This window comes from Chanos chanos, chromosome 4 (genome assembly GCF_902362185.1).
Source record: "Chanos chanos chromosome 4, fChaCha1.1, whole genome shotgun sequence".
Taxonomy (NCBI): domain Eukaryota; kingdom Metazoa; phylum Chordata; class Actinopteri; order Gonorynchiformes; family Chanidae; genus Chanos; species Chanos chanos.
In genome coordinates this window covers 12,626,134-12,765,987 of record NC_044498.1, presented here as the reverse complement: position 1 = coordinate 12,765,987, position 139,854 = coordinate 12,626,134, and the positions used below count along the sequence as shown (strand labels likewise).

The 139,854-nt window shown below is 40.2% G+C and overlaps 15 protein-coding genes across 18 annotated transcripts in view; 6 read left to right on the top strand and 9 right to left on the bottom strand.

Annotated features, from left to right (window-relative positions):
• The window catches only part of thsd7bb (thrombospondin, type I, domain containing 7Bb), a 32,960-nt gene extending 17,015 nt beyond the window's left edge, over positions 1-15,945 (top strand). The window contains exons 7-28 of the mRNA XM_030771756.1: positions 2,020-2,211; positions 2,536-2,770; positions 2,969-3,084; positions 3,191-3,323; positions 3,856-3,959; positions 5,006-5,197; positions 5,382-5,690; positions 6,366-6,544; positions 8,669-8,674; positions 8,763-8,914; positions 9,464-9,617; positions 9,854-9,995; positions 10,157-10,272; positions 10,532-10,646; positions 11,120-11,265; positions 11,664-11,835; positions 12,978-13,151; positions 13,570-13,665; positions 13,936-14,018; positions 14,474-14,666; positions 15,435-15,522; positions 15,864-15,945. Coding sequence (XP_030627616.1) covers positions 2,020-2,211; positions 2,536-2,770; positions 2,969-3,084; positions 3,191-3,323; positions 3,856-3,959; positions 5,006-5,197; positions 5,382-5,690; positions 6,366-6,544; positions 8,669-8,674; positions 8,763-8,914; positions 9,464-9,617; positions 9,854-9,995; positions 10,157-10,272; positions 10,532-10,646; positions 11,120-11,265; positions 11,664-11,835; positions 12,978-13,151; positions 13,570-13,665; positions 13,936-14,018; positions 14,474-14,666; positions 15,435-15,522; positions 15,864-15,945 — 3,179 coding nt within the window. The remainder of the gene's footprint in view (positions 1-2,019; positions 2,212-2,535; positions 2,771-2,968; positions 3,085-3,190; positions 3,324-3,855; positions 3,960-5,005; positions 5,198-5,381; positions 5,691-6,365; positions 6,545-8,668; positions 8,675-8,762; positions 8,915-9,463; positions 9,618-9,853; positions 9,996-10,156; positions 10,273-10,531; positions 10,647-11,119; positions 11,266-11,663; positions 11,836-12,977; positions 13,152-13,569; positions 13,666-13,935; positions 14,019-14,473; positions 14,667-15,434; positions 15,523-15,863) is intronic.
• Positions 15,946-32,740: 16,795 nt separating this feature from the next.
• spoplb (speckle type BTB/POZ protein like b) lies at positions 32,741-40,546 on the top strand. Of its 2 annotated transcripts, XM_030771110.1 has the most exons (13): positions 35,466-35,475; positions 35,611-35,739; positions 35,932-36,067; positions 36,750-36,878; positions 37,043-37,164; positions 37,427-37,578; positions 37,671-37,798; positions 37,898-38,075; positions 38,178-38,233; positions 38,365-38,487; positions 38,714-38,856; positions 39,056-39,109; positions 39,495-40,546. In XM_030771110.1, exons 4-13 carry the CDS (start codon positions 36,801-36,803, stop codon positions 39,637-39,639), a joined length of 1,179 nt encoding a protein of 392 aa, XP_030626970.1. In that variant the 5' UTR covers positions 35,466-35,475; positions 35,611-35,739; positions 35,932-36,067; positions 36,750-36,800; the 3' UTR covers positions 39,640-40,546. The 2 variants fall into 2 exon arrangements, with proteins under 2 accessions (XP_030626969.1, XP_030626970.1); XM_030771109.1 differs by lacking the exons at positions 35,466-35,475; positions 35,611-35,739 and adding an exon at positions 32,741-32,905.
• A 1,466-nt stretch (positions 40,547-42,012) lies between these two features.
• nxph2b (neurexophilin 2b) lies at positions 42,013-42,949 on the bottom strand. Its single transcript, XM_030772083.1, has 2 exons — positions 42,938-42,949; positions 42,013-42,756 (listed from the first exon to the last, which is right to left on the bottom strand). The coding sequence occupies exons 1-2, from the start codon at positions 42,947-42,949 to the stop codon at positions 42,013-42,015; spliced, it is 756 nt and encodes a 251-aa protein (XP_030627943.1).
• A 10,102-nt stretch (positions 42,950-53,051) lies between these two features.
• LOC115809977 (UDP-glucuronosyltransferase 1-6-like) lies at positions 53,052-54,937 on the top strand. The gene has a single exon (XM_030771869.1). The coding sequence runs from the start codon at positions 53,243-53,245 to the stop codon at positions 54,239-54,241; it is 999 nt and encodes a 332-aa protein (XP_030627729.1). The 5' UTR covers positions 53,052-53,242; the 3' UTR covers positions 54,242-54,937.
• An 8-nt stretch (positions 54,938-54,945) lies between these two features.
• On the bottom strand, positions 54,946-56,932 carry LOC115810156 (serine/threonine-protein kinase pim-2-like). Its single transcript, XM_030772082.1, has 6 exons — positions 56,863-56,932; positions 56,505-56,599; positions 56,229-56,279; positions 55,712-56,090; positions 55,186-55,362; positions 54,946-55,071 (listed from the first exon to the last, which is right to left on the bottom strand). The coding sequence occupies exons 1-6, from the start codon at positions 56,930-56,932 to the stop codon at positions 54,959-54,961; spliced, it is 885 nt and encodes a 294-aa protein (XP_030627942.1). The 3' UTR covers positions 54,946-54,958.
• Positions 56,933-63,403: 6,471 nt separating this feature from the next.
• On the top strand, positions 63,404-68,678 carry ugt1b1 (UDP glucuronosyltransferase 1 family, polypeptide B1). The gene is made up of 5 exons (XM_030771868.1): positions 63,404-64,383; positions 65,619-65,750; positions 67,266-67,353; positions 68,041-68,260; positions 68,399-68,678. The coding sequence occupies exons 1-5, from the start codon at positions 63,526-63,528 to the stop codon at positions 68,676-68,678; spliced, it is 1,578 nt and encodes a 525-aa protein (XP_030627728.1). The 5' UTR covers positions 63,404-63,525.
• A 2,279-nt stretch (positions 68,679-70,957) lies between these two features.
• On the top strand, positions 70,958-87,596 carry LOC115810155 (sacsin-like). Its single transcript, XM_030772081.1, has 9 exons — positions 70,958-71,002; positions 71,664-71,809; positions 72,919-73,006; positions 73,343-73,454; positions 73,830-73,976; positions 74,393-75,824; positions 76,595-83,312; positions 84,381-86,922; positions 87,013-87,596. Exons 1-9 carry the CDS (start codon positions 70,958-70,960, stop codon positions 87,594-87,596), a joined length of 11,814 nt encoding a protein of 3,937 aa, XP_030627941.1.
• Positions 87,597-90,008: 2,412 nt separating this feature from the next.
• cflara (CASP8 and FADD-like apoptosis regulator a) lies at positions 90,009-94,126 on the bottom strand. The gene is made up of 9 exons (XM_030772080.1): positions 93,819-94,126; positions 93,359-93,464; positions 92,901-93,048; positions 92,232-92,275; positions 91,943-91,967; positions 91,773-91,819; positions 91,493-91,571; positions 90,689-91,226; positions 90,009-90,135 (listed from the first exon to the last, which is right to left on the bottom strand). The coding sequence occupies exons 1-9, from the start codon at positions 94,124-94,126 to the stop codon at positions 90,009-90,011; spliced, it is 1,422 nt and encodes a 473-aa protein (XP_030627940.1).
• A 2,936-nt stretch (positions 94,127-97,062) lies between these two features.
• On the bottom strand, positions 97,063-99,117 carry tmem169a (transmembrane protein 169a). Its single transcript, XM_030772890.1, has 2 exons — positions 98,861-99,117; positions 97,063-97,694 (listed from the first exon to the last, which is right to left on the bottom strand). Exons 1-2 carry the CDS (start codon positions 99,108-99,110, stop codon positions 97,063-97,065), a joined length of 882 nt encoding a protein of 293 aa, XP_030628750.1. The 5' UTR covers positions 99,111-99,117.
• A 678-nt stretch (positions 99,118-99,795) lies between these two features.
• On the bottom strand, positions 99,796-103,452 carry pecr (peroxisomal trans-2-enoyl-CoA reductase). The gene is made up of 8 exons (XM_030771460.1): positions 103,341-103,452; positions 102,723-102,856; positions 102,024-102,189; positions 101,562-101,643; positions 101,375-101,471; positions 101,106-101,216; positions 100,645-100,756; positions 99,796-100,368 (listed from the first exon to the last, which is right to left on the bottom strand). Exons 1-8 carry the CDS (start codon positions 103,450-103,452, stop codon positions 100,292-100,294), a joined length of 891 nt encoding a protein of 296 aa, XP_030627320.1. The 3' UTR covers positions 99,796-100,291.
• A 1,045-nt stretch (positions 103,453-104,497) lies between these two features.
• Positions 104,498-107,677, bottom strand: rpl37a (ribosomal protein L37a). The gene is made up of 5 exons (XM_030772078.1): positions 107,672-107,677; positions 106,695-106,766; positions 105,816-105,944; positions 105,456-105,538; positions 104,498-104,665 (listed from the first exon to the last, which is right to left on the bottom strand). Exons 1-5 carry the CDS (start codon positions 107,675-107,677, stop codon positions 104,602-104,604), a joined length of 354 nt encoding a protein of 117 aa, XP_030627938.1. The 3' UTR covers positions 104,498-104,601.
• On the bottom strand, positions 107,141-117,945 carry pfklb (phosphofructokinase, liver b). 3 transcript variants are annotated; one of them, XM_030770490.1, is made up of 22 exons: positions 117,751-117,945; positions 116,878-116,951; positions 116,685-116,762; positions 115,758-115,947; positions 114,566-114,731; positions 114,169-114,213; positions 113,919-114,027; positions 112,344-112,439; positions 112,016-112,108; positions 111,636-111,761; positions 111,181-111,245; positions 111,010-111,073; positions 110,742-110,888; positions 110,446-110,516; positions 110,250-110,337; positions 109,974-110,126; positions 109,635-109,799; positions 109,381-109,442; positions 109,069-109,180; positions 108,874-108,973; positions 108,569-108,674; positions 107,141-108,332 (listed from the first exon to the last, which is right to left on the bottom strand). In XM_030770490.1, exons 1-22 carry the CDS (start codon positions 117,830-117,832, stop codon positions 108,185-108,187), a joined length of 2,340 nt encoding a protein of 779 aa, XP_030626350.1. In that variant the 5' UTR covers positions 117,833-117,945; the 3' UTR covers positions 107,141-108,184. The 3 variants fall into 3 exon arrangements, with proteins under 3 accessions (XP_030626350.1, XP_030626352.1, XP_030626351.1); XM_030770492.1 differs by lacking the exon at positions 111,636-111,761; XM_030770491.1 differs by lacking the exon at positions 112,016-112,108.
• Positions 117,946-121,803: 3,858 nt separating this feature from the next.
• cfap410 (cilia and flagella associated protein 410) lies at positions 121,804-124,116 on the top strand. The gene is made up of 7 exons (XM_030772077.1): positions 121,804-121,885; positions 122,172-122,190; positions 122,276-122,322; positions 122,675-122,904; positions 123,139-123,286; positions 123,504-123,600; positions 123,979-124,116. The coding sequence occupies exons 1-7, from the start codon at positions 121,809-121,811 to the stop codon at positions 124,114-124,116; spliced, it is 756 nt and encodes a 251-aa protein (XP_030627937.1). The 5' UTR covers positions 121,804-121,808.
• A 940-nt stretch (positions 124,117-125,056) lies between these two features.
• orc2 (origin recognition complex, subunit 2) lies at positions 125,057-131,525 on the bottom strand. Its single transcript, XM_030772891.1, has 17 exons — positions 131,434-131,525; positions 131,113-131,217; positions 130,700-130,846; positions 130,392-130,478; positions 129,988-130,084; positions 129,531-129,558; positions 129,375-129,432; positions 129,087-129,274; positions 128,845-128,943; positions 128,548-128,657; positions 128,221-128,353; positions 127,898-127,994; positions 127,588-127,734; positions 126,077-126,248; positions 125,645-125,706; positions 125,332-125,450; positions 125,057-125,140 (listed from the first exon to the last, which is right to left on the bottom strand). The coding sequence occupies exons 2-17, from the start codon at positions 131,204-131,206 to the stop codon at positions 125,057-125,059; spliced, it is 1,722 nt and encodes a 573-aa protein (XP_030628751.1). The 5' UTR covers positions 131,207-131,217; positions 131,434-131,525.
• A 1,464-nt stretch (positions 131,526-132,989) lies between these two features.
• LOC115810587 (protein FAM126B) lies at positions 132,990-138,461 on the bottom strand. Its single transcript, XM_030772546.1, has 12 exons — positions 138,416-138,461; positions 138,173-138,232; positions 137,823-137,927; positions 137,329-137,508; positions 137,114-137,194; positions 136,541-136,656; positions 135,734-135,829; positions 135,490-135,606; positions 135,003-135,090; positions 134,547-134,697; positions 134,067-134,201; positions 132,990-133,564 (listed from the first exon to the last, which is right to left on the bottom strand). Exons 2-12 carry the CDS (start codon positions 138,221-138,223, stop codon positions 132,990-132,992), a joined length of 1,695 nt encoding a protein of 564 aa, XP_030628406.1. The 5' UTR covers positions 138,224-138,232; positions 138,416-138,461.
• Positions 138,462-139,854: the final 1,393 nt, after the last annotated feature.

Below are 139,854 nucleotides of genomic sequence, written 5' to 3'. Positions count from 1 at the left end.
ATACATTTTGGAGTGTAGCGTTAGATCTTATAAAAGCAGTGAAAAAGATTTTGAATGTGGAGCTGTCATGTTGCCAGTTCCAGTGCTCTGGAGAGCACAGAATTTGAGGAAATGTGGAAATGTTTCATCCAATCTCCCCTCTTTAATTTTGTCTCTGTGAGTGGCAGTGCGGAAACTTAATTGAGTTATTTTAGTCTTTGAGAACTTTACTGTGGAGCAAAGTCCAGTCCAGTATGTTACACTTCAATTTCAAATAGATTTGTAGCTTGTCCCCAAAAACCGAAAACACTTATCATGTGACTTCACACCAGTGGGTTAGTATCGCTCTGTCGTAAGGCGCTTGGATGCATGAGCCAAAGAGCACACAATGTAATTGCCGATTTCTGAATCTTAATCAGACAGACAAATGGGTCCAGATGGAAAAATAATTTATTCTATTTCACATCACTGAAGGCTGAATTGAATTGGCACAGTTGGAACAAGCAGCTGGGTCTTTTCATTTGCTCATTGTGCTAAGAACAGCTGATCTATTGGTGCTTCTCTCTGCGACATGAGGACATTAGCTCATCAACTCTCCTTCTTTTAAATATTGAATTGAGTATTTATCTGGGCATGCTACAATCACAGAATATTATTTTTCATGAAGGCGTTACAGATATGTCTATTGGAATGATTAATTCCTTATGCGGATAACTGACTGCCAATCAACGAAAAAAGGCAGATGTGTGTGTGTTGTTGTTCTTCTTCATCTTCACCTTCCTCTTTTTTTCTCCTATCGCTTCATGTGGCTCGGCCAATTTGCAAATGATGTTAGGCAGGCAGATGGTCTTGTTTATTAAGAGTACGTTTTACTGCATACCTGAACACATATTTTCATCAAAGGGGGGGGGGGGGGCATTTACATTTAAATTTCACACATTTTGATTTTGCTGGTTGTCTTACGTTATGCCGTTGTGGCCAAAACCATGACATAATCATTGCTGGCGCAGCAAAAAAAAAGAAAAAAAAGAAAAAAAAATCAAAATGGAAATAAATGAAATGAAATAAGGCTGAGTATTCTGAAATAATAATCGTAAGCCTATTGCTTTCCACACACACATTACCACACCTTTATTTTTGCCACATACCAGTGGCACACATAATCTCATCAGGCCAGCTGTCGATATTACACAAAAGTCAGCAGGCAAAAAAAACACCTTTCAAGGTAGCTTGCTTGATAAATTTAGTCCGCGATGACATCATTATGAAAGTGTAACCCCAATATTCTGTTTCTGCACGTTGTCATAAATATTTATTTGGATTTTGCCACAAAAATAAATTAGGATGCCATCTGCAAACAAGACAAATGTGAAATAATTCAATAGAATAATTTTGCCTAACAAGTAATCTATTAGCTGCTTTTAATACGACAGCTGTCAAGTAGACCAGGTCAAAGTAATAATCTTAGTCAAAATTTCCAGATGAATGTGCTGAAATAGTTGCAAAAGAAGAGGAAAAGAGATGAAAGATAAAGATGAAATTAGCATCAATATTATGTCTCCCAGATATTAATATTTATATTGTGTCATACCATTCCTACTAGCTTTTGTTAGATAAATTAAAACTTGGTTATATCTGGCTAAGTTAAATTGCAGAAGCTGCTATATGAAATAATTGCTATTTTACCCCTGACTGATTTACCACATGAGGTTGTCTGCATAAGGCAGAGTAAACTACTGAAAATTCTGTGAACACTCTTAATAAACACTAATGCAACTTTTGTATTAAAGGGAAGTCTGTTTTTCCAGTTAAAAAACATTCCTACTCGTCATCCTACCCCTCTCTCCGTGCCATATCAGAGTGCCCCCACTGCACTGACATTATTCCACAGTGTTTGTCATCAGTCAAAAATGACAATACAAATGATGTTGCAGACCGTCCTATTCAGCCTAGCATTCCAATCGTGAAAGTTGACTTCGTGACTGAACGTTGGGATTGGATTGTGGGTTTAGACAAACTGACCCTTCTGATGTGATGCAGGGGAGGCAGTGCCTGCCAAACAGTGCCCTGAGGACCCCCCTCCAGTCAAACAGCCCTGCGTGGTGCCATGCCCAGGTGACTGTGTGCTGGAAGACTGGGGACCCTGGTCACCCTGCTCACATTCCTGCTCCAACAAACACTCAAAGGGCAGACAAGGTCGCACGCGTTCTGTTTTGGCCCTGCCCACACAAGGTAAGAAAACTTGGGTTTTTTTCCCCCTTCATGCTTGTCAGTCTTTTCACAGAGGTTCAGAGAGCTGACTTTCCCATACGGAGAATAGCTCATCTTTGCCCAATTTCACATCAAGTGGCCGTCTGTTTTCTTGTCAACCACTGACATCTACTATCTTTTACAAATCATTTGGGCTTTGGAAGTAACACAGCACTAATTATCCAGAGACATGTAGTACACCTTTTATCGAAACACTTATCAAAACACAAATAGGATTGCAACATGCTTCTGTTTAAAAAAGAAAATTAGCCTTGGTCTTTCCTTTTGTGTAATCATGTCTGACAGGGAGGAAAACTTGCCCATCTGCGTCTGCTTTGGAGCAGTGGAGACCGTGTGCCACTCACCCATGTGTGGTGTTTTACTGGGACGCTTCTCCGTGGGGTCCCTGTACTCCAAATCCCTTATCTGATAGTGACAACACCACAAACCAATGGGACACAGAGACCATCTGTGGAAACGGAACACAGACTCGCCAAGTGACCTGCAGGAGAGTCGACAATGGACAGGTGGCCCCTAAAAGGTATGCAAATAATAGAATGAAAGGAAATGGATAGATAGATAGATAGATAGATAGATAGATAGATAGATAGATAGATAGATAGATAGATAGATAGATAGATAGATAGATAGATAGATAGATAGATAGATAGATAGATAGATAGATAGAGGCAGTTGTTGAGAAGAGTGTTGAGGTAACTTGAGCTCCTCTGTTGCCCAGGTGTCCTGAGTCCACTCGGCCAGTCTTCACTCGATCCTGTCCAGTCCCTTGCAAGACAGACTGCATAGTCACCCCATTCAGTGAATGGAGTCCCTGTCCTTCCAAATGTTCACCTGGTACACACTCGCGCACATGCACATACACACACACACACACACACACACACACACAAATTATACCTAATTTTCTTTTATGGTGTTTGATATTTATCTCCATTTCCAGGAAATACTACTTTAGCCACTCAGTCACGCTACAGGATCATTGTTCAGAGGTCAGCCAATGGGGGGCAGGAATGCCCAGACACACTCTATGAGGAGAGAGAGTGTGAGCCGCCCCTTCCCTGCCCCACGTATAGGTAAACAGATGTGGTTATAATTCACACATATTGAAAGAATAACAGACACATCAGCAAATGTGATAAATCATCATATCCCAAAGTAACTTCACCATGTCATGTTGGAGTCTAAGAACTGGATCCTCATTCTGATCCAATGGCATTCTTTCAAAGGATCACTCTTGAGGCAACTGTCTCAAGTTTTCTGGACATCCACTCATATCTGATGTTATGTTATTGATATAACAGTGAAAAGCACCGTGGTGTTTCAGCGTCTATGGCTTAAAATGTATTTGCAAAAGAAATCCTCCAGTTTAATTACACTTTCATATTCTAGATGTACAATATCTAAAAGTAATTAATTGTAATGTAAATGTAGTTTGAAATTGCCTGGACTTACCCAAGGATGAAAGTTTCTCAGTAAACGGTAAACTGATATTTCACTTGAAATTAATCCTGAGCACAGATACCCGCTGATAATATTTTGTGGCTAGACTCTGAAACATATTGTTTTTACATCTAATGTTTTGCTCTTTGCCCTGACCGCTGGCAGGTGGCAGGCCCACAGCTGGAGATCGTGCATTCTGGTTCCTGATTCCGTCAGACAGGCTGTGGGAGGACCAGCTGAGGCATGTGGACTGGGACTGGAAATTAGAGGTGCTCTCTTTCAACTCATTCATATCTATAGTCATTTCATTAGGGTGATGCATCTCTGCAGTATGAATCTGTAGAACTGTGTCGGCTCAACGTAAAATGATCAGCTCATGAATAACTTGTGGTAAGGATTTTTATGCTGTAAATGCTGGTACTCAAATCTGAAATAGATTTGAAGCCTTCTTTGTCTGGTTCTATTATAATTAAGTTACACCGCTATACATCTGAGTTAATGTCAATAAAGGACTAAATTTAACAAATGCTTAGCTTGAAATGAGATCCAGTGAAACCTGCTAAGGTCTGTTTTATAGATAATCTTTATTGCAGTTAGTGTTGCAGACATAATCACACAAAACTCTTTCCACTTACCATTAAAGAAAGCTATGAAAGTGTACTAAGTTCTTCCTTTTCAAGTCTCATTCAAGTAGCACAAACAGCTGTACAGTATCTGGGTCCTATAACTGGGTTTCTGGGACTCAGAAATATTAAAGCGTAATTTGGCAAGATAGGGAATCCACCAAAGAACCTGAATCATGCGGGCAACTGTGTAACCCTGACAACAGAAGTAATATGAAGCCATTCTGTTTACTTTAAGAATGCTAAAGAATGATGGCAAAGATTCAACCGTATGCTCAGAAAAAGGGTTACATGCTGTTATCCATTTAGTTTATTAGTCTGGTCTCCTATAGTGAGAGAGTTATATAATTAGGCTTCTGTACTTTTAGGGGCGGAGCAGGTTGCACAGCGGTTGCATGGACTGCTGTGAAGGTGTCTAAGTATTTATTTCTCGGTGGAAAGAACTTTCTTCTTTCTCTTTACTTTTTGATGTATTCTCAGCTGTGCAGAAATGCAATTTCCAATTCTCTGATTACTGGATGAGAATATTGGCCATTTTGTGTCTAATACACTGGTCTTATTCTCCAACCTTTCACCAAATTTTAAAATGTTTTCCTTAATTTGACAACAAGTTTCCTGTTTGTATGTATTTATTTTAATATCTCCTCTCTCCCCCCTTTACCCTCATCTTCTTATCCGTTTCTCTCTTGCAGATGTAGCATGCGTTGGAGTCGACGACGTCCATGTAGAAATAACAGAGTGTCTGCAGTGGGCAGGTGTGATGCCTGCTCAGGTGCGGTCATGTCAGGTGATGTGCAGAGATGACTGTACCCTCAGCCCCTGGAGCCGATTCTCTCAGTGCCAGGGCTGTGGAAGCTGGCGTACCCGCACACGTACTCTCATAGGTAACACATACACCTGAAAACACACGGAACAAAGCAGTATGGAAAATCTGACAGACACATAGAAATGTATCAAATAAATGAAAACAAGACACACGATGATGTCTCTCTCTGTCTCTGTCTCTGTCTCTGTCTCTCTCTCTCTCTCGCTCTCTCTCTCTCTCTCTCTCTCTCTCTCCCTTCCCAGGCCACAGTAAGAGAAGATCACACTGCCATCAGGAATCTCTGTTTCCCCTGGTGGAGAAAGAGATCTGTCCCTGCTCTGAATACAAGGTTCAGCCATATGGTGACTGGTCGCCCTGCCTGCTCCCTGAGGCCCATGACTGGAACAGCTTTTCTCTTGGCCAAGGAGGCCTCCAGTGGGACCAGAGGGCAGCCCATCTCTGGAGAGTCCAGTGGAGTCGCAGGGAGTGTGGCCAAGGCCTGCGTTATAGAGCTATTGCCTGTCTGGACCACCAGGGACTCTTGGTTGATCCAGCTCACTGCAGCACCACAGGTAGAACTGCCAAGAGAGCACTATTTGCTTTAACATTATTGTGATATTGTGACATGTCAGTGAGTAGGCCTGTGTGATATTTGTTGTTATAGGATAAGATGAACATCAGCTGGAACACACACACACACACACACACACACATATACATACACACACACACACACACACACACGCACACAGAGACGTTTGTATTCATATCCTAGTGGGGATCTCCCATATCCCTAACCCTAACCATAACCAAAGAAATGTTTTGACACTTTTTGTTTTATCAATAACAACAATATAGTTTAGAAAAGCATCGTTCTCCTAGTAGGGATGAGCATTCTGGTCCCTAACAGGCACTTTTGTCAGATTATGCTACTTACTGGGGACACACACACACACACACTAACACGCACTCATTCACTCACACACACCTCGTGTGTTAGATTCTCCAGACCAGCCCTTTATCATACCAAAAGTAAAGAATAACATCCTAAAAATAATTGATTTTGTCAACCCCAGCTGTATTGTCTTCTCAGTCAGATGTTTTCCTAGGTTTGCAAAAAAAGTACACTTACACACACACGTACGCACACACGCATTCACACACGCACATGCACGCACACACACAGACACACACACACATACACACACACACTGATATCTGTCTACAATTGCTCACTCTGATTGCAGGCTATGAGGAAGAAGTCTGTCATGTGCCCTGCCCTCTGGACTGTAGGCTAAGTGAGTGGTCAGTTTGGTCTCCCTGCAGTGCCCCCTGTGGTGGGGGAGTGAAGGTGCGCTCCCAGTGGCTCAGGGAAAAACCATTTAACGGAGGATCTCCCTGCCCAAAATTAAACTTCAAAAATCAGGTGAGATCAGTAGTCTAATGGGACATGACCAAAGTAGCTTTATGGAATGAGCACTGCTAATGGTAGTACAAAAATAATGAGTATAACTCAGAGGACGATTAGTGCATTTTGTCATATGAAAGATGTTTTTCAATGTCCCATCTTTACACTCTTATTTCCTCGACACATTCTACTGCAACTCTGAACCATGAAACAAATGTGCTATTTTCATCATTAATATATACTATTTTTCAAGTTCAAGTTCAAGTTCAATTTTATCTAGAGCACAGTCTCAAAGGGCTTTACAGGCCACAACAGTCAAATCAAAACAGGACAGCACCCCCTGACTTAATCTTCATGGCGGGCAAGAAAAAAAACTCCCCAAAAACCCAAAAGGGAAATGGGAAAATGGGAGAAATCTTGAGAAGGACCACAGAGAGAGGAGACCCCTCCTTGGCCAGACAGGTGTGCAATAGGTGCCGACCACGTGGGCAGTTACAATTGAAAGTAAATTGGAGCATGAAGGGGGATGACGATGGGATGGCGATGCAGACAGGAGGCTGACAGGGGGATGAAAGATGATAACACCAGGATGGATCGGTCCACAGGGCGGGAGGAGTCAGGATCACTGGTATCTCAGGAGTAGTATGTGTGGCTCGACAGAGAGAGAGAGAGAGAAAGAAAGAGAGAGAGAGAGAGAGACACATTGTTAGATGTTCATTTCCACATAATGGTTAAGGGAAAATATACATCGTGTGCCGAGTGCAGGCAGAGACTCCAGCAAGACTAGCTAGTACAGCATAGTTAAAAGGGAGAGCTAGATGGTAATACGGACATGATGGCACTCTGGGACACAAGGCGGCCACCCACTCCACCGTCAACAAACCTGAGTGAACATGTCAGAGTGGGGGGGGGCGACAGCATCCAAACATCCCAGTTCACCAAACATTCTATGCCCAAGAACCCTCCAGATCTGCTCCTTTGCCTAGTAAAGAGCTGTTAGCAAAAGGCTTGGCTAAACAGATAAGTTTTCAGCCTTGACTTAAACATAGAGACTGTGTCTGAGTCTCGAACATTAATTGGGAGGCAGCTCCATAACTGTGGGGCTCTGTAAGAGAAGGCTCTGCCCCCTGCTGTAGCCATCACAACTCGAGGTACCAACAAATGTTTTTCAAATGTTTTCATTTTTAGTTTTAAAATTTTATTTAATTTCCATTGATCTTCTCTCCACTAAAATGTTTATCTTTTAATTGCCCTGAGATTAATCAGTTGGGTTTGAAGTCCTGATACTTGTCTATATTTTTGTGATGCCACATAGAAAAAGTTCAACGTTTTGAGAAAAGGTTAATCAGTTAATCAAAGGCAAAGCCATTTCTTAAATGAGAACCTTGTTTTGAATGGACTGTTTTGTGAGATTGCTTTATTAATCACTCACAAGGCGACTCTATTAGTAGGTGTAGACTTTGGTAATGTTCTCGGTGAGGGCAGTGTTTGGGTGAAACTCATAGCCTGTCATTTCCCTTGGATACCCAACACATTTGTGTCTGTGTGTGTGTGTGTGTGTGTGTGTGTGTGTGTGTGTGTGTGTGTGTGTGTGTGTGTGCGTGTGTGCGTGCAGCGTTCTTGCGTGCGTGTGTATGTGTGAGTGTGTCTGTTTATAAAAACGGTGTGAATAAACAGACACACTGATGAGGGGTGAGAGGTGAAAAAAAAATCCCATGCAGGATTTAATGGCTGTGACTTTGCCCTTGTTTCTCACATCTCTTTTCTGGCTTCAAAGATTTTCTCCATCATTGTGTTCAAAGAAGTTCAGAGGTGGCACACAGTCCTCTAGAGGATCAGATACCCTTTCCTCCCTCTCTTTTTCCCCTTATTTTTATGCTTCTCTATGATATTTTTTTCATTAAAGTCTGGAGTCTGGAGGCTGATCACTCAGCTCAACTTAGTTTTATGCTCACACTAACAATAGTGACTCTGTCAGCTACACAGTTTGCAACCATTCTCTCTCTCTCTCTCTCTCTCTCTCTTTCTTTCTCTGTCTCTCCCTCACTCCCCTATCTCACACTCTCTCTCTCTCTTTCTCTCTCCACCCCCTCCCTCTCTCTTGCTGCTGATCACGTACTGCTAATATGGGCGTCTACAAAGGCTCAGGTTAGTGAGCACTTTAAAAACAAATGAATGTGTATGAGTACTTGTCCGCTAATCCGTAACATCACAGAGTGTCTCCCTGGATGTGCAGGTGTCTGAGGTGTTGCCTTGTCACACTGAGTGCAGTCAGCATGTTTGGGAGACAGAGCCCTGGTCCACATGCACTATTCACTCATCTAACATGCCCGGTGCAGACGAGAAACAGCCAGCCTGTGGAGATGGCGTCCAAACGCGCAAAGTACGGTGAGGTCACCAAGATAGATCAAGACAGCCACAAATAAAGCTGAAAATTACTCTGAGCTCCAAAGATAGGAGTGATGTGAACTCTGCCACGGAGCTAGGAGTGCTCGTAACTCTGTGTTAAAAAACAGAGGACAGGTCATAAGAATGCCAGGGAGACTGATGAGGTCATAACTTTTCTCCATAAGTTAGGTCATAACTCTTTGTTGCAAAGTGAAGTGAGGTCACATAACGCCAGCAGAAAACAGAAAGGTTGTACCTTCTTTTTAATTTACAAAAAGAATATTATCAGTGAGGTTGTGTCCGTATTCCTTTAAGTATAATTTTTATACGTTATCCTACAATATCCCCTTATGCTAATATTTACTAGTAATATTTATGTGTTGTTGATCATTTTTTTCTAGAAATTTCTGGCTGAAGACTCTTGTATAGGGAACAAATGAGCTTTTTATGATTGAGCTCCTTTCATCTTGTCAGAGATTAGTCACCTTTACTGGCCCAATGTATGTCGCCTTTATTCGCCCTTGACAATTTTCAATTCTTTTATTGCAGATGTATAAAGAGAACTGGAGAGAATCAGGGTGAAAATGTCGCTGAGTCCTTGTGTCGTCAGGAGGAACCACCCATCACTACCCAGTCTTGTCTAATTCCCTGTCCTGCGCACTGTGTTACAACCCACTGGAGTCAGTGGAGTTTGTGCCCTGTGGTTAGTATGAAGGGTGCCTGGTGAAACTGACTGAACTATTTTCTACAGAGGACATTGTGGAGTCTTGAAAAAGCTCTTTTCACAACCTGTTTTGAGCCGTTTTAAACACATGCTAAAACCTGAAAGTCTTAAATGTTATGGCAACAAAGGTTATCTGATGCTTGAAGTATATTGATGATCCTATGTATGTTCAGGTCGGTTTTATATAATGAGTGAAACTGTGAGTTTTTCCTCAGTCTTGTGATCAGAGTATGCTGAGATGGAGGACAAGAAGTGTATTGAGACTGCCTGAGAATGGACACACATGCCCTGAACTGAACCAGACCCAGCCCTGCACTCTCAATTCAACATGTCTCACCTACACCTATACGTACTCAGGTATACTGCCCTACCCCCCCCCCCCCCCCCCTCTCTCACACACACACACACACACACACACACACTCTCTTATTCAGTATTTGCCGATTGTTCTTTATCCCTGTGTGCATGTGTGTCTGTGTGTGTGTGTGCGTGTGTGCGTGTGTGTGTGTGTGTTGTAGACTGGAGCACATGCCAGATCAGTGAAAATGCAGTATGTGGGCCGGGCATTAAAACACGCCTGTTAAACTGTGTGCGTAGCGATGGGAGACTAGTAGAACTGAGCATGTGCAAAGAGGTGAGTGCCTCCCACACCACACTGACTGACATGAAAATCAAAATACAAAAACAACATATTTATTTATTTTTAGAGAACAGTAAGCTTTTAAGCCCTTGTTTCACATCAAGGAAAATCTTTATGGTTACTAATTAAAAGCTTTTGGTGGTCACTAAGCTCCTCAGATTGAAATTAGCTGAAACAAAACAGACAGATGCAGCGTGTAGGGCACTGATGAGCTGGTATAACGGAGTCTCTCTCCCTCTCGCCGTTTCTGTAGTGGGGTCCTTCTCGAGGAAAGCTGCAGGTGCCATGTGAGGTGATCTGTTCAGTTAACTGCCTCCTCTCAGCCTGGTCGCCATGGTCACCATGCTCACACACCTGTGGAAGCCAAAGTATGACATCTCAGTCATAAGAATAAAGTGATTTAAGAATACCACATCATCATTTTTACACACACACACACACGCAACACAACACATGCATATATATATTCTAGGCACCTATAATATGCAATTTCATGTCCCATGGAGCCATTCCCCTTGGAGAAATTGGCTCGTTAGTGGCTTAATTACAAAAAATTAATCTCATTCATCTTCATTCAATGCTTCGTCTATCCCACTGAGAATATTCAGCTATAGGCACCAATTAAATCTAACAGTGTAAACAGTGTATTTGTTTGTAATGAGTCTGGAGACATTCAATAACACTTCTCTGAGCGGTTGTGTTCTTTGTTTGTATGTTTAATTGCTATGTGTGTGTCTTTGTAAGTTATATGATTATATGTGTGCATTTGCATGTGTGTGTGCACCTGTGCATGTGTTTGTGAATGTGTTCACCTCTTTGTGTATGTTTTGTGTTTCTCCAGGCCAGATGATACGTTCAAGAGTGGTGCTACAAGAAGCAGGAGAGGGAGGTCGACCATGTCCCTCACAGCTCTCCCAAACCAAGCCCTGCCCCATCACGCCCTGCTACAGCTGGCTTCTGGGAAACTGGTCTCCCTGTCGAGTTGAGGTAGTAGTTATGCATTGTTGAACAATATACCTTAAAATTTAGCTGACATTTTCAAACACAGATGTATTGACTTTATCTGAGCTTGGTCTGAGGTTGCAAACCTACTGCTGCTCTCTGTGCCTCACTCCTACACATGTTCTTTTTTTGTTGTTGTTGTTTTTTGTGTGTGTGTGTGTGTGTGTGTGTGTCTTAAGTGAGTTACTTGGACATATTCAGAATGTCAATATCTTTTTTTATCTCTGCGCATCTGTAGATGAAAAAGAGAAAAAGCAGACTTCCATGTATCTCTCACGGGATTAGTCTCTCTCCCTCTCTCACTCTCTCTCTCTCTCTCTTTTTCTCTCTCTCCCTCTCTCACTCTCTCTCTCTCTCTCTCTCTCTCTCTTGTTCTTCTTCAGGGAGCGGAGTGTGGTGAGGGTATGAGGGAGAGGAATGTGACATGTGTGGTGCACTGGGGATCTCTGTCAGACGAGAGGTCACCCAAAGCAGTGGAGGAAGAGAGGTGTGGCAGTAAGTCAGGGATAGCCAATGAGAGTGAGCTACGCCTGCCCTGCTCACTTCCCTGCCCAGGTGAGGACTGAAAGGAGAACAAAAATGAAAAAGAGGAAAATAGTATTAACAAGAAAGCAACCGAATGTTGCACTGTTAAAAAAAAATGTCTAAAAACCTAACCTCAGAACAGCGACCCACTTAGGTACCAAAACAGCTATTTTTAAGTCATTTTTTGGGGAAAAGTGGTACGAAGTAGAGTAATATGCCCTAATTGAGAAGGTAACTTTCATTCCATACACTAGTATGCCTGTGTAGCGCTTTTCAATTGATTCCCCCCAATCGTTCTTTTTCCTGTAATTTCTCCCTCATTTCCCCAATTTGGAATGCCCAATTACCTGCGATCTCCCAAGTCTTCCACTCACACAGCAGTGGTTTCAGTCATGGTTACTGTAAAGTGCAAGTTTAACTTCCATCACATGAAGCCAATCTCCTTTTCCAGATCTGAGAGTTGTTTGAAACTGGTGAGCAAGATAATATGCTAGAAGCAGAGCCCTTATTCACCTGCCTCTACCTATAGCTATACATACAACTGGTTGTTAGTGACTACGCTAATATACATGAATTACAATGACCCTGAACAGCTCACCCTCCCCAGGGAACTTGTCATGTTTCTCTGGATTTGACAAGTATGACGCACCTGGGATTGATAATTCTATAACAGTGTGTAGGTTAGGCTTTTTTGTGAAGCTTTTGAGTGCTCCCCAGTGCAATAGTTCCCCTCCCCTCCCTCCATTATGGTAATGAACCTGTTCATTCAGCTATAATAAGCTCTCTCTCTCAATATGTCATTTCTCATCATGAGACAGCTCTGATCTGTACACATCTCTGAATAACCTTTGAAGATATTAAATGAGTATTAAATGAGGGAGTCACCATTGTGCTGGTTGTAAAAAAAGAAATATTATACACTGTACGGTCTCATACAGTTTTACAACGGCTTTCTGTGTCATCTGTCCTTCCATTCTGCAAGTGTCCTACCAGTTTGAATGTAGTTTAAGCACAAAATAACCAGTGAATTAGTTCTTGGGAACATGTAACACTGACGTAGCTATAGACAATGTATAACAATTTTTGCATTTGTTTTTGGTTGGAAAAAATGTAACTGTAACAAGACATAAATATTTTTTTCTCTTTCTCTCTTTTTCTCTGTCTTACGAAAGGGGACTGTCACCTGACCGAGTGGTCAACCTGGAGTTCATGTCAACTGATGTGTTTGGAGGGGCGAAGTTTTGAGACATTGGGGCGACAGGCCCGTTCTAGAGCAGTAGTGATACAAGTCCCCGAAAACCAGAACTCCTGCCCCAGCCAGGTCTACGAGACTAAAGTCTGCAAAGGTGTGTAGGTGGAATAGAATATACCATCTTCCGGAAAATTCATACTGACCTAAAAACAATATGAAGGCAGTGAAAAAGATATCCTAGACTTTTAATGTCCACAGATTAAATGAAAAATATGTGTAGCTATAAACCACTGGATGATAACACATCGATTGAAGCACATATACCAAGACCATTAATAAAGCCTGTGCTTGTTTAGTTCTGCAATGAAATGTACATGAAATAATTGGAAGGGCTAGGACTTCTAAAATCAGCTGAATATGAAGATAAGTCATTAGACATCATTTCACAAATGTATTAAATATATAATTTCACAGATTTTAAATAAGTGAAAAGCATTATAATATAAACATTGAAATTTCAGGCCCTGCTAGACAAGAGAAACTTTCATACAATTCCCTCTCTGGTTATTCAGGGGGATCTTGTCTCAGCTATGAGTGGAAAACCGGTGGCTGGAGTGACAACAAACGCACCGTCTGGTGTCAACGCTCAGATGGAGTTAATGTCACCGGTGTGTACATCAACTGTTCAGTCAAAACCTCATAGAAACATGCTATAAATGAGCATGGTACATAATGTACACTCATATGATACAGATGGTATACTGCAAAAAGTATAGTTCTCAGTGATTATTGATTGCCATTGTATTGTGGTATGTACAGTGAAAGATGAACAATCCTCATGTCATTAAGCATGCTATAGCTTGTATTTTGTCAGATTTTCTTAGCATGAGTTTGCATATTGTTATAAGTAACTGAAAATCCTTGTCTTACTGAGATAGGAGGTTGCAGCTCACGTAGCAGACCGTCGACTGTTCAGCACTGCCAGCCGCCTTGCTCTAAACCTTTTTCATTCTGCACTCAGGTAACACCTCATGACCCTGAAGACAAAGCATAGTTCACGCCAAAAACTAAGAGCAGCACTATTAATGTGTGTGAGATCTGTATCAGTGAGTTACTAAAGCTAAAGCTACACAACTTTAGCAAACTTCACCTCGACGCTTGATGATAATATTTATTACAAAACTGTGCGTCAAAAGCGTCAGACACGATCAATGTATTCATCGTGTTGGCTGATGTAAGGTCCCACCAGGATCATGCTGACCTGCACATTCATTGGTACCTTCCACACACCTACCTGTTCTCATCTTTCTTCTCATCTCCTCAGCTTTAATTAGAACCAGGTTATAGAGGAGATGTCATTTTTGCAAAACATAACCATATCCACCAACTCACCTGTACTTTACAGAACTCAACCTGAAGCATTGGCGTGTTGCCATAGTGTGGTGGGAAAAAAATCTCTCTGTCTCTCTAACACAGAACGGTGTGTGTGGTTGTGAGAGGGGATTCACAGAGGTCATGACGTCTCACGGATTCTTGGATTACTGCACGAGAACACCAGGTTCAGATTCTAAGAAGGCAGATGTAAAGAAAAGCACAGGGCACCTGAGACCAAGGAAAGTTTGGCACAGCAACAGAGTTCGAAACTGGCCACTGCAACCCCTCGGACCAGGTATAACCATCAGCTCCACAGACTCACTCTTTAGTTGCCACAACTGTAAAACCTTGTAGCGCATTGTTATCGTTGGTGGTCATTAAAGACGTTGTTTGAAGCCTGACACCTGGCAACCATAGACAGTTTGATTGTGGGTTTTAAACTGAATATTGTGAAGTACTCAAGGTATTTTGTGTGTGTAACTGAAGAGTGAGGATACTACCCATGAACATTTAATAAGTCATAAAATGTAAAAAAAAAAAAAAAGAAAAAAAGAAAAAGAAAAGGACTGATTTAGTGCTTGTAATCACCACTCTGACAAATATTGAAGGGCAGATTTGCTGTTTCCATTTATTTATTTGGTTTTAGTTATTTATTTATTTTTTTCATGTTTTTGACCGTTGTGTTCTTACTGTAAAATCATTCTGTGGCTACAGATCTGATAGATTATGCAGTTCTGCAGGCTGTGATGGCTGAGCTTTAAGCATTGGTACAGCATAGGTCATTTTAATTGCGGAACTGTCCTTCAATACCTGTGATCATTTGGCTGAATCGGACTACTTTAAGAATGATGTGCACATTTTACAGAACATGTAGGGAGTCCATATCTCAAACGGGCTGGATTCACAGCTCTTCTAACACATTCTTGATCACTGGGATAGGCTCTGGTTGCTTTTTATAGAACCCTTAAACTGACAGAGCAGCTATCGTCCAATCCACTAAAATGTTCTGTATGGGCAGTATAAGCTGGCGAATCACATGACACCTGTACTGTGTGTATGACAGATGGGAGAGTGAGACTGTGGGTGTATGGGCTGATGGCAGCAGGATTCATCCTGATTCTCCTTATCATCGCTATGTCTTTCCTGCTGTGGTAGGTAGACATCTGTCTCCACAAAAAACGTCATATAAAATGATATGCATTATAAACATTATATAAAAATCATCCAGAATATACACAATAAAGTCCGCCCATAACAGTTGCAGTAATCTGTGACTGTATTACATGTTGAGCATAATCTACATTAAATAGTTCTCTATCGCCCCCCAGTGACAGAAACTGAGTATCAGTAGGAGACTTCTGTAGCTCAAAACAAGGGGCATTTTGTTAAATGCTGCAAACCACAACCCATAAAAAAATGTGTTTTTGTGTTTTTGTGTTTGTGTGTGTGTGTGTGTATCTGTGTCCACATGTTGTTATGTCTCTTCTCCCAGCAAAAACACTGAAGATAATCCAAGCAAGAGTGGACCCCTCAAGGCTCTGGCCCTGGCGTATGATGGAGACGTGGACATGTGATCACGTCAGCCGGCAACTTCACTTGAATATGCAACGCAACATAATGTCTCTGTCAGACCGGCCTCAAACTTCACCTGGTTGAACTGGAAGGCTACTGAAAGAAATGGAGACGCAAGTCAACCAGTGGTTAATCTCGATCGTAAAACAGCGTTTTGCATCAAATGAACTTGAGTTACCTTAGTACATAACAGCACTCTGGCTGGTCTCCCTGTATAGGCTGAGCTACATTACAGTTTTTACAGTGGTAAAAAGACAGGAATTTAGTGTTATTACACTAAACAGAGGAACTAATGATAGTACAGGATCCATAGACCAACAGGGACAGAACCATGGATGTAATGTTATGTGTTTACATTTTTGGCCATGGTATGCACATGCATATTTTTCAGCACCCAGTATGTGGTATGTGCTTCGAGACCTCTCAAAGCCATTTATGCACTATATTAGTGCAGGATTTTTCAAATCCATTTATCAGAGTACTCAAATTGTGACTGTGTATCTGGCTGTGGATTTTTGTGTGAAACGATACTGATATTGTTGAAGCTGCTGGAGTTTCCGGTAGACTTTAGGCCCATGTGGAATTTATGCAAATGTTGGATATCATTCCGTTATCTCGTAGATTTGATTTGGTTTAGCTCATTTTTAAAGTTATCTCCGAAGGATTTAACACAGAGCAGAGGAGACTGTGATCAAAGTCATTAACTTATGTCCTCTTTTATTGCTAAAAGTTCTTTTTTAAGATTCAAAACCATACTTCATTTGTTCAGATGATCTTACTGTATTGCAAAGGGTTGTACAATTTTTATGATTAGATTTTTTTTGTTCTTTACACCTCTGTTTTGATATTTCACGAAGAGCATCATAAACAGGGGGGATGGCCCAATGGCCAACAGGGGGGATGGCCCAGTGGTCACTGACACTACTCTGCAGAGTACATAGAGGGATAGCAGGCTAACAAGGGGGATGCATTTTGGTCATTTTGCTAACAAGGGGGATGGCATCCCTCTTCATCCCCTTACAAATTGCCCACTGATCATAAATAGCACATTTTTAATTCTCACGAATATAGTCATTTAACAAAATTTGTTGCAATTTTATGTCAGATTTAATTTTATTTATTTTACGTTCATTCTTTGGTTTGAAAATTCTTTCCATAGAGAAAACTGTATAAGAGAAAATGGTTTGTTTATCACTGTATAATATGCCTGTAAGTACAAGAAATGGGTCCTAATGCAGACAGCGTGTCTTCCCTTCTGGCCACCTTTGAATTGTCAATAATTGTTAATAATTGTTTTATACTCATCAAGTGATTTGTAAATAAATTTGAAATCTGATCCTTAGAGAGGAGTTTGAAGTTCTCTTCTTGGAATCTAAGCAACACTGTCTAATACATTTGAATGTTGTAATATGTTCAACGCATTGTGCATCCTAAGATCCTTCAAATATGTTTTTTTTTTTTTTTTTTTGCTTTTTCCAGGGCCATGGGATGTTCATTAGATTGCATCAGTCAGTCTGTCAACTGCACTTCAGTGTGATGTGAAATGAGATGAAACTGGCGTGGACAACTGTGCTAGTCATCCAGATATAATGCTGCTCTGTCACTTATGATCCATCTCATGCCCTGTCATTTCTTTTCCAGTTCATTCTGCCCTTCAACACACTGAAACTGTTTACAGTCGATTAAGAGCAGTCTCCTGACTCATAATCATCCAAATCTGCTTAAACTGTGAGGAAAGTTACTTCATGTGTACACAGACAGGCACTTGTATATGGACAGTAATCACTTGCAGAATATAGAATGAATAAGAATATCCACATTAAGGGGAGTATACATAGAATGCACACAGAACAGTTTCAAACTCTTCAGTCAATTCCAGTGTACATTAACAATCACAACTGCACCAAGAGAAGTATTCAACATATCCCTAAGGAGTTGTCATATGCCTGTAGTCGGAACCATTCTATGCTGCTACTCTTATTTCAAATAATGGAAACAACATGTATATGATAAGAAGAGTAAGAAATGTGAGTTTTCTATCAGTTCAGCCTCAACAACAGTGTTAAAAACAACAATCACCCGGACCTCTATTACGCAGTGAAAAGAAGCGGTGAACCCGTAATATTAGTGAAAATTGAGTCATTATTCAAATTTCATCTTATTCGGGTATGTCAGACAGTGTTCCCACAGTGTAAGAAAGCAAATAATGATTCTGAAGAAACAGAGGAGAGAGAGAGAGAGAGAGAGACAGAGAGAGAGAGAGAGAGAGAGAGAGAGCGAGAGAGAGAGAGAGAGAGAGAGAGAGAGGAAACTGGGAAACTAAACTCAGTGTAGATCACCATCAACAATAATACTTGTGTCCAGCAGGTGGCAGCATGGATTCAATAAACTGAGCCTGGGTTCTGGTTTCATCTGCCAGGAGAAGGTGAGTTTGGATGTACTTGAATGATCACATGGTGAAATTATAAGGAGGGGGGGAAAAAAACATGCTCTTTATCTATTTATTGGATTTTTACTTTGTCGGAATGCTGCATTAACTGAGTGATTTGCTGTGCTAAAGAGCAGTCACCTGAAGAGAATTATCGACTGCAAGCTTGGACTGACTATGGTGTTGAGTCAATTGTTGAGTCAATTCTGTCCAGCTTGCCCGGGGTGAATTGAATCATATGTGTATGAAATGTACTGATGCAGGCGATGATAAGAGTCACCAGTCTTGCCTCAGCATAGATATGAAATTGGGGGGGGTTATGAAGGACTTCAAAAGATGAAAATCATGGGCTTTCAGTTAAATCTAATCATTGTTCTTTATATGTCTTTTTGTTTGACAGCATTCATAAAAAACGTGTTAAGGCACTCTTATTGTAATGACAAATAAAGCCAAGATGAGCTTCATAACACAGTGAATGACATTCTATTTATATGGGCCGCTCTGCACTTCATCTACTCTCTATCTTTCTTTCTCTCTCTCTCTCTCTCTCTCTCATTTCTCCCTCTCTCACAGTCTCTGTCTCTCTCTCTCTTTTTCTCCCTCTCTCTCTCTCTCTCTTTCTCTCGCTCCCTTTCTCTGCAGGGACATTAGTTACACTGATATTGATTTTAAAACCATAATTTATCGATTGAGACTATAAGGAAAATATGATGATATCTGCTAGCTCACCGACTCCTTCATGCTATTCATTTCATTAAACAATAAACACGCAAAGAAAAAAAACCCATAAATATTCAAATATAAATATTGGTGTTTCTAAGGTCTTTTGAAGCTTCATTTCACTCAAAAGACAAGATTAGAATATATCAATCTTGAATGATTCCCAGGTCTTTCTCACAGATTTTTGGTATTACTATGTTTGCAAGCTGAATTTTCATGAATTTGTATATATATATATATATATATATATATATATATATAGGTGAAAGCTCAGCCTGAGGGCCTTGTCAGTGACTTTAAATTACCCCTCCTGAGGAAGGGAGCACACCCCTATCTTAGAATGCACCCCACTCCCTCCCTCTCCACTATCTCAAACTGTTCTCCTCTCCCTCTTCTCCTCTATCTATAGAGAACCGCATTAGAGAGAGAGGGAGTGCTCTCTCGCTCAGTGTCTCTATGTGCTTTATCAGATGAGATAAGGCAGAAAGTCTCAGTCATAATGGAGTTTGGGCTCGACTGGATTCTCCTCACGTGCACTGGGGACAAACAAACACATCGTCTGCCTGCTGGCCCATACATCACCATACACAGGGCTGGACACACGCCGCAGGACACCACAGCACCTGTCTACTGCCCGCTTTAGTACAACAGGGTCCGCAGTACTGGCGGAAACTCTGGCAAAGTTTCAGCTGTGAATTACAGAGAGGTTCCATCATAATGTTTTGTAGCACTCACAGAGACGGCGAATATCTGTTAAAGATGTTATTTAAAAGTATTTATTAAAAGTGTAACATATGAATTGAAACAAGGAGAGGAGAACTGAGAGAAAGAGAGAGAGAGAGAGAGAGAGAGAGAGAGAGAGAGAGAGGACAACCTTTGGACAACCCTGAAAGATTTCTCTTGGATCCAGGCGGCTTCTGAAAGAAGATGTAAGCGCGCGTGAGAAATGAAATCTCAAACTCGCCAAACTATTTAAAGTACTAAGACCCACAGGGAAGGAGAGGCTTCCTCTTACTAACATCTAATCACATTCACAAACCCACACACATGCACGTCTTTTCACCACTCCGCCACCAGTGTTTGGCTCACTCCCTGTGGCATTCCAAGTGAAAGGACTCTCCTCTTTAATTGTGGAGATTGTGGAGATCCATTTGTTCAGCTTTCAGAGTCAGTCTGAATACACCCCCACCCCCCCTCCGTTGAGTCCACAGAGCTTTAGGAAGGTTACACCACATAAAATTGTATTACACCACCCCATACATTCAGTTTTAGACAGTTCTCTCTGGAGGGCTAAAAAAAACTCCATAAGATGGCATGGCTTTTTATGTCTGTGACAATGTAACGCAATTAATCCAACAATAGTCAAGTTATAGAATATGGAAGGATGATAGATATGCATATTCAGATAAACAACAATTATTGCTTTATTTGCATTTTAATTTTTTTTTTCCGAATTTCCCTAGGCCTCATAAAGGAAATTAAATTACACAGCTACTCAAAAAATGATGGCACAGTACACAGGCCTATTAATGGATCCATTCATATCAAGTACCAGTTAGCTGACCTTTATCCAGATGGATCTCATTTACTCGGTATCTCAAACTGAGGTTTTTGATCCGGTTCAGATTGTCTGTGTCTCTTAAGACCTATTGAGTTAATAGTAACTCCTGTGTATAAAATGGGCCAGTTTTGGTGATATGTGACTCCATTTCAAGAATAAACAACCTCAGAGCTCTCCCTTTAAGGGAGGTGTATTACTGTAACAATCCTGATACAAAATGGTGAGATATTTGGGAAAGATTCCTGAAATTTATTTTATACTATCATCAGTATATTTTGGGACAAGTCTGTAAGTTCTATTTAGCTTTGAATCAATGTTTTGAGTCCCTTGAAATGTTACGGCAGAGTGAGGACCTCCTCAAGCAACATCTCAAGCAGACAAAGTGGCTACATCATGGAAAAATCTTCTTTGAGAAATCTCCTTCATAAGACATGAATAAGTGAGCTCTAATCTTGATGACAGGTTACTTTCTGCAGCCCTAAAAGCTCAGCTTTTTCTCTCTCATCACACCTCCCATTTGTTTCTCTGGCGGTTTAATCAGTTTGGCTGGCGAGCACTCGGGTCCAAGTTCCTCCGGATCAATAGCTGTATTGATGAGAGTCCAATAGAGCCTGTTAGAGTGACCTGTCTGTGCAATGGAATTGATTTCATTTTCTCCAGTCCAACTGGATCAGCATCAGCCAACGCCATTGTGTTTCACCTCGTATGACAGGAATTATCAATCAAACCTACAGAACAGCAGATCCTTAGTTCCCAGTAGCAGGCAGAGTTATGGCCATTCTCAGGGTCGCTGTCCACCGTAACCAGACATCTGGAGGGATGACACACTCCACAGTATGTTTTACACACCGGCCGACAGATTGTGATGAGACTGTGCCGGTTATCTTCAGAAGAAGGCTTTTAGTCACTGCTGGGAGACGGTGCTGTTGGTGACAGCCTACTTTATCGTGGTTACCTCATGGCAAGTGACTGATCCGGGGAGTGTTTTGTTATTCTGGCAAGGCTGTAGTAAAGCGAAGTCGTCCTATATTATGTCAAGAGCAGAAAATAATAAGAGCTATGATTGCACCATAACCAGAATGTTATTAGAGCACAAAAACAGCCATTTTAAGTGAGGTTACACTTTATTGATCTGCCTAAGGAAATCGTTCTGTATTTCACCCATTCTAACTACTTAAAAGCAGAGGGCAGTTGCCGCACAGTGCCCAGGGACTGACTCCAGACCTGGGCCAGTGCTCTGGTCAGGGGCAGTGGTAGGAGCATCAGATGTCTAGGGTGCATATCTTTTTAGGCTGTGGGAGGGCACTGAAGTACTCACCCAAGTAAAAGGACAACATGCAAACTGGAGACCCGCAGGGGAATGAGGACACCAGTAATTATGAGGACAAAATAAAAGGTAAAGATAAAGTGTACGCTGATGTAATGAAAGGATTCCTCATATTACACATCACAGCAGCCTACAGTGTGACGGTCAAGAGTGGTCACTCTCTTCAAACGGTCATGGAGACGCTTACACTGAAGGCGGGCATTCAGTCACTGATTCGTCAGAAAAGTGATCCCCTGGAGTTTGGAGTAACACTGTTCAACATGTACAGGGAAGCTGAGTAAAGCCTCCAGCACAGTTTGTTACAAAACTTATTATTTGTTTATTGCTTTGTTTTGTTTTAACAGCGAGCCATGTACAGTACGTTTATGTAAGTTTATACGTGTCATTTTGAGCTCAACCATACCACGTAGGAAACGAAGCAGTATCACTTTTTTAAATGCACTTCAGGTATATGCTGTAGAATGACTGACATTTTCTAACCTCAAGGGAACTCTTTGCTTCAAGTATGTCTTTGCTTCAAGTGTTCAAAGCTACGAGTTAATAAAGGGGGGAACTGTCATTCAACAACTATGATTTTTTTTTTTTAATGAAATATTCTAAATGTGATAGACCACATTTATTATGCATCTTGGCTACTGAGTTCATCACACACAAAAAAAAACTACGTTAACAATGAGATTAATTTTATAGTAGCTTATTTTTTTACATTAAGCCATTATGATTGTAAGGCCATGGTTAACTGGTTAACCACCCCAGCATTTTAAGTGTATAGGTGTATTAAAATTGGCCCAGATGTCCCGAGTTTGAGTTGAACAGTGCCGGAGCCGGTGCTTGGAAAGAGTCTGCTTTGATCAAAGATGATGGACATACTGTCCCACGTGTAAAATGCATGAATGGATTATTAAGCTATTAAATGTATGGGTGCAAATACTTACGTTTCGTGCAGTTCTGTGAAATACATTAGAAGGCTATACACAGCGGGTGATTTGTTATTTTTCAACAGGGGGGATGGCCCAGTGGTCACTGACAGTACTCTACAGAGTATATAGAGGGATGGCAGGTGAACAAGGGGGATGCATTTTGGTCATTTTGCTAACAAGGGGGACGGCACACCATGTTATTCCTCCTTTAAAGAAGAGCTAATAAATAGGCGACTCAAACGAATGGAGAGACACTAAATCACTCAGCAGCAACACGTGAACACATAACTTTTTTTCCAAAGTTGCCATTGTCACCCATTGTTTGACAGCAATGCAAAGTTCATTCATTCATTCTTTTTCAGTGCCGCTTATCCAAAATTAGGGTCGCAGAGTGCTGGAGCCTATCCCAGCACTCATTGGGCAATAGGCACGGAAACACCCTGGACAGGTTGCTAGTCAATCACAGGGCAGACACACAGACAAACACACTCACACCTATGGGCAATTTAGTGTCTCCAACTCACCTGACCTTCATGTCTTTGGACTGTGGGAGGAAACCCACACAGACATGGGGAGAACATGCAAACTCCACACAGAAAGGACCCTGGCCATCCGGCCAGGGATCGAACCCAGGACCTTCTTGCTCTGAGGTAACAGTGCTACCCACTGCACTGCCGTGCACACTACAATGTGAAGTCTGAAAAACAAAAATGATTAAGGTGTCTACAAACAGCAGAAGATACAGATGTTCAGTCTGTTCACGTCTACAATCCTGATGTGCACAACAGGGAGGTGTTCCAGAAAACAGGTTTAGTGAAAACTCTGAGTTAGTTAACGGAGCAAGTAGTAAATCTCCTAATAGAAGAGCCCTATGGCTTTGTTTTGCTAGCAGAACAAAGCCATAGGGGTATTCTAATAGGAGGTTTACTACCTGCTCTGGATTAACTAACTCTGAGTTTTCAGTAAACCTGCTTTCTGGAATACCCCCCAGGTGTATTAACTGTGATGTGTTTAAAGGGCTTTAAGTACAATATTGGCAACTTTCTTGTCCCCAAAACTGAAAACTGTGATCATCAATAGTAACATGACACAAGGGATTTTATAACGGTACACTCTGAAATTCATATCGATTAACATGTGTCTATACATTGCTTAGAGGTACATCGTTTCAACTGCAAGAATATTTATAATGAATCTTTTCTTCAAAAATTATAAACCAAAAATTCTGTTTGGAAGACCTGTCAGTCTGCAGGGAAATGAATGCTTTGCATTGAGAGAGGAGGCGTTTTAAATTATCCTTGTAAAAGTCTAAAATTATTTCTTACATTCAAAATCCACTGATTTGCCTCTCATTGCCTCAGTTGTTTTGATAAGAGAACCATAATCTTAATTGCAGGGTTTGGGGGGAGGGAATGGCAAAACAGCTTCGCAGACAAGGAGAGAGTGACACAATGGAATCCCAAATCCCGTGCTGGATTTGACGTGCTTGCTCATGGCTCTGGGACTGTAGTAATTACTGCAGAGAATGGTACTCTGAAAGTCCTTGACCCACTTCTGATGTCTTATCGTGCCTACCAAGACTGCTCTCTGCCTCTCCAAACTTCTGAAGCAGGGGTTATGGGTAAAATTGTGTGTGAGCGCTGTTTTGTCAGACATGCAGTGGCTGGGCTTGGCGCCCGGGGTGTGTTCAGGTAGCAATTGCCTACTCCAGCGGGGAGAATTGCTCTGGCAAACCGAATGCCCTGCTTGGCACTGAAGGCCTACCCCGGCAAGTCATCTCATCATGTCTCTAACCTGGAGATGATTCCACCTCGGAGGAAAGCACTCTGAAATGCAGTGCATGGACCGCTAGTGGCTTGAGGGAAGCAGCCACCATATTATTTTTCAGTTGATCCATTTATTATCTGAGAGGATAGTTGATAGTCTTGCTCAGGGCTATGCTTTGTGCTTGAGATGTTTTCTTAATGCCACACAGTAAATGCACTGAGACCAGAGACATATTTGACACATCTTCACTTGATCTACTCTTTCTTTAGCTCAACAGATATGAGAGCCGCCTTTGGCTGTTGATTTTATTTTGTTCCCAGCCATTCCCTCTGTCTTACTCAAAGAATTTTATGATAATGGTAAGTTTATGACTCAACACCAAGTGAAATGATCTTTCCATAAAAAGAAAGACATGGGGAATAAAATGAAGACCCTCTTCTCAGTCCACGAGTGGGTATAAAGCGATATGCACTTGGTTGGCTTAATAAACATACTTATCGACGAAAGTGAAGATTAATGGATTTAACTGTGTTTTTCTACATTGTTCAAAAATGTATTTTCAAAATCCAAAATTGCCATGATGAAACCATTTCAGAATTTAAATTGCACAGTGAATTCATTCGTTTGTTGATATTTTGCATGTTTCGTTCAGACGTTTCATTTCATTTTCTTGAATTTCGTTTGGACGAAGGATGTTCGTAGAACCCTGGTGCAGTTGAACTGATCATTTTCATTTGATATCCTGAGACGTGGAAAGCACCTGAGAAAATAAGGGAAACTACCCACCAGGGTCCCTTCGCCTAGAGAGGGGAAGATCAGATGGTGCTCCTAAGGTTAATTAAAAAAATTATCTATGAAACTGAGACCAGATTCAGAGCTAGAGACACCACTCAAGCAGACATGGTAATCAACAAGCAGAGCTAGTCTGAAACTCCTGCGATTCATCTCTGTCACCACGGTGAACGTCTCTAAGGCTTGTGTCGTCAGGACGCTGTGACTAGGATACTAATCACAGGCTTGTCTTTACTCCTCAGGTGGTGACAAGAAGTCATTGATACCACTCCCAGGAAGTAACAGGAGTTACTGAAAAGATTCAGAGATGAACCTCGAAATTGGGGGTACAGAGGAGATAACAAATGGTCAACAAGTAAGCTCTTGCGTTTTTTTGTGCTAAAAACTCAGTTCAAACATTCAAAAGCTTTGTCTGCTCATATGTGTTCATAAGACCGGCATAAAAATAGCAGTATGCATTTAACATTAGGATCTAATACTATCACTCATGTCCAAACTTTTAAACATAACTGCTATCAGAAAGGAAACTTATGTTCAGTGAGGTCTTAGCAAACATTCGATAGCTTCTCTGCATCACAACATAAACCCGAGCCTCAATTATTGTTACGCTTTGGTTTTAATTGTGTGCTTGAGAGGAAAGGGTTACTAAGCGCTGGCTTGGTTTTCATGCTGTGTAAAACTACTCGCGTTTCTCTCTGGCTGCAGTTTGACAACACCATCTATTCTCTCCTGATTACACAGATAAGGAGAGCCTCCTATTATTCCCTCTTGTCAGACATTATGCTAAACTGCAGCTGAAAGGCTCCCAAAGTACAACTGCAGACTCCCTTAAAACAGAATAAAGCATATGCTCATTGTGCAAGAGCAGATGAAAGGGGTACCCAATCTTTCCTCCTAAAGTGTAATGTAATGTCCTGAACTGTAGACTAGAACTTGTTGATAAATATTTATAAGATACATATGAGGATTATGGCTGATGCAGTGTCATGGATATGATAATGAAATGTGACTTATTTGCAGCTTTTTGATGGATCTATCTGACAATAATTTGACCAATTTGTCCAATTCAGGACAACTTCAGTAATAGCTACATGCAATGTACTGTTCGATGTACCATGAATTATGTGTAGATCTTGGTTTTAATATCATCAGAGGAAGTAAATAAAGGAATATTTCTGAAGTGAGTGTAAACAGTTACTGAGGACTCTGAGTGCACATAATGTCAACACAAAGTAGATGAGAAATTATGAATCACCCTTTATTGAGATTCTAAATCAATCCTATATCAACACACAAATGTCAGTTAATTAATCTCTTTCCAGTTCATTTCATTTTTAGATTGTAATTAAACAATTGTCAGGTATGAACTTTACGTTCCAGCTTTCCATCCATGCGTTTCGTTCTACTGAATAGGAAATGAATTTTGGTCCCACGTGACTAAGGAGATTGACTGGAGTTTAACTCGAGTGCTGTGAGGTGAAGAGTGTCACATAAATGAACTTTGTGTGTTTGACTCCGGCTCTTGGACAGCGTTAATGTGCTTCAAATGTGTTTTGTTTGTTAGTCTGGGCATTGTTTCACTCAGGGTAGGGATACATAATTATTGATGTAGACTTTATCAATACTTCAATGGTGTTCTGAGATTCATTCGATTCTCACAAATATGAAACTGAAGAAACCACCTAAAAAATGTCCGCCTTTTCCTAAATTATCTCCAATATAAGTGCATGCCCAGAGAGTTTACATTGTCCCTGGTAAAATATTCAGTTTTATAATAGTATAAAATAATATATGATAATATTTTATTCTTATGGTATTTTATATAATATTCTACATTTAACCAAATTGTAGGTTTGCTGGCTTGAACCCCAAGCAGGCCACCAAGGGATGTTGACTTAATACCAGAGACCTGTTGTATCTAAATTCTCTTCCCTTCCTCTCGCTGCCGTTGTACCCTTGAGCAAACCACTTAACGCTTCAGCTGCAGCTTGGTACCCATCTACCTCCAAACCCCTTCTCTCCCCACCTCAGCACAGTAACTTTGAAAAGAACAAGGGTATTCAATGGCCCTACTGTAGTTAAATAAATGTTTTTTGTTTTTTGTTTTCAGAATCAGGAAACCATTTGTATGCCGCTTATTAATTTACTACTTTGAGGCTCTTTTGGCTTTTCAGGGAAATGTGAGCACTTTCATGAGGTGCCACACATGTAACGTACATGCACACACACACACACACACACACACACAAAACAGTGCCCCACAGACACCGCATCAAAATGTCAGGGGGGGAATTAAAAAACCTATGCCATCGCCAAAGGGGCTGAATCTTAATTCAAACCCCCACTAACTCAACAAAGCTGGAGATTACGTTTGGATAACAAGGTCAGTGAGTGCAGATTAAATATGTGCAGAGAGGGATGGTATTTGGGACAGAAGAAAAAGAGCACCAATTGACTTTCTATTGCATGCCATCATATTTCCTCAAAAGCTCAAGGGAACACTTCCAGAAAAAGTGACGTACCGTTGAGGTCATAGTTTTATCCTTGTTTATCCCATGGATGTACTGGTTTTGGTGAAAAGTGATTTAAAGGTTAAATACTAACTGTATGAACTGTTTTTAATGTGGACTCTTCCAAGATAGAAGTTATCAAACCCCACACTGGGATTAATAACCTCTGTGCTTAAACCAGCCACTGCCAAGCACGTCCTGATTTTGTTACATTTGGACACCAGAGGTGTAAATAAAAGAAAATTACATGGTACCAGTAAGTGTAATTTTATGTTATTGCTTTGAAAAATTCAACGTCATTGTCATTACAAGTTTCATTATTTATTTTTAGCGAAAGCTAGAACCAGTTAAAGAATGATTAAATCTCTGTTGTACATTATAGTGTTATCTTTATACTAGTAGAAACATCTGCCTGAGGAAAAACACTGTAAAATGCGCGCGCGCGCGCACACACACACACACAGACGCACGCGTGCATTTGTACTCTTTCCTGGTTTATGTGTAGCGTTTTCACTGAGCGTGAAAATGTGAGCTACTCGGCGGCTTCCCTGACTGTCTCCCTCTGAGCAAAAACACAAATTTAGACATAAATAAAACATAGTCTTTAAAGCTCGCTGTCAGCTTGTGAGATGAAAGGGGGAACCAACAGAGGGGCTGTCAAACCGCCGCTTCCCAGCACTGCGTGCCTGTGTTATCTGTGCCGCTGTGTTCAAGACACGGGAATCGCATGCGTCTCATCACTGAATCGCCGTCTTGCATTTCTCTTTTTTGCCCAAATCACACTGTCCTTTCTTCTGACAAGCAGCAGGAGGGGTACTAGGAGTGCTGGAAATTTGCGGAGCTGATTGTAGGTGGTGAAATCCAGATGCAGAGTATTTGGGAATAAATATTCTTTCCTCATTCTGTGGCCAACATACATATTTTCCTTTCGCGCTTTATCACTGGTGGTTCAATGCTAATTGACTTCAAAAGATTTTTTTTCCTTTTGAAAAGCAGTCAACTGTTGTTGTTGTTTTTTTTTTTCTCCGAATTAACTCTTTTCATTTTTCACACCAACAGTGCTAATGCTTTTATGCATTTGTTGATAATTGCTTGTTTTGAAATGTCCAGTATATCAAACTTCTCCTAAAGCAGGCTTCAAAGCGGTGACGTTTGGAGAGGCTTCTGCTTCAGCAGCAGAACAGTGCAAAAAAAAAAAAAAGAAGAAGAAGAAGAACCGTGTCTGGGCTAGAACAACAATCATTCGTATAAAAAGCAAAGTGTTACGTTGGTAGAGTAAGTAAAAAACAACATAACATGCACATAGCAGAGACCATCATTTTGCACAGACCCACTAGAGCAGTGTATTAGCTACCGTACTTCTGTCAGTACCACTTCCATCACAATTGCTATTCACGGACTTTCATTAGAACTTCTGAACTTGCAGCTGATGCAAAGAAAGGAAGTGAAGAAAAATAGAATTAAATAAAAAGTAAAATGCTTTTTTTCAGTCAATGTATTCCCTCCAGGAACATATGAAACCAACAAAATGAAAACAAGAAGCTATAAAAATGTCAGTGTGTGCATTTAAATGGCATGATGTTTAAAACACAATGTAGTCGTGCTACCCAAGATGCTGATAGTTGCCACATAATATGAATGCATTATTTGGCTGATTGTTCTTAATGACAGTCATTAACATGATAGGACATTTGTCATAAAATATGATAATCTTATTTTTATTGTCATGAAAAGGAGTTCAGCATCCTCTGCTATTAAGAATTTATAATGGTTTCATAAACAGTCATGTCCACAACAATGACTTTTAGGGGGTAGATTGCGAGGAAATGTAGTTTTTGCATGCTGAAATAAACTCTAAGTGAAGCAAATTTAATTTATTTAATGTCATTTTGACAAGTATTTTTAACCTACATTTCCCTTTCATGACACCACAAATGCAGTGTGAACAATTCCTCTTATGACTGAAATATAACAACTTTCAAAACTCCCAGGCCCAGCTTTCTGAGTCTGACATTACAGCACGTAACCAGCATCACGCTTAAAGAGATTATAGGCACTGTGTTCATAGGGCAGAATATGATAGGCCAGGGATTAGGCCATGATCACACTCATTACTCATGCAGTATATAGCACCAGAATACAGCTCCCTGTAACCCCTGTGTGATCAGCATTGCCTAGTTGACCCTTTTTAAGGTTGAGAGGATTGTAATCCTATTCTAGCCCTTTATTTAAAGCTGGCACTGAGAGAAAGAGAGAGAGAGAGAGAGAGAGAGAGAGAGAGAGAATGTGAGAGAGAGAATGCAAGAGAGAGGGAGACAGACAAACAGACAGGCAGGCAGAGAGAACATATGGCTAACAAAAATGGATGTTTGTTAAATTTATAGGTGAACCACATACTGAGGTAATCACCATAAACACTCTATTATAGAAAGAAAGACTTACACTATGTCAAGAAGAAACCATATTTTTAACATGTTTTGTTAGCTAAGAGCATGAAGTGAGTAGCTAAGTCTCAAATGCATGCTGTGGAATGTCTCATTTGTCCAAGATTCAAATCCAGACTGCAGCGGTGTACATTCCATAAGATAAATGAATCTGTGAAGATTCCCTCTCCTTCATGTAGCCTGTGCCGTCTGACTTTGTGGAATCCCATTTTTAAATGACTGTGAAAATTAATCACTCTCTCTCTCTCTCTCTCTCTCTCCCTCTCTCTCTCTCTCTTGCCGAAGGTTTTAAAACTCATTACCATTCCCAGGATTAGAATCCAGAACTCAAACAATGAAGTTAATTAAGACTGATAATTATTACTGTTAGAGAACTCTGCCATGCTTAAGAGGCAAGACACAAAGGAGGCTGATTGATGCTCACTCAGTAAAGCAGGCTGAGGACAAACTGCTATGAACCATGTTGTTTCTACCACAGTAGAACACACTAGAAAAATAAATGTTCTCCATCTTTCACAAGCACTTAACATATTCTCTCTCTCTCTCTCTCTCTCTCTCTCTCTCTCTCTCTCTCTTTCTCTCTCTCTCTCTCTCTCTCTCTGTTCTAGTTGCAATCGACCCCTCAGCACCAAACCTTTTCATCACAGACCTACTAAAAGACACCATGACAGTTTATCTGTTATACTCAACCACACTCTTCTCAATACCAACATCAAACTCCTCATTTCATTGCTGAAGCAAACAGTATTCATCATTTAATGCCAGAATATTATTAATGTGTTTACATCATATCTTTTTTTTCCCTCATGAAAATCAGTTCACGCTTGCTGCTGTCACTTTGTAAGAATTTCAGGGCATATCCATCGCTGTCTGACAGAATACTCCTGTCTTCTAATTGGGTTACTCAAGCCTAGAGGGGTAAACTGAGAGAGGAAACTTCAGAGCACCTCATGTTTTCTTCTTCTTCTTCTTCTTCTCTCCCTTCTTTCCTCTGTCCTCCAGTGAAAATTTCATTAATGTGCTGCAGAAACCCTAATCCTATACTGCTTATCCCCTACCAAACAGGTCAGAGAGAACATCATTGTAGCTAGAGAGGAGATCTTCCCAATGAAAATCATGCAAGGATAACCAAATATACATGCACAGAATCTAATTACATTCCCACTAACAGAAACTGTTGAGCGTTTGTACTGTGGATCTACTGATAGGTTAATAAATACAGAGCTATTTTAGTCTTGTTCATTTGAAGTTTTATTTTAAGAGACCCTACGCACTTCTTTTATCAAATTTTATTCAAAAAACATATTCCTTTTATGTTATTCTTAATTAGAGGTTAGTAAAATATGAAGGGTTACTTGGCTCTGAGTTTCTCTGGGGTTTTTTTCCAACAGAAAAAAGAGCCCTTATTTCAAGGGGTGAACAGGTCATCTAAGTTTGCCATTTTCTTCTACTAAAATGATTGAGAACCATTCAAATTCATAAAAATAATCCCTCTTCTATCTGCATTGTCCCCCATATAGTTTGTCTGCCTTGAGAGAGACATTCATTGTGTTTCAGTAATGGATATCAGGATTGGTTGAAGATCATTACCATGACAATAGATGTAACATTAATAATACAGTGTTCTCTCTTAAGATCACTTTAAGAAAGATTTTTTGAATGGGTGTTCACATTCATTTGTCTCTTAAGCATAATGCAGTTTTATCTTAATCCCTACAGAAATTTAGATGATGAGATTTGGGGGTTTTGAAGGGGGTGTGCTGACCACCAGGGGCCTGTCAATCATATATGTGCTACAAAAACTTTAAAAATAATAACAATAAAACTGTGCACTTCATGACACAGTTTTAAAAGAAAGTATCACGCACCAACAAGTGAGGGTCAGCTGTATCAAGTTCACCTTTTAATTTCTATTAATGTTTGAGAATTTCCCGACAGAAAAGTAGCACATATTGTGTCACGAACTGAGAAGACTGTGTGTTAAATTTAATCATCCAATAAACACTAATTTAGCAAGCCAGACTGGCCAGGTGGAAAGCAAACCGTCCAGAGTTTGCAAATAATATGAATTAACTAAGGTTTAGGGTCAACTGTGAGGTAACCAAAGCGTAATATTGGTACGTAGGCTTAAGAGGTCACATAACCTCTCCCTTTCAAAGATTTAATCACTCGTCAGTTCTACCCACTTCCACAGACCACATTCGCATGCTGCTGAAAAGGAGATATTTGTAAAGGGGATAAAACGAACTGTGAAGGAAGTTATAAGTACCGTTGCACCACATTGCGCGTGCGCTGTAGGCTGGTGGAGAACTGAATAGAACTGCAGACACCGCTATGTGCTTTAGCTAAGCTGTTTTGAGAGAGAAAGAGAAAACGCCTCACAGTCATTCACTGCGAGGACAAAAAGTTAACTTTTTGCGCACAAATAGTTTCTAGGGTTAAGAGTGGCCATATTAGAGTTTGGCTTTGTCCGTATTGAGGAGTGATTGAGAGGTTTGTAATTTATTTTTTATATTAATTTCAGCAGCGCACTATGCATTGCACAAAGAAGTAGCATTATCTTTTTTTTAATGTAAAGTTTAATAATGTTTTCTTTTGCTTTGAAAATCCAGTGTATTTATTCTACTTAGTGCCAATTTCTTTGTATCAACTGAAACGGAAATTTTCCTCTTGCCTTTGTTTTCGTTATGGCACTTGTTTGGGCCGTGCATGAAATGTAGGCCAAGCTAGCTTGGGTAGCTAAGTGGTTTTCTACTTCAAACTCTTTAGTTTTCTCCGCCAGATATCCTCACAGATAATCAGCTGACCGCACATTTGACTAAAATCATACTTTTATGTATACGATTTTTCCCAGTTTCCAGTGGGAATGTATTTATTATAACTTGAAGCCAATCGGATAGTGCTAACTAGTTTTAGCATGTTAGCCTGTAAAATCTTTCGTTTGCCATTTTCCAGTGCAAGTTGGATAACTTGTTGTCAACTAGTAGCTCGGTTATTTATCCGTTAGTAATGAATGGGGAAGGGATTTTGTTTTGGCTGACCACAAACGACATAAAATTGGACAGTGTGACTGTCACATATTAGCCCCAGCTACAATGTTTTAGCACATACTGAGAGCTCGCTGAAGCCGCAATCGACCGCATTTGTGATGTTTTTTCTTTTTCTCCTTGGCTGAAAGGTGAACGGAAAGTTTGCTTAAGTAAAAGTATCCCATGCATGGTTTACTCAACGTAAACTTTTAATTGAATGCCCTGATAGGATTTTTCCTTCGCAGCCTCTGAACTTTTATGAGTACGAGTAAACTAACAAGATAATCAGCAACATGTTTGGTGTAATAGATAAAAATTGGAAACGATACAAATTCAAGGGAACGATCTCTTGAACATAATGGTCAGTTCAAACTTCATTATAAACTGTTTTTGCAGCCAGTTCGCATTCATATGCTTGGGAGATGCTGATACTAGTTTTACCGTTGACTAACAGTCTCTGATGGTGATTTGGTCTGGAGTTTTAAACAGGAAAAACAAGACGCGTCAGACGAAGTCTGTAACGACAGATTTCGCACGTCTGGTTACTTGAGTCATGGACGTTTGGGAAATTATACAGTTAACTATTTCTCTGAAATACAGTAGCCATGTAGGTAATGTGATGGACGGTCATTTGTATTATACATGGTGTGATGCAACGTGCAGTTTTTTTTATAAGAAGTCTATTCAGTTGTGCAAGTCTGTCAGTTCCCACTCCATGTTTCTAGTCAGATTCGCTAATCTGTCTGCCGTTACCCTGTTTGTGTGTATTTAGTCTCCAACATGTGGGAGTCAGATTTCAGTCTACGTCAGGTTTCCTGTCAATTTTATCGGAGCAAGTTAGTGACCATGCCTCCAATGCTAGCCTAAACCTCTCAAAAAATATGGTGGGAGGTGTGTGTGTGTGTGTGTGTGTATATGTAACAAATTTGAACATTTTTATACACAATGTGCATGCCAGTGTAGGTGATGGCCTTGCGTTGCTTTTGATTTGTATGAAATCAGTTGTTCTTTGTAGAAATTAGTCCAATATTGATCAGATGCCTTACCTATGTTAAATTGATGCCAGTGACTAAACTTTAGTGGTTAAGAGGTAGACTGGCAGACACTGTTGTGCTCTCTAGGAGATGACCAGATAAAGAATAGTCAATGGACTGTTACAGTGTGGAGAGTAGTTACTGAGTTACTGCAGGTCAGGTGCACATACACAGAAACACAGCTTGTCCTCATCATGGCCGAGATGACAGGGATGCCCTTTAATGGAATTCGACATAGGATTGGAAAACTGTGGCAGTGTTTTTAAAAGAGCGCAATACTTGTATGCTTTCATACCCGCTGACGGAATTTAACATCTATCTTGCTTCTATTGGAATATAGACAGGTTTGTTAAAAATGCAGTTTTTTAAGATTTCCTCTCTTTGTTGTTTAAACAATGCTGTTACGATACATCAGTCTTGTCCAAACTGCTTTAAGCTACCACTGGTTCATTAGACTCTCCAAGCCTCCCACAAGGAGTGACAGAACCAAAGACAAAACAGTTTAAGTTCATTTTGTTTTCTGACTAGAAGACTTCATATTGAAGGGTTACGTGGTCTTACCACGGTCAGCATTAGGTTAAATTGTGTTCTTACCACGGTCAGCATTAGGTTAAATTGTTTCACCCATGGTGTAGCCTGACCTTCCAGGAAAGAAAATTCCCCATGTGTTGTTGCATGACACAACCTATCCTGTTCGAAGCAAAGGAATAATTTTGTTAAGTTTTATACTCTTGGTTTGTCATGTCCTGCATATTTCTGGTCTCACTCCTTCTCAGTCCTTTCACTTGCCTGGATGGAGATTTAGATTCTTTTTGTGTTACTCGAAGAAAGATAGGTTCAGGCAGTAGATTTAGTTTACGTTCAGGCAGTATTACTCTTCCCACTGTTTTTGGAGTTTCCTCTGTCTGTCCACAGCATTTGGCAGTCCAAGGTCTACAAGTATTTGAGCAAGTAGCACTGCAAATGGCTCATCCCTACGTGGTGGAGTTTGAAGGCTTGTGTGAGTTTGTAATGTGTCCTTTTGTGAAATTGCCCCTCTTGAGTATGCAAGTGTTCGTCAAGTGGCGCATTTAAAAAAAAAAAAAAAAAAAGGACCTTTATATCTGGATACAGCAAGTCGCTGTTTGTTTCTTAGGATGTCTGTTGAGTAAGTAAGCAGTCAGTAACCAGTGTTGCACCCTAGAAGGGAAAGAATGGAAGTACTGGAAGCTTTTGCAGATCAGCCTGTGTACACTGTTTGGCGGTTTGCTCTGTTCCAACTCAGGTGATAACATGGGCTTATATTTCACTCTAAAATCAGAATAACATTAGTAGGTAATTGAAAAGTTGATTCATTAAATGACCCAACTAGCCAGAATTTTGAAAGCCAGACTTAATGGACACAGTCAGTGGTTTTGGCCAAAGCTGGTAAGGCTGTTGGAGTCGGTAATGTGTGTGTGTGTGTGTGTGTGTTTAGGATGGGCTGTGGAGAGACTGAGAACAGTATGCAGTGAATAGGCCTGGCTCCAGTCATCTCACCGCTGGCACAGTGCCCAATTCCTCGAGATGATGTCAGTAATGGCATGAGAGGCCCGGCGTGCGCCCAACACAGCGTAAGTCAGAACTAGTTGTTTTTGATAAGCATCAATAATCTATATTTTTTCTGAACAATGTTGTTTTTACTGCAGAAAACTTTCCCAGCATAAATCACTCATGCTATGTGAAAATTTGCCATTAAGATATGTCCCATGCCCTTTTCAAATGTCAGTTATTTATTTATAGTAGTCACTCGTATTTTGTTGATTTAAGCTGACAAAGTTGTTCATATGGGGTACCAAGTGCTCGTTAGCAGTCCCCTGAGGCCACTTCAGTCCATTAAAAAGTCTTGGTCATGGACTGTTTTTCACTGGAAGACTCTTACTCTTATCAGATCAAGAATGCTTCATGTTATGACAACTTTTTTCCTGGTTTAAATCTTACAAGGGATCATTAATTACGTGTTTGGGCATTGTATAAGCCTAATAAATGATCCCTGGATAACATCTAGCTGTTTGATATCTGTTGTACATTTGGGTATTTTCAGATTCTGTGAACTGTGAGCCCACATTTGTGTTTAAACTTATAAATTTCAAGTTTCTGAGTTGTTGAAAAATGGAAGCCAGGTCTTTGTTAAACATTTCCGTGAGTTGCTTTGTCACTGAAATCAGTGCTGAATTCAGGTGAGAATATTGATTTGTCCTATTGACTGACGTTGTATGTTTCATGATTGATTTTTTTTTTTTGCCTGTGTTGAAGGTCAAATTGTGAACTTCATAAGAGGGACTTGAGAAGGGGGGGAAGCTGGCCATGTCCCGGGTCCCCACACCCCCTCCCCCGGGGGAAATGACATCAGGACCTGTGGCAGAGAGCTGGTGTTACACACAGGTGTGTGCTTCTTTAAATAGTATTATACATGACATCTCAAGTGCATTTCTGTGTTTTATATGTTTTCAGACGGCCAGTTAAAAGTACTCAGCCCTCCCTCTTTTTTTCAGTCCCATTGAGAAAATCTTGTGTATTGTTTATCCTTTTAACTGTCTCTCTACCAGGTTAAAGTAGTGAAGTTCTCCTATATGTGGACAATAAACAACTTCAGTTTCTGTCGTGAGGAGATGGGTGAGGTACTGAAGAGCTCAACATTTTCCTCTGGTCCCAACGATAAGATGAAATGGTGAGATTTTGCAAAGCATTGTTCACTAACTCAGTTAGTGTAGCAGGTTATTGTATCTCTGCTCGTCCAGACTGCAGCGGCAGTTCCCTGCCTAACTCATTTAGTGATCCTGGCATTGATTAAGGTTATCTGTTAGCTGGACCTGCGAGGTCTCATTTCTAACCATCACTCTCTCTCTCTCTCTCTCTCTCTCTTTTCTCTGCATATTTTTCCTTTTCTCCATCTCTATCTCTACCACCCCTCAAACGTTGTCTCTCTCCAGGTGTTTGAGGGTGAATCCAAAGGGGTTGGATGATGAAAGTAAAGATTACCTTTCTCTGTACTTGCTGCTCGTCAGCTGTCCAAAAAGTGAGGTCCGAGCAAAGTTCAAATTTTCCTTACTCAACGCCAAAAGAGAAGAAACTAAAGCCATGGGTAAGTGTTTCCAGAATGTTCCAGACATGTCTGTGGTGTCTGAATCTCAATGATGTGCAACTGCCAAAACCATGTTTTTTATGCCCCCACAGAAAGCCAAAGAGCCTACCGATTTGTCCAAGGAAAGGACTGGGGCTTCAAAAAATTTATTAGGCGAGACTTTTTGCTCGATGAAGCAAATGGACTTCTTCCAGATGACAAACTTACCCTTTTCTGTGAGGTACTGACTGCGCACATTTTTGAAGTATTGCAAATCATATACGTGGGGGTTTTTTTTGTTTGAAACATCACATTGTCTAAGTTCATGTGATCGCTGCAGGTAAGCGTGGTGCAGGACTCTGTGAACATCTCTGGCCAGTCCAACATGAACATGCTGAAGGTTCCGGAATGCCAGCTGTCAGATGACCTGGGCAATCTGTGGGAAGGCTCGAGGTTTACAGACTGCAGCCTGTTTGTGGGTGGGCAGGAATTCAAAGCACACAAATCCATATTGGCTGGTGGGTTCAGGTCACCTTGCGTAAAGAGTTAGCACAATCAAATAATATCTAGACGTTAGTGTAGTTTTCCTATTGTAACATCTCCTCTTCTTCCGCTGACAGCACGGTCACCAGTTTTCAATGCCATGTTTGAACACAAAATGGAGGAAAGTAAGAAGGTAGGCAGTGATGTGATTCATAGTTTATAGTTTTTGCAACTTTTTTTTTTTTTTTTTTTTTTTTTGCTGCCCATCAGAATTTTTTATGTGACACTGCTGTGTTGTCGTCCTTGGTGGCGTTTGCCCTGCAGAACCGAGTGGACATCAGTGATGTGGAGCCAGACGTTTTTAGGGAGATGATGGTTTTCATTTACACAGGGAAAGCTCCCAACCTTGAAAAAATGGCCGATAACCTGCTGGCTGCAGCAGACAAGGTAAGACTGAGCTGTAGACAGTTCGAGAACCATGGCCAATACGCAATCACTTCTCCTCAGATTACGCTTTTACCTAGTATGTATCTTTACACAAATAAATAAATAAAATGATCTATTTTTGTCCCACCCTCTCCTATTTAATCTTACCCTACTTAATTTTCTTTCTCTCCACCTATCTTTTGCGTCTTGTGTACAAATCTCTCTCTGTCTCTCTCTCTCTCTCCAGTATGCTCTGGAGAGGCTGAAGGTGATGTGTGAGGAAGCTCTGTGTAACAGTCTGTCTGTAGAGAATGTGGCAGATATCCTGATACTGGCTGACCTGCATAGTGCAGAGCAGCTCAAAGCGCAAGCCATAGACTTCATCAACAGGCAAGCGTGTATACACACACACACACACACAACATTGCGTCACTCATTCCTGTTAGTCATACACACAGGGCGTCATCTCTAGTTGAAATGACTCCCTTTTTTTGTTTTTTTTTACTGGTTTAAATTGTTTCATTCATTGTTAGTCAGTGGCAGCTCTGACTTGATTGTTGCTTGAATATCTGCTTTCTCATCTTTTTAGGTGCAGTGTTCTCCGACAGCTCGGTTGTAAAGATGGAAAGAACTGGAATAGCAAGTATGTTTAAAAATATAAATAATTCTAATGCTTCCAACAAAAGATTAATAACATGTCTGTAGCTGGAACAAAATATTTACCACATTTTGACATCGGGTTGGACACTCTGAAGATGGGTATGTGGAACATTTAAGAGTGGAACTGTGACCAGAATGCCTAAGCGATTACAGTGTTTATTGCTAAACTATTCACACTAACTCTTCTCCTAAGAGCTGTGGAAAGTCAGTTCTAATATCAGAGATAAGCCCAGGCAGTACACATGTCTGTGCATATCCACACGTACAGCAGTATGTGTGTATATCTAGTTATTTCATCATGATATTAGCGATTGTGTTGTTTAGGCTGACCTTTGATCGTTGTTGTATTGTTTGTGTGCGGTTTGCAGTCACGCAGCGGATATAATGGAGACCGCGGGCTGGAAAGCCATGATTCAGTCTCATCCTCACTTAGTGGCCGAGGCCTTTCGCGCACTCGCCTCCGCCCAGTGCCCTCCGTTCGGCCTGCCCAGGAAACGACTAAAACAGTCCTGACCTCTGCTTTTAAAGACTGCATAAAGACACGACACGGGACGGAACCACCCCAACCCCTCCTCCCAGCCTCACTCCACTTGCCTGAGCCAAGTTGGGAGGAGTTCTGTTGTTCCACAATGCTCTCTGCTCGCCAGAGACCAGAAGGACTTGAACATGGCTGCCTCCCCGTCAGCTCCCCCAGTTTGTAGGAGGAGTCCTAGGAGCTTCACTTTGCGATTACGTCATTTTAAAAGGGCCTTAAACAATCTTGCCACCCTTTCTCTCTCTCTCTCTCTCTCTCTCTCGCTCTCTCTCTCTCTCTGTTGTCTCTGTGTGAAACCTGTGCCTGCTGTGGCTAGCACAAGGCCTACCCAAATTGCACTAGATACCCATAATGCAGTAGATTTAAATATGGTGATGTTTAGGACTCTGTCCATTAGTGTTGTCTTTGGGCCGAGTCTCTTACACCCAGATGTTGAGCCCCATTCGAGATCAGGCCTTTCAAAAAATGGTGGGAACACATGTCAAGCGCAAGATCATTTTCACAGACATTTTTTTAAAGGGGTGTTATTGCCCATATTGATGGCAAAATCTTTTGTATTATGTTAAACATCTCTAAAAAAAAAAAAATGGGCATAGGTATTACCTGAAGTTCAGGCTTCAAAATACTTGGTAAAATGTGATGCATCGTGAGTATGTGATTATAAGTATTACACACAACTGAAGATTTCTGTATTTTGCACCTCCTTAATTATTGGGTAAATATGAAGACTTGTTTACCATTTTTTGTTTACAAAACATTTTTCCTTTTCACACACAGACTTATTTTTGACCTTAATTGTATGGATTTTATTTTCCGTTAAATACTGCTTTGCATACTCTATCAAATGCCAGAGTTCTTTGTGTTTGGGAAAAAAAAGTATTGTGGTTATTGCTTTGGAATTAAAAAGGCAAAAGCATAAGAGGTTTTTGAATCTTTTTTTTTTATCATCGGGGGGGAAAAAAAGTTTGAGTCTTGTTAAAGAACTGGACACACTACAGTTTCAACTGCAAGTAAAAAATGAAAAATATGGACGTAAAAATGACCATATGGAAATAAGTTTGTATTTACAAGGTCCATCTTTGTCGTCCAGTGAAGCGTCAAAATAATTAAAACACCTTTATCATAGACTGATGCTTATAATATTCCTGAAGTCTCTTTTCCAACAACACTTCTTCAAATAATATCTTTAGTGTCATTCACTCTTCTGTAAATGGCTCTCCTGACTTGACTTTAGGTGAAGTAAATGAACATTTTAAATCTGGGGGAAAAAAGAGCAGCTTTTCATAGCAAACCATCAGAGATCACTTAAGCTGTGATCAAAGAGGTTACACCACAAATCCTCAAAGGCCATGTTCAATCCCCGCATAAAATTAAATGCCCATGCAATAATTTAGAGCTCAGACTGCAAAGACTGGGTGTTTGATGTGACCTTTGTGCTTGAACTGATCTGCTGGTCTGTCCAATGCGGGTTCTCCTGTTTCTTGTATTATGTTATAACCATTCAGTTATACTTTCGATTAAATCAGTTAATGTTCAACATTTAAAATGTTTATATCTCAAAGAGTTTTTAGTTCAGAATTGTTGACTAGCGACCTTATACTTAATAGTTACAATGACAGCAACCATTTCTGGATGGGGCTGAAAAATTGGGTTGAAAAACGCCCTTCCCCCACCGGTACCGTTTCCCATGGAGGAATCCTTTGTCCCTACTGTCATCCTGAGTCATCCTTAATGGAGCAATCAAGACATGCTATTTGAATTCAACATTTTTTTGAGACAAGGCAGAGACGAAATCAAAGCCAACGCTGTGCTTCTGAGGTTCTGGAAACTCAGATTTGTGTTTTTCTTTAATAATGAATCTTAGAGAATAAAAGAAGATGTAGGAATGCAACATCATTTGAAAACTCATATCACACTCACTGAATCATAGCTTTCTTTGTTTAGACATAAACATAAATTAATTATACTTGGGCATTAAAATTACATAACAAAGAGGGGCGAGAAGCACAAATGTTTCAGTTTTTTTTTTCTTTCTGCCTGTTAAGAATTTGTAGTATTATTCATGTGAGATGAGAGTGCTGTGTACACTAATACAGTTTAATGGTTAATCATGAAGTGTGCTACACAGCCCTAGTTCTACACTCTAAACTGACTCATTTTCTGGGCTTAATCCCCATCACATTCACTTACACACTAGAGAGGAAGACTGGAAAGGAATTAACCAATGCACTTTGAGGAAAAAAGTTCACACGGAAATATTCTCATAAGGGGTGGAGAACAGTCTTAGAGAGCTGTTAGACAGTATGAGGTGTGGCCCAAAACACGGAGAACACATGCAATTTAAAGGGAGGCTATCCCATAGAGGTGTATGGAGTGTCACTATGGTAGTTGTAGTCCGGACAGACTTTCTGCACCAGTTTGTAGTCCGCACTGTAGAAGGCAATGTAGATGCAGATGACCTTAAAGGGTTTGGAGCATAACCAGGACACGTGACTCTGCGTCTGCTCCTGGAAGCACACCCTGTTTTGTTCGTGGCTGCACACCGACGTTCGCTTGCTACGATCCGTCTTCTCGTACTCAACGCGGCAGTTGAAGGACTTGGAGTCAGTGGTCTCCTGTGTCGTCTGCTGGACTATCTCAAAATCCACTGCCTTAGAGGGCGGGACCAGACTGACGGACACGTTGCCAGGGCCGGTGGAGTTGTGCCGGAAGTACACGCTGAAGGTTCCGTTGCCATGGTCAACAATCTTTCCCGTGATCATCAGGTTCAGCCTAACCGTTTTGATGTTGGAGTGGAAGTCACCCCAGCCAAACATCTTCTTGAACTTGCCCGTCTTGACGATGGGTCTGCGTTTAGCCCTGCTGAACGTTTCTTCAGTGTCAGTGTGGTTTGCTAACCAGGCCCATAAGTCCTGCCCATCAAGGTGTGGCAGGGCTTCACGACTGTGACCGACAGATGAAGAGGGACGGGCAAAGAGCCGCAGAGGCTTGAAGAGGCTTGGGCGTGGACCGTAAGGGGAGACACTGTCTTCTTTATCACCTTCCTTCCATCCCATCAGCCCAGGAGCGGGTCTTTTCTCAGCTGGACAAGTCACCTTTGTAAAAAAAAACAAAAAACCGAAAAAAAACAAACAGAGCAGAGTAAAATACAAAGTTAATATTTAAATATGTGCACATCTCCTTGCACATACTCTTTTTAAACCAAAGACCGGAAAGTTGGGGAATTCCATCTCTTTACTTTATGATCAGCAACTACTGAGCTAAAATAAGACTCACATGAGTGCACATGTTTAAAGTTTAAGAGGGAAAAACACATTATTTTCACAGTTAGACACAAATCTTATGATGTGCAATCTGATGTAAGGAGACCTTTGTAGCACATAGACTTGTATTAATGATGCAAACTGTATGCAACATCTCAGGACTGAAGCTCCTCGCTTCAATGTAAGATCAATGAGTTTCCTAAAGGAAGCAAGCTAAAATCATCATCTTTAAAAAGAATTCAGTGTCATTCATCCAATTTAGTCATGATGGATCCTAAATCAAAACAAGATACTGTACCATTTCAGTGGAGTAGAGTAGTCTCTCAGATCTGAAAATAAATCTGAACCAATCTAAAGACAGAAAGCCTTATAAACCAACCTACGAACTTGAGACAACATTAACGTGGCACAGGTTCCAGTACAGAGCAAACTGTACTTCAACAAAATTAAATGCGCATTAACATTTAAGTCTGACAAAACACATTAACCTGGACAACAGACAAAGAGAAAACTTCATTCATTCCCCTTGCCCATCTCAATTCTCTTCCTGCATTCTGCCGTTCACACCTCTTCAGTACAACAAGAAGACTTCAACAGCATCTCAAATTTATGGCGACATCTCCTGACAGGAGGGCCAGTATTTGTCTGTCACCCATGGCTCATTTATCCATATTTGATGCATTACATTATGTTACTAAGCAAAAAAAACATGAAATCTATGATCAGATAAAATAAAATAACACAGACAGCAATTGAAGAGATGTGCGGTCTAGGTCTCTCGTGTCTGAGGTAATTCTTCTGACTGACAGCATCTCTGTCTGTCTATAGCGTTTCTGATGACATGAAACGCATAAATAACCCGAACATTAAGGAAGAATTCAAATGAATTCACACAAAGCTGACATCAGTCATTTGACATCTTTTTCTGCTATATGTTATTCTGACTGCTGTAGGACAATTTCTCAATTTTTTTCCTAACTATGGAAGGAAAAAGGAGCGGCATCTGGAAAGCACAACTATGCACAATCAGACACGGACGTGCAAATGATGGGCATTCCATGGTGTATATGTACATGAGATACAGACGGATCATGCTATGCTAATGCAAGAACACTGGTCTTAAAGTCTGACCAGTGCGCCCATATAAAGGACCCCTAAGCCAAACACTCATCTCCTTTGGAAAAAAAAAAAAGAAAATCATTCCCATGATCTGTACAAGCTCTTCCATCTCCACAAAAAATTCCCCGAATGTACATTTAAGCAGGGCCAAAGGGTTCTGGTCATGGGGGATACACTTTTAAGCTTAACTCTCTCCTATGAAAAGAGGATGGTCAGACCGGTGCCAAGAAAAAATTATCCCCATTATTATATACTGTTACTTCATAGTAATGAAAAAAGTGCACCTTCTTTGATGAAAATTTGCATTCAATACTTTTCCTCATTTTTAGTACACAATGGAGTACACAACTACAAACTATTTCTAATTTATTTTGGTCTATACTGACTGTCTACATAATACAGTTTCTAACGACATGTAAATTTTTTTTCATTAAAGTATTAAATAGCTTGTCCACAAACATGGAAGTTTGATTTTAGTTTTGGCACAGATAGGAGAGAACACGAGCCATAGAGAGTTAGGGAACAAATGGAGCTTAATACTCCATGAGTAGTGCAGTCCTCAGCATGGTCAAATAGACCAGTCATATGACAGAGCTGAGAAAGCACAACAGAGTCAACACAAGTAAAATACCAATAACGTAACCCGCATGCAAAAATAAGCAACAAACAGATGAATAAATGACCTAAAACCAATCAATGAAGCCTTTCATCAGTAGTCCTAAGATTAGGGACTTGTTCCTAATCCTACCTAAACACATTTTATTACTGTTTAATGTGAATGCACTATAGAAAAAAGGACAGTCCCTTGAGGGGTACTTACGCTCTTCCCGTCACAGGGATTGTCATTTGGATTTAAGCTGGTTTCTGAGTTAAAGCCTCTAGTCTTCTATACACAGTCCCTCCAAAGTCAATTTCTACATTTTAAATTAATCTTTGAAAATAAATGCATGCCATTTTATTTTTATTTTATTTATTTATTTTATTGCGTTTAAGGACTTGGCAGATGAAAATTGCTGGATGGATTAAGAATTCTGAGGAAGTTGGATTATTCTGGTCATTTAAGAAGAGAGGCAAAATGTAACATCGTGGTAAACCTGTGTAGCCACGGCTCTTACGACATTTCAACAAACTTAGATTACCTCTCCCATTCCGCCTCCAACCGCGTTTTAAGAAATTATTATTTATGGTGATTGCAAAGTAGTCAATCAATAATACTCCAGATCTGACATAATTTATTCATTTAAAACATTTAAACAAATTTACTCGAAAAAAACGTTCATGCAAGTAGTAATAAATTATGGAAACTGATATCTATATACTATATACTGATATATTTAAAAATCAATGATAATCTTTCCGACAAACAAATCTGATGATTTTAATTCTTTACTAAGATGGGCGACTAAATCGCTTATTTTTATGAATGGAACACTTGTGACGGTAGTTTACAGGTCAGGCTAGACAACCAACTGATATACTTAAGGCAACAATGCATCAACTAAATTCACCCTGTAAACAAAACGTGAACTGCCACATTAACTACAAATGCTAAACAGTCAGGCAACTGCTTAAAGACTTACTAGGCGTTTACTGAGTTAAAAATCAATGTCCAGTATATCGAGAAGCCTGACTAACAATTTCCAAAAAAGATTAGACAGTACTTCTCATTGCACGCGTGTAATACATTATCAGTCCTTCGACTTCTAAGCTCTACGACATCTTCTCTTGTGCGTTTAAAATGTAAAGATACTGTTCCCTTGTGTTACAACTGCGAAGTTACGAGGCGTTTATTCATAGGAATTTTATTATGAATTAGCCACAGTATTGCTTTGTCGTAGAAACAAAATAACTTTTCAAAACCTACCACATGTAGACACAGCAAAAGCAGGGCAGGGTGATACTTGGACATCTTTTCGGGTCTTTTTTTCCGGAACGACCTCAAGAACAATGTGCCGCACTCTTGCAGTGTAATTTCATTGCTGTAACCAGCTGTGAAAAAAGTAGGATCATGTATAGCACACAACAAGACTTTAAAATGTTCGTCTTAACAGCAGCACACTAACGTCATAAAAGATCATAAGGTTGATTTCGCGGTGTAGTCCTGATTGCATGACAATTGCAGTATCGCAGCTTGGGAACAAACCGCAAAACCAACTACACAGGACTCCAACTAAATTTTGACTCACCCTCTTACTGAAAGGTCTACTTCGTGCATCGCAGTGTAGCGTGTAAGGTGTGCAGAGTGCACGATGGATATGACGCAGGGGACATCCAGTGAGGGGTGTATGAGAAGACCAAACCGGAGAGCTAACAAAAGTGATTAAGATTTAGCATTTCTTCACTGTCTTGATTAGGACAATATAATCGCCTTCTAGGGCACTCCAGCTCGAGTCCGACACTAAATCCGCTTAGAGCCCTTCATCCGTTTGCGCGCGTTTCCTCTTGAATTTTCTAATATCGTAAAGCGATTAAACCATGTAATTGTCAAAACAAAAAAAAAGTTATTTGAGAGGTCCTAAGGGTAGAATTTATGATTTTCTGCGCCTTTGTTGGTTCCCATTCTTACAACAGATGTTATCCCGAAACTAGATGCACACTTTACTTAGGCTAGTCCCATCTGTGGGTCAACCTCCCACGCGCCTTGGACTTTTAGGAGTGATGGAAGCGCGCCTTCCCGTAAAATGTTTTAACCAATCCCTGGTAAGAAGATAAGAACTTGCCCATTTTGTGTGAACGGCTCAGAGACTTCAACATATTAACCCTTTAGGGTAAACTGTTCTTTATTTTTCACGATCTGTCAAACCTTGAATTTACTGTCAAGCAAGATAAAAAAAAAATCGTTGAGACGTGCTCCCAAATAACCGTTAAATGTTAAATATTAAATAAAATAAACTGTAAAGTAGCAACGATCATTTTAAATGTCATGTTCCGCTTAACTGTCTGTATACATTAAGTTCAATGATAAGGTACTGACAAAGAATGCAACCATCATTTTTTGTTATTGGAGAGACAGCTCTGTGAGCCATTAGCACCACTACGTGGGCGACGTCGACATTACAAGGACACAGAATCAAAACCGCAGACCAACCGAAGTGGAGCCAGCACTCTGACTTTATGTAGTGCAAATGCTGTTTTAGAACTAACACAAACACTCAACAGAACTTTTTTGCTCGTAACATGAAACATTATCATTAACTGAAGAATTAGAAACATTACAACACAGGAACTGTAACAAAGTGTCTTATATCCATTTATATCCACTGCTCAGTTTTAACATTAAATCTGTGAACCACTACGGCAGCAAGTCCTTCCAGGTACAGTGCTGGATCATAAGCCCAGGATCAAGGGCTTCCAATCAAAGGATCAAATTCTCGAATAACTCTGCTCTGGTTCATCTCCAGGGCTGCTAACATGGACCTGAAGCCACCCTTCTGCATTTCACACCGGGCCTCTTTGGAGGACTGAACAGGCTCACGGACTTCCATGACCCGCTCTGACTTGGAAGAGGAAAGATCTACAGGAGTTCTGAATTCATCCAAATCTTCAACAAGCAAATCCAATGTCTTTTTATTCCTTGAAGGAGCAGGCGTTATGCTTTTAGGTATGCCTTTTGCTACATTTGAGGTTTGAAGGGCCTTATTGCACTCAGTAGTTTCTGGGGTGGCCATTTCTGGTAAGTCATCAAACTGAAGAACCCTGCAAGTTCTCTTCATCTTATGACAGGCAGGTAAGTCGTGTTTGTTGTAAACACCATCCTTCCTCTTTGGGTCATTAAAAACATTGTCGTGTTGATGTAAACTCTCATACTGACAAATGTTCCTTGTGAAAAACTCTGTGTCATCCACTTTGTTGTTTGTGCCAAGTTTCTCTTTCTCTTTGAACTGTCTTTCCCTTCTCTGGTTCCTCTTCACTCTTGCATTGACAGGAGGCCAAACATTAGCAGCCTGTTGTGTGCGAGAGGTGCCTGCTTTCACACCCGTTGCTTTGTCCCAGACTAGAACATTGAGTTTCAGAGCCATCTGTTTGCAGTACACCAAGTTCCTATAAGCGTAAACATCAAAAGACAGAAAAACAGACACATGTGTTTGATAAGCGTACACACGCACGCACACACTGGTAAACTTGCACTAAAAAATTTAGGTCAAATTTTGCTGTGTTCCAATGAGGTAAAAGGTGAAAAAAGTTACTTTGACTTTTAACGTAGATCTTAACTTACAATTTTACATATTCATCATGTAATCACATTCAAACTGCATAATCAAATCGGGTATTCAACTCCTGTTTCCTGGACTTATTTATACCACTCAGAAGTACTTCAGAAATGTCAGGGAGTCTGAAGTCTAAATCAGAGTTGCCCTGAGCGTTCAGACAGTACTCACCTGAGGGCAGGACTTCTACTGTTTTTTTAATTAAACCTCCATGTCTAACTGAGAAACAGGGCTATGCACTATAGAGCCAATCCACAGCACAGCAAGGACTAGCAAAAACGAAAATCGGAATGACTCCACAGTTTTACATTCCCAATTATGAGTCCAATTTCTTTGGAAAGAACATAACTTGCCTCTGAAGAAAGACATGAGGCCTTGAACAAAATGTCCATCTTGAGTTGGTCACACCCATTTTTGACAATTTCACTGCTTCCTTTCTGATCCGTCTCAGGTGTATCCATAGCCTCCTGAAAATATATCCCCAAAGTAACCATGAAGATAGATTCCTGCTTCATCTCAGCCCTAATATAAGTGTTTTTGAGGATTCAGAATGAAATTATCTCAGGAGACATAAGAATTCATGGGGTGTCAAAAAAGAACAGAATGTTAGGTTAGCCAGAACAGCATATAAGAGTGAAACAATTCAAAATCAGCTACGAACTCAGATTAGTAACTGGATAGTAAAAGCTTGCCATGTTAACTAAGCATCCTGGATCACACTTCTACATTTTTTAAATACACAACCGAAACTCTTATGTAGTCTGCAGCTCAGGTTTGAATTACCCTTTCGCATTTTTAAGTCTTCTTGGTCGCCATGGTTTTGTTAGCATCCACTGATCACATGACAGCGATGCTGGATCTGAATGACAAATCAAAGACAATTGTTACCACAAAAAAAATCTCAGGGGAACATTGTACCGGGCAAACTACTGGTAGTAATATGATTGACCACTGATAATATTTGGCTCTGCAAAACTAATCTGCTTTGCCTGGATGTATATACATAGTTTTGTAATTTTGGTTTCTTTCCTTAATATTCAATCTCGTTCCAGTGTGTAACAGCCAGAAAGCTCACTGTGGAAATTTGAGATCAAACATTATGACATGTTTGCTATGCACTTTTGAGATGCATGGCAAAGGGTTACAGGAACACTGATCACAATAACCAAAGACAAAGTATTTTGTTCCACCAGTGTCTAAAAAACAACAAAAAAAAAAAAAAAACACCAACAACAAAACTCAAGTCAAATCTGGAATGCCAACCATCATCTCTTGCTTTCCGCTTCCGATGTGCTTGACGTCTCATCCGGGTGAAGAGCCTCTTGCACTCTCGACACACCACTGAGGACCAGCCAGAAGGTGTACTGGGGCCCGACGCGGCCGATCCACAAGAGGAACAGGAGTCGTTTGGATTATCCAACTCAAAGTCCATGAGATTACTGCTGCCTACAGGAGAATCCAAGTGAGCTCCAGCAGGGGGCTTTGGCTCACAATTTGCACCCAATGTCAGGTGATCCTGAGGGTCTTTGACAGCAGTGGAGTACCTGTGCAGGGACTGAAGCCTCATAGAGTGCTCACCAACAGAAGGAGACAGCTCTACATTATGATGCTCAGCATACAGTGGTGAGATGACATCCTTTCTCCGTGAGGATGCAGTTAGATCCCTAAAATTACCAACAGCATCATCATTTTCAAGAACACCCTCCCCGTTGCTAGTCAGATCAACAACATCATCTCCCTCATAGTCAAGCCCAGTGTCGCTTATCACAAAGCAGTCACTGTTTAAATCCTGGAGGTCCACGTCCCAGGGACGAGTCACTTGTCTCCTGTCTCTGTGTTGGATCTGTGAGTATCTCTTGGTGGACACTTTAAAGTCCTTCAGAGCCCTCCGCTGTTTCCTTTGGGTACCACTTCGACATGGAACTGAATCCTTCTGTCTCTTCATAGTGACAGAACTGGTGGAGCATTCACTTTCACATAGAATTTCAGCCTGGGGAAAAGTTTCAATAGCATATAGGTGCCCTCAAGGTACTGAACATGCTTATGACAACATAATTAACTTATGTAGGCCTATTTGATGAAAATGTGTAGGTTCCTCTGTTTCAAATAAGGAACCTCTAACATTATCATCGTCGAAGGAACTTGCTAAAGAAAAAACACATCTATTTATCAGTTGGAAAATAAAAGACTATGGTTTCAGTTATACTACTGTTACTTCAGGTATCAAATCGATTAATGCTATCAAATTACTGAGGCCAGATTCAGTGCGTGGTCAACCATGATCAGTACGCTAAGCTACAACAGTGCTTCTCAATCTGTTCCTCAGGGGCCCACAGCCCTGCGCCAGCACACCTAATCCAACTGATCAGATGGTCATCATACCACTGATTAGCTCAATTTGTGATTATGCGCTAAAAGAAAGATACCAAGGGCAGGAGGACTTGAGGTACGCACTGAAAACCAATGATACACAGAGGCTGTTGACAAATTTGCCTGTGCTGTCCGTGCTCACTCAAAGACTTATTCCAAACTGATTCATCCAGCTATTCTACGTAATCTTATATTTCGCAGATTTCTACACAACTAACTAAAGCTTGTAGTAAGTGGTTCACAGACATTACGCCTTAGCAACTTAACTTCAGCCATAACCACCTTTCTAAATTTGTTCAGTAAATTAACCGTCACATTTGCTTGACAAAGGCAGCTACGTCTTATCAGAGATACAACACTCACACTAAACGTTTGCCAAAACGATTTATCTAACTCAGTGATGGAAATCGAGGCAGAAGGTAATGAAGCTAGAAGCTAATGAGGTGCTCGCCACATCGTTCAAAAAATTTCGATTTAGCTATCGTTAGCGTACGTGGATATCTTACTCACCAAACACTAAAAAAAAGCAGTTAAGTTAACGTTCTCTCGCACAACCGACAAAGCGACGCAAACCTGCACTGATAACAGCAACTGCTTTACTACGTTTCCAAATGCTTTTAGCCCCTTTGTCTCAAACAGCCATTAACTTGTTATTTCAAAAAACACTTCTGACAGTTCAAAGCACTACCCCCTTTCGTTTCCCCCGCCGCGGAAAATGACGTCACTCACTTCCCAGTGTTCTCTCACCTAACTGGGCAACTTTGTGTTGACCGTGTCTGACGGAATCACTACAAATGTGGCGTAAAGAATTTCACAGTGGACGAAATACAAATCCTAGTGTAAAGTCGTGTTCATGCCTCCAAATGTTAGCGGTGGATCAGGTTTTTTTTTTACTCCGGTCGACACATCTTTAAACAACACTGTACCTTAAGTGAGATCTTGTGCAAAACGTGTCACATGATAAAGTAAAGCAACATACTGTTGTTCACACGTTTACAATGCATCCCTTTGTTTCACTTTCTTGTTATCCTGTGGGTTCTGTGCAGTATTCTGAGACACTGTGTAACGATAAAACTATAAATGACTTTGCTCGTAAAGTTTTCACTGGATTAAATACGACCTAGCACCAAGATCTTTCATTCCAGACCAGTTATAATAGAGGAAGTCTTTAATAGAAGAATATTCTTGAATTCCAAGTGCATTATATTCATTGAAATTTTACCTGCATTAAAGGTTTGTTGTTGTTGTTGCTGCTGTTTGTTTGTTTGTTTTATTTGTTTGGGTTTTTTGTATTTGTTTTTATTACTGTTGTCCACAATGGGGCAACTTTTAACTGATATTTATCCACTATTTTCAGTGGATATTTATCTTATATCTACAAACTTCAGAGGAACATGTAGAAAACAGTGTAGGTAAGTTGTGAAGAGCATTTTCTAATTAATTCTACCACTATTCATTTGTTCACATGCCATTTGTTTTTCATCATGGCTAGTGTGCAGATTTAAGTGTTTGTATCCCTAGCCACTGGTCTAAATGGGTGAAATTTAACAAAAATTATTCAATTCTAGATCAAGTATTTGTACTTTGGCTCAGTGCTATGACATTGTCAAATGTATTTAATACCTGAGAGAGACACAAGTAAAAAGTAAGCTATGGTCCTTTTAGATTTTGTACTTTTGTAAGCCAGTTTAAGATCAACTACTCTTAGAGCTAAATAATATCAGAGTTTCACTGTGAGGATACTCTGTCTACCAAGGACACTGGCTGATGCAAAAAGCATTGTTCACACATTTGTCACGTCACGCCTCTACTACTGCAATGTTCTGTTCTCTGGTCTGCCTGCCTCTAGTACCAAAAGTCTTCAGTTGGTCCAGAAAGCTGTTGTCAGAATCCTGACTAGAACAAGGAAGTTTGGCCACATTATACCTGCTCCACGTCCGGTTGGCTACAACACGAGGGGCACTCCCTCCCTGGTTGGTCGAACGGGAGAGAGAGGGGCAGGGCACAACATCAGGCCAGATGGTATTGCCAGCCCGCCACCACTGGGTACCTGTGGAGAGAGAGAGAGAGAGAGAGAGAGAGAGACGCAAACGAAACAAGACGCACACAAACAAAACACACAGTGCGCCACACGTAACAGCCTTGTACACAGTAAATTTGCCAGAGTAAAATTTACTCAAAGAAAACTTTTCAGAGAGGGACCAAATCTTTTCTGGCATACAGTAAGATTTCTTCAATTTGAGTAAATTTTACTCAGGCAGATTTACTGTGTATGAGTGTGGCTGTCTTCCCCCCAGGTGTGCCCTGACCCCCCCGCCCCCCAACCCCACCGCTCCAGCCTTGCGTCACCAGCCTTGAAACTGGGGCGGATCAAAGGTTGGGAAAACATGCACTCTCATTCCATATCTCCCTTTGCACATACTCAAAGGTATTTTTGCTAGAGTCTAGTCATGTGGCAAAACTGAGTTAATCCTGCAAGGAATTTGCCCTGTGAATGATAGAGGGATGTAGACACAGTGAGACATAGACTCAGATTCTCACTGAACGGAGCAGTAAAGCAGACTGAGAGATACAGCCAAACCAACACTACAGGGACTTGAAGACAACCAGCTGAGAAGAGAATGGGACTGATACAGATTTTTTGTCTAGAGTTAAGTCTGATCCTCACCGGAGCAGTGTTACATGCTACTGAAATCAGACAAACTGGTTGGACTGGTAAGCTGTTAGTGATACCCATGGATGGTAGTCACTGGACTGGTCTGAAGGCTGTCTCAGAGGACCTGGGTCGTAGAGGTCATGAAGTAATGGTGGTGATGCCAGAAGTCAGCATGCGCTTAGGCCCTGGAAAACACTACACCACCAAAACGTTTGCAGTACCATACAGCCAAGACCTACTGGACAACATGACACGTAGGCACGGTGAAATACTGAAGATGTCAAAAGTGTCCTTCATCAAACGTATCAACATGTTTCTGGAAAATATGAAGGATATTCTTTACATTTTCACGTCAACATCTGAGAGCCTCTTGTTCGACCCAGAGCTTCTGGCCTTTCTGCGCGAGCAGAATTTTGATGCTTTGCTTACAGACCCTGCATTTCCATTGGGTGCTATCCTAGCACATAATCTCTCTCTGCCAGCGGTCTATATGCTACGTGGTATGCCTTGTGGGCTGGACACAAAAGCCACAGGCTGCCCTGATCCTGTCTCCTACATTCCTCGCTTTTTCACGAGATATACAGACCGCATGTCCTTTGGTCAACGTGTTGTGAACTTGCTTGTGAGCATGCTGGAGCCGTTAATGTGTAAGTTATTATATGGGTCACTCGATGACATAGCATCGCGTTTAATGCACAGAGACACAACCGTGTTGGACATTCTGAAAGGTGGGGCTTTGTGGTTGATGAGGTATGATTTTATGTTAGAGTTTCCCAAACCTCTGATGCCCAACATGGTGCTGATCGGTGGAATTAACTGTGCTGTGAAGAATCCTCTTCCAAAGGTAAGTCTCAGTGCAGCTGTGGGCAGTGGCAAATTTACCAAATACAGGGCTTTGGCCATGAAACCTATGATGGACCACTTTAAAATAAATTATTTACATTTACATGTACTACCAATATGACTGTAATAGCTTAATTGACTGATTGGCCAACAACAGAGACACAAAATACGAGCATGCTCAAATAGCTGTAATAGAAGAGAGCTTTTAATGAAGGGAGAAGAGTCTTGGTTGGCTACAAAACATTATTTGTTTATCTTTTATCACAGCCAGGCAACATTAGGCAACAATAAAGTGTGGCTGCTGTTTGTCACACACAAACCATACAATGCCATTGCATTGCCGACAAAAACAGAGGCAAATATTTTATATTGTTTTGAAAATTTGCATTAGCTCCATTGTTTCTGATAAGCAAGTTCAGGAAAAGTTTTAAAAATAGGAAGGGGGAACACACTGGAAAGAAAAACGGAAGCTTGAACATTTCATTTTATTATTTGTTTGTTCCTTCCTGAAGACTTTGTGCTAAGATAATTTGTCAGTGAATATGTGATTCCAGTCTTTTGGATTTTTGGTTAAATATTTACAAAGATTAGTTGCAAACAAGTGCAAAATTTCAGGGCAGTTAAATGTATGAATTTAGGTGTTGAAATATTCCATATTTAACTGAAGCATAAAATTAAACATGAATTTACTATGTGAATATGAATTTTAATAGCCGAACATGAAGCATGATTCCTTTACACTTATTAAAAGCCATATAACAGCTATATGACTTTATAAGACAATATGTAATGACAATATATAATAATAACTTATTTTGCTCATAAAGTTTTATTTGATTTAAATACAGACGTTTTGGTTCTTTGTTATCCATGGATGCTGAAGTATCTGTTCAAGGGTGGGACGGTCATTTGGACTGGCAGCTAAGCATCTTCGGATAAGATGGCGGCAATCTGCAAAATGCCATACAAATGATAGAAAATTCATTTATTCCAGCTCATCCCATCCCCAAATCAAAGCCCGCCCCATATCCAAACAAAGTCACAAAACTGTACTTCCGTCCATACCTCTTGCTATGCCCCTCGGAAAATGTAGAATTCCTTTGATGATATCATCATCACTGTGGAAAGGCACATCACCCCATACCATCTGGAACAACAGGACACCCACAGACCACACTGTTGCAGGAATGGCAAAGTACTCTCCTCTGAGAATGGTCTCCGGAGGAAAGTACTCAGGTGTACCTGCAGGAATGAGTGAATACTGAAAAGATTAAAGTCAAGCAGAGACAGTAAAGATCTGCTGAAACACGAAAAATACACCCCATTTTGTTATGTAGTTGTTGTGATAATTCAGAAGTCTTCCGTGAGTTATATAGCTTATATGTAATAAGTTATGTTTAGTCTTAAACAGCTCCACATCCACACCCTATATTTTGTATCCGACCAGCTTCAGTGGGCAAATGTAAATCTGTCATAGTCTTATGTATTCATGTTAAAATTGTACTCGAAATTGGATCAATTCCTTGTTCCTATATTTTCCTCTCCCCTTTTATAATCCCACATATTCCTCCATCCTCCTTTCCCAACTCACCAACTACTTCTGTGTAGGACCCCTCTATGAGCAGAGCTGCTGAACCAAAGTCAAGCAGCTTGACACACTGGGTTGCTATCTCTACCAGAATGTTCTCTGGCTTGAGGTCTCGGTGGACAATCCCACGGCTGTGGCAGTGCATCAGTGCACTGACCACCTGGCTCAGAAAATGGCATGCCAAACTCTCACCCAGGTAGCCATGCTGTCTCTGCATATAGTTGAAGAGGTCAAGGCAAGGCTCTGGGCGTTCCAGGACCATGAGGTAGAAGTCAGGCAGCTCAAAGTAGTCAAGAAGCTGAGCCACACCCTCACATGTGGGTTTGTTACAGACCTGACGCAAGAGTACAATCTCCAAGGGCAGAACCTCTCCTTTCTCAGACTAAAAATATGAGAAGATAAATACAGAGCACATGCAAAGCATTACACATAGAGGAATACATCAGAATTACACCAGGAGTGGACGTGCATGATTTTCATTTTTGTGTTATTACCTGTTCATAGAAAATTGCTTACTTACCGTTTTTGCCCACATCTTTATTTTCTTCATATCTACAAATTTCAGAGCAACCTGTAGAAAACAGTGTGGGCTAATGGTTGAGCATATTCAAGATATATCCATCTCTCTGTTTATGTACCGGTACAGATCGTATAACATAACGGAATATCGAGGATATATTCATGCAGCTATTAATGTCAAAGAATTATCACATACATCAAATTATCTGATCTACACGCAAGCAGATATAAAATGAGTTCAATAATATTCTCAGAGATCCTGAAGATGCATATTTACTGGCAAATTATCAGTCTTCCTGTATCCTGCATAGACAATTCCGTAACCTCCTTGTCCTATCAGCTCTCGTGACCCGTAAAGTTCCTCAAATTTCTCTGAAATATACAGCATGTTAACAGACTGTGAGTGGCGAGCTCAGTCGGTACGCTAGTGATTTCTTGTTGGGTCATACGTTACCACTTTACCTCTTAAAAATGAATGAAAAGTAAAATGAATGAGTTTTGTGAGGGAACCCATCTCAGATAGCCACTGGTCTCAGAGGACGACAGTCAACAACCATATCTTCAATTCTACACTATTACAGTTCTGTCATATCCATGTTCAGCTTTGTTTTTATGAATCTCTATGTACATTTTACCTGCTGAGGATGGCGTAGGAGAATCTGCAGATACTGCGGGATCAGGTTTCACAGATGGTGTGTGCTCCATTTCTTCAACACAAGATTTTTGGGGGGTCTCTGGAGTGATCGATGTCTCAGATTGAGTTTTCATGGATGTTTCATGACAGATCTGTTGAATTTGAGACTGGGACACAATCCCTGAGGCTTTCCTCCATCGAGTCATACTACGAGTACCAAGTGCTGGCCCGCACACTAACCTACAATATCGGTCCAGCTCAAAGCAATAAGTCACGGCCATTCCATGTGTTCCCTTCTTCCTTAGATTCTGTACTTCCTGCTTTCCGCAGACCTTCTGATCGCTGTGTATTTTCATCAGGGGGTTTTTACACCTTCTCAGCGCCAAGTGTTTCTGCCTTGTGACTTTTTGCTTTTTCTCCACATGTCGTCTCTTCCTAGTATCTCTCTTTTTGGGCTGATGCCTCCAATCTCCCTCCACAGCATCTTGCAACTCTCTCTTTTGCCTCAGTAAAGGATCTTTGCTCTTCTCTAGTTCAGAATTGCCTTTATGGCCTGAAGCCTTATCCCAATCTGCAGTGGGACAGGTGGATGGAGTAACTGCAAATATATAAAATTTGTTTAAGGGTTCTTGTTTGTTTGTTTGTTTGTTTGTTTGTTTGTTTTAGCAACTTTACATTTCCAGGTGCTTCAAAAATGTATTCATTTTACACATTGTAAGTCCCTCTGATACACAGGACACTTACAGGAAATGTCAGCAATCAGTTTGACCCACAAGAACCATACAGGATATAACACCAATATATATCGACTATTTGAGCATTGTTGTGCTGCAGCAGTAATTGAATATTGGTACTGCAGTTTAGCTTAGATACCTTTTCTGTACAGCAGCGCTTTTCAGCATAAAGTGCCTCAGTGCAGTATAGTACAACTTTTGAGGGAATACTCATATGCAGCTCAAATACTAAGTGCTATGGTCTATGATGGGAGTTCTAGGGGATTCCTGTCTACAATGAGATAAACTGACAATGGACCTGATTTCTATTCTCTGTCAAGCATCACATTTACTGGGAAAGCATACACACACATACACAAAGACGCAAAAGAAATAAAGTACACAATAACTTGTTCCTAACATATGCTTGCCATCATTTTGAAAATAAAACGGAACAAAATTTGAGAGCAAAATCTAAGCCAGTAAAATTTCAGTGAACCACTCTAAAGATGTAGCCAACAAAATGACTGGTCTCTTTCTGTATGAATCAGTTAAGTACTGCCTACATGTGGTAGAAGTTTAAAGGTTTCATACCTTTGGAGGGCCTGGGTGTCATTTCACTCCTTTTGTAGTCCATTTTCTGATTAATTTACCACCTAATATGACAAACCCTGCTGCCCAAAATCATAGTCAGAGAGGCTATTGAATCATGCACTATAATGCCTATGTTACAGTCATCTATGTCACAGTAAAGGGATCCATGTGGTCATAATTTCAAGATTCTGAGGAAGATGTTTGTCCTACACATTGTCTTCTGCATAAAAATCCTACTGAGGGTTGTGTGTGAAATCAAATGATTATAATACTTTGAGAAAAGTACACAATTTTATCCAATTAGAGAAAAATGTAATATTTTGTAATTTTAAGAGGATGGAATTTTGAAGATATTTAATAAAAAAAAAAAACTCTTGTCCACAGTTCTAGAATGTCGAATCATCAGCATAGAACCTCAAGCCTTGACAGAACATTCCCAGTGGTGAACACAAAAGAGGTGTAAGATTAGATTAGTAACATTTGCATAAGTCATTAATAATATTTGCATAAATGAGCTTTTCAGCCTTTAGGAATCTGTATAAAGTAATTGCCAGAATTTAATAGTTGTTTACTTTGATTTGGCAACACCATATGAAAATAACTATGCAGGTATTGTAAACAACCCAGTTTTGTGGAACTGTATTGTTGCCTTGCAGAACAACACGGTTGACAATGTTTGTTCTAACAGATCAGATCAGAGTTCAAGGTGTATCAGTAAAATGTTAACAATTTATGCTGCGCTTTGTATGTAATCTACAATTATCCTAGACAATCAGTAGCTTTTGGCACCTTCAACTTTTTGACAGCTTCAACTTTTTAACTTATGCTTCACTCCCTTACAAAGTTGTTTTCCAACTTGGTTTGAACAGCAGGAGTTTCACTCAAACTAATTTTTTGCTTAAAGCTTTGATATTATTTAACAATTGTTGATATTGTTAAACATTTTATGATATTGCTGAACATTGTTAAAATCTGGGAGAAAGACCAATGAAAAGTAAGACATGAGTCTTTTAGTCTTTGATCTTATGTTAACCAGTTCAAGATCAGCTACTGTGAGAGACAACCAAATAATGTCAGAGTTTAATTGTGTGGATGTTTTGTCTATCACAGGCACCATAATTAATTTGCAACAACATCTACTACCAATATAACAGTAATGGCGTAAATGACTGTATGGGCAACAACAGAGACAAGAAAAAAATCCCAAATATACTCAAATAACTGTAACAGAAGAGAGCTTTAAATAAGGAGAGAAAAATCTTTGTTGGCTACAAAACACATTATTTATCTGTCTTCTATCAAAACCAGGCAACATTAGCACAACAAAGAGCAGCCACAAAACCAGATGTTTCGTTGCCAACAAAAACAGAGGAAATATTCTAGGTCGTTTTGAAAATTTGCATTAGCTCCATAGCTGCTCATCAGCAAGTTCAGGAAAAGTTTTAAAAACAGGAGACAGGGACACATCAGGAATGAAATGGAAGCTTGATCATTTTAGCGTTTGTTTCTTGCTTGGTGCAGAATTTGTGCAAAGATAGGTTGTCTGTGAATATGTCATTCCGGTCCTTTGGACTTTGTTAAACATTTACAAAGGTTAGTCGCGAACAGATGCCAACATGTTTTTTACAAACTGTTTCTCTACCAGATTTTGACATGGTCTTTTATTACTCATCGGTGGAATTGCTGTTTATAGGCGTCGTTTTTTTTTTTTTTTTTTGATAGCCTGATTATTTATTATTAGGTGTTGTTACATGTTCTTGGAAGTTTTGTGTTTTGTGTTGTGTTTGTGGGTTTTTGTTTTGTTTTGTTTCGTTTGCTTCTGTTTGGTGTGTGTCTGCAGGACTCCTACAGGTAGTGTCCCTGGAGGTTTTCCTGTTTGCACCGTTTTGCTGTTGTCAATTTGACTTACAATTATTGTATTTATTTGTTTTCCCTGAGTAATTTTGTGTTGTCCAAGGGCGGGTAGCGTTTTTGTTTTCTTTACGTGCACTTTTTAAGTTAGGCTTAGATCAGTTTAGGTCAGCAGTTGCCCGGAAGTCTCATCTTATCTTTTGTTGTCGGAAGAGAGGTAAGATCTGTTCTCCCAGATAAGGTGTAGGCAAGGGACCTGCTGACCCACTCTAGTCAGCTGCTACCTGTTCCTCTCGTCACGTTTGTTCTTTCGCATTTCCATTGGTAATACTGCTCAGGGATACTTTTGTGTTTTGTTAACTAAATGGCATTTGACGCCTGTTTGAGCTCTGGTAGTACTTTTGTGTTTGAACTCTGGTAGTATTTTTGTGTTGGCCCATAGTTTAGACCCATGGTTACAATAAATCAAGTTGTCTTTGTGGCCATAATAGTGTTGGATTTTCTTGTAATTTTACAAGTAAACGAACCGGAATAAAAACGCGCTTGGAGAAAACCTTTATTTGGTGGTGGTGGAAACCGGCAGCGTGTTAGCCTGCAAAGCTTAACTCAGAGAACAGTTACCGCGATCGACCTTTTATACCATGAAGCAAAGAGACGATAGGCGAACAACGTTGCTTGATGCAAATCAGAATCTAGGTGTTAATGCTAAAGTCCCCTTTTGTCTGTGATGGTTGCCATTTGCACATTACCGGTTGTATTTTGCCTTAATCAATTGCTCTTGGCTCCAACAGTAACGTGGCGCTAAAGGTGTGAAGCTTTCTTTGTAGCTATGGTAATAAGACCATCAGGTTAAACAGTTCTCTTATCCTGAACCATGTCTGTTCAGATGTCACTATAATCTAAAAATATGTATGGTCATTTGCAATTAGAGCTGTGATCATTTGTTGTCAAAGTAAGGGTTTTTTTACATGCTTGAAATTCCATTCATTCATTCATCCATCCATTCATTCATTCATTCATTCATTCATTCATTCATTCATTTATTCAGTTTCTAAGTCGCTTATCCTAATTAGGGTCTCGGGGGATGCTGGAGCCTATCCCAGTGTTCATTGGGTGAAAGGTGGGGAAACACCATGGAGAGGTCGCCAGTCCATGGCAGCGTTTGAAACCCCAGAGCAGTTTAATATGACACCATAATATACCTTAATTTCATGTGTTGAAATATTCCATATTTAACTGCAGCATAAAATTGAACCTTAATTTATTATATTAATATGAATTTCAATAGCTTAACATGAGGCATGATTTCTTTACACTTATTTAAAGCCATACAAAAGCTATATCACTTTAAAGGAATATTATGTAATAATGCCTTATTTTGCTCATAAAGTTTTATTTAACTGAAATACAGATGTTTTGGTTCTTTGTTATCCATGAATGCTGAGCTTTCTGTTCAATGGTGGGATAATCATTTGGACTGGCAGCTAAACATCTTTAGATAAGATGGCGGCAATCTGCAAAATGCGAAACAAACAATAGAAACTTGAATTTTGTCCAGCCCATCCCACCTCCAAACATACCGAAACAGACTGAAGGTCTTTTATCATTCAGTGGTGGAGTTGCCCTTTTTTAGGGGTCATTTTTTGACATGTTCATTTCTTTTATCTGATAGTATGATTATTTATTAGTAGGTGTGGTCATTTGCTACTGATGCCTGGTGTCACAAAACAGTGTAGGTCCTGCTTGTCACACACAAACCATACAACGGCATTGCATTACCAACAAAACAGAGGAAATCCTAGTATGTTTCAAAATTCTTTAAAATTCCAGTTAACATTTATTCTGTGAGAACATCCTCAAAGTCAAGACCTCTCACTGATTATTTCTGATTCAATTGCCATTATGGACAGACAACTGAGTCCATGTCAATGCATTGTAGATTCTTGGTCATTTTGAAAAATTACATCAGCTTCCAACTGGCAAGGTCGGGAAAAGCCAAATAATTGTTTATTCTCAGTGACTAGAATGATAACTATGTGCAATGATGACAGCTCTTTAATCTGAAGTTAATTTACAATCTATACTATACTGTTTTATACATTTCAGTTTCACAACCTCTCTGTGGTTTAGGTTGTTATTCCTTAAAACATATGTGTGTTGCCTGTTAAGACGTGATATTAATCATGCTGTTATATTTACAGTTTAAACTGTCTAACTGAACTTGCCACTCCTTTATTACCGCAGTGCTATCTCTAATTTTATGACTTCCTTTGTTTTTGAAAATTCAAACATTTTTCAAACAACCATTAGTCATATGCAGGGGTGTTTTATTCAAGGGTACAATAAAACCACTAAAATAATATTTAAAAAGAAGAATTATTCATCATACATTAGGTTATAAAATCCCAATGTCAAACTGATTTTGCTTAATATTTCCAGCATGCATTAAAACATTGCTACTCATATGAATGAGAAAAAACAGCTGCTAAAATTATTTAATTGATTTATTATTATTATTATTATTATTATTATTATTATTATTATTATGTTCAAAGCTTAAAAATACTATCAGCTGACATTTGACACACTTATTCTGTAAATTCACCGCAATATTCCCTCTGGGTAATTGGGTTCAAATGCTAATACTGTGGCCAATAAAGGACACCCTTTAACTGACAGTGTCTCTGGTTCTGTCGCTGTATGTGGCAAGGTCACCGTTTTCTATAACAGGGAAACTCCAGTGACTTTGTTTAGACAACACCACAGCATGTCATAACACACAGATCAAATGTCCTGCTTTCTGTTCAAAACTTCACCCTCAGAGAGGAACAAACACCATACTGAACTGTATTACTGAAGGTATGCATGGATCTTTTGAAGTAATGCTATCTGTGCAGCTTGTGGATGTTTTAGGTGGTGGTGGAAGGAGCTTTTGCATGCTAACTCTGTTTTGGGGGAGTGCTTGTAGTTAGGGCTTCTCTGGTTACCATGACAAATTTATAACAGTGCCTTGCTTCACACAGACAGTGAAGTGGTCAGTTTGTTCATCTGGTCACTTCAACCTTTTTACTCCACCCTGTAAAAAAAGTTCTTAAGTATGTCCGCAACTAAATGAGTTCACTAATTTAATGTCAGAGTTATGCAACTCTACAACTTATTGAGCCCAGAGACAGGAATCTTATTCAGGAGGTTTGGTTGTGAAAAATGTTGGGAAGCGTCTCTGGAACTTGCAAGATCATCTACATAAAAATACAGACATTTAAACAACCCCCTCCACACACACACACACACCACCACCACCATTTCTCACTCTCTCTCTCCCTCTCTCTCTCCCCCTCTCTCTCTCTCTCTCTCTCTCTCTCTCTCTGTCTTTCTCTCACTCTCTCATCCTCCCTCTTGCTGGCTCACTCAAAAAAGTGTAAACAGTTAGCCCCCTCCCCAAGGGGAGGGGTTTCCCTTTTCCTTCCCTCTTTTATTTCTCTGCTCTGAGCTTTTGGCACGCAGTTATGCTACAGGAGGCTTGGTTGAGGAGACTGGGGCTGCTGCTCTGGCTGTGTTCCTGGCTGGGGCCAGTGCAGGGGGGTCGTGTGTTGGTCATGCCCGTAGATGGCAGCCACTGGCTCAGCATGAAATTGCTTGTGGACGAGTTGGCGCAGCGTGGCCATGAAATCTTGCTCTTGGTACCAGAGACCAGCATCTTAATCAAGGGATCCGAACTGTACCACACAGAGACCTTCAGCGTTCCCTACTCGCGCTCTGACTTGTCAGCCAGTGTGGAGTGGATGAGGGAAGGTGTGTTCCGGCGTAACCCCCCACTGACAGATATAATGATCAATGTGGAGCGTCTGATGAACTTCACAAGCATGCAGGTGATAGGCTGTGAGGCGCTGCTTTACAACAATACTCTGATGGAGAAACTAAAGAAAGCGGAGTTTGAGCTTTTGTTGACTGACCCTTTCCTGCCCTGTGGTACCATCATTGCCACTGCTCTTTCACTACCCACCATCTACTTTCTACGTGGGATGCCCTGCGGCCTGGATTTGCTTGCGGCCCAATGCCCATCACCACCATCCTATGTTCCCCGGTTTGCATCTGGCAACACTGACCAAATGGACTTCATGCAACGTGTGAAGAACTTCATAATGACTGGCGTGGAGCTACAGCTCTGTCGGACAATGTACAGCCGTTTCGATGAACTCGCCTCACGTTATCTGGAGAGGGACGTGACATACCGTGAACTGATTGGCTATGGTGCTATCTGGTTGCTCAGATATGATTTTACTTTTGAGTTCCCTCGGCCTGTCATGCCAAACATGGCTTTCATTGGGGGCATCAACTGTGGGAAAAGTTCTGCCCTTACTAGGGTAAGTCAGCAGAGAATGTTTATCCATGAGTGAAAACCACTATATCCAATTTACACCACAATAGAAAGATCAACAATTTCTTTAAATGTTGAATATTGGTTTATTTCTTTGTGTTATGTTGGTAGTACAATTTGCTGTTGAGCTCCTGAGGAAACACTAGGGACCATGGCTGTTTGTCGCTGCATGTGGCAAAAGGAAAGAAAAAGAATTTTATCTCTCTACTTGTTTTGGCTGCGCTCCCTACCCCCACCCCCCTTTTCCTCTTTTTTGAAGATGAAAAAGAAAGAAGAGGATTTCTTTTTCTGCTTTGAGTTCATCTGATTTGTGACCGTGGTTGGAGTGTTTTGATTGTTATATGGCAACGTTACGCTGTAATTATGGCTAGCTGAGGACAGTTTGAATACTGTGTTTGAGGCTCAGTGTTGCTGTTGGGCGTTTTGCCCTGACAAGTATGTTATTTACCTTCAACTTACATGAACCTTAGTAATATGACTCCCTTTTTCCTGTTACAACGGTTGCCAGGGTAACGATGTATACTCTGATTATTTCCTAACCAGCTACACTTCCCCCCTTGGGTGAGGGTGTCAGAAAGCCTGTTTCTCTAAGCTGATATTCAATTTCAGGCTTTGTTATTTGTCACCGCAAAGAACTGTGTGTTCTGCATGTGAAATTCATTATACAGACACCACCAAGTGATAGTCTTCTTAGAAATAAGCAATACAATGCTTCAGGTTTCATGACATGAATTTGTAGTGCTGTCTGTGTAGACTTAAAATACATCACGGAGCTTCCCATCTCCCTGTTTACTCCACTGGCACAAACTTGAGTAGTTTTAATGTGTCAAAGGACAGAAGCTACAGTGTTAAAAAGAAAATATCTGGAAACTGCAAAACTGATGTCAGATGAGATGCAGAGATCTGCTGCTTAGTGCAAGAATGCAGGAAAGACATATTCTCAGAATGTTTTTCTATGTGTACTAATGTTAATATTAATATGCAGATACACTTAGAACAAAATGTGAAATATCCCGACTCGTACTGAATATCCATGTGTTATGAAAATATGATAGAACATGTTTTACATCTCGTGTAACCATTTTGCAATCAAAAAGCCATTTTAACAGTGTTCTTGATCAGTAGTAACTTCTAGGAAACGCGGATTTTATAGTACTACATAACCAAATGAAAGAGTGTCTCCTGTTCACAAACGTTTGATATCTCTCCCTCTGTTTTCAGGATGTGGAGGAGTTTGTGGAGGGATCAGGAGAGCATGGCATTGTGGTATTCACGCTGGGTTCGCTGGTGGCGTCCATGCCTCCAGAGGATGCCGCCGTCTTCTTTGAGGCTTTCGGCAAGATACCTCAAAGGGTAAGGAAGAATAAAGAAAAAAAGGTTAATCTTGTTAAACAACAGAAGCATCTTTGAAAAGGTCTTGTTCTTGATCTAAATGAGGATATTCAAATAAAACTTTACTTGAATTTTTATGTGGAAAAAAAATTACATATGCATTGTTTAAGTATTGCATTCAACAATCCTGGTTGCTACTCTATGTAGTATAATGTTATATTCTCCTAATTTGAATCCTTTATGTTCCACTCCTAATTTAGCATGAAGTATGTGCCAAAAAGACCAAATCCTTACTAAACAAGTTTCTATATCTGACACTTTATGACAAAGATTTGACAATGGCCCTCTGGCTCTGAAACAAGGTTTGCGTGATCTATGCTTGTTATGCTGAACCACACATGCTAACCACAGATGATTCTTCCATCATAAACATAGGTTGTAGTGTTTCATAAGTCACCATGTGTTATTGTTTCATTGGCTGTACTCTGTGTAAAATAAAGCAGAAACTGTGTACAACATTTTAACATAAGCTGCAGGAAGAACCTGGGGCACATCTGGATCCCATTAGTCATTATGATTATCCCAAGAAGATCCCTGGAGATCACACTTGGAGAGCTTAAGCCTAACTCCAACAACTAGTATTTCAAGAGCAGAGTGCCAGATATTCAACTCTTACATATTTTGATAATCTCAGTATGCTTTAAAATACATGAAGGGATTCTTCTGGATATTAACTGTTGTTAGTTTCATGTGGATTAAATGTACTGCAAAGGGAGCCAAACTGAGCAATATCAGTGATGTTCTCTTTAGAAAACGGAATTAAGCAAGAAGCCAATGGTCCATTTGTGGCCTCTCTAGGTCTTTTGTCGTCCCAGCAACAGTTTTAACCAAACTTTTAACCAGCTCCAACTTGTCCTCTCAGTGAATTTTAGGTAATGTTGTCATTCTCATATTTATTAATTTATCCGTTAACAGTGCATTATTCACCCACCCTCATAATTTGATGATTTTGCTGGTTTTTGTTATAAAGCTCTGATTTCAAAATGGCTTATGAGGTAACTGCAGTTTAACACTCGTGTTGAAAACTCATATGAGACAAGACTGGGCACTAAGGTAGGAAGGAGGTAGATGTAGAACATAAGAGTAATTTTGGAAAAGTAAAAGGTCTCCAATTGCAATCCTTAACCCTCTTATCAGACTTAGGGGGGAAACCATCCTACTATAAATGATGACATTCAGTTGTATTTGTATCCTGTATATGTATCCTAAATTATTTTGTCAATATTATATTGAAAACGATTTGACTATGCAATATTTTTATCGAGCATTCTTGCATTCATTTTACTGGACCTCAGCTGGAGAGAAATTTCAGGAAAATTCAAGTGTCCTTTTATTTATTCTTTATTAATACATAAAACATTTCTTGCTTGCATATAACATGACTGGATAGCCAGCTCCTGTTGATGTCATAATGAGTAGTTCAAATGGATTTAATAAAGATGTTCAGGATATCAGACTAATGACATTGTTTTGCAGGTTCTGTGGAGATACACTGGACCAGTCCCTGATCATGTGCCAGAGAATGTGAAACTGATGAAGTGGCTTCCACAGAATGACCTCTTAGGTGTGTGTTTCATGTTTTTAGAGATCTGTTTGATACTTCACTCATTCTTTCACCCCAGCACTCCAGTATCTCTACTCTGGGGGTGAAAAAGATGAATGACTCATATCGAGTAGAGACAATGCATTCAAACTCATGTCATCTCACTAGGCAGCCTACAAAGTCTAAAACCAACACAAAAAATGTATCGAAGGCTTAGGAAAAGTATTTATAGGGATTCATTTTTTTTTTTTCAGATTACGTGTTTATTTTTTGAAAGATTCTATATATAAGTATTTTAATGATCCAAAAACACACTCATAACAGGTTGTGTAATGGAATAATTCCATATGCATAATTGAAACAGTCTCTGACATAAGGAGAGCTCACATTACCACAGCTTTTCAGGTCTCAGGTAATATTTTGCCCTGTGTACCAAAACCAACGTCCATGCAATGACACCCTAACAGGCATGAGGCAGAGTGCAAGTAACTCTGTCATATATCAAAATCATTTCATTTATGCATCAAGGCATTTTGTACCAAAACATACAAATACTTACTCTAATTGCTAAGTTAATTGTCAATTTCTTCATTTTAAATATTTCATAAGGACACGGTAGCTCAATGAAATTAGTCTGTCATTTTGGCATAAGAGAGTGTTCTGTTCAGTGGACCCTTTAGCTTAACTAACCTTTCCAACTATGCACAGGTCATCCTAAAGCCAGGGCTTTCATAACCCATGGGGGGACACACGGAATTTATGAAGGAATTTGTCATGGCGTTCCCATGGTGATGCTACCTCTCTTTGGTGACCAGAATGATAATGTACATCGAATTTCAATCCGAGGAGTTGGCATAGCCCTCAGCATCTTCGATATCACCTCTGAAATACTAGTCAGTGCACTGGACAAAGTTATCAACGACAGCAGGTGAGGTCAACAGAAGTACTGGATGATTTTTTTTTTTTTTTTTGCCTTTGAACCCTCATCAGAAATGTTTTTTTTTTTTAAATCTCTCTCTCTCTGTCTAACCCCGGCTTATCTCTTGTTCTCCTTGTCTCTCAACAGTTATAAGGAAAATATGGTGAAGCTTTCCAGAGTGCATAATGATCGCCCCATTGAACCGCTTGACCTTGCAGTCTATTGGACAGAATTCGTCATGAGACACAAAGGAGCAGAACATCTTAGGCCAGCTGCTCATGAGCTTAACTGGCTCCAGTACCACAGTCTTGATGTTATTGGCTTCCTGCTGTGTGTTATGGTGATTGTTATCATAACAGTGCTCAAATGCTGTTCATTGTGTTTGCGGAAATGCTGCAGGAAGTCACCAAAGAAAAAGGAAGACTGAGGAGGAACATTATCACATGAATCAGATAACAATGAGCCAACCTCTCTCACCATGGTTTATCTTAATTAGCTGTGCAAACAGTCCCAAAGAGTAGAAGGCAGACTTTATGTAATGTAATGAATAACCTTGAAATAACTAAATGTCTGATCTTTTGTTTGTCTCTGGATCTTTTTAAAGTTCTACTTTTGTGGTCTCCTGAAAAATGTTCAACTCGTTGAGTTATATATTGTCTAAAGGATGATCTCCAACTGATTACTTTCACAATAATGTTGAGGCAGATATTTAAATTTCTCCAAATTACATAATGACGACACCTTAACAATTTAGTCAAAGATGCAGATTAGTGTTTCCACTGTATTTGCAGAGGGAAATTTCTGTTTCAAAGGAGGTTATAACTGGGTGTAGTATTATGCAGTGGACCAAACCCCTTTCACTTTTAAAATCTGTTTGAGAATCCGACATGCAATGATTCATTCAGAATTGAGAGGGTAGCAACACCAATGTCTTAAATCAACTCCAACCTTCATGATGGTGTCAGCTGTGTATCCTAAGTCTTAATATACAACTATGTAAATGTAATGTATCTAATTCAAAATAATACTGCTCAGCAAACATAATAGTAAGGCTCTAATTTATATGTAACACAGGATCATCATCTATTAGAATTCAGTCTAGTTCTGTTTGTTAGACGTTGCTCAGTATGTGAGATTATTGCATATTTTGTCTGTATTGGTGGACTGCTCTACTTCATTACACTCACACAGTCTTAAGTTTAAAGCACTGACTTATTGTGGTTTCAGAAAAGGATACTTCTTGTCTGGGGGCGAAGAAGGACATCATACAAATGAATGAGTCTATATTTCGTAAAAAATAAATATGAATATAAATATAAATATTAGGTGAATGCTGTTGCTTCTCAATAAGCTATAACTGATTTTGCACAAACACTTTGCACTTGGAATTTTTTACATTTGGAGTGTAATTGCTAATGTGAATGAAAAATTGTCCCTGAGAAAATACAGTATAAATTTGAAAATAAAACCATTATTTGGTGGTAATACAGGGGCTGAGTCTCTCTCTCTCTCTCTCTCTCTCTCTCTCTCTATCTCTCTCTCTCTCACACACACACACTCTCACATTAACTGGAAATCCACACCTGTCTGTTTAATTTATCATGAAACAATTACCCAGGCGAGACGAACGTTTGGCATCCCAGGTACTGATCTATGATTGGATGAATGGAAGACTTACTGGGCGGGGCAACGTCAGAAATAAAAGTCATGAGCTCTAGCTCCAGCTGGTGCCAGAGAGCGAGGAATAATCATCAACAAAAAAACAACAGGTGTTCAGTGGACTCTTTAAATGACATTGTGGCATGAACGCTAATCAAAAAGGTAATTTCCTGTGTAGATGGTGGCCAGAATTAGTAAGATTATTTCCTGCTGTTACTGTTTCTGTGATTTGTTCTTAATATCTTATTTACTTTTTCAAGTACAATATTTATCAGTGTACAAATCTGATACTGACAATGCAGGCAGCTTTGTTCTCCTTGACTTTTGATAGTGTATCTTAAAACATCTTCTGAAAAGGTAAATAGCCAAGATGAAATGTCCCATGTCCCATCCTTGTTTGACAACGTATATGACAAAACAGGGCCTTTCTCTCTTTTTTCTACAGAAAAAGAGGTTAACACATGAAACAAAATGTAGCCAAGTTAGAGGTGACAATGTGAAAACATTCCTGGTTTCTGTACTTGCAGTTATGAGGGAAAGATACAAAATGGGCACAGAGGATGAACATCTGGTAGGTGACTAAGTTGTGTTACAATAGGCACTGTTGGTATAATATGTTCTGAGCATTGTTGCCTTGTTGCTCAATGCTGTATTGTACACTCATACAATTCATAAGCTTTTTTTCTGTATAAGATCAATGTCAGATTTGATGTGAGGAGAAATCTACTTTACTCTTAAGTCTTAAGTGTAAAACCACTAAAATCTGGGGACAGAAGAAATTGCTTCAAAAAAATTTGTTTACTGGTAGAGCAACAAACACATTGTTTGTTTCCCCGCTATATTGTATGAGCTAAATGTTTTGCACGGATACACGGTAACAAAACTTATGACGATACTGAAAGATGCTCGTCACGTTCAGTGGTCGTCGCGCTCAAACCCCTATAGTCCTCAATCTCATTTTCCAAGAAGTAGAAAGCTCAACGTTAATGATGTAAAAGTTTTCAGAAAGACACATGACAACGTTCTCGTCGCTCTTTACCCACAGCCATGAATGAAAAATGCAAAGAATGTGACGACGATGATGAACAACCGGTAAGTGAATTTACTATATAACCTGCAACGGTTTAGCGACCCCATTCATCGGACTGGGAATTTGCAGTTGACACGCAGCCGCAGTATGCTGCAGCCTACGTCAGATGGAAAATTAGATACATACAGCCCAATGTACCGGTATACGTTTCATTCTTCGACACAAGGTTGGCAAACATATTTTAGCATACGTCTATCCACTAAATGAACTTAGTTAGATAATAAGGCACCGTAAAATATGAATAAATCATCACATAGCAAATGGAAACTCTACAGTGCCAAATGAATGCCACAGCAATGCAGTATCTTTTTGCACAGTAGGCCAATACTGGCACTGGTCCGCACTGATATTCTAATGATAGCGAGTGTCAAAACTGGCTCCTTGATCTGGCCTAGATCCATAAATCGTGTATACACCTGGCCAAAATGTGCAAATGTGGCCAAGACTCATTTCCTTATCGGTCTTATTTGCATATACAACACAACTGCAGACCAACCAAACAGTGGTCCACTTATATTCACACGGATAATGTTCAAAATGTTTAACATAGTTTAATATGTGGAATATTCACATACGTTGAATATTATCTGCTACAAAACAACTCACAATTCGAGCACATGCGCAGTGGATTCAGAGCACATTTGTCCCACATCAACGCTGTAGGAAACCGGAGCGTATTCGTTCCACAGTAGCGCTGTGGGGAGCCGGAGCGCATTCGTTCCACATCGGCAAGTGCGGAATGCCCCCTGGCTCTGCGGAAAGATCCACAGTTGCGCAACCGATTTGCGTAACACTCCCGTTCTCACCCGGTGAGACAACCCTGTAACATGATAACTTGTTGCAGCACTACGTTTGAAAGCTAGACGTAGAGTAAACAAGATATAGCTTAATAGAATTTAATAGACCTACAGATATGTAGGTCATAGTCTGTGGTTTGAACTTTTTCGGTTAATGATGATCTCCAGATTGTTGATAAATGTAGAAGCTATGACCTCAAAATGACGTCTGATTGAGGAAATAGGCTTGTACTGGGTATTATCGAAAGGTTGCAACCTATTTATCACAGAATATAACTTTTTATTGAACAACAGGCACATTTACCTGTATTTTCAATTGTGTGGCACGGAAAATAGATTCGAGGCAGAAAAAAACTGCTTCACATGCTCAAGACAGCTGCAGAACTGAAGGAGACCATTTCTGACAGAGTGCTAGGTGTTAACTGAATTTACCCAACCACACAGAAATCTGGAGTATGTTCCTACCTCTTCATCTATTTTAACTTGCACTTTTTCAAGTCTTGCGGTTCTAGTCATGGTTTCTGCATAAGAACCATAAAATGTTGGCTAGTTGTTCAGAACAAGAAGAGAGTCTGTAAATTTAAAAAGGGGGTGGGGAGGTGCTACCAAATTTGTCGGTATTTATCAAGTTTGTCATCAGAGAAAGTAAATACAACCTGTTTCATTTGTTGGAGATACATCCTATAGCTAAGTGGCCTGTTGATAATATGAGTGCTGTGCTATTTTTTATACATTTCTATGAAGAATCCTTATCATTTCAGGAAGATCAAAATTTATTTGACAATTTATTCAAGATTTAGAATAACTGATTACAGAACAGGTTAGAGGGGTACTTGACATCATTGCAAGGTACCTTGGAGAGTAATACTCCACTAGTAATGCTACCAATGGCAGCATTTAATAAGTACAGTTATTACTTGAAATCCATGTAACAAACAAACATGAAATTAGCAAACACAATCACATAGGATAATAGAATATAATATACATTTCTAAACAGGGTATAGGGGTAAATATACCCTGTTTGTGATGTGCTAAGATCATGTATTAAAATGATTTGCAGAGAATTGAATTATTTTGTCTTCATTCTGCTCTTTTTTTTTGTGCTCTACTTCACACAGCAATTCATTTAGAGCTACTGCCCCTCCTTTCCTGGACTACCTGAGGGGAGTTTTGCGCAGGTACCCTGATGGAGGACAGATACTTAAGGTAGGCAGAATCAACTAAACCAAAATTCCCTCTCTTAAAATAAAAGATATTATTGAAAGCCCAAATTCAAGTACCTATTTAAGTTTAGATTCATTTCTGAAAACCAGCTCTCCACACACTTGAAGATTAGACATGTTTAATTGGCCAATCGTTAAGCAGATATCTACCTTTTTATGATCAAAATTACATTTATGACCTTGGAGGACCTTTCCAAATCAAAGAACATAGAGGTTTGATTGGTTACATGTCTCTGAACACATGAAAATATCTACCAATATCTACCAAATATCTCTAAATCGGCAATGCTATCTTCACCATGCCTATATGTTTGAGCAGGAATTGGTACAGAATGCCGACGATGCTGGTGCTACTGAAGTGGTCTTTATCTCTGATGAGCGAACATTTGATGTGGAGAGCCTTTGGAGTGATAAAATGGGCAGATACCAAGGTGATCTCATTTCTGAAAATAAAAGATATCTACTGTGGACATGCTAGCCAGCAGGTTAATCTGAGGTTCTTGTCAAACTGTATCATCTCATGAGTAGGCCATATACTTAAGTTTGTGCCGCATTGTGACCTTTCAGCCTAAGACTTGTTGTTTAATTAATGATGGCTTTTAGTTGGACAGTTTAGTGACACATACAGCTATTTAACCAGGTTATAAAGCTTCTTTACTGAGCAACCCAACATTTTAGTTTGCCTATATAACTGCAAAGCACAATTAGCATTCAAATTCCTCAGTTTTTTTTCTGTGACATAGTCATGTTTCTGGGTATAACTGTTTCAGATGTATAACACAAAATCCTCTCTAATCTCTAAACAGGTCCTGCCCTTTTTGCCTTCAATAATGCTGTATTCACAGATGAGGACTGGCAGGGAATTCAGAGCTCTGGCAGAAGTGTCAAGAGAGACAATCCAAATAAAGTGGGCAGGTTTGGGATTGGATTCAACTCTGTTTATCATTTAACAGGTAAACACATGTCAGAATCACCTGGAATAAATAAATAATTGATTTAATTGATCAAGTTTATTGTTACACCCTGGAGCTCACTCACCCCCTCTGGTGGCCATTTAGAGTACCATTTTCATTGTTGTGGCCTGTGATCTGTTCCCTTTGTTTTAATCAGTTAATCATTTAACCATGGGTTTCTCCTGTAACCTATTCATTAAGTCTGCTTCTGTTTGTATATACCTCGGTCTCTTTATTTGCAATGTCTACTTGCTAGAGTGTCTGGGCTATTCCTCATTTTCTATTTTATTAACTGTTATTGTGGTCTTCTTCTTAAAATCTGTCTTAATGTTCATGAGTGCCTTTTATTTTCTACCTGCATGCTATATCTATAGCCTCACTGAGAAATAAAGGAATACTTTTGCATTCTTTTCCAGATTTACCCTGCATATTTAGTGCAAAGAATCTGGCCATGTTTGATCCTCAAAAGAGTGTTTTTGAGAATGAAGGCTTCATGTGGAATTTAGATTTTGAAGAAGACAGAGTGACATTTTTAAACTTGCACAATCAATTCCAACCCTTTAAAGAGGTTCTGAATCATGTTTGTGACTATTCATGGGAAGATATCATCAGCAGGGACCAGCACTTCAATGGCACACTGTTCCGTTTTCCACTTCGCTCTGAGCCGTCTGCCATTGCAGACAATAAATATGATTCAGCAAAAATATCTCAGCTCTTCAGCAGTTTCATCAAAGACGTAGATCTATGTCTATTGTTTCTGAGGAACGTGAACAAAGTGTTACTTCTCCATATTGACCCAGAAGGTTCTGCGAGCATAAGGTTAAATGTAACGGCATCAAATCGCAAACTTTGTTCATCTTCTCTGAAGAGAGACTTGAAAGTAGAGGGATCAACTTGTCTAAGAAGCATAAACTCTCTCTGTCCAGACAAAGAGGAGACAAAAACTCAATGGGTTGTGACTGAGACTCACATTAAGCAGGGCAAAGCACCAGAACTTGACTCCCTTTCAAAAAGACTAAGCCTCCATCCTGAAGTTAGCCTTGCCTTCCCAGTTGAAGGGGAAAGAGTTTTGACCAGTGGGAGGCTAAGTTGTTTTTTGCCCCTCCCAAACAATGAACAAAACACAACCGGCCTTCCCCTCCATGTTCATGCCAGTTTTGGCCTCACAGACAATAGACGAGATGTGAAGTGGCAAGAGGAAGATCAGAAATATGATGAAGTTGCTCTATGGAATGAGCTTATACTCAAAGAGGTTCTTCCAAGTGCATATATTTTGCTAATCCTTGATGTTGTGGACCTCTGCAGTTACTCAAACTGCTTTCCTGCCTCCACAGTATATCACATTTGGCCAGATTTAGCTAGCTTGGAGCATAAAAAGCGTTGGCAAATGATTGCTCTGGATACGGCAAGGCATCTTCTGCACTTGGATGTCTTGTGTTTAGCTGAAGATGAAACCCAATGGGTTAAGCCCACAGAAGCAGTATTCCCACCTGATGACAACACTGATCCATTCATCAAGCAAGCAGTGTCTGATTACTTGATCTCATCTGGTGTAAAACTTGTCTACACACCACCCAGTGTAAGAAGATCCATTGAGGAGGCTGCCAGAGTACAATGCAAGACAATAACAAAAGCAACAGGAGAATATGTTCGCAACATCATCCGCACTGCCATCCCAGCAGACAGTTCCAAGGAAATGAGACTTGCTCTCTTAGAATATGTGCTTGATGACAGGAAATACTCTGAACTTGAAGAGTTGCAGCTTTTGCCCCTCAGTGATGGAAGCTTCACTGCTTTTTCAAAGCAAATTGAAAAGGTAGTTTTCATGGACTCTGATGAATTCCCACGGTAAGTAATCATGACACAGACAATACAAACGTGTTCCTGGCATTGTATAACTTTTTCACCCATGCTGGGTCTAGTCGTTAAAGGATGACTTTTCTGAATTATTCAAAAAATATCCAATATAACGTTACTGTGTAATTTAATGGTCCTGATTGATCTTAAAACTTTTTTTTTATTACTACATGATTTCCATGAAGCTGTAAAGTAGATCAGTACATAGATGGTGGAAACTAGGCATTTGCACTCTGCCATGTGTTTAGGATTTTATGCAGCTTCTTCAGTTTTATAGTCTATTCACTGCACAACACTGCACAACTGTTCAGTAAAAATGACCAGAATGGCAAACACAAGCATCCTTGTCATTTTAAGTTGTTCGTGTCAAGTGATAGAGATCAGTTAACATTTTCGGGCACATTAAGATGCTCCTCAGCATTGTCACCATAAATATCATTTACAGAGAATTGCTTCCTTGCATTGAAAAGAGGTTCATTCTGAAAGATTTAAAAGCTAACATACATCAGCATCTACTGGAAATAGAGCAGACAAGTAAGTACTTTGGTCCTTCTGCAGAACACATGCACATGCACACATACAGTATAAGCACCATTAATAAATGTTAAATGTGTAATGTTAAAAGGAAAATATAATAACTACTGAAGGCTATTAAGCTTCTTCAAAAGATGCTGTGGATGGAAGCAGTATTATTATGAAGTGCAATACCTTTTTTCAAATGCATTTTGCCTCTGCTTTTAAGGGTTGTTCAAGATTTCTAGCCTCAACCAGCCAATTGTAGAGCAACTATGTGCTTCCTCCTTGCCCAAAGACTGGCAAAAATCCCGTGATCATGTGACCTGGGAAATTGGAAATAGTCTACACCCATCAGCACGGTGGCTGAGGGAGTTCTGGAGATTTCTGAACACTCATGTTAAAGATCTCAAAAATTATGTAGGACTGCCATTGATTCCACTGGATGTCATTTATGATCATACTCAAGTTGTTCAGCTTGCACGTTTGGAGGAGAATACAACTCTAATGTTTGGTGTCAGTCAGCATGGCTGCCTTTCAGAAGAGTTGATATCTCTGCTGGAAAGGGTTGGAGCCACCATCATTATCAGAAAAGATGAATGCCTGAGACATGAAAATCTGGTGAACTATATACTAACTCCATCCCCGAGAAATGTGATGCAAATCCTTCTTAACTTAGAAATTGCTGAGGTCATAGATGGGGTAAATTCTGCCCCTTCCAGGGAAAAAGAGAGCTTGAAAACATTTCTAGCATCCTTGGACTCATTCTCAGAAAATGAAAGCAACCTGCTCTCTAAACTGCATCTTTTCCGATCATTACCGAACATTAAGGGTGATGGAAGTAACTACCTTCCAGCAGACTCACTACCAGCTATAGACCTCAGTCCCATTCCAGCCATCCCATCTCACCTCCTAATGCCTGATGTGATTTTGAAGTGCGAAACAGAAGCAGACAGAAGGCTGCTCAGTCTACTCAATGTCAAGTTGCTGAAGTCCCCTCAGGTGGCCAATCTATTAGTTTTAGGAATTGAACAAGCTGTTTATGGAAAGGAGGATGTCAACAACATAATGCACTGGATATTGGAATCGGGCAGCGTCCTTTTTGCATTGGAAAATAGTCTGAGCAGGACCTGTGTGAACTTGTGCTTTATGGAAATTCATGGGGGGAAAAAAGCAAAAGCTTCAGACCTTTTTGATCCAAAGAACGAAACATTCCAAGCACTATTGCAAGACGATTTCTTCCCACCATTCCCTTTCAGAAATGAACAGATACTTGAAAGCCTTCGTCGCCTAGGGATGAAGACAAAAGTAGAGGACCTAGAGCCTTTAGATATACTGCACATTGCAACGGACATTTCATCATCATACAAAAATTCTCCAGAGGGGGCCTTTGCAAAGGCAAAAGAGCTCATCAAGCTCTGTAATCAAGCCAGTGTGCTTACCAAATTCTCAGACAGTCAAATGGACAAATTTTTAAACACTCAGTGGTTTCCCTGTGACAATGTATGCACAGACCCAACTGCTGCTCAATGTACCATTTTCTGTGAGCCAAAAGACATAAGGGATTCGAGTTACATTAATTTAGTGGGCTTTGTTATGCCTCTGACCAATAGAGTACATGGAGAGGCAAGGGAGAGACTAGGGCTTATGAGACGACCCCCTGCAATAAAAGTTTTTGAGAACCTTTCTGCTCTGAGAATGATATCACAGGCCTCTCAGGATTCAAATGCAGACACAAAATTCAAGGAAAACTTGCACAGTATTTACAGATTTTTGCAAGATGAGATGAAATTTGATGTTACAATCAAGACCTTAAGCAAGCAATACAAAGACACACCACTCTTATGGGTAAGGGATGACTTTTTGATTCCAAGTAATGTTGTTTTTGGCTACCCACAAGGACTGGACCTTAGTTCATGTATTCCACAAGTTCCAGAGGAGTTTCTGCAATATAAGAAGCTGCTTAAAGAATTTGGAGTGAAGGAAGGCTTAACAGACAATGAGATTGTAGGTCTGTTGTACACCATCAAAAACAAAATTTACTTAAGAGAGCCACCTTGTGGAACTTGCATTGAGAGGGAGGTGGTAATCAATATACTCAACTGGATGTGCAGAGAAAAGAAAACAGCACAAGATGATCTCCCTGTTCCAGTGATGACAGAAAACTGTGCCTTCAACTTGCAAAGAAAATGTTCTGCTGTCTTCTGTGACATCACCAGTGATAGTATGGCAGAACTTCAAGATGAAAATGGGAAGGTTTATATAGTTCTTGAAGAAGTTCCAAAAGCAACTGCAGTAGAGCTAAAAATTCCACTATTAAGCACTCAAATACTCAAGCCAGAACATATAAGATTTGAGCAATGTGGACAAACAGAGCCTATCACAAGGAGAATCAGGAATATACTTGAAGAGTATGATGATGAAAATGACCTCTTCAAGGAGCTCATTCAAAACGCAGAAGATGCTGGAGCAAAAACATGTAGATTCATGTTGGATTACAGGGAAAATCAAGAACTAAATGGTCTGATAGACCCAGGAATGGCTCTTTGCCAAGGTCCTTGTCTCTGGGCCTTCAATGATGAAACTTTCACAGAGGAAGACTGGATAAACATAGTAAAAGTGGGAGCACGGTCAAAGGAGCAGAAAGTTGAAAAAATTGGGCAATTTGGACTCGGATTCAATGCTGTCTACCATGTAACTGATATACCCTCTGTTTTAAGTAACAGAAAGCTTCTCATACTGGACCCAAATGTTACTCATCTGCCCAAGCACATTCAGAGTCGAGCTAATCCTGGGATCAAAATTGATTTTGGCAGAGAGAGAGTGTTGTCAAGCTTCCCTGGGCAGTTCAGATCTTATGAGGGAATTTTCAACTGGAAAAGTGGGCAGCTCCCATATGTAGGAACCCTCATCAAATTACCCTTTAGAACCGAGAACGAGGCTAAAATGTCAGAAATAAGCAAAAAGTTTTACACAGAAAACAGCATAGTTGCTTTTGAAAATCATCTGAGTCAGAATTCTGATACTCTCTTGCTTTTTCTAAAGAACATCAAGGAGGTAACTCTTCAAATCCTTTCCAAAAACAGCTCATTTCCACCAAAAAATGATCAAATTCAGTCACTCCTTCGAATTTCAAAAAAACAGCTGAGAATCATTGAAATTCCTGAGGATATGAGAAAGGTCCAGATCTCTACTATGCAGTCCCTGATGTCACTCAACCACAAGTGTGGCAACATAATTGAATGTCACTCAGCAAACCTATTTGAGATTACAGTTGAAAACAAGGGCAGTTGCAGTATTCAGCACTGGCTGCAGTACTCCTGCTTCGGCCTAGAAAAAGCAAATGAAGTTGTGAAGAACCAGTCTCATCAAGATTTTTCTTTGCCTGTTGGAGGTGTTGCTATACCCCTGAGGTATGATCAGACGCTAGGATGCTGCGTTCCTCACAGTGTCAACACAGCAGGGGGGGTGTACTGCTTTCTTCCACTTTCCGTTCACTCTGGTCTCCCAGTCCACATAAATGGGACTTTCAGTGTGACATCGAACAGGAAAACATTGTGGGACACTGGATCAAAACACAAATGGAATGAAGATCTACTAAGGGAAAGTGTCACAACTGCATATATTACAGCACTATTAGTTTTAAAAGATATGGCCCAAGATGAATCACTTCAAACATATCTCTACTTTGAATTCTGGCCTGACATACAAAAAGTAAGCAAAGCATTTCAAACCTTGGCATCTGCCTTTTACAGTGCTGTTATTCAGGGGTTCCATGGAAGATCACTGGAACTATTCAGTGATGGGACAAATTGGTGCTCTATGGACAATGCCCGATTTCTTCACCCTAACATTGAAAAGAATGAGCACATTGGACAGATTGCTAAAGATATGTTTCAAAAGACAAGAAACAAAACATTCTTGGCTGTTCCACTTCCAGAATGGGTGAGGAATGGGTTCATTCAAACAGGACATAAAGACACAGTTGAAAACAATACATTTCACTGGCTTGAGCTTTACAAGGAGGTCATATTCCCCAATTTGGCAGACATGGATTTGAAAAGCAGAGATATCCTCATTTTGCATGCAATTGATGTGAATGATGAACAAATTGACACTCTCTTGAAAAAACATCCATGTATCCCTACTCATAAGGGACTCCGGCACATCAACGAGCTTGTGAACCCTTATGGAAAAGCAGCTTGTCTATACGAACCTCACGAAGGTCGCATACTTGAAGGAACAGAGAATGATTTCCTCTCACCAAAAAGAGTTCGCAGACTGATTGAACTTGGTCTGATGAATGACCAGCTGCCATTTCATGAGATCATCGAGAGAGCAAAGAAAATCAAAGACATCTGGATGTATGATAAGAGGAAAGCAGACCAGAAATACAAATGTATTATGGATATGTCAAGCAATCTTCTGCAAGAGAATTTCAGAAGATTCCCAAGTTTACAGAAATTTCACAATAGTGTGTCCCCTGACTGGACATTATTAGGAAATGTTGCATTCATTCCAGCACGTTTACTCTTTAAACAGGGTCTTGAGCATGATGATGAGATTGTTCTGAAAAGACCCAATGAAATCTACAAGTACAAGTCACGTCACCTAGTTGGGATGACACAGTATTTTGTAGAGGATAACAATATAAGTAGCTTGCATGGTGTGGTTCTTCAGAAGCTTGGAGTAGCCGAAGAACCATCACCACAGGTAGTATGCCGGCAGCTCTGTAGATCACTGGAATATTCAAAAGGTAAGCCTGAAGGAACAGTGACAGCCATTCTCTTTGAAAACGCAAACCAGTGTTATAAGTATCTTGAAGAAAGCCTTGCAAGGAACAAAGGAAATTTGAAACTGCGGGAAATGGCTCAACAGTTTCCAACAGTTTTCATCGACAATATATTTGTTGATGCTGAAAAAGTGGCAAAGACAGTGAAATTTGATGCAAGGCCTTATCTTTATAAGCTGCCAAATGAGTTCGCTGGCTTCAAACACCTGTGGAATTGCACAGGTGTCAAGGAGCATTTCACACAAAAGGATTATTTAGAGGTGTTACAGAATTTAAAGGAGAGATACCAAAACAACCCACTGTCTCCTTCTGACTTAGACATATGTCTACAAATAGTTACAAAAGGTCTTTATAGGCAACACGAATTTAAACAAGGGGACTGTCTCTTACCTGATGAGAACTGCGTGTTACGAAATTCCAGTCAACTTTACTACAATGACACCAAATGGTTGCCCTCTCCTGATGATCTTTTACTTTGCCATGAGTACATCCCAAGATCCATTGCTGTCAACCTAAAGGTTCCAACAACACGTGACTTAACATTACAGGAGCATCTCATTGATGAACAATTCTTCAACTTTGAACAAAAAGAAAAACTGACTGTTCGTTTGAAGAACATCATTTCAGCTTATCCTTCGAAGAGGGATATACTGAAAGAGCTTATCCAGAATGCCGATGATGCACAGGCTACTGAGATACACTTTATTTGGGATCCCAGGCATCACAAGACAGAAAAAACATGTGGAGATCACTGGAACTATTTACAAGGCCCTGCACTGTGTGTGTACAACAACAAAGTGTTTTCTGAAACAGACTTGGATGGCATTCAGCAGATAGGTGAGGGTGGAAAACACGGCACTATTGGAACAACAGGAAAGTTTGGACTGGGGTTTAACTCTGTTTACCATTTAACAGACTGTCCTTCACTTCTGACAGGAGATGAAAAATTGTGTATCTCTGATCCAAATAAATTTGTTCTCAAAGAAACTGGAAAGGTAGGTGAAGGATACAAAGTGACTCAAAAATTTAAAGATTCATTCCCGGATGTTTACAACACCTACCTGCCATCCTTTTTTCATCTCGACTGTGGCACAATGTTTAGACTACCAGTTAGAACTCAAGAAATGGCCCAACGTTCAGAAATATCCAGGGAGCACGTCACCATCAAAGACATCCAACAGCTTTGTGCCTCTCTTGTTGAGGATCCAGACAGTTTAGTTCTCTTCTTGAGACACATCAAGAAAATAGCGTTCCATCAGATAAGTGAAAATGAACTGAAACCTGTTTTCACCACTGAGATTCATATGTCTGATGAGTGCAGCACAAAAAAACATGACATCCAAACTTGCTTGCATAGTGGCAAAGACAATGGTGGATCGGGAGTTCCCTTTCAAACCATATATCGGATGGACATTCAGTCAAAAGGCAAGGACACTTCTCACTGGATTGTGGCAGAGAAAGTTGGCAGTAAGGGAACAAAATATGACAGCAGACTTCCACAAGTAGGTGTAGCTGCCTGTTTAGGTAAAGAGATATCAGGAAGAGCCTTTTGTTCCCTACCTTTACCTGGTAACACTGGATTACCAGTTCATATCAATGGTAATTTTGAGGTTGACTCATCAAGGAGATGTCTGTGGAAAGAGGATGGCATGAGCAACAAGGTCAAATGGAATGAATTTCTGATGCAGGATTTTATTGCACCTTTGTATGGAGACCTATTAGACTACATCAGAACTCATTGTCTTTGCAGTCCAGAGGAATACCCATCCCTTCACGAGCTTAGCAAGCACATTGAGAGTGGCTATTTAGCTTTCTTCCCTCATGTTTCAGACAATACAGCACAGGAATGGAAAGAAATGGTTCTCAGACTTTACCGACACATAAAGGAAAGACAACTCATGCTGATCCCAGTTTTTCAAATTCATAATCCAGTCAATGCTCAGAGCAAGGCAAAAAGTTTCACTCTGACCTGGTCCACTATCTGTGGGGCAAAGTTGACAGACGCACCCCATTTAGTCAGTAACTTCAAGGAATGCTTTCTTGAAGTCCTTGACTCGGTTGGGATGAATTTGGTCCCGCTCTCGGACAGCACGGCAAAGTTATGGTCTAATTTCAAAGAAGCAGGCATTCAAGTCCAGTCAGTCAGCCCTCCAAAAGTCAGAGAGTACCTAAAAGTAAAAACATTGAATGACCCCCAAAAAACAGAGCAAGATTTACCATTGCCAATTGTTCACACTCTGATCAAGAACAAAGAAAAGTGCAAAATGCTTCTAAATTACTGTTTACAGGATATCAATGAAAACAATTACAGCTCCATTGAGGGACTGCCTCTTCTCCTTACCTGTGACCTGTGCCTGAGATACTTTCGAACTTCAGAGCCAAAACTATTTACAAAATTCCCCCAACTCTTTGAAAATATTGGAAATTACATTGCAGATTACAGTTTAAATTACAGGCATCTTAACATACTGGAAAAAGGTCACTTTCTAAGGGACATGAAAATTTCCATTTCAGCAGGCTGGCTCAAATCTACCCTGCAGCAGTTTCTTCAAGACTGTCAGACTGACCCTAAAAGCTCACTGCATATTGCAAATGAGAACATTAACATATGGCTTAAAACATTCTGGCAGTACATTGAGGACCAGATCAGTTCCTCAGATCCAAGTCATGATGGAAGAACAGATATGTTCTGTGAGATAAAGTCATTGTTCTGTCATTCTCAGATTATTCTTGTCAAGCTGCCCAGCCAGAACAAGACATGGTTACTTCCATTGAATAAGTTATCTTCAGTTGTTTCTTCAGCGCATGGAGAAATATCTGAAATTCTGATCAAATTGGGATTTATGACATTAGACAGGACAATATTCTCTTTGAATATGTTGTCCCTTTACATCATGCCAGAGCTGATGAATGTTCAAAATCATCTTGCTGTTCTTGAACAGCTGTACAAACTGCATCCACCTTTTGAACAGATTCAAAAACATGACATTGACAAACTTCTTTTTTTCTTGTTATCTGGACTGCACACTTCAGAAAACCCAGAAAGGTATGCAGGAAAACTCAGGTCTTTGCCTCTGTATGAGACAATGGAGGGTACACTCCAGAACCTCTCCAGATGCAGCAAGGTGATTGTTTTCCAAACGAATCTCATAGACCAATTTCCAACTTTTCCACGAGGGGATGTAGATATAGTCATTCTGAAATACAACAAATTAAATCTTATTGTGTCCACACAACTGAAGGCTGAGGTTGTCAATGATGTTGGATTCTTTGTAAAGTTCATCATGCCCACCATTGACAATTTTAGTGAACCGCAAGTACTGAGTGCCATTAAAGCTTTGCTGGCAATTCAACAACACAAAGACTACAATAAATACAGACCACACATCCTCTCTAAATTCAGACAGTTACGCTTCATCAAGGATATGCACGGAAACTTTCAAATTCCCTCTTATTTTTACGATGAAGAACAGGACTTCTTCAAGATTATGCTCCCAGATGAGAGATTTATCCCAAATTCATTTTGGAGTTCAATTCACTGTGCAAAAAACAGGCTCAAAAAACTGCTTGTGGATTTAGGGCTGAAAAAGAATGTATCAAGTCAGGATTGCATTGAGTTTGCATTGCAAATACAGAGATCTATAGCTGGAAAAACTTCCACTGAAATACTCAAAAGGAGAGCAAAAGCAGTGCTTGACTGGATCCTAAACAGGAAACAGAATGAATTTGATGAGGATTTCTTTGATCAGATATCAGATATTAAGTTTGTCTTTCCTCAGAAAATACCAGAGCCACTCTGTAATTTGCACCAACCTTTTGCAGCAGAAGGAGTAACTGTTTCAATCAGAGGATCTCTGATTGAAAATAACAGGTTTGACAAAGAACTTATTTGGACATCCATGCCAGTTCTTCCACTGCAGTGCACCACAAAAAGTGTTTGTGACATTCTATCAGCTTGTGGTGCTGTGAACGGTCCACCTACCGAATGCATATTTAAGAACCTGAGAAACATATGTCATGCACCATGCCTGACTCCTGATCTGGTGAAGACAAGGTCCAGTGTTTTGCACAGTTCATATGCATTTCTTCAATCTGCTGATTACAATGTCAGTTCACTCTCAGACTTGCCATTAGTCCTGGTGGAGAAAGGAACGGTTTTAGTAAAGCCAAGCAACACTGTTCTTTCTCTTACTGATGACACAGATTTCAGACCATACTTGTACAGCTTACCATTCAAATTGATCATTTATAAGGAGTTTTTCAAAAAGGTTGGGGTGGAAGAGACACCATCTGTCAAACATTACAGCAAAGTTTTAAATGATGTTCATGAAGACTCTTCCAACAAGCAAACACTGAATGCAAATCAGATGAAGACAGTTAGACGTGCTGTACAGAAACTCCTCCGTATGCTAGAGAAGCACCCAGAGCAAAGGGCAGGACTCCACATTCCTCTATATTTACCAGCAGTAGATGGAAGACTGTATAACTCACAGTCACTGTATTTCAATGACACTGTCTTTCAACCCAAAAGATGGGAGGAGAGCATTAATGCTACACTACAGCTTCTTGAGAAGCTTAATATGTGTTACCTTGGAAATGACCCCTATGAGCATAAGAAATTGGTACAATCCCTGCCAGAGAAGATCCGCCCAAAGATGCTGTCACAGTTAGTGAGAGAAGATCTGCAGAAATCCAGCATGATAACTTGTGAGTATGGAGAATTTTGTGAGTTCAGAGAAAATTTCCATAGACATCTTTCCGCCTCCTACTTCATGCATGGTATTATAGCTGTCATAAGACATCAGTACAAAGGTGCAGTGTCCCAAGATCAAGCCATTAGCATATGCAAAAAAATCTTTACTAGCATTAAAATCATTTGCTGCAAAACCCTTGATACCGTACTTGTACTTGATGGAAAGCCACTGGAGAACAGCACTGAGGAGAATCCCATTTATGTTGACAGAGACAATGAAAGCTGCACTTTCTTTTTGAAGCACAGTGATGACCTAAGTTTAAAAACTATGAATGAGATCAATTTGAGAATAGCTACTATGATTAATGTCCTTTTTCAAAAGTGTTTGAATTCTGATTCTGTGCTCATTATTGCACAACTGCTCTGTTGTGACAATTTGGATGATGTCCAGAGGGTTCTGGAAAAGAATGGCATTTATGACAGCACCACTGGGGAGGCTGAATATGACAAACTCCCAGTGCCTGGAAGCATCATACCTGAGGAGTGGATTGACTCACTGGACATGTATTTCTTACATAATTTTGAGAAGGGTGAATATGTGGGTGTCAAAATGCCGCCTGATGACAATGAAGTTTACTACTACGCTAAAATTATTGACCGGGTTAATGCATTGTCAGACCAGCAAGGCCCGGCTACAAGTAGATACCGAGTACAAATTGGACCAGATAAGGAAATTCAAGCAGGCTCACTTGATATCTACAAATTCATTAGGACTGGGACTTCCTCTGATCATAGTGCCAGATCCTGCAAAAACCTTGTTTTTATTGGGCATTTGGCACAGGTTCAACATCCACAGACTGCTGACAGAGTTCAGCAATTGTCCTTGGAAGAGATCAAGAAAGACATTGACAGATGTCTGAGAGAAATCTGGACCTTGCCAGAGGAAGAGAGACATAAGGCTGTACGGCGCCTCTACTTGAAATGGCATCCTGACAAAAATCCAAACTGTGCTGAACTTGCAACAGAAGCCTTCAAATATGTCCAAAAAAGAATCCAAGAACTGGAAGAGGGAAAGATGAAATGCAGATCAGGTGTCTATCAGGAAGCCCAACAATCCACAGGTGATTGCCATTGGTCATGTGGCAACCAGGCACCCCCAGGACCAAGTACTGGCTTCAGAGGGGCCAGCAACAAAGATTACCCTAAACAAACCAGAAATTACAGAAAGTTTTATCAGCAATGGAACCAGCAGGCTTCTAGCCATCGAAGGGGGCGGGAGCGTTTTCAAGAGCAGCACTCCTCAGAGGGATATGATTTTTGGAAATTTCATGGGCACTCAACACCCAAGCCAGATCAGAGAGCACGAGAAGCTCAGCGTTGGCTCAAGCAGGCAAAACGTGACCTTGATGGAGCAAATAATGACTTCGGTCGAGGGTTCACAGAGTGGTGCCTGTTTAAAATACACCAAGCAGTGGAGAAATGCTTAGTCAGTGTAGAGTATAAAAGAAATGGCCAATTGCCGGCCAATCGTACAATCAGTAGCCTTGCACAGAAAGTCGCTGGCTATAGCCCAAAGCTATCCTCTGTACCCAATATGGTCAATAGACTTCAGAAACTTGGTGTGGATGCCAAGAGGACTCAGTATCCAAATTACCACCCTCTCCCTTGCATTCCCAATGAACAGTTTCCCTCTGAAAATGAACCACAAGCAATGAGCTTAGCATCTGAGCTTTTGGCTCAAGTAAATGAATACATCACTGATTGACAGTCAACATAAATAAAGGCAAATACGCATGTGATTTTCTTCTCTCAGCTCCAAGAATAACATTGAGCTCCATAGCCTCAGAAAGAGCTGTGTTGTAACATGGAGTATATTCTGCATTTTCAGCATATTTATCAAATCAATGAATATAATCAATATTGTATTAAAATGATGGACTTTCGTTTGTATCTGTGCTCTACCTCAGTATTGCCAGGACACAGAGCACACTTTTTCCCAACAGAGCGTTTTTTATGGTTAGTTGAAGTTTGTTGTGGTTATTTTAATGAAAAACTATTTCACTGATTCCATGTTCAAACTCCACTGAGTCTCTCTTTCCATTTCATATAGAATGTAACTGTAAATTGTTGATTGTATCTGTAAATTGAGCGATTGGTAGAACCAAAGATTTAAATAATAAATGATAGCAGTTCATAGCAGTTTAAATCTAGCATCCATTTTACTGTATTATGTTTTTGGTCAAATGACCCTCTGTTAATATCATTTAAGTCATGCAATGACATATACATTCTGTCTTCTATGCCCTGAGAGTTAATAAATAACGACAGGAAAGTAAATGTTCTTGAAGCATAATTTATTATTAATGAAACACCACAGAGCTTATTGAAACTGCACAATATCGTACAATCTTACAGTTGTCTTATATTCTGGAATCAAAATCCATTTTTATTTTTACATCCTACTCTTCTAAAAATCCTTAGATAAATCTTTGAAAATAAAAACAGAAGAACTATTAAAAGACTAAAACTTTGCTGCATGCAAAGGAGTAAATTTGAAAGCTGCATGTCTGTCAAAGCACACCGTTCCTTCTGAGTTGAACTGTGATGATAGTGTCATGTTTTACTAATGTTTCATTCATTAGTGCAGAAGGAAAAAGCAAATGTAGTAAAATAGAGCATTCCCTGACAAACAAATTGTAAGAACACTGCAACTGGGACAGACTTTTACCTTGAGCATCCAAATAAAAAAAGTAAATGTTCTTTAATATCCCAGTCAATGCCAAGTGACAATTTGCAGCATGATTTGGAGACTGTTGCCCATAAACATCCAGGAACCTTGACAGAGATTGGGCAGTTTTATGTGGAAGATTAGTCAAACATTAATAAAAAATACACATGTAGAAAACAGATGGTATCTCCACAACTCAAGAGAGTGGAGACGTGCAGTTTCTACATTACGTCCTTCACACGTCTAGAATACAGTTTGTAGACTAGTTGGGAATTATCCTCACTGAAATGCATGTGGAAAATGTTTAAGGGAATGTAGATTTTACATATGATACATGGTAATGACGTAATTTTACATCACAACAGGGGATTGTGTGTGCATGTGTGGAATGTTAAATGAACCGTTTTAGGAGCTGCACAGCAAATTTCGTTGTACGATAATGTGCAATGACAATAAAGGCATTCCATTCTATTCTATTCTATTCTATTCTATTCTATTCTATTCTATATATTAGCATTTAAACAAAAGAAATGCATGTAGCCGAGCTTGAGGTGAGTTATTATTACTTAAATGATTCCTTCATATTCTCTTCTCATTCTGTGAGATAAAGACATAGCACTAGTTATACATCTGTAGACAGACTATGGTAGTGAGAACACAATACAGACTGTAAGTGAGAACACAATACAATGATAATAATTTTATGCTAAACCTCATTAAATTATTTCTTCTAAAAACTATGTAAATGAAGAGTATATATTACTGTAATGAATACCAAACTGTCTGAATAACAAAGTTTTTGTTAATGTTTCGTTAGCTGCCAGGAAATCTGTTGCACCAAAAAAAGAGTTGCATATAGCTGCATGTATGATACAATACATTCTGGCTACCATAGCTTTACAAGGAACAAACTTCGCCCTCAAACTTTACTTCAGAGCCATCATGTGTACCGTAGCTACCACGTGGATCCATATTTAATATCAAACCTTGATCAACCTAACACATTCAAACTCACGAGAAAACAAGACATAGGCTTACATGTGGGGAAGTGAGTGAATCTCACTTAATTTAAATAGCAAAGTGTGGTTATTGTAAATAAATAAGCAGACATAAATGTAAATAAACAAAGACATTACCAGAGTTACATACTGTCCTATACGGTGATCATGGTGATAAATGTGACTGTATTGTAATTGATCCTGTAGGACTGTTGTAATAATCAAATAGGATATGTATTTATACAGTGACTTTACCATCTTATAAAATGCAACATGCTTAATTACAAAAACACACTGCAACCTTAGTAGTGTACTTATTTACATAGCGGTTATGTAAATATGGAGGTATTAACTTACATGAAAAAAATAGTCTAGCACTAAAGTAATATGTTTGTTTGAGAAAGTAGAAGAGAAGGAGTGGTCACATAATAATTTTGTGTTTGTGTCTGTTTTACAAGTACAGACTCTTTCTTAGTGTCTGATGCAATGAGACATGGTATGCCTCACCAGGATTCCTCTGGTTGTGCTCATATATATCTCTGTTGACCTCGGTAAGAACGTGCAGTACCTGTGTACTCCTGTAAAACAAAGAATTGAAGAGGAATAAGGGCACACACTACTTTTTTGACAAAACTTTTCAAAGTATTCTGGTTGCAGTGATGCAGCTATGCACTGGTAACACATAAACTGCACCTAAACTTGACTTGTCTCTCTAACTGGCTATGTTTTTACTTTTGTTACTCCCAGCAATTCAATTTAACATGGACAATAACAAACTGGAATGTCCAACATGGTTTGCACAAGCTAAGTAATCATTTTCAGTCATCACTTGGTGTTCTGAAGACTGGCATTAAATAATCAAATTTCTTAGGAAATTATACTGAACAACCCACAACTGACATCTCAATTTTCCATTTACAGTGAGCTTCATCCACTTTATCAAGCTTCTGTTACAGGTCAAAGTTCAGCCTCTGATTCTGTCACACTGTTTTAAACTGCTAAAACACATCCAAAACATCCAGTAAACTGTAGGTTCAGGATTTCACACAACACTGTTTACACACAGTACTAGAACACCAGTCTCATCTAAGGGCAGTCTATTGTGTCTTTGTGTGTGGCTGTGGACGCTACCTCTCACGTGCCCTCACTAGGGCAGAGCTCAGAGCCTGCAGGTACACTGAATGATGGTCCCCCCTCTCTAAGAGTTGAGCATCTGCCCTACACATGCTCCACAACACATCTGCAGCTTCTGGGATCGTCTCTGCAGGACCCGAGCGTGTCTCCGTGGCAACAGGGCCTGAATTGCCGGCGTGAAATGGCACCCCATCTGTCTCCAGGTACTCATCTTCATTTAATGGTTGAGGTTGTGGGTCCACATCACTGTAGCACTGAATGAAGAAGAGTTTGGGTCTCCCCAGCAGTGCAGGACACCCGATAGGGCTGAAGAGTTGCCGGAGATCATCCAGCCCAAGACCTGACCCTCGAGAGTTGGTGGCAGTCAGGTGAGTGTTGGAACCACGGCTGAGGAAACAACAAACGAAGACACTAGAACCTTGTAGATTCTCTCTCTGGGCCAAACTTGTCAGGAGTTCCACAGTCTCTTCCACATGCAACATCTTGTAGATTTCCACATTAAAACGGAGGCATTCAAACGTGTTCTTCAACATTTCTGAGAAACATGAGGAGAAGAGACAGTATAATCACAAAGCACAAAAAACACTTGTGCAGGTGCATAAAACATGTTTGAATTAACCACACATATATCGCTTACAAAAAACCGTAATGACGTCCTCTGTAACCCTGACATAATCAGTTTTTATTTCCAGCAAAAACACAATAAATCATACAGCGCACGCAAATATATTTTTATTGAAATATTGTTTATTTCTCATAAAAGGCATACAGACAGGACACGCATGTGCATACAAAGCTTACCTCCATCGGAGCCCACACAGTCAATAACGACACACAAACCTCTACATGAGGAATCAATGTCATACTCCTCCATAGAGGCCTATTACACATACAACATGGGGAGAAAAAGGGTCCGTCAGCCTCACAGTGCAATCAATAAAGAACCAACTGATCAGTATTAAAATCACATACTATAAAAAAAAACAGCCAAAATCTTACAATTTTAATGCAACCCACTGCATACTGTATGCAGTATGTTACAAGAAATAACAAAAGAATCACTTAAAGTCTGTTTTGTCACCTGACTGTGGAACATTCCTGTTTCTTGCACTGGAGTCTGTAAAGTCTCTAGTTTAGCAAAAAAATAATACATAAATAAAATGCATCTCAATACAGGATTTCAGAAACAAAAACAAGATCCCAAGTGTATGGAAATTATTGACCATAGCCAAGGTTCTGAGAAACACTCACCTTGAGAGCACGGCAGCTGCTGTTGCTGATGGAGGAGGAAATAGACAGAATTTCAGATGGATGAGTCGAGGAGAGATGAACAGAGAAACGGTGATAAAGCACTGCCAGTTTCTCCCCCCATCATTATAAGTGATAATGTTCTTTGCCTCATTCTGTCTTTACTCCTTTCGTACTATAAACAAATACTGTATATATAAAGCTATAAAGCTGAACTGCTTTGGCTCAGCAATGTTTATTATGAATTTCCTCTGCAACTGTTGTCCTTTCTGACCGATACTCTTTAACTTACTGTGATGCAGTTTTGCCTTGAGCAGCACACTGGTGTTGACTGAGCTGTAGACAAGACAACAAATGGACAAACTTAAAGGTTTTTTTCTCGCCCATCTGGTACACTGTGTCACACCAAGACTTTATGAATGGAAATGGATAATCACTCCAATTGTGCAGGCAATAGATGATGTGGAAATTTTGTTTTGATCACAATGTCTTTTTAAATCTCAGAGATAGTCAATTTATATCTACTGTAAAACGACAAATTACGTAAAAGTCTACTTTTCCACGCCCTTATAACTAGCCAATGAGACTTGTTGTCAATCAACAGAGACTCAAAATATTTTCAAAACATCCTAGTAAATAATTTCATGTTCTTGGGAGCATTTCTAGACGGCTAAGGAAGTTATTTGTCACTGTTAAAAGAGCAAATTTTTTTAAGTTCTTTTTTTTTTTTTCATTTCAAAAGTTTCCACAATGTTTTAATTTTTTCTGAGTACTCTCCAACACTACAACATCATGTTTTTTTACATCTGAAAAAAAGATGTTGACATTGATTTGTAATGCAATAACTTCACAAAACCCTACCAAATATTTGCCAAATGTTGTCTTATAACATCTAACAGACAAATATATCCCAAAAATAAGTGCATGCACGGCTGGATACAAGAGAAAGTAAAATGTGCACCTCTCCTCTGGTAAGCTCTCTGGTAAGCTTGGACTTTTTTTGCGAGGTCAAGTCTGGAAATGTCCCTTAAACACTTCTCAATCAGGTTTAGTTTCTCACAGGACAGCTCATCAATTTTCTCCAGCTCTGTCACCACATCCAGGAAACTCTGTAATAAAAAAAAAAACAAGTCACAACCACTCGAATTTTGAAGACTGGCGCGTTATGATTGGCCACGTGTGTGCTATGCTATGTTTGATGAGACATAAGTAAAATGTATGGTTTTTGCGGATCATGCTTGTTGTAGGAATACCTTTTACAATCTTTTAAAAACTCATTACTCATTACATGCATTTATATGTGCTATAAAAACATGTATATATTCCCTAAAGTTTAAGTCTTAATGAATAATTGCAAGAGCGTTGGGTAAACATAAGAGTGTGCAGGGGTCTGCATAGCGGCACTGATCAGATGCATACAGTGGCTTTTTCCAGCCTGCGTCTGGGTACGGTGTCACCCAGGAGAAAGATGAGTGAGCGGAGATCCTCCATCTCCAGGTTCTCACTTAAATCTGCCATCAACACCCTAGACAAAGAGATTCTAGTTGAAACGCATGACTGCTTATCCACGGTGCATTTAACCTCTTCAAAAAAAAAAAAAAAAAAAAAAAACCCTTACAAAGACATTTACATAAAGGTCCCAAGCAGCTTACAAAGGATCAAGTAACAAATGATCATTGCTTTCTACGATCAGTTAACATCCAAAAGAGTGAGTGAATTTCTATTTGCAGTTATTTTCTAAAAGGAAACTGTGATACTGATTTGCATTCAAATCTTTAAAATTATTCTTAGGTGTTGATTTGACTGGTCATCTGTAGAATTCTCAAATAAACACATGAACTTCAGTAGGTCAACTGAAGGGTGTGGTAGAAGAACTAACCTGTACTCTGAGAGAACACCTCCATTCTTCAACATGTCTTCTACTTCATGTCTGTTTGTTCCTAGGAGCTTCTTCAGAATATCAAAGCGCTTCATTCTAAACATGAGTTCTTTCAGTATACCGTCACTTGCCTGGGCACGGCCCATCTGAGTCTGCCTTTGTCTAATGAATGAGACCAGTGCTCCTCTTAAGTCCTTCACATGATCTTGAGAAAGCATGTCAGCACACAGATACAGCAAAGTAGAACTCTCTTCCTTACAAAGGGAATCCAACACTTTGTTCACAGTGAGAGACGTCGAATCTTCCATGGCATGAAATAGTTTTTACTCCTTCATCAATCCCATTGAAAGCCTTCAGTGGGCATTTTGAAGATTGGGATAAGGGTGTCCAATGGATCCATGAAAATCAAATTACCTTGCATGCTAGCATCATTAATCTTTATCCAGTGTGCAAATATCAGTACACTGAGAAACTTGCCTCCAGGAAATGAAAAAACGACTGCATTAACTGAGGCAACTCCTGAGCAGGTCTCATTTTATACCCTAGGGATGAATCATATCCCTCCTGAAAAACTGTTTGAAGGGCATACAACCAAACCAATCAAACCCCTTTTACTTTATAGGTCTGAAGATTTAATGCCCTGATGAAGTAGTTTACACAAGTGCTTTTCTCCTTAAAAACACTGAAATATTTGGAAGAATTAAAGATGGAAGTAAATGAAAAAAATATCTTCTGTTGAAGGAAAGTACCTGGAGAATTATGTGTGCATAACACAAAACAGAATCATATTACTCCGACAGCCTTTGCATTGACTTTTGATACTGGACGTCTTCTGCCTCGGGGTTTTTGGGAGTTGCCTTCTATCACGACACCGACAGCTGGTAATTCTTTCATCCTTTATCTGAGATTAAAACGATGTAAATATGAAAGTGAAACGAAAAGGAGACGTGCATTTTAACTTTACCGTTTCATCGGCTATATATACAGAAAATACGATAACAATAATTCAAAATATCTCTACCTAAAAATGTTTACACGGGAAACCTGAAGCAACTATAGTAACTAAAATCGTGACTGCGTTGCGATGTTAACCAATTGAGCTAAAAAGCTAAAATTTCACATGACGCTTTAAAATAAACCTTCAGTGTAATTACAAGAAATACACTAATACACTGCGCTGAAGTTCAGATATAAGCAAACGACTTGTCAAATTTTCCTTAAACTATTTTATCACTGAAAACAGACAAAGAGATAGCCTACTTGTGAAAATAGCCTACTTGTGAAAACGCTCTCTCGTTGTATCAGCTCATCGAGTAATTCACCTCTGAGCTAAATTTTGGACACAGGACAACTAGGCCTATGCTTTGATAAATTTACGGTACTGCACAGAGACATAAACAGAACTTACGTTTAATTTGATCTTCTCTGTGTCAGAGCTGCACATAATTCGAAAGTAAATTGATGACGGAAGTACGCTTAGCCACACCCACACTGACGTTAACAAAGCGCCAAAAAGGCTTAAAAACTGACATTTAAAGAACTTTTTCTGTCATAATCTGCATACTGAAAACAACATGTTTCTAACCTTCGAAATGAGATCATTCCGTCTCTGGTAAATTCGATCGTCAATAGGATTATTTTTGTATGTGATGTAAGCCTATTAATATGAGATTTACTAACACGAAACCTTTGGAAAATGTTGATATTTCGGCCGCATGGACATTTGGGCCTTCAGACTGAGCGGTGCCGGTGTGAAAATCCGGTAATAACTGACAAACCACTTATTTTCAAGTCAAGTTTTATTATTACTGGAAAACATTTTTATTGACACAAGAAATGTGATTCTGCACAACATGACTCTGAACAAAGTGTTCTGTATTAAAAAAAAAATCAGGTTGCTACATAATCTAAAAGATTTACCTTGGTTTTCTTTCTCTGAGTTTATTGTGTTTCAGCCACATTATACTTTAATTTTTTTTAGATACTGTATCTAATGTCTCTCTGTTGTCTCTTTACATTTATAGACAATGCTATAGTTTCATTAGTTCAAATTGTTTGATTCTGGAATGTTTCAAAGGAAAACTGCAGGTAGATCAATATGATAATGTTTCATTGCATAATGCACACATGTACCATAGTGATATCATCCATATTCGATCAAACAAGATCTGTACTAAATATTCCAACCAAAATGAAATACGTTTTACTGCACATACAAACAGTGACGCTACATTGAGAACTGGCTTAAACTCCTGTCCCATTTTTTGATTATTGATCACTGATTAAAATAACAAAGGTCATATGAATAAAAATGAAGCAGAACTTTTGAAAAAGTGAATACTTGATTCGTTTTCCCCACAATACAACGTGAACTCATGCACAGACAAAAGTACATAATGATCATCAGATTGTACACAACTCTTATTTGTGCTTTTTAATCATTTTCACAAGAGCATATTACAGCATTTTCTAGAGTACAGGTGCACCCCCCAATTTCCAACAGCCTAAGCTAGACTTGCTTACAGTGGATGGAACAGAGTAACAGTCATATTAAAAGTCAGTTGTGTTCTCAAAATGCACATTACTCAAAATGTCGTCCATAGAGTGGCACCGCCGTACCTCTGACTGCATATCTTCTTTAGGACAGTCTTAGGTTTGGAATGAAAGACTGCTCTTTGCACCTTTTATGTGCTTGGTAATGACTGCCATGACAATGCTATGACTCCTATTAGATTCATGGTTCTCTGTTTAAACACAAAAAATTTAATGCTTGGTCAAGGAAATGCATGCAATGCTTACGTGGTTCAGAGTGTGCTTGTGAAAACAGTAACTGATGGTTAAAAAATGAGCTGAAAATTTTAATATGTTGGTGAAACACATTAAACATAAGACATGAGAGCATGATTCAGACCCTTCTTCATTTTTAACCAAATAACAACACTTAAAAAACTTGCGTATAGAGCAAGCAATCACAGACAGTGAAGTACACAATTCATCTACCTCAAGTACAAGCAAAAAACAGATCCTAAGACACAGCTTTGTATGTGAGAAGAACAGACAAAATCTGCAGTATAGTGAAGAGTGGACTCAAGATGAAGAAAACACTGTGTGCTGTAGTCCAGCATTCACAATATGAAACACCTCAAATATGCGTCGTTTGAAGACATGTGAAGAAAGCTGACCAAAAGTCCCAAAATATGTGTAGTGCACCCAGCAGTTATTCTACACAAAATAACTGTGGCAGTTAAACAGAAGACGTCTGCTCCACATCATCTGACCTCTTCATCTGGAGTGTTCCTGAGAGTGTGTCGGAGTCGAGCAGCTCCACAACGCTGTACGGCGCACAATCCTCCAGGCCAAGCTTGCCACACAGCCAACCACAGAAACCTTTCTCCAAATCTTTCACTGCTTGCCACCACTCACTAAATACCCAGGAGAGTTGGGCTCCAGCAGCATACAGACCCATACAAACACATAGCACCATAATCAGCACAGGATATGTCAGGATAAGGAGTGGGCACATGGTGACCTTATGAAGAAAAGTTCGTTCCTCGTTATAGACCAGGAACACATTGTACCAAGTGAGTGTGCCGTAGTAGAAGGAGGTGATGAAGGATAGGACGAAGATGAACGGTGAACATGACAGGCTCCAGAGGAGCACGTGCGGGCCCTGCCCAAGACCCAAGGCACAAGATCTCCTGGCCTCCACTCCTTCCTCGCATTCTGCGTCCAAACGCTCCTTCGACCTGGCCATGTCTCTCAGCTCCTTGTCTGTTAGCGTGACGTGGATGTCCACCATCTGACCTTTCCTCTTTCCCCGAGTGATGGTCCCGGTCAGGGTTACGAAACGACTGTCTGGGGGTATGCTCCAGCCCTCTGTTGATAAGGGGCACAACAAGACGTAAGTGTAGGAGAAAAATAGGTTTCTCTGTTAACTAATTTACATGCGTTATCAAAAGCAATCCTTAGGTCTTGTCCTAGCTGTGCTCTACCACTTCAAAGGCACTAGCAAAATTGAGTGTTTCTAGCATCTGCAATTTTTGTGTTTATTTTTGAAAACTAATGCTGTTTGACATTACATGTGGTCTAACTTACAAGATGCAATCTCGTGTTGTTTTTAGATGCTGCTTATGGCAAGCTATTAAGCAATAAATAAAGTATAAAAAAAAAACTGCCCCTGAACTTTTTTTCTATCATTCCCAAGTATTCAAGTCAGTCTGATTCCACTGATACTTGTTAAAACTTGCTCCATGTACATGCCATGTACTCCTCATATGACTGCTCTCCAATCAGCCATCTACCAGCTAGGCAACACTTAACCCCCTTTCCGCTCCCATTACTTCAGCTACACACATCCATTGCACAAATGTGCAAAGCTGAAGTAATTCATTTTGTGAGCTCTGGATTGAACAACAATCTGGAACAATACAATTAAAATTGGTCATTATAATTTATTTATTATTTCTCTAATCGCATGATTTTGTTTTTCCAAATTTATTACTCAGCTGATCTGGCTTTATATGACTGTTGTCAGTGCACTACATTTCCTGTCAAAAATCACTTCTCCACCCCAGTTCAAGAGAACTCTGTCCATTCTCAGAGGTGCTCATATACTTTTTGCCATCTGACTTAATGGGACAGAAAGAGTGTTGTTTTATCTGAGGAGTTTTATACTGACTAGATCTATTTGATTCAATGGACTATTCATTCAAAATCAGCAAAACTGTGTAGCTGTGTTGAAAGCCATGTCTGTTCCTCAACAATTTGGTTGTAGGTTGCTATAGGTTTCCCTCTGCCACTAAAGAAACATTGTCGTCACTGTCTGCTGGAAAAGAACTAAACTGCTTAGAAATAATCTTAATAAGAAATCTAAACTTGGATTATATTTCTCCTCCAATCATTTAAATGCTATTATTCTTCTTTACAGTGCAGCTAAGGATTTAAATGCACCCAGTCATCCTAATTCAAAAAGAGAACGAGATGTAGCCTCCAAAACCAGTTATTAGCGATTATACTATCAAAGCCAGTGATAGCAATCTTACCTTCCTCTGAGGGTGTGTTGAGGGCTCTGGCCCCATCTGCAGAGCTTCCCTCTCCTGCATCCTCACCCTGGTTCTCAGCCTCTGAGTGGTAAACAATAATGGACTCTAACTCCCTCTTCTTTTTCTTCTTCTTTCTTGTGTTGGTTCCCTCCTCATCTGCCCTCCTCGGTGAGACCACCGGGGATTCTTCAACATCTGCTTGTCCTTCTTGTCCCATACTGGCATCTTCCTGCGAGGCCTCCACTCTCATGCCACACCTCTATCTATGGCAGTGCATGTACACCGAAAGATGCTGAGTGTGAAGAGCAGTCTAAGCAGCACGGAGTTGTAGCGTGGGTAAATTAACACTAAATGCACTTCTTCGTAGAGAATACTAATGTGTTATATGAAATGTGGAAATGCATTAAGGAACAAATAGATTTAAAAACATGATCACATATGTCCGATGTAGAAAATTAAAGACATTCCTTTAAAGTAGCCAAACACGCCTGACTCCAGGGACTACAACGCTGATGAAAAGCGTTATTGAGCTGACAAGGTTGTTTAAAGCGTTTCCGAGAAATTCTAGTGCAGCCAAATCTCCAGAAAAACACTTTAGTATGCATTTAATTTTACAAATATTCCCGAATCTCTGACACATGCATCCAACCGATGGATTGCAATCCTATGTCTGACAAAGCTGTTCCGGCCACAGTTTCCACAATGTCTTCCGCCTGCCCAACCCCATTCCATGCGTCGTCCAATCGGGAAAGGCCTGTGTGCTTGCAGCGAAACGCTACTGCTCATGCTGATAGTATGGTGATCCCTGCCTGGCAACTGACTGGCTTAGCCCAGCTCGTATTTTTGAAGGTAACTCACACACGGTCCACGAGGCACCAGAAAATTCGACCAAAAATTAACGATATTTTGAACACCCATAAACAATTTATCGAAGCTTACAGAATTTATACAAGTCAGTGTCTCAGAAGTCTGTTTGTTACATACATGGTGAGTTGCACAAAGGACGTGGTTGCAGTTCCATTTCTCCTTAAGGCAAAGTGTTTCAGAGATCTACATGACACAATTAAACAGAAATTTATTATTCATCGTATTAAACTATAGATAGTAAAATCTCCAGCAAATGAACAATCAATCTCTAACTATTCACAGATCAGTCCTTGTAAAGTCATCATAAACTTCAAAATATTTAGTGCTTGCACATCAGTTTGGCTTGGTAAACCTGTAAATCTGTAATATTTGAGCATACTAGCGAACTGTTGAAAAAAAAGTTCTTTTCAAGGATAATGGTATTCGTGTCACAGCTGCAAAAGGACATTAAAAGCAAATACTGAGACCAATGAGCTGAACTCGACTGATCTTCCACTGCCCCGGTTGGCTAATGTAGCCTAGCAGGCAGGATTGTGACAGAATTATAACCTGCTTGCTATAGTGTTATAATTTGGATTTCAATATTTCATTCAGAACTTCTGTGTTCTCCCCCTCCGGAGGTGAAGGCCAGGCATCATGGTCTAAGGGAAAGGGAGAGGAAGGGGGTAAGAGAGAGAGAGAATATTTTTACACAGATTACATTCAACGTTGATCAGTTTTTGTAATTAGTCTGTTCTTTAATTCAGCATATACGATAATAAAAACTAAAATTCGGGGGGGGGCATGCTCTCTCAGCAAAGAACACTACCAAGACACACCTATCTACTCTCTAATTTGTGTTCCCTCTTTGTGTATAATTTAATTATGTCTCTAATCAAATTGTGTTCAACCATTCCCAAAGCATGACCAGCAAGTACCTGGGATTTCCCACATGGAATGATAGAGGCTCTGGCCTGCATCCACCTTTAGAGTCTCCCCAGAGATATAGGAAGCAGCTGGCGAGAGGAGGAAGCAAACAGCTGGAGAAATCTGCAGTGAAGAGCAGAGAAATAAAAGACAATGAGAAGCATTAAATCCCTCTACTAGTTACAATAAATTCACAAAATTCAACACATTATCGTAATGATAGTCAAAGATCGTTACAGAGTAAACAATTTATTTTCATCAGGCCTAAATATTCATGGCACACAAGTTATGCTTGAAAAATGTGGCTTGTGTAAAATGTGTTGAATTTAAACAATATCACTACCAGCAAAAGCCTCTGTGATTGCAACCTCCACAACATAGTGGTGGACTGGTTCACTACAAACACCATTTCTCGATCAAAAGTAGGACATAAGTCAGCAGGAGAAATTTTGCCATATTCACACACACTTACCTCCTCTGGGACACCCAGTCTTTTAGCTGGACTGAAAGACACAGACTTCTGAAATAACACGGGACCAAGTTCTTTGTAATTGGCCATTGCAGTTTTGGAAATAATGGTTCCCTGCAAAAAAAAAAAAATCTGTCCATTGATCTTCATGTAATTGTTTACCAAAACAAAATTTTAGTGTACTAGTCCCATGCAGTTACATAACTGATGGCTCAGGTAAGGCCAAAGATTAAAAAAAAAAAAAAAAACATTTTCACAATCACATATCTTACTGGTGCCACTGAGTTGACTCTGACCCCACTGGAGGCCCACTCAATAGCCAGACTTTTGGTCAGGTTGTCTACAGCCGACCTTGCAGCTCCTGTGTGTCTGTAGAGGAGGAGATCAGACATCTGAAAATCAGAGAGATTCTGGTTGACCTAAGAGTGCTATGATGCTTCAGTTAGGATGACAACTTACGCCATTCCAGGAAAACCTTTCCACATATCAGCAATGATGTTTACAATTACACCGCCATGTTCTTTCATCCATGCATTGTACACTAAGAGTCCAAAAAAAAGAGTCAGTGACCATATTCATATTACTGTCCTGGCATTTACTAGCCACAAATCAACATTTGATCAGATGCAACCCACGTTTAGTACACTTAGGATGGCAAATGTGATTAATAGATGATTGTCCTTACCACATTATTTGAAAGTTGAGTAGACAGTTTGATCATATTCATTTCAACATCCTTATTACCACGCACATATTCTAGTTATATCCTTGTAGGGAGCAAATAACAACTTATCCAAAGTAGCTAAGATGCAAAAAATGACATTTTATTACTAAAATGTAAATACTGAATCTGGATTATGATTAAGACAATTACTACACTACACTACTTTCTAAAATACAAATCCTACCACTAAAACTGACCTTCTTTGCAACAAAGGAACGTCCCAGTTAGGTTGGTGTCAATCACAGCGTTCCATCCCTTAACACTAATCCGATCCACGGGACTGGGGAACTGGCCACCACCATTGTTCACCAGGAAGTCAATTTTCCCATGCAGCCTCAGTGTCGAGGCAACCAAGTTCCTTACCTATTCGGAGTTACAGTCAGAAATTGGCTGTACAATGGCTTATCTATAAACAAGTACACATTTTGCAGACCTTAACCACATTCATTAGTCACAGTAACATTTCATGTGTGGCTTAAGTGTGTTACAGAAAACTATACAAACTGCCTGTACCATGGATCATACGTTTGTGTGCCAACTCTGTCTACAATGTTTGAAACAGATGTATTTTACAGATATTTATTTGCGCTCTTTTTGTTTCGGGTAATGTTATGCTGACTACACTGATGACATAATAACAGCACTGCAGCTTGATCCATTATGCTCTAACTGGCTACCCACTGGTGTCACAGAGTGGAATAGTTAAGATGACTACAAGCAGAAAAAGGAACATTTAAGAAAACACACTGTTGCAATCTCCATCCTTCATTGTGCTTTCATTTCATTATAACAGTAAGATGACAAGCTTTAACAAGATAGCCCTGTTCAAGCCTCACCCACAGCTGCCTGCCCTGTATGCAAACACCTATTCAGTGATTGTCTGTGGGATACTTCACCTCCGCCTCACTGCGAATGTTGCACTGAAAGGGGGTCACTTTGGCTGAGCTGGAAGAGGGAATTTTCTGAGACAGTTCTTTTGCAGCAGCCTCTAGGCGGTCCAGTTTGCGGGAGGATATCACCACATTACATCCTATGATAAAGCATGCCCATGAGAAATTCCTTCCTCTACACTTAAGTGTTGAGTTTATCTTCGATTATTTCTCAACAGGATCATTGATTTGTTTAAATACACACCCATTAGATTTGCTGCAGGCTTTCTCTTTATTTGTTTTATTCTGGTAGTGATTTTAATAGTGTTGTTGGATCTCCATTTAAAGTTTGAACCTCGTAAAGTTTGATACGGGTCCGTAGCCTCAGACAGATGCAGCTGACATGACATTAATGCGCACCCTGAATTAACCTGGTCACGTTTAAATATGGTGGCTAACTGTAAAGTGAGGAGTGGTGCATTTACCAATATTAAACTTCTGCTTAACTCGCTATCTAGTTTGAAAATGTTTTACACCAGATGTACTGAGAAGACGAAACTTTCCAGGGCAAAGTTCAAAGGACGGCCGCACATAAAGTCAAGCAAAAATACTCGTATTGGAGTATGAATATACTTTGATACATACCCAGCTGTAACAATTCATTTGTGATAGCCTTTCCTATTCCTGTTCCACCACCCGTCACTATTGCTACTTTGTGACTGAACAGACCCACTTTAAAAACACTGGAGGTCGCCATACTTACTGAATGTTTGTAGAGTATCTACGTTTGTGCATCGGCGTCATATGTTCACGTGACAGCAGCCTCCGTTGAGTTAAGGACGTACTACAATTGCCTAAACGATGCCGGTAATACTGGATCACTTTTTGATTAGAACTAAGAAAAACTTTGATCTCTATGTTCTGTTCCTAAACAATCATATGAATATTGCTCTAAACTGAGATAATTTGATATTGGGGAAATAATGCTGGGGCCGGGCGGTGGCGGTATTAGATGTGCCCTCGACAACTTAAGGGTTGTATGTAAACAAGACCGCGCTTACGTTAAATGCCTAAGAAGGACCCTTCTAACTGCAAGTAATCAGAGTTAAACGGAGATATTCTGCATATTTAGTTGAAGAAGCCAAGGGCTCAGTAGCCGATAGAGTTTGAATTAGACACGATAATGCTGGGCTACAGAAAAACGTGTCATTTTGTGGATTCCCAGGACTGGAGTTGAAGATCACTGATCTAGGTTACACAATTAACTAAAGGCAGGGTTGTGGCCTGATACTCAGCCCTACATCCAAATCCAATACACAAACGTAGGCAAAGCTGACACTTTTCATATTTCTTCAATAATTTGATCATTGAGAGCATCCAGCATGGTACAGCACAGAGCCTTTCCCAGGCATCTTGGGTTATGCTTGTAAAGCTTATATTTGTAGCTTAACTCTCCCAAGAACTTTCATATCAAAGCTTTTGGGGGAAATAACTACAAAGGCAGACATGACAGCAATAAAAAACACAAATATAAACTTTCTTACGGCACAGGACATTAACGACAATATTTGTGCTATCTGAATTAGTGGGTATAGCTGCAGTTGATGAGGGTTGCATTTAAATGAAAGGCATCTTGTCACGTCACCTCATATCAAAACCACAGCTTCTTCTTATAGCAAATATGCACCCCACATAGGCCCATTTCTGGAGATGCTGAACATGTAAAAGGTACCTAAGCGCTCTGATAAACAGAACAGCCGTGTTAATCCTGTGTGCATTGGACAAAAGAACCAGAGGCAGAGCCCGCTCAAGACTTCAATTTATTGTGGGATGTTCCAACGAGCCACATGAAATGCAATGTCTGAGACAGGGAGATCTTAATCTGTACAAAAACAAAAGTCCCAGTCTACTGGTCCTTCAGCTCCTTCAGTCTCTTGATGGCAGACTTCACTGTGACAGCTGACGTTGTGCTGCAGACGGGGAACAAAAAAAAAAAAGGATCGATATTGAAACAAAACGTCATCACACGATTACACTCCAATCACGTTTAGCATTGCGTCTAGCGTTGTGTCTTTATTCTGCACGGAACGTAGACATTCTCGTGATGTATATTAAGGGGGAAACATCAAGTTTGCTCCAACTCATCCTCTACTGAATGGTGACTGCTCTCAGGAGCTCTGCAGCAAACAAAAGAGCTCAGTGTCCTATTTTTCCCCCCCAAACAACCCTAAGTCAGTGATGGGGTGAGGGATATATCAAGATATCAAAATTTTTGGTACAACAGCATGATCAAAAACTAGCTATAGTTCAATGCAGAATTGCAATCGCTTACAATCAAACTGGAGCAGAAACGCTTGACCTGGATTTGATTTCAGGATTTCTGAAATCAGCTGTGTGAACTACAGTTCACTGAACGCCAACTCACTCATGTATATTGTTAGTCAATTTTATATCGAACACTAGCAAATATGCTAACCTTGTGCCCAAATCACAGTCACTTCATAATATTTCAAAAGATAATTCAAGATAGAATTTTAGGGATACATCTCAGAGGTGACTTGAGATACAGTAGTCCAATGTGAATAGGGCATCATTTCCCATTTTGTTTCTTGGCTCCATTACTCAAGAAAAACACTAAAATTCTACAACAAAAGCGCTGGCTACTTAAGGTTTCGTAAACTCCAATGGGTTTGGATCGCTGATTGACAGTGGCAAGTAATTAGAACTTGACCATTCCTAAACAAATCAAATGATTCTTACTTGTATGTCCAGGCTCCTCCAGCAACAGTCTTCATGCAGGACCCACAGTGCCAGATACCAACAGCCTTTCTCTTCATCTTAGTCTGTGAAAAGATCAGGACGGTTAACAAGTGTTTCACAGAACACTAAACACTGCACAGTAAAAACCAAACCTCCACCCTCTGCATAATGCAAAGAGCAAACAGTGCTATAGATCGCTGCCAACTAAATGCCTATTTCACGCTCGTCTCTCTGCTGGCTTAACAACCACTTACACTAATACATGCAAAAAGTTACAGACAGGCTCTGCATCCTTACAAGTGATTTAAAACTTTTCAAACCTGAATGCATACAAACTGGCTTCATCCAAAAAACACTAACCTTGCCACAGAAGGAGCAGGTGTACTTGGCGTGTTGGCTGATCTCAATCTTCTTCACCATCTTCCTGAGGGACGCACCGTAACGGGTGCCGTACTTCCCCACAATCCCCACCTTCTTGGTGCGCTTGGCCTGCAAAGAGATGTCTGGTTAGCTCCTTTCGTTAGAGTATAATGCAGTCGTCCTAATCTCTACAGTGTTGAACGCGACACAATGGCACGTCAAACTTTAACAATGTACCTTCAACTCAAATCGTATGTAGCCCACCTCGCATTAGAAACTCTCAGAAATAGCACAGAACCCCTCGAATTAAGAACACTTCTCTGAGAGAAGAAAAATCACTTCCATCTAATCTGCAATCTCCTTTCATCTCGTTGCTGAGATATGTTGCCACGCGAGCAATCTTACACCAAAAGACACCTAACAAATCAGTAACTTCAAACACCTCTAAACAAATTCTAAGCGCCTCTACACTGACAAATTCAGAGCCGCTAGTGCCACCAGCCGTCAGCAGTCCATGGCTATCTGTGACCGGCTAAAATCAAGGCCTTTAAGTTTCTTCAGTTGCAACAGCTCAACAATCGAGAAACATATATTAGTACTTCTGCACTGTAACCGAACGGCTCTATTTGTGTATTTTCACTACGTGTATTTTCAGTATGACCCCTTCCAACGATAGCACAGGCCCATATATGCTATCACTTAGCTTTGGTACATCTGAAAACAACTAAATTTCGCTTTATTAAATTCAAAACATTCTCCACTACTTAAGCGATAGTGCTCCATACATTTATTGAAACCCTCAAATTTGGGAAATATGGATAAATACACTATGATTAACTTGATTAAGAAGGATTATTTTAGCAGACCACTATCGCTTACCATTATAGCAGAAGAGGTGCGGATCCAAAAGAGGGATGACAGAGTGCGCACGCGCGATTTACCAACCAGGCCCTTGGCATTATGGGATAGAGGAGGACCAACTCATCGTTTCTTTTGAATTTTACGTACATTTGTCTCTATTACTCGGTGAAATAATAATAAGAAAAAGAAGACGAAGAATATATATATATATATATATATATATATATATATATATATATATATATATATATAACCGTAATCATAATAATAAATAGGACGAATCGTGCGATGTAGTATATCATGCAATGTATTTTTCTAACTAAGCCCAGTCAATGAGCTGACACTGCCAAATAAACTAAATGGTCCCCGAAATACAACAAAGACTAAGGAATGTCTTATTTCAAGATATCAGCATTTAGAAGTTAGAGTGCAAAAATGTACACTGAATAAAATCACAAAGCCTCAATAGTCATCATTTTAATACCGTATGTTAGCACAGATGCACACTTATAAATACATCATAACAGGCATGCAAGCCTGGGTCAGGGTTCAAGTTAATTAGAAAACTTGGACGGCAGAAAAGTGGCAATTCAGTTACAGGTCAGTGCAAGGTATAAAGACAAGAAAATACAGATATTAACATCATCTCTGTGTACTACAATCCTCTGGGGGCTGATTAGAACACAGACTGACTAATTAGTGATAAAACTGTTGAATTCATTGAAATGTGATTTTCCAAGAGGTATACAAGTTAATTCAATGATCATACTGTAATGATAACAAAACCATTTATGACTTCTTCACATAGAAAACAGAAACAAAAGCATCTGACAGGATTCTACCAACAAACACACAAGGATTTTTGATTTAGATTAAAAAGTAATGAGATTGCTGAAGGAATGGATCTGAAACCAAAGTTCCACAATCTTGACAGATCTCAGACGCGGAAATTGTTTTAACCTCCGCCGTACAGCCTCATTTTATTTCACGCATACTGTCATGGATCAACCTGGTCTGATTGTATGATCTGATGTCGGTGCAATAACTATTACTCAGTTCACTTATTACATACTAATAAATTAAACCTTAATACGATTGTATGGTAAGTGGCAACTATGACAGTAAAATTCATCACAAAGATACTAAAAACAAACATTTAACAAAGGCACAGTAGGTGTAGACTGTTAACAGATACAACTTCAAATGTTACTCATTTTTTTTGGAGTAGTAGTAGTTCATAACTCTTCTCTCAGAAGAACCAGTGTACTACACAGAACTGAATTCAGCAAAATTCTGTCATCTGCATTCAAAAGCTTCAAGCAGGATTCATTTATTGAATTACATCATGTCATTAATGTAGGCCAACACTGACTATGCAATGACAGCAAGCATTATCAAGCAAGAATCATACACAGAAGGAGAGGTACAGGGTAAATTGTGTTAGGATGGCATGACAATTAGTTATAGCACCGTCTGCTGGAGACAAAAGGAAGTGGTGGGTAAAGCTTTCAAAATCCAGTTTCCATGCTGAGCGTCCGACGTGTCACATGCTCGATTTCTCCAGTCACATATTCATCAAAGCTGGTCTGGTACTTGGCGAGCATTTTCAGCATGGGCCGCAGGTTCAGCCACCACTGCTCCTTGGGCATCCTATGACTACAAACATATAAGCCTTATTAATTAATTCATCCTTTATGCCTCTCATCACACAGATATCCGCATTCTTACACATCAACAGCATGTAGTTGATTGTAGCACAAGGAGGAGTACTTCAAAACATTAAACATACACATATTTTCTACAGTAGTAGATCGGGGTGATCTGGTGACTAGTTCAATAGCCGGTTTATGCAACTGTTTTTAGTCAGAGTAAATAAATATTGTGGGACTCACTCAAAGTCTGTGTGGGATTTCAGTTCTGTCACAGGACTGAAAGACAAAATTTTCCTGTTCATACCAATAACGCAGGCTGTGTCGGGAGCGTTCGCGAACACACGACCTAGCAAAGCAGAAAACACGTATGGTCCAAACGTTTCTCTGAATATTCCAACTCCAGAGAAAATGATTATCAAATATATACATCTGGAAACAGCTACAGGGAGTTATAATTAGAATTGTGGGCAGAAAACCAACGTGTTTAGCGAACCTCCCTTATTTCCTGACTTTTCCCTATTCAGGTTTTTTCAGATGGTCCTTACCCTGCCTGTAGGTGTCCTTCATCTTTTCTGTTAGCCAAAGAACAGACTTAACACCCAGTTTGGTTCCAAAATTTCTGTCAAACGGTGTTGGTACACCACCCTGAAAAAAAACAAAACACATTACAATTAAAATTCCAAGTCTAAACAACTTGCAGAGCATACAGTATGGAACTCTGTGAAGCCTGAGACACTTACCTGCTGCAAGTGACCAAGGACATTAACCCTGCAGTCAAACACACCCTTTCCTTCAGCTGAATAGAGGTTATGGATGAAATCAGTTGTATAGTGCTTATGGCACTTCTCATTCCTGCAGTGAGAGTAGACGCAAACCGCAAAAACGTCAAGGTACAATTTTTGAAACTACTGTATAGTTACAAATGAAACATCCACGAATTATGAAAGAACTTCTTATTAGTTAAGTAAAATATTGATCATTTCAATGCTACACAGCCTCAGAACTCAAACTGTACATGCTTTTCATGTCTGTCTCCTGAAGTGTAGTTTTACCTCAGCACCAAGCCTCTCTGAATATCATTTTTCATCTTCTCTGTAAGATGCTCCACATTGGTCTGTGACAGAATATAAACAGGATACACAGACAAACATAAACAGGATACACAGAGATATGACAATGTGCTTAAAGAGACAAAGACAATTACTGTGTTAACGAATGAGTCGAACAAAAGCTCTTTAAGCAGTCCTTGAGGGGTAAAGCTGGTGTACTATTTAAAGGTAGCTACAGACAGTTCACAGAAACTCACTTCCAAATCATGAATGTTGAATGGTTCCTCAAAAATATAGGCTGCATCTGCTCCCACAGCAATGCCAGTAGTGGTTGCTAGGTAACCGCAGTATCCACCCATCGTCTCCACTATAAAGACACGCCTCTTGGTCCCAGAAGCAGATTGCTTTATTTTGTCACAGCTCTGGGGATGAAGGATAGACAGTGACATGCAATTAGGATGGAATGTGGGCCGTTTTCAGTCATTTCCTTTGGTACAGTATAGGAACTGACTTGGCAGGAAACAGAGCCTAAAAAAAGGTAGGTGTTTTACGGTAGAAATTACACAGTAAATTGACTCCTAACAGTGTAATCTCACCTCCATTGCAGCATTAACTGCCGTGTCAGCCCCGAGGCTAAAATCTGTGCCTGGGACATTGTTACTTATGGTGGCAGGAATCACACACATTGCGATACAGAGCTCATCATAGCGCCCACGCGCTTCTACCAGCTGCAGAACACCTTCATAAGCCTGTGGAAGTTATCAGGAAAATACAAACAGATGTTAAGCCATATGTACAGAAACAAAGCCATATGTATAGAGACAAACACATAGTGCCAAACACGCCAAACAGACATTTTTTTAAATATTTACCTCAAATCCACCAATCACGAGCAGAGACTGAATGCTATATTTGCCAATGTTTTCCACAATTTTTTCCATGCAGGAGTTAGGAAGTGTTCTAAGGGGATACACATAAAAAAGACTCTCATAAATTTAGTTGCTTTTGAAAAGTACTAGTTCTGCTCTGGATTCAGACATCAGAAACACACAAAGACTGCAGTCTCACCGTTTAGTCCCGAGCAGTGAGCCTCCTTGGCCTGTCCATCCAGCGACACCATGCCAGTCCACTTCAGTTATCTAGAACCCGAAGAGAACAGACAATCCTTTATAGTCACCCATCAGAGCCGTCAGCTGTCTTACCTCAACCAAAGATGCCTGCTGTCATGCTTTCTTTTGCTTTGAGTCTAACTTCAGTATGGTTGGCTTGGTTTCTTGACTGGTTAACTGACTGACTTACAGGCTAAATAGTGATTGTAACGTTGAAGGGTAAAGTCGGACTGTGTACAGAGTCGTTGGACTTACCGCGTCCTTGGCCAGGCCCTCAAAACCATCATTGACGGTGTAGACCCTGTGACCTTGGGCAAGCCCCACTCTCACTGCTGACCTTACTGCTGCATTCATACCTGCCGCAGGAGCCCCCACATTCAGAATCGCCATGGAGAAGTTACTCTTGAGAGAGAGAGAGAGAGAGAGAGAGAGAGAGAAAGAGAAAAAAAAAGATAGGCCAATCAAGTATGCGGCAATGAACATCACAAACAATAACTAGGTAGAGACGTTCTGATTTCCTTACCTTTGACTGAGCAGGCTTCTGGTGAGCCAAAAGCTTATATGTGTTCCAGTTATTCTCAAAGCTCCTGTAAACATCAAATTGTTTATTTATCTGAAGACACAAACAGACACAAACAGACACACACACACACACACACACAAACACCAACATTCCATACTAAGATGTACTCACTTTCCACGTAGTTGGATGGCTTCATCAAATCTCTGCTCATTCATGGCTTTCTGTACTTCCTTCGTCTAAACACAAAGGAATAATAACATTGATAACAAAAGTGGGCATACAGTTTAAATCAAGTGTTTATGCAATTTCTATAGTCTTACACTCTAGGTACTCCTATACTCTAGGTAAATTATAGCTAGCATGTCTGGCTTAGAGATATGTCCATGACACTTTAATGTTTGTCATTTGGCAAGACAACATTTTAATATCTGTCAGATGTTGAGAGCCTAAAACCGTGTCTGCTATCACGTGTCTGCTATCAAAGTCCAGACAACACAAAACGAAATTCTCTCAACCTCATTGGACACCGAGTGGTCATCAGAGCCTGTGACTTTTCTTCAAACACGTGAGAATCTTTTTGTTCCCTCTGTCTCACTATTGATAATAATGACAAGGCCATAGCTCACCATGTTTACACACTCCATGAGGGGTAGTCTCATCGCCTGGTTACCAGACAGGCCAACAACACAGGCTGGAGTCTCTGGCGTAGCTTCCAACAGCGCAACAACTGCCTCCACTCCCATTTTGCTGCTCTACAAACAGACAAGATGAAAACCATCCTTGAAAACAGAAGAGTGACTATGAGTCAAAAAATGAATGCAAAATCAGAGAGGTGAAAAAAAAGACTGAAAAATCAGGTCACCACATAGCAAAAATAGATAAGGGGAAAGAAAAATAGATGAAAGGTTCATCAAGAGAGGCAGAGAGATATCTGTCTGGATTGCTTCACTGCTCACGATCTTTACTGCAAGGCATGTTTCATCAGCCCATCTCCGAGTGAACTTACCAGTACTCTGTCAAAGGCAGAAGGTGTGCCCCCTCTCTGCACATGCCCCAAAACGGTTACACGAGTGTCATACCCCAGCCTCTGCACCACCAACTAAAGGAAAAAGAAAAATAAAAATCAGCAGTTAAGGAAAGACTATAACCGATAGGTGACAGGTCATTTAGCCATAGCACTGTTCATAAAGTGGGCATTCATCTCTACCTTTTGAATTCAATAATAACCATCAGTTAGTGATCACACTACGCAGATACGCACAGTTTTCTCAACTACGCGTCTCGTATTTAAGCGATACGCTCCATGATATCACCGCGTCTGATAACAGCCTTACGTCTTTGACGTAGGTGGAGGTGATGGGTTTGCCGTGTTTATCGATGGCTCCTTCTGCGATGATCACAACGTTGAGCCGGGAGCCCTTGCTGCGACTCTGTAGAATGAAAAACGCACGCTCACACATCAGATTGCACAAACTGTGAGACAGAAAAACTGTCCTCTTTTAAGCATGCGCATCAAACAATATACAAAATTTCCCAACTTGGTACAATATCACATTATCCAGGGCCGTACTGCCATGTATTGTAACTCACTTGGTGGCAGCAGAGAGCTAGACTTCAGTTACGCTCAAGCTCGTGATGGATGGCGATAAGCAACATGTTCGTCTGCATCTGCATTACTTTGTAAAATATTGCAAATGCAAGACTAGAAATTTGGAAATCATACATTCTCATATCACGCACACTGCTGGGCATTGTGCATATTCATCATTTTGTGAGTTTGTTGCTAACATAATAGCACGTCATTTTTAGTGTCTTATATACAGTTCATGTTGTTTATAGCAACTTGAAATGTTAAGAAGCTCTTCTGAGAGTCAATGCTTTATCATAACTGAGAATATTTTTCCTAGTTGTTAACATATATTATCAGTGTCATGCACAAGGAACCTCCTTGCAAACTTAACTTTCTGGTGCTTCAATATTCTGTACTTAAATAACTTCTATTTGTGCAACTCTGTACTGACTACAGAGAACAGATACCTCAAATATTCTCTGGTTTGACTGAGTCAGAGTGGTTTTTGATTTGAGTCAGGATATTACTTGACATTACCAGAACAGATGTAGAAAAAATGGACAAAGACAGGATTGTCTTAGTCTGCCCATTAGGGTTTTTTTAGGAGTTTAATGCTATGTTTGAAGGCATAACAAATGCTCCAAGTGGATTCCAAAGAGTTATAGACAAGTGGATCCAGGACATGAACTTAAAGCAAGTCCTGGTCTTTTTGGATGATCTCATTGTGTTCTCTGACATCCTGGAGGAACATGACCGCAGTTTACTGCAGGTTTTGTGCCACGTGATGGTATATTGATCAGAGCTATCCCTGGGAACATGTTTTTAACAGACTTCTGCTTGATACAATGGACATTTAATATTGAAGTATGGGGTTGAAATAGATTCAGACCAAAAATAAAGGCTGTTAACAGCTGAAAAAAATCATTGTAAAACTGAAGCTGTTCAGAGGTATCTTACAGCCTGTAGGGGGCATAACGTCAAACAATGCAATCCTCAGGAAGCTTTTGGCACTCACTGGACACCAAGTCATCAGCGAGCATTCTTTACGATAAGTGACAGGTTCTCTACTGCACCAGTTCTTGGGTTTGCCAAAACGTTTGTGCACGTCTTGCACAACAATAACAGCACTATTGTGCTTTAAGCTGCTTTCTACTAAGAACAAGTGCGTAACTGCATTTGCAAGTAAAGGATTGTCTCAAAGTGAAGAGTGTGACACAACCAATAAATCAAGAGTTTCTAGCTCCTAAATGGGCTACGACAGAAAGTTCTCTGACTATCTATATGGAGCTTCCTTCACTCCAGCCCTCCCAAAAGCAGGGTTTAAGCGTCCGCATCTCACCTCCCCTAGTCGTGCGCACATGTGGTCTTCCCAACCTTCCTCTGGAGGAGCCTCTGGGATAAAGACCCAGTCGGCACCAGATGCCAGAGCTGAAACCACAGCTAGGTACCTGTGAGAGGAAAAACGGGGGGGAAAAATTAGCGTGGATTCCAGCTGGTGCTAAATGTTACCTCCCTGTTTCCTAGACTGAACGAGCCTCAGATGTCAATAAAGAGCAGACCTAAAATGAAAAAAAAAAAAAAAAACTCACCCGCAGTGTCTCCCCATCACCTCCAACACAAATGTTCTCTGGTGACTGTAAAAAGTAAACACAGCTTCATATGATTACCTGGACCATCTTCATTTGAGTATTAGCATTATGTGTACATGATGTAAGTGTCTAACTGTAACTAAGTGTACGAAAACCAAAAATTTTAATGTCTTTAAATTTTAAAAGGTTAGTGGCAACACAGGACATTTTGTTCTTTTAAGTAAAATTTCGCTTTCTTCTTAAAAATCAGTGTCACTTTCAAACATTACATCACATGTCCAAAGGACACTTTGAATTGACAAACGTGACTCTGTCACTAAAGACTTTTAAAGTTCATCTATTTTTAACCAAAGGTTTATTTGGGTCAGTCACTGTGCTGTTGTGTGCGGCCTATAACCTCTGGGCAGTTGTAGTTATGGCATCGATGACTTCCATAATCCTGTGCAAGGCAGAGTCTGCACCAATGGTCATGTCCGTCCCACAGAAGTCGTTGTCAATGGATCCGACAAGGCCCACAATGTTCAGGTGTGTGTATTGCTGAGCAAGAGAGTCTGTGATCCTCCCTAATGTATACACAGTTACACACAGGCACAACCAAAAAAGACCCCATTAAAATAATGCATACACAGTTACACACAGGCACAACCAAAAAAGACCCCATTAAAATAATGTATACACAGTTACACACAGGCACAACCAAAAAAGACCCCATTAAAATAATGCATACACAGTTACACACAGGCACAACCAAAAAAGACCCCATTAAAATAATGTATACACAGTTACACACAGGCACAACCAAAAAAGACCCCATTAAAATAATGCATACACAGTTACACACAGGCACAACCAAAAAAGACCCCATTAAAATAATATCAAATCCGTGGTGGCGAGCCAGTATCCGTTTATGTAATGGCAAATACCTTGTCCTACATGTATTACATAAGATGCTAGATCATATGCGTGTCACAGAAATCCTGCCCTTTCTCACAGAGTGCCATGGTGTCAGCAGCGTTCAATAGCGAAATAAACAGAGCAGCTATTGACTGTAATTGATGTAAGTAAATGAAGCGGAAGTCTATAGCCACACAACAGGACAGAGTGCACTGTTAATGAGCAGCTACTCCTAACAGAGATGAGCATTAGTGTGCTTGTGTTTTCAGATTTTGCCAACCTTTCAGTGTGTCATATTTCTCCAGAGGCCGACTTTAAGGCAGTGTTCGCTGAGCATAAAGAGACTTTGACTGGTCTCTTATATGTTACACATGGAAATTTCCATAAGATTGTCACACCGAAATATGAAAATTTAACCCCAGTATATAAAAGCAGCTTGAACTTTCATGCCATGACTGTGCTAATTATTACCTTGGACCACCTCTAACTTTTCCTGGACCACCTCTAACTTTACTGAAACCCCCACTGAGAAGCGCTTACTTCCAACAACTTCCCCCTGCCCTCACAAAAAGCAGTTATATTTAAGGAAAACTTTGCCCCTCATAATTGCTTATAATGGGAGTTAGCTCTCTAAAATTGCGTATTTATATCTGACTGGCATTTCACTTCCTGAAAACATTTTTCTTTGGCATTACCTTGTTTGACAAGCTCTGCTAACAGGTCACTCCACTCATTGCGGAAGATATTGGCCCCTGTGAGACTCCCATCTCCCCCACAAACACACAGGTTGGTAATACCACGCTGGACCAAGTGGAAGGCAGCTGCCAAGCGCCCATCACGCGTGGTAAAAGCCTTACAGCGGGCACTGCCAATCACTGTACCACCCTGGGGACAAAGACAGACACTCAATGAGAGAGAGATTTTGTTAGAAGAATGGAGATACCAGTATTAGCAAAGAGAAAAGATGGCTGTATATGCCTGTTCTATATGTCTGTATCACATCTGCTCTCTCGCTCTCTCTCATTCACATACATACATGCACCATGTGACGTGACAGCGGGCATGTCTCGCATGTAACTGTGATCACCTGACCTGTGTACTCATTATTGTGTGAGAGGATCTCTGCAGCAGATCACTGTGGTAATCTCACAGAACTAATCCCCTCACTCAGCCCTGTCACTCCTCGTCCAATCCCATACCCTCACTTGCGGTCATTAAATAGCTCAGCAGAGATGATGGTAGTAGTAAGATTTTAAGAAAAACAGACAGCAGACTTTTCACATTCGTTATGAGCAGAGTCAGTAATATTGACAGAATGCGATGCAAACACTAGGACAACGTTTGCAGTAGATGATGTGCTCCTACACTGCTCTAAGTCCCTATGCAAACAAATGCCATCTCCATCCATATGCTTGGACTAAGTTCCCATCAAACTAGCAATGTAATTAGCAAGGCCATGAGGATAAGTATTCAGGGCTGATGCATTAGAAGCCAGCTGTTAAAGTAATTAGGATATGCGTGATCAAAGCTGTAAAGTACAAAATATTCAGACCGTTCTTTTCTCATTCTTACATTTCGAAGCTTGATGTGAATAATATTGGTCATTCATCTAACTGACTTACCAGCTGAATAATGTTGGTCACACTTTGCCAGTTGGCGAGCTTGATGTTGTCACCTCCATCCACAAGACCTTGATAACCCTTTAGGCATAAATATGTGTCTGAGACATCATCCAGTAGACTTATTATTATAAGACACTGGTTGTCACAACACATTGTTGTGGACAGTATTACCAAGGTGGGCAATGCAGCTTACCTCATAGATTAGGTAGACCTTGGCTCCAACATATATACCCATCCGTGTAACAGCTCGTACAGCTGCATTCATTCCTGCAGAGACATTTCATACATTGACACACCCAAATGCGCATACATACTACGAGCCGCTATACCTCCGAAGTGACATGGTATATCTAAAGTGTTATATTGATTTTCAAGGTCAGCAAAGCGTAGTGCAAAACGGCGCTAGCATTATTGACGTCTCATTTTGCAGGAACACTGAGTTCTGCAACTTCACACAGTTTGTGTACGGTCTTTTATTCTTTCATTTAAGTTTTTCAGTAGAAAGTTAAGTATAAAAAATCCACTTGTACATATATACGTTAATTTAAGATGAGAAACTGGTAGACTTGTAAAATCTAACAATCTGTATGAAATTACAATGTGGTGGTCGCTAGAAACAAACACAAACTCCAGCCAAGACACTGTACGTGACATTACACATGTTACGTAAGATATATCGCTCAGCAGCCCCGCTATTCATGTGCCCAACAACAGAATTTTGCACTTATTTACACATTTTGGCAATAACATATTTGATCTTGAGGATTTGTCGAAATCCCGGCAGTCTTATCAGGCATTTCCTATACCGTGTCCGCATTTTTTTTTTTATCATGCGGAATCATACATTTCAAAAACAGGAACATAATGCTGCCTATATCGAGTGAATTCATACCATCTTCTGCTAAGCACGGTGGCTAGAAAGTGAATGGATTTTAACAGGTGGATAAATGAGCTGACTCTACTGGCGAAGTAAGGCGCAGTGTGACATTACTGGAGAGTAAATGATTAGCTAACCTTGCCTGCTCTCAATGCTCTCAACGAACTCGTTTTAAAGCACTTAGATTACCTTGTGCATCCCCACCGCTGGTGAGGACAGCGATGGCTTTCCCCGCGCCTGTCATCCGCAGCTTTTCGAAATCCACCAACATACTTGCAATGCAAACAAAGCCGAATGATTTTTAAAATGCCGCAGTAGGAAAGCCAGCGGTTTCAGTATGACAAGTTACCCAATAATACGACTGTTTCTCAATGTCCAATGACCTTTTTAGTATGCACTGAGCAGCCTCTGTTCCTAATGTGTCTGCGGGAACGCATAAATACGGCTCCGCCTCTTGTTTGCACATCACGTTACTGAGATTTGGGGCTGGAGTTAGGAACAGAATCTGTAATTATAGCTTTAAATGTGTACATTTAAAGAACAGCTCATCAGAGCTTGTGTGATGATACGGTTGAAATTTCGAATTTGACTATTTGCTCACACATGATGAGCCCACCGAAAATAGGCTATCACTATTTTACAAAGCTACTAATCTTCGCATGACATGATAATGCTGAAAAAAATACTCTCTGTCAAAATCAGATTTTGAGACACGTAAATGCGTGTGTTCCGTGTGCATGTATGTTGATTACTGCACATGTTGAAACTCCCAGGCTGAAAAACGCTATCAGTTGTATGTTCGTTTCTTTCCTCACATTTAAATGTCTCACATGGCTACGTCTCATGTATAGTCATCAGTGTGGTGATCAGTGTGTGTTATCCATTTGTGACCCAAACATCATCTCTTTGAAATCTTCCACCATAAATCATAGCTTGTGCAAAGTAAAACAAGCAAACATTCAAGGCAGAAATGAATACAGTGATTTAGAATATTCAGACCCTGTTTTTGCATACTCTTTGTCACACTGGATATAAAAACAAAAAATTTTCTCAGTCACACTGCCAAGGACTTCATAAAGCTGTCATGAAAATCATTTCATATTGTTTATGAAACCAGCACATCATTTTATTGTGTTGATCATCTCTAGCAAGGAGTCTGGCAGAGCAGTGGCTTTGATATCAAAGTGATATCAAAGATCTTTCCACAAATCCAACAGCAGTCACAGTTCTAACAATCATTCATTTGGTTAGAACTTATTCATATCTAGGTCACTCTGTACCCCCCCCCCTCCCAGAATGCATTGTCATAACATCCTTTGTTCAATGACACATGGACCACATCCACAAATAAAATGAATAATCAGCCAGTTTCTCTCCTGATTATCTGGTTGTACAGAAAGTTCTGCTCTAGAGTCTCTCAGGTTATGTGGATTCCTTCTTTAATATAAATCTTTGTTTCTATAGCAACTCAAGCATCTCTTCATTCTGACCCTTACAAAATCATGGCAGTGCAGTGATAACTGAAAAAATGAAATAATATAAAGGCATGTTACTTATAAATTGTGAAGGGGATGACAATGATTAAGAAGACAGGGCATCTTATAAAACACAGAAGCAGTGAAGAGCCTGAACTTTTTTTTTAGGTTCCTTATGATCTTAGGTTCCTTATGATTAACATCATGATTAACATCATGATTACAGGCCAGTGGCGTTAACATCACACATGATGAGAGAGGTTGATCCTCTCCCACTTTAATCCTCTCGTCAGACCAGCACTAGACCCCCTGCAGTTTGCCTACCAGGAACACGTTGGAGTGGAGGATGCCATTTTACCTGCTTCACTGAGCCTACTCTCATCTGGACAAGGCTGGGAGCACTGTGAGAGTCATGTTCTTTGACTTCTCCAGTTCATTCAACACCATACAGCCTGTATTGCTGGGAGACAAGCTCAGGAGCATGTGGGTTGACGCTCCGCTTGTGACCTGGACAATGGACTATCTGACAAACAGACCACAGTATGTGAGACTGGGGAGCAGTGTGTCAGAGACAGTGTTAAGCAGCACAGGGGCCCCCCAGAGGACCTCCTCCCCTCTCCCTTCCTGTTCACCCTGGACACCTCCAACTTCAGGTACAACTCAGAGTCATGCCACCATAAGAAGTTCTCTGATGACTCTGCGGCTGTAGGGTATATCACCAGGCAACAGGAGGCAGAATACAGAGGACTGGTAAACAACTCTGTGGAGTGGTGCAGCCTGAACCACATACAGCGAAACGCAAGCAAGACAAAGGAGCTGGTCATGGACTTCTGCAGGAATAAGCCTACCCTGACCCCTGTCTCCATCCATGGAGAAGATGTCGAGGTATTCCACTCCTACAAATACCTTGGAGTGCATGTGGATGACAGGCTGGAGTGGACTAACAACACAGTGGCCCTTTACAAGAAGGGCCAGAGTCGGCTCTACTTTCTGAGGAGACTACGATCCTTCAATGTCTGCAACAAGGTGATGCAGATTTTCTATCAGTCAGTGGTATCCAGTGCCATTTTCTACACGGTGGTGTGCTGGGGTTGTGGACTGAAAGTTAGGGATGCAAACAAGCTTGTCGGGAAAGCCAGCTCTGTCATAGGAGTTGGAACTGAGCTGGACTTACTGGGGGTGATGGCGGAGAGGAGGCTGCTTAAGAAACTGGTGGGCATCCTGAACAGCAACTCCCATCCCCTTCACGATGAGCTTGTTAAACTGAGGAGCACCTTCAACGGCAGGCTGATCTCCCACAAATACTCCACCGAGAGATACAGAAGGTCGTTTCTGCCAGCGGCCATCAAACTGTACAACTCTTCTCCTCTCTGCCGCAGCAAAGGGTTAGACTGACGCCTGATGCCCTATGCTGCTCCTCCTTCAACATAATGATTGCACAATGGGCAGTTGCACAATGGACAATTGCATAAAGGACAATAACTATTTCTATCTATCTCAGTCCTTCTCATAGTTATCTGGTTTAGAACTGCTCTATGCAGTTAGTATTATCATTTTACATAATCTGTAACAACGACAATGTACTCTGTTGCACATGTAACAACAACGATGTTCTCTATTGCACATTACACACCACGCAATAGTGATAATCTTACTACTACTGCTCAATATCGTGGCATATTCATTATATTCATTATATACTATGTATATAACCCCTGCACTATGGCAATAACATTCTATCTACCTCACTATTCTCTCTTTACTAAAGGCTACTAGGCCTAATTACACTACTAATTACTGCACAATGTACATATACGTCCACTATTTTTATCTTTGATTTATTTTTATTATTCCATTTTCTTATTTATCCCATTATATTCTACTATTATATTCTACGTCGTGTTTGGTGTGTGCTGAAGGTGTTGTTGCGACACTTGAATTTCACTCGGGATTAAAAAAGCATTTTGTATTCGTATTCATATTTAAACAAGACCAAGAACTCAGGCTGCAACCTCTGACACAGGGGGAATTGTGTGATGTGTACTTTTGTAATTTAATATGTAGTTTTCAACAACAACAATGATAGCGCTTAGTATTTTTACATAACACAGTACACTATAAATGGAACATTCAGCTGTTATCATCTTAACATGGATGAAGGCTTGAAGGTCAGATTACAGGCCTGGAGGAATGTAGTTTCAGTGAGTGCAAAAAATGCAACCTGTCATCCACACCAACTGTGAAATGACAATGGCTTAGAGGTGGGGTATAGAGACCCTATATCTAGCAACAGGCAGGGCAGCTGTCAAATAATGATAAACTTCTGAAGAACACTCTCCCACGCATGATAGGCTACTGCTAACAAATTCACAAATGAACCCTGAATGAAAACCATAACAGATATAAATTCATTTTAAGATTATAAATTACCTTTTAATAATTTCATTTCATTCCTGATGCGTACCATAAAATCCAAATGTGATTAATGGAAGGCAAAGCAGACTTCTAATACATTGGTTGTGACTGGTTAAAAATTTTTGGTTTGCGTCTCCATCTAGTGTTTCTTAGAATGCATTGGGTGGCAACCATTCTGTTGCCAGAGACGCTGCAGGAGGACAGGAGCGCATGCGCACTTGCTGTATAAAAATTGCTAGGAAGGCTGGCTAGTTTGCTAAATTAGCATGTGATGGTTGATGCTTTAAACCAAACTTGATACAAGTTGGCAATTCTGTTGACATATATCTTGTATCACAATCTGTGGAGCCGCTCAAAATGAAATTAACTCGAAAACTTGTTCTAGCGAGAGCCAAAGCTTCGGACCTGGACAGCGTCAAAAAATTAAATTGCTGGTATGTATTTTCCTGGCTTCTTAGCTGATTGCCCTGCCAGATATATTTATTATGCAACCATATCTGTCGCCATTTATTGCTCTTTAATTGAACTAGCAATGGTCGTCTTCTAAAAAAGTGAGATGCACCATTTATCCGGAAAAGTCATATGTTCTGAACACAGTGTTCACCTATCGCGCTTGAACAGCATTTACCTTCTCAAGATATATAATTACACAATTTAAGGGTTGGTTTCAGTATCGTCAAAAATGGTTTTGATTAATGGCACTGTTTTCATTCATTTCAGGGGCTGCAGTTTGACCGATGTAAGTACGTGCTTTTCATGTTCTCCGTCCTAAATGTTCGATTTTGTTGAAATGCGCATATTCTAATCCGCAATGTTTCTATCAGATCTCCATTTTCTCAGAGATGCCAAGTATTGAGGTCCTAACACTAAGGTAGGTGGACTTTGCGACATGTTAATAGCAATTATTAATGTGTTGTGATTGTATTATGGTTCAGCTGATGGCAAGAACTTTTGTGTCTTGAATATTGTACATATTTTGCCCCAGTGTACAGATCAGAATAGCTTTAAACTTCGTTGAAATACTTGTGCTCGAATTTTTTAAGCAATCCCTTTTGGTCTTTCCTAGTGACATTTTCTGTTTGTCAGCTTAAGGGCAGATTTTTGTACAAGACTGTTTGTATCAGTTTGCTCAGTTTTGTAGTTTTGTGTGCTTGGAGAAGTATTTAACAAATATGTTGTCATGATTATTATCAGCTTAAATGTCTTTTGTGTTCTCATTTTAGTGCCAATAACATCTCCTCTCTGGAACACATATCTACTTGTCAGAATCTCACTGAGTTATATTTGAGACGGAACAACATCCAGGACCTCTCTGAACTGTGTCATCTAAGGGGCCTCACCCACCTAAAAGTTCTGTGGCTGGCAGAGAACCCATGCTGTCAGGCTGATCCAGCTAAGTACCGTTTAACAGTTCTCCGTACCCTGCCAGGCCTGCATAAATTGGACAACCAAGGTGGGTCTGAGAATGCACTACCTATGCCAAAAGTAACCATGGAATTAGACCCATTTGTAGATTGTAGATAGGGGTTCATTGCAGTTGGACCGTGGCCTCTAAGAGTACAGATAAAGATAATAAATAGATAATATACAGATAAGATGTGATACCATAGCACTTGGTCTATTATGGTACCAGTTATGTCTGCTCAGGAGTTAGTATTGTTGTTTGTGCTTATGCCTGATTTTGCAGTGGTTACAGAGGAGGAACTTGCTCTTGCTCTGGCAGAAGGGGAGGAGATCAGCACCCCTCCAGGCACTGCTTCTACCAGCTCCACCAATGGCCTCACAGAGGCAGACTCTGAGAACGACCCCCTCAATTACAGTATGGAGGAGACCAAGTACGTACTGCGTTGTCACCGACTCCTTTCACTGCCACTTATTCATTCAGACTAATTACATGCTAATGAAATATTCTTGTCACCAACACACATGCATGCAAAATTAAAATGTAAAACAAACAAAACACTTTCAGTTAATGTTCTTGCATTGCAGAGCCTTTTTTTTTTTTAAAGTTTTAGTTGGATCTTGGTAATTTAACAGTTTTTCATCTCTCAGCAAAATACGTGCCCAGTTAGGGATGAAGCCATTACCCAGAGATAAGTTCCCATCTTTTTCCTCTCCACGGGAGTCTGGGGGAGCCAGACGAAGAAAGGTCAGTCCAGACGCATAAACAAAATTTCGGTTTATGAAGTGATATGCAGTATAATGAAGTGATGAGCACATCGCATTCCTATAATGTCACAGATAAAGTAGCGGAATTAGGTTGGGATGTAAGTTTTCATGACTGCTTAGTCAGAATATGATATCCCAACAGTTCTTAGGTCAAAAGTGGTAGTCTTGCAACTTAATCAATGCTACCTGATTACGCGGCCAAAAACCTACATTTGCTGTTTGATAACAGTGATTCAGGAAATTAAAAAGGCCTATTATCGTTGTGCTCAATGCAGGAGGAAAACATTGTTTTGTACAGTGTGGAAGTAAATATAGTCTTGGAAGGATAACATTTTCTCAATATCTGGTTCTTATGTAGAGCCATACACTGGAGGCTGTACTACTGCTACTGAAGGACTTGGATGAGGAGGAGCTGAAACTGGTTCAAACAGCAACAGAGACCAAGCTGAGAGCACGACATCGACAGAAAGAGAAAGCTGCCATCACACAGCAGTGATCATGCCACCTTGACCGAATAATGTCAACCAGACAGATGACAGCACACTTTATGATAACTAAAGACTACAAATAAGAACGGACAAAATTAATCAACCTCAGACCAGAGCTACCGTACAAGCAGATGGTACCTTAAAGCCATCAGCAAACTTGACCACAGGGTTATAATTGGAAAGTAATAACTACTAGTGTCTCAAAGCAGATAACCTGGCCTTTTTTTGTTTGAATATTAAGTCAGGTTTGCTTGTTCCAGATGCGTAGATATAAAGCAACTCACATGCATTTTGGTTTTACATGTCTGAAACACCCCCCACCCCCCCCCCCATCCACCATGCTTGTTGCTGAATACTGTCAGCTCTGTCATTCTGCCTTCATTGCAAACACATGACAGGGTAGAGATGAGTGATATGCACACATACATTTCACCTGCACATTATTGTCACAATTGCTTTAATGTGTCAAATCAAACAGTTACCAGGTTGCCTGATTTTGTGCTTTTATAAGGTTCCTTGTTGAGGCCTTTGTATGGCGTTGCAATGACTTATAGTTCACGATTTAAAAAAAAAAAAGATATGAATGTATTTTTCTATGTATAAACAGAAATGCACATTTTTTTCTTTATTAATCATCAATAAATGGAGATACAATCCTTGCTCAGGTTACATTTAGATAAATGTTCCTGGGTAGGTTTCCAAAGCCGTAGTTTTGAAGTGCTACTTGTTCTGAACGCTAAAAAAAAAATCCAGTAACATTGTGTATGCATCTCATTTCACTGGAGTTGTCCATTCATAGTGCGATTGGGACGAGTGGTTCAGATGACTCAGTCTAGGCAAGTGGAGGAAATATCTGGTATGTTTGTGTCACATACATTTCACTTATCCGGTGCATTCTGTACCAAGAAACACTGAAAGAAACGGAAGGTTTCAGAGGAACAGGATTCTTCACTCTGCATTCTCTTTCTCCAGGAAGTCAGTGAGAGTTCCTGTATCCACAGGGATAAGAAGGTATTCAACCCCATCAGCACCCTACAATGATAAGAACAAAAAAATATTTTAACTGTAATGGAACCAAACTGGATTCTGCAGCTGTGAACAAACAAATTAGAAGAAGATATGAGATAGTTCTGATAGCTTTTAGATTTTCAGATAATATCACCAAAATATACCAAGACTGTAAAGACATTACAACAATATACAATTCAGATCATATTTCTCACCTTCTTGGTGCGGATGAGCTTGTGATCTCTAAATTCTGTCAGTTGTGTTCGCAGTGTGATATCACTGTTCACCAGGAAAGCTTCACGACAGCGCTGGTAAAAATCTTGGAAAGACAAACCTATGAAGAGAAAAGCCTCTTTATATAGGTTTCAAAGGGCAACCGTGCTTCATGTAGCTGGATCGATATTGTTACTCTATTGAATGTGTGGAATAAGGTGTTGATCGAACCTTGAAATGAAATGTGAAATAAGGCACTGTGGATGAAGGAGAGAGGACTGAGGAATCTGTTTGCTCTGTCTGAGTGTGACTTGCCTGTATATGAAGGATTGTCTTTGTTCTCCAACTGAAATTCTGCCAACAGTCTAAAGATCCCTCTAGAAGAAGAGACCACACACAGAGTGAATAACACACATGAAAAACCCTGTAATTTTCCAAAACATTCACCAAATGTCAGTGTAAATTACTGATAAGGCTTTGACTAAACATGAGGTTAATGTTAACAGGTCAAAGTTACCATTTTCTTTTGGCACGTTAGAGAGCAGCGACAAATGTATAATAAATAGCTTGCAGTGTAGTTTGTGTTTACTGTCCAGTGCAAAGGGGAAAACAAGTGATCTAACATCTGCTTGTACTCTCAAAGCTTCAGCTGGGTAAACCCTAGGTAACGAAGCTATTGTTAGCATGATTCTGAGGAAAGAAAAGTTATTGTGAGGTGGCTCTAGCAGAGAAGATGGTCAGCTGTACCTGGCATTGGGCGTGAGGCTGCGCAGGACATGTGTGAGGGAGCTGAGAGCCAAGGCTCCAGTCTGCTGGACCAGGAGAGAGTTCTCATAGGAGGTCTCCTCTGAGTACGGCAGGTAGGAGGTGGTCTCATACCAGAGCCAGTTAAATAAGCTCATCTTAGACTGGTCCCACGCTAAAAACACAGTTGACATTCAAGAAACAGCTGCTATTCAAGAAATTTACATATAAATTTAGGTATGAATTGTCAGAAGGAAACTTATGTATAAGTATATGTATGACTGTTCACACATTAAAAACACAAATATGAGGAATACATCAGAACACATCAGACGATACAACATCAGAGTGAACTTGTATCATAATCTTGAAGATATTGTCAGATATTTTAACATAGTCTGAATCGGCAATACATATGAAACACAAAGGAGGAATCCCACCAACAGATAGAACAATAAGGTCATAGACTCCTGCCTTGTGTCGCTGTCTTACCCCAGTGAAGTCACCTAAATGGACTCCCTAAAATACACAAGAAAGGAGCCCCTCTCAGGCCAGCTATCAGCAGCATAAACACTGTGACATATTGATCTACTGTCCTCGCTCCCTTAGTTGACTATGTTATACATTATATCAAAATCTCCCTGGATTTCATCAATAAGGTTTGAGAATTGAGACAAGAGACCATGGAGTCCTATGACGTCACATCGCTGTTTACATGTGTACCACCTACAGTTGAAACTATCCGTTTGAAGTCTACAAGAAACCTACTCACACACTGATCAGCATTTGCTTTTGGATTCCCATCACCCACTGAAACACAGGCATGGGGTCATTAGAAGTCTACACCACTGGTCTGAGAATGTGCCAAGAAGCACCGAGTCCAAAGACAAGGAGCGCAAACATTTCAGAGAAGCTTTGACAGCTTGTGGCCACCCAGACTGGGCTTTTGTCAAAACAGCAACGAGGTCCAGCAGGAACGCCAGAGGTACAGACGGAGGGGAGACGCCTGAGCAGGCAGAACAACACCATTACACACTATGTGGCTGGAACATCTGAGATACTCAGGAGCATTTTCAACAAACATTGCATGCCTGTGTATTTCAAACCCAGTGACAATTAGTGGAAACTTGTATACCTAAAAGACTATACATCCAGACACAAGGGGAGCAATGAAATATACATTGTCCAGTGCAATGAGGAATGCAGAAATTCAGAGAACTGCTCTATAAATGCATAGCCCAACATAGGAGGACTAAGTCCTCAAGTCAAGACTCGGTCTACGTAGTCTACTTGAGAATGCCAAGGAATTTCCCTCTACTCAGCTAAACAGGGGAGCGTTGTTTTGGATGAAATGTCTTCAAAAATATACCGCAAGCTGTATATCAGAAGTCCCAGTATCTGCTCATTTGTCTCTGACTTACTACTATTTGATATCGTATGCACACACACACACAGACACTCTAACTCTCTACCTAATCTTTCACTACATTTGATGTGACTGTCTCAGAGCATACCAAGTGGGGCATTGATGTGGTCGATGGAAGCCAGCAGGTGCAGGTTGGGGATAGAGGCAAGCTGCCCCAGTGCCTGCTGGGTCTTCTCGCCACGGAGCATTGGGCCATCAATGTTATGAATGATCAGGTAGATGTGGGTGTCCGGGTCTGGCAGAAATGAGGAAGACAAAAATGTGTAATACACATACCACGTTGTTTCTTTAACAACATATACAGAGCAGTGCAAAGTACAAGATAATGTAAAGAATTACAGTAAGCTGTTGCATGTACACATACAAAACATACACAATTTTATATGTCTCACTATTACCTTCTTTGAGAGTCTTTGTAATGAAGTCTATCTGATCCATAGGTGTCCGAAAACTGCCTTGATGTTCCAGTACCTCACCAGTGATAGCGTTCAAAATCTGTATAAGACATGAGAGAATTGCTATTAGACAGCACCACAGAAATCAACAGCCTTGTATAATGCGGTGGTAAGTTTTGTGATGTCTTTGGATGATGAGGTTAGGGTTCTTGCAAAATTATGATGCATTGTAAATGTATGTATGTATGTATGTGTGTGTGTGTGTGTGTGTGTGTGTGTGTGTGTGTGTGTGTGTGTGTGGGGGGGGGGGGGGGGATGTTACTGACCGATTTCAGCGTGATGCTTGGGAAGAAGCCATTGACCACTAGGTGGAAGCAGTCAGCCAGCATGGCAATGCGAAACCTCTCCAACAGACTCTTTTTCGAGCCAAGACCATACAGCAGAATGTTAAAGCCCAACCTGAAAATACGTGCAAATAAACAGAGTTAAAGTTAGTTTTTATTTGTTATACAAATATTTTATAAATATATATATATATATATATATATATATATATATATATATATATATATATATATATATATATATATATATATATATATATAAATATAAAAGCTCACACACACACACACACACACACACACACACTCAACTGCAACTGTAGCATCCACTTGCTGAAGTGTTTCTCATGCTTTTTGTTCAGTTCATTAATTTCATCTGAATAACAAGAAGGTTTTCCATCCAAAAGCCTGAGCAGGGTTTCCTGTAAAATTAAAGAACACCAAATTATGAAATATCCTGTCTCACAAAAATAAATCCTTATTAAAATCCCTATTACAGTCACATTACACAACCAATGATGCACAGCATGTCATTTTTGTAGATGACCTAATTAATGAACTACTCCATAGTTAACTGATTATTTAACTGATCGGTTGAGCTCAACTGACCCTATCCAGTTTGGGGGTCTGGAGTCTTTGGAGGGTCCGATCAGACGTGAGCACCTTGGAACTGCTATGGGCTTCAAAGTATTCTTCCACCAGGTTGGCCTAACAGAGAAGAGAGACATTGAAACACATGCTGTACATTTTGACACATTTAACACATTTCTTAAATGTGACTAAACAAATCTTATGGCTCATTTACTCTCCATTTCTGTCACACACTCTCATGTCCCTTCAGAAATGTTTACCTCTGGAGCTTTCTTGGTCTTCTTGGCTGGGGTCTTATAGAGTGCTGCTGCAGCTGCAGATGTCTTGCTGGGAGTTTTCTGTGGTGTTTCTGTTTTCAAAACTTTCTCCTCTACCTCTTCATCATCGTCTTCTTCCTCCGAATTGGAGGGGGAGAAGTCACTGTCACTGTCTGACTTCAGGTTGGGAGCTAAATAGGCAAATAGGGAGTAATTAGAAATGTAAACAGGTCAGAAGGCACAAAATTTGTTCTCAAACATTTATTTTTCTGTAAAGAAGGACCAGCGCACCTATAAGTCTCTTTCTCAGTCTGTGGGGGGTAGTTGAGACAAACTGCACCTTCTTTCCCTGGAGAGAAGCAGGTAAAGAGAAGTTACAGATGGGAGAGTTTAACCTGGGCGAACCATAATGTTTTCTAAAAAAAAAAAAAAAAAAAAGATTCATACCTTTTGGGGAGTCTTCTGAGGAGTCTTGCTTTGACTGGCAGACCCTTGAAGGTTAAGAGAGTGAAAATGATACCTTTGACTGTTTATCAATACCATAATACTATGAAGAGCTCATGAGCTAAGAACTTGAGTGCAAAGTACTTTTAAAAGACTATTCTTCAAACATAATTTTCCCTATTAATCGCTGTTTGATATGACACATTCATGAATCTTCTGACAATAACTTCTAAACAAGATTTCCTGAAGGTCTCCTGGTGGTCCATCACAGGAATTGTCAAAGTGTCAGAAAAATGCTTGAAACATAAATTTGTAATTGGAGCATAAAATAAGTTTGCTGTAAAACGTGACAAAATCATTGATGCGATAATCTACTCCACCAGATGAAAGAAATTCTGGATAACCACACTGTGTGTAGGCAAACACAACACAAATTATTAAAGAAGAGACAGATCTAGACTGACTCTTGGAGGCACGGGGTGAGCTCAAGGGCTCCTCTTCTGTGTCGGGGGTGCTGAAGGTGACACTCTTCCCCGGGGTGCGTGCCCACTCAGACGCTGAGGGCAAAGACACAGAAGTATTAAGAAATGTAAACCCCTGTGTGGTGAGGATAAATGAATTTCTGAGATTTCCAGTACACAGAAAGAATAACACTAATACAAAATGCATTACAGTTCATAATCGCCATCAACGTCAACAGTCATTAACACTTCAGTAAGAGAGTTATTAAATAACAGGATGAGCAGGTGAATTTCACTAAAATTAAAATGGAAAAATATCTGCAAGATATTTTACACATGATGGACTGATAAGAAAGGCCCTCAATTATTGACTGAGCAGGATGCTTCACCTGCATACACTCACCCATCTGAGCCATCTTATTGGAGCGTTTGATGGTTTGAAAAGTGAACACTGTCGCTCCAGCAGCACCAGATCCATTTTCTGCTCCATCTAAATAGTATAGGAATCAAACAAATTTCACATCACAAAAAATGAGTATTAGTTACATTACGTTTATTTAACGTCAGCTTAGTAAATGTAATGTAATGTAATGATGTTTACTCGGCTGCACTGTTAACATGAACACAAAAAATAACAGTGGGTAATGAAACTGTTTCTTGAAGTATTAACACAGGTGTTATTCTATATTAACTCTAAATCAATCTTTTTACCTTCTGCTCCAGTACCCAGGGCCTCAACATAGTTTTCCTCATTGAAAACCTCATCTTCTTCCTCCACCTCTTTAACCTTTGACTGCAGTTTTTTGGGAGTTTCAAGGTTCACCAGTGTCTGTACAGACCCATGGGCCACTTTCACACCTTTCAAATGGGAATGAAAGAGTAAATAGCCTACCTGAAAATAAGCAACTTATAGGCTGTTAGAACAGTATCGCTGTATTGTGCATCACAGTACAATGCGAGGGACAACATCCCTGTAGTAGAGGTCGTCATTTACATTAATAACATCAGGTTTCATGTATCATCTCTTGATATTCAGTGATGCTGCGTGTTGCGTTTGTTTACAAGCTAGGAGCCACCACAACAGGAATTGCAGGAATAGAGGAACATCTTTATGCGTTAGATACCCTCATGTTTATCGACAATGTGGTCCAACACATCTCCATCTCCCACGAACCGAACCTCCAGGACCCCGGAATCGGTGTGTTTCTGTGGGCGCATCGCTGAAATCTCTGAATAGAGCAGACACTGTTTTAGCTGGTTTGAAAGAACTGCCAAAGAACTACTGATATCACACTAACCTCCCGGAAAAGTCAAGAAACACATCACTTCAATCTGTTAAAAACTTCGTAAAAGAACACTACGGAGGGACACGGTGCACCCCGGGAAACATCTAGTATGGTATCCTCATAAAGTCGCTGAGAAGATGATGCCAGCTTTTAACTTACCCCGACGATATCAGCACAACTAAAACATGTAAAAGTTCCGCTTTTCTGTAATGATCATACTGTTCGTAAAGCTTTAAACCGGGGATCTACGTGGACATGACCATTTCAAATACATACAATGACAAGCGCCATTAAAAAGTTATACGGTAACGCCAACTCCGCGCCATATGAAGCGTCTTTAAACCACGTGTTAAAATGGGAAGGCATCTTGGTGTTTTTAACCAATCAAAATATAGAGTAAAAAAGAACACAATTACCCACAACGCTACTCGAGTACAGTTAAAGGTACAGTACATGATCATGTCAAATTTTCTCTTTGCATTTTAGGAGTTGCATTTTTAGATGTAGTATTAGATGTTTAATTGGAAAGAGTTTAGTAATATGTGTAAAAACTGAATATACATATAAAGTACAAAAAGTATACTTATATTTTTAAACAATATATAGTGCTCATTTGTACATGCTTAATGTTCAAGTCAGAGAAAAAACTGTTTATTTGTATATCAGTTTTGTTGTCATTGCTATTGGTGGTGACTTTTGCTGCTGTTTTGTATACATAAGTCCCCCTCTCCCCCTTCCCACACACTGAGAAAACTGTATCATTGAACAGCACGATATTTATTCACCATCGAGCAGATAGATTTATCTCTGTACAAGCAATATAGAGTGGTTTTAATAGCTCTTCCTATTATACAATATTAATTTACACAAATGTACACAATTTAAAATATAAACTTGTTCCATGGTACAACATAAATATTTTAATCCACAAAGGAGCTTTCTTGTTGAATTTTCAAGGCAGTCCTCATTTTTATACTAATGTGTAGCAAGAGCACAGGCAGAACGTATGGACTTGTTTTTTTTTCTTCAACAGAAAGATGGAAGAAGCATTTTTACTGCTCTCAGCAGCTGAACAGGTTAAAACTCTTTGGATCATGCATTGCCACGTTGCCTCTTATTTGTTTGCAGTGATTGTCAATTTTTCAGTCCATTTTCCTGACACAAAGAGGGCCGACTGGCCCCTATTGAAAGAACATTGTGTAATTATGGCACGTGAAAGTCCTATGTGTGGTACAGTTCTCGACATGTCCACTAATAGGGAAACATTGTGCAAAACTTTCTTTTCTCCTTCAAACCAATGTCCAGTGCATAATGATGTTACAGTGTATATAGTAACAGGTGCATACATACAAAGTCACAAATAAACTCATACATACTTACATACATACACATACATACATACATACACACACACACACACACACACACACACACACACACACACACACACACACACACGCAAATACTGCAAAACATGCTCATTCATACCCAAATACATACAGTAAAACATGCTCATATACATGCACAATACACATATATGCACACGCACGCACACACGCACGCACACGCACACGCACACACACACGCACACACACACGCACACACGCACGCACACACACACGCACACACACACACACACACACACACGCACACACACGCACACACACGCACACACACTCACTCACACACACACACACTTGACCAGTCTTTTTCCTCTACACCTGTGAAATAATCTGCATGTTGAAGCTAGACGAACGAGACTGCTTGGACAGGGGGCTCCCAGAAGAGAATGGACTTCCAGGGGAGAGGAGGTCCTGACTCTTGGCTCCACGACCCAGGCGGTCCTCTTGCAGGCTGATGGCAGACAGACAGTGGGCTCTGTCTGCACTTAGGCTCCCAAAAGACAGGCTATCCGTCGGCCCAGAGGACCCGTTCAGCCCCGTGCAGTCTAGGGACTTTGTGGAAGATGTACTACCAGTTCTGGGTGGTGGAGCTCCGAATGGGGGATTGTAATGGGGCCCCAGGAACCTTCTAGCGACAGTTGGGCTGATATCTGCACTATGCAGGGTGATTACGGGTGGAGGAGAGTGGTGCCGCTGGTGAAGCTGACGCAGGGCGGCTCTGGTGTCAGCTGATGACCGGTCTTTCTGTCGCACCGCCGGCTCCCTGTCGCGGGACACACGGCTGACCCCATCTCGTCTCACGCTAGGCTGGCTGCTGCTGGAGGCTCCAGAAGAGAAACCCTCATCTGGGTCAAATGAATCCTCACCACAGCTCACACCATCAGCATCTACACACACAAAGGGGGGGGAGGGGGTTTTAGGATTCACAAATTCACGCTTAGTAAGTTCATAGCTAGCTTTGAAACAATGAAGAGCTTGGTACAACACAGCTAAGGCACTACCAAAGGGAGATCCAAAGACATCAAACAGGTTAGATAACAATCTATTCAAAGGGGCAAATATCCACAGTGATCAATGAGGGAACCAATATCCAGATGACACAGGGAAAAACAGACTACCTTTGTGTCCCAGAGCAGGACCTTGCTAAAAGACTAGCCAGAAAATCTCGAAAAAGATTTACTGAATCACAAACCAAATGTTTTATGAGATGTAACTGCAAATTCAGTTACATAATTAAAGGCCGGTGCAAGGGAAAACTGCCTTAACCCATCATTGGCCATACTGATCTTGGATAGGCTAAAGGCCTCAGTAAATCTGGCCTGAATAACACAATGAGCAGGGCATAAAGGGTTCACTACATAGGGTTAGCACCTCCTTTGCCCTGCCTACCCCCACGCATGGTAAGGTGAATGGTAAACTTTGTCCAGCTTCGCGACTTGGCATTGACTGCTGGTTCTGGAGGGACGTATCGTCTGGGGGTGATGGATGCGTAGAATTCAGTCGTAGTTGAGAAATCAAAACAATCTGAAGTGAAGACAGTGAACATGCTATAAACTGACCATACTGAAGAACCGACCTCAGAAAAAATGGACTGCAGATCCCAGAGGGATGGAAGCTCTTTTTGATTTTTCCCGTCGTTTTTACATAATGCTAAATGACATGAAATGGACATGAAATCATAACTCAAATTAAAATGTCATCTGTAATGATGCAGTAAACATGGAAAGAAAAACAAGTTTTGGACACAATAAGAGACAACACTGAGAGTGCCTGAAGAAATTAAAAAAAAAAAACACACAAAAAAAACCCTCAACCATCGGCAGAACCCCACAGTGCCTCAGTAGATGCTGTAAAATCAGGAGTGCATACCCTCTCGTTTCCAGCGAAGGCGGCGGATCGAAGCAGCAGTGACAGCTGCCTGGGACAAACTCCGGCTAGTGGGTGTTACTTCCACCTCCAGCAAATTCCGAGAGCCCTCTGACGGGTGGGCCGGAAGGGAACGAATCATAGCATTTGCCAACTGAAGGACAGGGGCAAGCAATGAGTCAAAGATTATGATGATAAAAACATTCAATTTCATATTATTCATGTCTCAACTTCTGGCACTTATTCACAATGTTGTTACGTTTTACAGTAATTTTGAATTATGTTAATATATTACGTATAATTTACAGTTTAAAAAAGTGCTGCTTGACTGGTGGTCGTGATCACATGATACAGTATCTACACTAAGAACAGATCCCATGTGCATGTTTTGATTTTAGCCAGTGTGAAGTAGCAGAGCCAAAAGAATGCTCATTTGCAGAATGATTTCAGGGTTCTTACCAATAAGGGCTGGGGATAGAGTTCTATCTGAGCTCGATACAGTATGTCCTCCAAGGCTTCCGTGCCAAACCCCCACTCTCCATTATAACTAAAGTCAAAGAGAAATTCAAAGAGACATACACTCAGATTACTTCTTTGTACAATCACCATTCATTTCAATGACCAGATCCAACAGTTTACCAAAAATCTGGACAGTATTTGACCACTGGTGTACATATTTACTAGTGTACATATTTACTGGTGTACATATTTACTGTATTTGACCACTGGTGCACATATTTACTAGTATCAAGGAACAGTTGACATGCAATAAGTAGACGACTGGCACTTTATGAAACATCCGCCTTATTGTAGACAATCTACGACTCCTCTTTATCTAAGTTTTATAAAGAAAGCAGAACTGAGAGTTGAAAATGAGAGGGAAAATGAGAAGACAATCAGGCAAGGACTTTCCTTTACTCTGGAGGAATGGGAAGTCAGGACTCACATGGCATGATAAACTGCGCTGAGCATCTGTACCATGAAGTCTGGGTCTAGGCGTATGCGGTTACATGGCTCCCTCCATAGTTTCAGCTGTTGTCGTGGATAACCGCACACACATAACCTTAGGAGTGAAAGATAGAGAGAAGAAAGTAAGGGGAGAATTATGAGAATTTGTGCGTGTGCGTGTGTGTTGGCATGTAAGAGAAAGAGTAGAAAAAAGAGAGGAGGGACTGAACTATAACTCTCACCGTGAACTCATTCTGCATGCTGATTGGTGAGAAGAACCAGGCATGTAAACGATGGCAGAATTATAGCAGACCATGAGGAAAGATAGCACTTCAAACCTGTAAAATCACAATCAGGGAGTTATAATGCCACCTCGCAGACCCATAAAGACACACATACTGAGTCATAGCACAACACCTCAGACTGGGGAACACATAAACATATAGTACCTCACACATACAGGTGCCTGTGCCTACACTGCACCTTTTATATGTCTTAAAGTTCCACACCAGATAATGTCAATACATCTATGGCCTGCTAAACAAGCACACTGGGATGTTGAACAACCCTAAAGCGAAGACAGCAGAATATATTTGAACAGACACCCACGCCCGCTTTGAACAAACTCAGCCAGAGCTCACTTGGCCAGTTCATGGTTTTCAATGTGAAATGTAGGGGTACAAAACAAACATTCGTAACAGCTCAGGGAAACTGAAACGTGCAACTAGACAAATCAGGATGAAAATGACTACCCCAGTGTTTCCGCCATCACCAGCAGTCAAACGCTCAGCAGGACAACATTAGCACAGTCAGCACGGAAAACACAGATCGCTAAACATGTAATCATTACCCGCGGCTACAATGCACAGCACCTAAGAGCTGGATTTAGTAACAGAATAATTATCAAATGCCAACAGCGTAACCGTCAGATCTAACAAAGGGCATATTAACCACGGTGTGTGAAATAAACAAACAGACTTTAATTGAGAACTAGCAAGCAACCCATCTGTCAGAGAAATAAAACATTATGTGTTCATGGTCTGCTGTACCTGTTCTGGGAGCTGAAGGTCTCTCTCTGGGGGAGCAGGCCACTGTACACCACCCTGATCAAGTCATGCTGGCTCAGAGCCCCCTCTGTCAGTGCCATAGACCCCAAGCTGGATGGCTGGAGGAAAGAGACCCCACACATTCAATTAACAACACAGCATATTCATATGATACTATAATAGAGCTCTAAATCAAATATGCTTGACTGTCATTTTGATAATGACAGTCTATCAATACGGACTTTGTATTCAGAGGGGTGAAAACAGATGAGGTTTATTCACACTATATTGCTTTCATCCAATTTGCTGTATTTTAAAATACCAGAGGCATCAAATTACACGTAACGCGCAACAAAATTAGTCTATGATCTCGGCAGGGTAACATCAGATAATATTTTATATTTTAGGCTTTTACTGATCGAACACTGATACTGATTTCCTGTGCTGTGCTGATGGTTTCCTATGCATGGCTATTCATGTAACTCCTAAACACTCTTTGTCATCTAAATACAAAGATGCAGTTAATGTAAGGGCCATCAAGGCCTTTATGTTTTAAATTTATTAGACTACACTTACTTCATGATATATGGAGGGTTTGGAGAGAGAGGGAATTGTGAATGATAGGAGTTTACTGTTCCCTTTACTGTCCACAATCTCCTGCAAACCACCATTAAAACATCAAAGTTATTATCAAAATTAAACTGGACACTAATACATCAGGCAACAAAATATACATGCACACACACACATGCATCAACGGCATCCTGTCTCTCCTCAATTCCAGATTTTACCAGATTATAAATTCCAAGTAGCAGGGCTTCAACACAGCCGTTGCGATGGCGCTCTCTGCTGGCCGAATGGCACAAGTACACCCATATGAGCTCGGGCAGGAACTGCAGTGTGAAACGGCGAAGACCTTCCTCTGAGCTCCGGTACAACTCAAATAACTGATGACACACTGGAGCAAGCAGCTAAGAAGAAAGAAACAGAAAGAATAGCAGGGGGGTAAGGGAGAGAGGTGTTGAGAAAAAGAGCGAGATGAGGATTAAATAACATTGATTCAGAATGCAACACTTGGAAAATACATAAAGACCACAACAGATATGTATTCATGTATAAAGCAACAAGCTTTAGGCTGAAACTGTGAAGGGTCTCCTAAAACTGACTGAAACATGATTGAAAGGCTAGTATTAAGAGAGAAATTTTATACAATATGATAACACACTATCACAGAACTAAATGTATCTTTTATTAACACAGAACCCGGTTCAGAGTTCAGTGATACCTCATTGCTGGGGTGTTCCTGGATGACTTTGTAAAGGGCTGGAACAAGGGCTTTCTTCAAATGCAGACTGCCTGCATAGCTGCAAATCTGATCATCAGGTAATGTCTTGTGGGAACAAGAGGATAGATTTGTAAGTCCTTGGATAAATAGCTCACTAATCTTCATCAAGTATATGAACATGATATGGACTGACATACTCATTTCAACAACTTGTGGATTTTTTTTTTTTTTTTTGCAAGAAACGTGCTCAATCATTGGCTGAACAACTCTCTTTGAAATACTGAAATAGAAATTAAGAGACATTTTAGGAATCCTCCATGGGACTTTCAGTGGAATGAAATTCCTCTGACCTTGAATTCTGACAGCCATTCCTCTACCACCGTGCGCTCTGAACAGAGCATGGTCCTCCTCTGAGAGAGAGCGAGAAAAAGAGAGAGAGAGAGAGAGAGAGAGAGAGACAGAGAGAGACAGAGAGACAGAGACAGAGAGAGACAGAGCGAGACAGAGAGATAGAGCAAAGAAAGAGGAAGATTTTATTACAGTTATTTAACTTAATTCTAGGTCTTTCTGAACCTTAACTCTTGGTGACTCACCTCTCCCTCAGTCAGATTTTAAATATCCATAAGAGGAAAGGGCTGACTGTCCATGGTGTCAGCCAGGGACAGGGCAAACAGCCTGTGGAGACACACAGCACAGAAATCCTGTTCAGTCACTCCTCCACTTCATCTACCTGCCCTGCGCTGTCAGAGAACACCGGCAGTCACTACGGTAACCTTGTAAGTATGTACAGGGCTAAGTCACAAGTCCTATTCAAAATTCGGTCAAGCACACCCTGGCAGGTGTTTGCGACACAATGCTGCTTCATTTAGCTATTCAAGGTGAATTTGTTAGAGTATACACACAGCTTGCATACACATATGGTGAAATGCTCTGTTCTCATTAAAAAGCTAAACAGGATGTTTAAGGGTCAAACCAATACAAAAAAAGAGGAGATGTTACCCAAGCTGCAAAGTCAAAACTTTTTTAACGCTTACAATTTCTGGAGCAGTTTTTGGTCTTATGTGGTCAGAGGTAATCATATAAAATACAAATATAAACAAAACAGTAATAAAATGACAATCAGGTTGATATCACATGTATTTTACAAAGCAGTATGCTGTGTGACAACTATGTAGACAAGTCTGCAGCAGGATATTTTAAATATTTTTTCAGTATAAATATTGTATATATTATAAATATTAATATTGTAAAGAAGAGTCAGAAGAAGAAGAGTCACAGTGAGAAGAAGAAGAAGAAGAAGAAAATAAGAACAATAAGAATAAGAACAGACTGTGCTGTTCTGGACTGGACAAGCTCTAGTGAATCCACTCAATAGACACAATACACTCTGTAGACACAGACAAATAAGACTAATGCTTTTGTTATCTGCCTATTATTTACCTTTTTTCCAAAGGCAAAACTAAATAAACTGATAAGAAACTGAACACCAAATGCACTTCCTTGATGTTTGGTACTGACAGGCGTGTGGGCCTGCACTCACCTCTGCCAATGGATAAGTAGCTTACAGGCCTCAGTGCCAGATAATTCAGTGTATACAGAATGTGAGCCAGAGACTTACAGCACAGCCTGGAATATGTGCTGCTAAAAAGAGCTTATTTGACTTAGACAATACACAGCAAAGTATAAAACTGAAAGTGAATCAACATTCACCCTACAGATGTACATTCAGTGACACTGTGTGCTGTGTTCTCATACTGACATTGTTTTTCATTACTCTCGGGCCTGTCATATTAGCCAGCTGGTCTTCAGTCATGTCTAATCTGGGCTGGGCATTAGGAGGACTCTCCTCTGCAGAATACAAGACCTTGGCAAGGGTCATGATAAGGCTAATTAGAGTTAAAAACAGCTCATGATTTAGTCCCAGTCAAGACGACAGACACACAATTGGATAAACAGAAGAGATCTGCAACACATAACAACAGTATTTCAGAGGAGGTTACAACCACAAGGTTTGATGTGTGGTGTGTAAAAT

What these genes read in the sequence shown, in the direction of transcription:
- spoplb (XM_030771109.1), top strand. Translation starts at nt 36,801, where the DNA reads ATGTCCCGGGTCCCCACACCCCCTCCCCCGGGGGAAATGACATCAGGA. An exon ending in AGAGCTGGTGTTACACACAG is followed by an intron (nt 36,879 to 37,042) that starts GTGTGTGCTTCT and finishes TCTCTCTACCAG; the next exon opens with GTTAAAGTAGTGAAGTTCTC. An exon ending in GCCATAGACTTCATCAACAG is followed by an intron (nt 38,857 to 39,055) that starts GCAAGCGTGTAT and finishes TCATCTTTTTAG; the next exon opens with GTGCAGTGTTCTCCGACAGC.
- LOC115809977 (XM_030771869.1), top strand. Translation starts at nt 53,243, where the DNA reads ATGGGACTGATACAGATTTTTTGTCTAGAGTTAAGTCTGATCCTCACC.
- LOC115810156 (XM_030772082.1), bottom strand. Translation starts at nt 56,932, where the DNA reads ATGGAGCACACACCATCTGTGAAACCTGATCCCGCAGTATCTGCAGAT. An exon ending in GTCCTACACAGAAGTAGTTG is followed by an intron (nt 55,363 to 55,711) that starts GTGAGTTGGGAA and finishes TCATTCCTGCAG; the next exon opens with GTACACCTGAGTACTTTCCT. An exon ending in TCCGAGGGGCATAGCAAGAG is followed by an intron (nt 55,072 to 55,185) that starts GTATGGACGGAA and finishes GGCATTTTGCAG; the next exon opens with ATTGCCGCCATCTTATCCGA.
- ugt1b1 (XM_030771868.1), top strand. Translation starts at nt 63,526, where the DNA reads ATGCTACAGGAGGCTTGGTTGAGGAGACTGGGGCTGCTGCTCTGGCTG. An exon ending in AAAGTTCTGCCCTTACTAGG is followed by an intron (nt 64,384 to 65,618) that starts GTAAGTCAGCAG and finishes CTCTGTTTTCAG; the next exon opens with GATGTGGAGGAGTTTGTGGA. An exon ending in AAAGTTATCAACGACAGCAG is followed by an intron (nt 68,261 to 68,398) that starts GTGAGGTCAACA and finishes GTCTCTCAACAG; the next exon opens with TTATAAGGAAAATATGGTGA.
- LOC115810155 (XM_030772081.1), top strand. Translation starts at nt 70,958, where the DNA reads ATGAATGAAAAATGCAAAGAATGTGACGACGATGATGAACAACCG. An exon ending in TAAAATGGGCAGATACCAAG is followed by an intron (nt 73,455 to 73,829) that starts GTGATCTCATTT and finishes ATCTCTAAACAG; the next exon opens with GTCCTGCCCTTTTTGCCTTC. An exon ending in CTCTGTTTATCATTTAACAG is followed by an intron (nt 73,977 to 74,392) that starts GTAAACACATGT and finishes ATTCTTTTCCAG; the next exon opens with ATTTACCCTGCATATTTAGT.
- cflara (XM_030772080.1), bottom strand. Translation starts at nt 94,126, where the DNA reads ATGGAAGATTCGACGTCTCTCACTGTGAACAAAGTGTTGGATTCCCTT. An exon ending in CAAGGCAAAACTGCATCACA is followed by an intron (nt 91,968 to 92,231) that starts GTAAGTTAAAGA and finishes CTCCTCCATCAG; the next exon opens with CAACAGCAGCTGCCGTGCTC. An exon ending in CAGGAATGTTCCACAGTCAG is followed by an intron (nt 91,572 to 91,772) that starts GTGACAAAACAG and finishes TATGTGTAATAG; the next exon opens with GCCTCTATGGAGGAGTATGA.
- tmem169a (XM_030772890.1), bottom strand. Translation starts at nt 99,110, where the DNA reads ATGAGAGTGGAGGCCTCGCAGGAAGATGCCAGTATGGGACAAGAAGGA. An exon ending in CAACACACCCTCAGAGGAAG is followed by an intron (nt 97,695 to 98,860) that starts GTAAGATTGCTA and finishes CCTTATCAACAG; the next exon opens with AGGGCTGGAGCATACCCCCA.
- pecr (XM_030771460.1), bottom strand. Translation starts at nt 103,452, where the DNA reads ATGGCGACCTCCAGTGTTTTTAAAGTGGGTCTGTTCAGTCACAAAGTA. An exon ending in ACATTCGCAGTGAGGCGGAG is followed by an intron (nt 102,190 to 102,722) that starts GTGAAGTATCCC and finishes AACTCCGAATAG; the next exon opens with GTAAGGAACTTGGTTGCCTC. An exon ending in GACTGGGTGTCCCAGAGGAG is followed by an intron (nt 100,757 to 101,105) that starts GTAAGTGTGTGT and finishes TCTTCACTGCAG; the next exon opens with ATTTCTCCAGCTGTTTGCTT.
- rpl37a (XM_030772078.1), bottom strand. An exon ending in GCACCTCTTCTGCTATAATG is followed by an intron (nt 105,945 to 106,694) that starts GTAAGCGATAGT and finishes ATCTCTTTGCAG; the next exon opens with GCCAAGCGCACCAAGAAGGT. An exon ending in GGAGGAGCCTGGACATACAA is followed by an intron (nt 104,666 to 105,455) that starts GTAAGAATCATT and finishes CCCCGTCTGCAG; the next exon opens with CACAACGTCAGCTGTCACAG.
- pfklb (XM_030770490.1), bottom strand. Translation starts at nt 117,832, where the DNA reads ATGTTGGTGGATTTCGAAAAGCTGCGGATGACAGGCGCGGGGAAAGCC. An exon ending in AGGGCCTGGCCAAGGACGCG is followed by an intron (nt 110,517 to 110,741) that starts GTAAGTCCAACG and finishes TTCGGGTTCTAG; the next exon opens with ATAACTGAAGTGGACTGGCA. An exon ending in CAGTTAATGCTGCAATGGAG is followed by an intron (nt 109,800 to 109,973) that starts GTGAGATTACAC and finishes CTTCATCCCCAG; the next exon opens with AGCTGTGACAAAATAAAGCA.
- cfap410 (XM_030772077.1), top strand. Translation starts at nt 121,809, where the DNA reads ATGAAATTAACTCGAAAACTTGTTCTAGCGAGAGCCAAAGCTTCGGAC. An exon ending in TACAGTATGGAGGAGACCAA is followed by an intron (nt 123,287 to 123,503) that starts GTACGTACTGCG and finishes TTCATCTCTCAG; the next exon opens with CAAAATACGTGCCCAGTTAG. An exon ending in GGGGAGCCAGACGAAGAAAG is followed by an intron (nt 123,601 to 123,978) that starts GTCAGTCCAGAC and finishes GTTCTTATGTAG; the next exon opens with AGCCATACACTGGAGGCTGT.
- orc2 (XM_030772891.1), bottom strand. Translation starts at nt 131,206, where the DNA reads ATGCGCCCACAGAAACACACCGATTCCGGGGTCCTGGAGGTTCGGTTC. An exon ending in AGACCCCCAAACTGGATAGG is followed by an intron (nt 128,658 to 128,844) that starts GTCAGTTGAGCT and finishes TTAATTTTACAG; the next exon opens with GAAACCCTGCTCAGGCTTTT. An exon ending in AGCTCATCCGCACCAAGAAG is followed by an intron (nt 125,141 to 125,331) that starts GTGAGAAATATG and finishes TTATCATTGTAG; the next exon opens with GGTGCTGATGGGGTTGAATA.
- LOC115810587 (XM_030772546.1), bottom strand. Translation starts at nt 138,223, where the DNA reads ATGCTCTGTTCAGAGCGCACGGTGGTAGAGGAATGGCTGTCAGAATTC. An exon ending in AGGAACACCCCAGCAATGAG is followed by an intron (nt 137,509 to 137,822) that starts GTATCACTGAAC and finishes CTTTCTTCTTAG; the next exon opens with CTGCTTGCTCCAGTGTGTCA. An exon ending in TACTTGGAATTTATAATCTG is followed by an intron (nt 137,195 to 137,328) that starts GTAAAATCTGGA and finishes GGTGGTTTGCAG; the next exon opens with GAGATTGTGGACAGTAAAGG.